This window comes from Ictalurus punctatus, chromosome 10, assembly GCF_001660625.3.
Source record: "Ictalurus punctatus breed USDA103 chromosome 10, Coco_2.0, whole genome shotgun sequence".
NCBI lineage: Eukaryota > Metazoa > Chordata > Actinopteri > Siluriformes > Ictaluridae > Ictalurus > Ictalurus punctatus.
The window spans coordinates 22,744,763-22,866,658 of NC_030425.2; the positions used below are offsets into that span (position 1 = coordinate 22,744,763).

At 39.6% G+C, this 121,896-nt stretch overlaps 2 protein-coding genes across 6 annotated transcripts; one reads left to right on the forward strand and one right to left on the reverse strand.

Moving 5' to 3' along the window:
* Positions 1 to 46,972: 46,972 nt before the first annotated feature.
* Positions 46,973 to 50,418, reverse strand: map1lc3c (microtubule-associated protein 1 light chain 3 gamma). Of its 2 annotated transcripts, none has more exons than XM_017477412.3 (4): positions 50,302 to 50,418; positions 50,155 to 50,210; positions 48,702 to 48,808; positions 46,973 to 47,330 (listed from the first exon to the last, which is right to left on the reverse strand). In XM_017477412.3, the coding sequence occupies exons 1-4, from the start codon at positions 50,357 to 50,359 to the stop codon at positions 47,141 to 47,143; spliced, it is 411 nt and encodes a 136-aa protein (XP_017332901.1). In that variant the 5' UTR covers positions 50,360 to 50,418; the 3' UTR covers positions 46,973 to 47,140. The 2 variants fall into 2 exon arrangements, with proteins under 2 accessions (XP_017332901.1, XP_017332900.1); XM_017477411.3 differs by having other exon boundaries at positions 50,155 to 50,213; positions 50,302 to 50,417.
* A 2,801-nt stretch (positions 50,419 to 53,219) lies between these two features.
* strn (striatin, calmodulin binding protein) lies at positions 53,220 to 121,099 on the forward strand. Of its 4 annotated transcripts, none has more exons than XM_017478342.3 (18): positions 53,221 to 53,748; positions 88,969 to 89,072; positions 94,197 to 94,270; positions 94,572 to 94,653; positions 100,377 to 100,553; positions 100,921 to 101,056; positions 101,203 to 101,371; positions 105,080 to 105,187; positions 106,585 to 106,728; positions 107,793 to 107,929; positions 109,396 to 109,571; positions 109,680 to 109,727; positions 111,774 to 111,895; positions 111,987 to 112,154; positions 112,746 to 112,892; positions 113,940 to 114,041; positions 116,356 to 116,442; positions 116,551 to 121,099. In XM_017478342.3, the coding sequence occupies exons 1-18, from the start codon at positions 53,533 to 53,535 to the stop codon at positions 116,718 to 116,720; spliced, it is 2,367 nt and encodes a 788-aa protein (XP_017333831.1). In that variant the 5' UTR covers positions 53,221 to 53,532; the 3' UTR covers positions 116,721 to 121,099. The 4 variants fall into 4 exon arrangements, with proteins under 4 accessions (XP_047013949.1, XP_017333831.1, XP_047013952.1 ...); XM_047157996.2 differs by lacking the exon at positions 53,221 to 53,748 and adding an exon at positions 80,554 to 80,845; XM_047157994.2 differs by lacking the exon at positions 53,221 to 53,748 and adding an exon at positions 80,865 to 82,022.
* The last annotated feature ends 797 nt before the right edge of the window (positions 121,100 to 121,896 follow it).

Consider the following 121,896-nt stretch of genomic DNA (forward strand, 5'->3'; position numbering starts at 1 on the left):
CATTTTTTCATTTATTAAAGAATACACATCATCATTTTTTTTTATCTGTCTGTAAAACAAGTTCCTGTAATCACTTAACAAGAATTACTGTAAGAGCTGCTGTTATGGAAAATGATATATATCAAACCTTCTGGTAGTTTGGTAATTTCTCCAGTTAACATTACTTGATTCAAACCACAAGGTAATTACCAGGTTTAGTAGATGTATTAGAGTGCATTTCTGCCAGACAATGCAGTATGTAATGAAACAGAAACAGGTCTGTGATCTAATATTTTGCCACTAATTCCATCGCCAGATGACTCATACAACTAAGTAACTATTCTTATATTTATTAATCTTTCCGTAGGGTGAACAGAACAGGGGCATATGGGTGACACTGGAAATAGTTTTGACCTTTGATTAAATCTGACCATTGACAGAATTTTTACACCAAGCACAGTTAAAAAATGAACTAAATAAAATCTCTTTTTTTGTGATAATACAACAAGCAATCAACAATAATAGATTAGTGACCGTCTGCCAAAGTTTTTTTTCTCTCTCTCTTTTCGAATGCACTTTGCTGGAAGTATTTTAATTATATCACTATATTTAATTTATTTATTAACTCAGTCATATTTTACAGATACACTTTGTACACTACCTGTGATCCACATAAAATCTGCTATCTTCAAGTGGGACAAATTCAAATGGCCTCCTATTTATTATATATATTATATTTTCTCTACATAGGACATAACAACAAAAAAAGAATGGAAAACATGTCTGCAAATGGGATATTAAGATATTTAAATGTATTTTTAAAAAATTGTCTATGTTTAATAATAATTTCTTCTTGAATAATAAGTGTCAACTAAGTAAAAAGTAGCATGGTGCGGTTCAATGATGTTGAAATAAAAGCAATTTTTGTCAGCAGACTCAGTAAGTCTTTGTACTCTATTGCAGCATCTATTATTATCCAGAGTCAATTGTGGCTCATTAGTTGTGAAAAATATGGTTCGTAAGATCATAATAACCAGTGTAGAAACTAAGCCCATAATCTGACACTTTATTCTGCTGGATTAAGATGTTTATCAGATTAAGGAAGTTTTGCTGAAGTTTAAAGTGAACACAAATATACAGCATAAAAATTGGTGTACGTGTTTGAATGTGGCGGCTGTAATGAGCTGAGAAATTATTTTCCCCAATTTAATGGAGCCAAACCAGCTTTTAATTATGCATGAGCGAAATATTTGCTTGCTGTTCGGGAGCAGGAGGAAGGAAGAGATGGAAAGAACGACATTGGGGAGACATTTTTATAAGCGCTTGTTGTTGGTCCTCAGTTGCATTCGACTAGCCGTGAACCACGGACAGTGGTGACGAACAAACAGGCCTTGTAAAACCCCCAGCTCAGCCTATGTTTGGAGGAAAATGCTTACATTATGACGTGTGGCCTTAACCGCATGCTTTCCAACTTTCTTGTGATATCAGTCAGGTCTGAGCGCTATCTTCATTTCGACACCAACTGAAACTGACAAAAAAAAAAACCTTTGGTGGTTGCAACAGGCCATGTCAAAAGCAGCCACCTCTGTGCTACTGTATGTATTTTTTTTTTTTTGTACACGCAGGCGGTTTCTGAGACGCGGAACTGAAAGTGATACAGCAGAAGTGAAAGTGTGTAAGCCGGGGATTTCGCATTGCCGTTATAAGGGAGTTTTTTTCTAAGGTTAGATAGAATGTCATCATAGATTTGGCCTTTAGAAAAATTTCGGTTTGTGCTCATGTGGCGAGTTATGATGACAGACTTTAAAAGCAGTGTGGCCTATCAAATTTTGAATTATTTTGAGTTTCTTTTACCCTCGTTCTCTTGAACACCAAGCAACTCTATACTGTATGTTTGTGTTTTGCATCCATAGTACTGGGTACTGAGTGAAATAGCTAAGCAGAAACCTCATCTTTTGGCTTCCTGTGGGACAAAGTACACTACAAAGGGTGTAGAAGGCATTATTTCACATGTATAGAGACTAGGGAACCATTTAGGCTTTAACATTCAACCGTTGCTCCAAGTGTTACAGAAAAGAATGATTTTTTTCCCAGCTAACAAACCACCATGAGTCATAAATCACACTATTCTCTTTATGTTTTTGTCGGCAGGAAATGCAGCTGCTTTACGGTTGTGTAGATGTAGACAGTCTTACATCAGCGTGAAGAGGCTGAAAACCCACTCAGATATGGATGAGAGCAGCAGAGGGGAAAATAAAATGTGGACAGCAAGATGATTAATATGCGTCCGCACAGGTGGTGCTTTCTAATTTATGCTGATGAATTCTGAGCCAGACAACATGATCTCTAATCAGTTTCTCATCGAGCAAATGGTCACTCCGTTAACGAAAAACAATCTACATTTCTGGCTCTTGGCATAAATGAAAAAACAAAAATGATGCATGACAAGTATTTTTGTGCATTATCATATTATCCATTTTTTATGGATGCACATTCATTTCGTATTGTCTTTGTCTTCTATTGTATTTGTAGCATTTTGTGTGCCAAAATGAGTAGGTTGTCTAAAGTCGAGGCAGCCGAAGTGTGTTTAAAATAGAGCTGGAAACTGGAGCAGGCCTGACCTGCGAGGAACGAAAAAGAAGCTCTGGCAACCCTATCCTCCACATGTGGCTTTAAAAAGCTTGAACAGAGCTGCCCAGGAGGACCACAGAGCCCCACCACTGCCAGTTAAGATGATAGGGTAACCCAAAGCCCTCTGGAGAGGCTCCATTTCACCCACATAGCGCAATCTCTTCTCCTCTCGCCATCCCTCGCTGCAGTCTCTGTGGCACAGCTGTAGGAGATGCGTGATCAGGAAAGGGCTGAGTGAGTGTTATTGGAAGAGGCCAAAGGCCCAGGGGATGGAATTAAAACAAGTTCTGTGATGTTTTGGCAACCCTGCTCTTAGTGACAGGTACAGTTCAGGGACATGTTTTTCTGGAAACACAAGTAGGACATAATCATAATGATCAGATGTGTCTGAATATCTTGTGTCCCCTTGAGAGGGCTCATTATAAGAATCCCAGAAGGTGCAAAAAGAGGGTTTTGCGTGTATTTGGCAACAACATATCAGCAAGAAGGAGGGATTCCATTGTGGCTGAACAGTTTCCCTGGTTACAAGGGCTAAACCAGGCCTACATTTCTCAAGCTAAACATTTCAGTAAGAATGGATAGAGACAACGAGAGAGGTATTGTTAACACTGCAAACCTTTGCTTAAATACAGATAGGTGACAAAATAAAGGAAAAACCAACAGTGTCTTAATTGAGCTACCATGAGCTGTCAGAAGAGCTTCAATGGCACAGATTCTACAAGTTTCTAGAACTAGGGAGGATGAACACAGTTCTACCCAAATATATTCCCTAAATTGGTGCTCTGATGATGGTAGTGGAGAACAAGTCATTCTGGTGGCGGAGAACACCCCACTCCAGTAACTCCCATAGGTGTTCACTTAGGTTGAGATCTGGTGAGTGTGAAGGCCATAGGATATTCTCATCAGACCATTCAGTGAGCCCTTGTGTCCCATTGATGGAGGTGGGACCATCCTGGAAGAGACCACTCTCATCAGGATAGATGTTTCATCAAAGGATAAAGGTGATCAGTCAGAAGGACTTTGTATTCATCAGTCAACTTGTATAAATCTTGCAAGATTGGACACCATGCTGTTAACCATAACCAAATTGGTAACATTTTTACTATAAGGTCCTGTATGAATCTGTTGATTAGTGCTGCGACTTGCAATAAGATAATTCACATCATGAAAGGTGTGTTTAGAAAAGATGTAAGTTAACCCAAATTATATACAGTAATGTAAATTCAGGCAATGTGGGACTCTTTGGTATTTTTGTTTTCCAATACCTCAAATTATAAAGTTAACCATAACATAGGATATGTTATACATATTGTTACAATGTTATACATATTGTTACATACAATTCTACATACTGTAAATATATATATATATATATATATATATATATATATATATATATATATATATATATATATATATATATATATATATATATATATATATATACATACATACATACATTTTTTGGGGTGGATGACCTCCTCTAGACAGATTCACATTTGTGCCATATTCCTTGTATGGTTTAAATAATGGTTTTTAATATTGCTCTATTCAATCCCTGATCAATACTTTTCCAAAAATTTGTCCTATCAAACACTGGGGCCTTCCAGGTAAAGTTATATTTATATTGAGATCTTGTAGTGGCACACAGTTGAGTCCATTCATCTGGTTATGTGACTTCTGATGGCACCTGGTTGCACCAGAACTAAGAAAGGAATAGTTATTATTATTTCACTCATATGTGAAAAAATATGTGGTGCCATTATCCATACACAGATCTGATATGTGGCAATGCAAGCTCAGCTGGAATAGGTTTGGTGATGATCTTGCAAGAGACTCATCCATTCAAACACATAGTTACGACTGTGGCATATGCTAATAAGTGGAATTGTGTTTAAAGGTAGTTGTAGAACACTATACAAATATTCAGTGTCAGGCGCCACGGTCCATAGTCCGTAATAGGAAAATCAATATAGTTTGCAAAATTATACAAATCATTAAAAAAATATGATTGCATAAGTATTCATCAAAGTTATTGAGACAACTCCTAAATTTATATAGCAACCGTAGCACCTTTTAACCACTAAGCACGTTCAAGAACTGTTTAGGCAAACAAAAAGATACCTTTAATTACATAGTCATTTCCTTGCATTAAAAGCTTAGTATAATACAACAAAATGTAGATAATTATAAAAACATGTACAGGGCAAAATTTTGAAATGAATTCAAAATTGATGTTTCATTCCAAAAATTTTGCAACCAGCTGCTGAACATGAAAGAGGTAGTTACAAAGACAAGGGGTGGATATACTCGTTATTAGAGAATATTTATAGCAAATTCAGAAAGCAAATGCAAATCTTTTGATCTGATAACTTTGTTCCTTTCTCACTATGTGGCCATTTTTGGTACTGGTGAAAATGAAGGAACATCTGTGATGAACTACCATGCTGAACTGATTTTCTTTGTCTGCGTCATGTTGTCCTAAGGCTGTCTAAACTTTTGCACTCAACTCACAATTACTTGTTTTAATATACGTATTACTAATATACATAATAAATCAAACCCGCAGGTGAGACATAACCTATCGGGTCCTGCATATATTTCCTAAATTTAACTTTTAAACATGACCCCAGCCTGACTAAACATGTACAGTATATCTCATATCTTAGCTTTCATTTCCAGTGTCTATTTCTAGGCTTGGGTGTTGCCTGAACATGCTGTGCTATCAACCTGCAATTAGCACTCCCATTTTGGAGAAAGGGAAGCATGTTACAACCATAAGTCAGCCATTTTCTAACAGTGAAGTAAGCACCTAAATGGGCATGACGGAGGGAGATTTAATACGGCCTTCTTCTGGGGGTTCAGGCTTCTTGCCACCATTCAGATTCTGTTCGCTCACTTCCTCCAGACATCTTGGCAAAACTGGTGGCTTTAATTATGACTACTGTGAGATTTAAACCCAAAATCAGTATCTCATTATATTGTAAAGAATGTAATTTCCATACAGTTTGAACAGACGTTACAGCAGGCACAGAGGCATTTCACTGGTCATGCCATTTTCTAAATGGAGCAACACTAACCCAGTAATGATGACTGAATCCTCACAAGGAAACTCAAATCCCTGAAGCATGATCTCACTTCCATTACCCAGAGCTCTCTGCTTCTCTGCACTGGATGGAGTGATCAAATTTGTGGCCATGTTGGTGCAGGGTTGGGTCGGGCTGCCAGCAGACGGCCAGGCTCTGTATGTGACTCACTAAGTGTGTGGAGCAGCTCCGTGTCTGGGCAAAGAAACTTGATCTGCTCCTGACGGCGCAGGAAACCCTGATGCCATTCGGACTAAATGAATGATGTCATCGTTCCATTAACCACAACAGCATCTGCAGCTTTGAAAGAGAGAGGGCTACTGTGATCCACCATTTAAGTCACTAGCTTATGGTATTAATAATTAATTTGTCCTGCTATTAGTGAAGGTTACTTCCATTGTAAAATTTGCATTCATGAAGGTAATGAATGGTCTCGTTCATTTGTTGTATTTTACATCCATAATTTGGTACCATATCCATTCCATGACGTAATACATTACCTTTTAATAAGCTCTGATGATAAGTAGCTTCTGAGTCAGGAGTCAGTGTGTGTTACAGAAAATTCCGGACATTACAGTTATGTCATTCGCACCTGAATGTAAATATAGCACCCAGATATTCTCTACTCTTTTCCCTATTCATGAGTCATGCGGAAGCTGCTTTCACCTTGTTCTGATGTGATGATTCAGCATGGTACTGCACTGCTCAGCCGAGTTTGATCCTCCAGGAAGAACAACAGCTTTATTCGATATTGATTGCCCTTGACTGTGTTTGTTTGCTCTTCTGAGAAAAGTAGAGCATGTTAGAAGAATGGTCGTTTAATGCCTTGTCGTTTTAATATATTTAGTATAGAGTTGAAATATTTAATCTATAGGAGGCATATTGAATATTTTGAATACTGGAAATTTGTTGACATATTATGCTAGCTAGCTGTTTGTATTCAGACATGTACTATGCATGTATTGTGCAGTAGAATTTCTAAACTCTGTTATCTCTGGGGGTTATATTAAGTCCACACTTTTACTTTACTAAGCAAGAAAAAATACTGAGATACAATACTGAGAAAGACAAAAGAAGAAGTGTGGGAGGAGATTGCATTTACGAGGAACTTCGCTACTGCCTTACATTGCAATCAGAAAACAGTTTGAATTCATTGGCTCGATTTATGATCCAAAGGTTATCTAACAGGACTGTTATCCAAAGACAAACCAGGCAGTGGCCTGGGAGTTAGTTTTGTTGATGAAAACTGTTCTTTTTTTTCAGTGTTCATCTACAAACCTTGTTCTGTGACAAAAATGAAATGATTACTAAATAAAATGTAACCTATTGACCCCAAAATCCCTGCTAAAAGAGAAGTCCTAAACAAATAATAAATAAGACGAAAATGTGTCAAAAAACTGTAGAGTGGACAAATGTCAAATCTTTGTTCACTCACATTGCAGTAATTATAAGGAGACTATACAAGGGAATTAATTAGGCTATTTTTGAATCCTCATTTAAAGGGACCACAGGGGGTCCCTTTAAATGAGCTGTCTGACCTTGCTGTCAGAAATTCGTAGCTCTCATTGCCCGCCCCCTCTCCAGAACTGCCCTTACATTTAGCAGTTAGCTTTATCTAAACCACTTACAAGTGAGGTGGTATTGAATCTAAGTATATAGCTGAACACATAAGGGTTAAGGGTCCTACAGTAGCTCTCTGAACTGCACCCTTTGGGTTACTAGTATTCGGTGTTGCCTACTCTTTTCTGAGGAAAGTAGCTAAAGCACGCAAATAAAAATTGCTAGAAGTCACTGGATGATGTCATAGACTAATTTGCATAGTAATATATTCATCATGATCATTGCCACATCAAATCAAAAATTAGGGTACATGATTAATAGAGTTCTATTAGAATAGAAAATAAGGGATTATAATTTATTTCTCATAGAAATAAAGTCATCATTGGTTATGGCACCACAAACTAAACCTTTGTGCATTTACAAAATAGCAAGAAGCAGTGACAGTGAGTAGTCATGAAAAGTGAGTAGTCTTCAAGAAGAGCATCCAAAATGAAGAACGAATAGGTGTGAGGGTGGGACAAACAGTGACGATCAGTGATTGGGCATTAGGAAACAGTTTTAATCAGTTATTGGTCATCGGGAACAATGGTGATCAGTGATTGGTCACAAGCGCATTGATTAGACATTGATGGTGAGTCAAGTGAACCTGGACATCCATATTAAGTTCAGGACAGGCACTAACCTCTCAAAAACGCTCAAAAAGTCACTAGGCTCTTTATTTTAATTAAAGTCGCTAAAGGGCTCTAAAAAGTTGCCAAATCTAGCGACAAAGTCTCTGAGTTTCAAACACTGCTAATGTAATCACTGAGTGTTGGAAACATTCCTTTAAAATTCTGCTTCATGCTGACATGATTGCGTCACATAATTGCTGCAGATTTTTCAGTTGCAAAGTCATGCTGCAAATCTCCCGTTCTACCACATCCAAAAGGTGCGCTACTGGATTCAGATCTGGTGATTTGGGGCAGCCTTTGAAGTACACTGTCTGAACACATTGTCATGTTCATGGAACCAGTTTGAGATGACTTGTGCTTTGTGACAAGGTATATTATCATGCTGGATGTAGACATTATAAGATGGGCAAACTGTGACCATAAATGGATGCACATGGTCAGCAACAATACTCAGACTCATATAGTATGGATTCCCTACACTATTACAGTATTTGCATAGTAATATCATCATCATGGGTTCCCCACACTATTACACCACCTCCAGCATCCTGAACTGTCGACACAAGGCAGGTTGGGTCGTTGGATTCTTGCTGTTGATGCCAAATTCTGATTCTACCATCTGCATGATGCAGCACAACTTGAGATTCATCAGACCATGTGACATTTTACTAATCTTCAGCTGTCCAGTTTCAGTGAGTCTGTGCCCACTGTAGCTTCAGATTCCTGTTCTTGACTAACAGGAGTAGAACCCAATGAGGTCTACTGATGTTGTAACCCATTTGCCTCAATATTTGATGTTGTGCATTCTGAGATGCTTTTCTGCTCATCACAGTTGTAATGAGTGGTTTTTTGAGTTACTATATCCTTCCTGTCAGCTTGAAACAGTCTGACAATTCCCCTTTGACCTCTCTCATCAACAAGGCGTTCATGCCTGCAGAAATGCCCCTCTACCATTCTGTCTAATCTCTAGTGACTTTTGTGTGTGAAAAATTCCAGGAGATCAGCAGTTTCTGAAATACTGACATGAATAAAAATGCCACGGTCAAAGTCAGTGAGATCACATTTTTCCCCCATTCTGATGTTTGATGTGAACATTACCTAAAGCCCTTGACCCGTATCTGCACAATTGTAAGCATTGGAATGCTGCCACATGATTGGCAGATTGGATATTTGCATGAATGAGCAGGTGTACTAATAAAGTTGCCAGATTATAGACTATAGATTATATTATTATAGATTTCCATATAGAAATACTTAACATGATTGCAGAATTGTCATGAAGTGAGCGAGTGCACAGCCCACAGCCAACAGTGTCCAGTGGAGCAAATTGACTTCCACGAACTCAGCCAGATCCCCGAATTCCCAGAAATGTTGTTGTGTACTGCTGCTGCTGCTGCTGCTGTGGTGCTGCTAAATTGTGTTTAGTCTCATGCCATAAAACAATCTGACATAATTACTGTAGCTGTGCAGAAAACCGTGTTGCTAACGCAGTAATGAATCCAAGGGCAATTAACTCAAATGAGTCACTTTCTACGGACTGGAAATAACAGTCATTTCTAGGCGGACAAAGTACAACACAACTGGCTCACTACGTTTTCCTGCATTAGGGAAAAAAAACATACTGGAAAACCGTATAAAACTTCTCCCTGTACTAGATGCCAATCACTTAGACTCAGAGGACAGGTGAGGGCAGAGTATGTGATATATCTCTGAGGAAGAATTAAAGAGCTGAGTGTATGGCAGTTCTGCACATGGTGAGGAGTAGCTCTCTGCCGCACCTCCTTGTCCTCTGGCTGCCTGGCTGTTTATCAGCTGCAATGAGCCCATATATCTCAATGACACAGCACTCTGCAGGACAGGCTGAAAGCAGGCCAAAATGTCCTGATTTAAATAAGGGCACAGCGAAACCATTCTTATAAGTCCTTTTTCTCTTTATTTGCTACTTTGATGCATTTATGGTTGGTACGTTTGGCCGCTGTTTCTGGAAATAGCTTGCACAAATCAAATGACCTCATACATCTGATACTGCATGCGGCAAAGTATTTCACTCAAAACACTATGAACTATCATGTAATGTAAGTCATATAACATTATAAGCTAATATATGCTTGATAAAGGAATAGTTATATGTGTTTGATGTTCAACATTTGGTTCTAATGGAAGTCGTTCAAAACTTTCCAGAAATACTGTATATTAATACATTTTTATATAGCTGGTTCAAATAATAATAATCTCAATTTTTTATTAATTCCATTCATTCATCTTCAGTAACTGATTTATCCTGGTGTGGTATCATTTTGGGTACACTGCGCGTCAGACCCTGCATAGGTTTGCATGTCTGTTGCAGGGACTATGCACACATTTAAACTAAAGGCAATTTAGAGTCAATAGTCTACCTACTGGCATGTTTTTGGGAGATGTAACAGTAACCCCAATTCAGCACTGAATCTGGCACCTCTGCACTGGGACATGGCAATGGCACCCACTGTGCCACCATGCCACACATTCCCATTCCAGCTTTCTGTTGTAATCCCTTCTTCAAACCTTGGGGGATGGAGCCTAAATTAGAGAAATGCTACCAATCTACTCAAAGGAAAACGTATTTCCAATTAATCAAGATGGCTGCCCCATAAGGTTGCAGTTTTCAGCTACATGGTAAAGTTTAGTTCAGGTTTTTAAATTACAGTGAGTCATAGTGCATCTGATACGACATTGGCAAGACCTGAATGGTTTTAGTAATATATATTTGAGAGAATATTTTGTGTCATAGACTTCCATTGCTTGATATTTACAATTAGCCTTATAGTGCCAGTGTAAATTTGAAGAAGTAACTTTGCCAGATATTGCTATACATCTGGGGCAAAGCAAAAAATAGTCTAATTATTTTGTACTTTAGTTACAGTGACGGCAGCTATAGTGCGCCAGAACGCCCACCACACACCAGCTATTAGTGTAGAGGAGAGAGTGATGTAGCCAATTTGGAGATGGGGATTATTGTGGGGCCATGATACAGAAGGGCCAATGGGGGAATTTAGGGAATTTCGATTTTTCATGCCCATTGAGAGGTTTAACCTGACCTTGGTTTAACGTCTCATCCCAAAGACGGTGCTGTTTTTACTGTATAGCGTCCCCGTCACTATACTGGGGCATTAGGACCCACACAGACCACAGGGTGAGCGCCCCCTGCTGACCTCACTAATACAACTTCCAGCAGCAACCTTAGTTTTCCCCAGGAGCTCTCCCATCCAGGTACTGGCCACACTGCTTAGCTAAGGCACATTCCTTATACTGAGGAATAAGACTTGAAACTCTGACATGCTGTGGGATAAAACTTTGTTTATTCAAAAGATAAGGAATAAAAAATAATGGAGTGTGTTGTTATATCTAAGTATAGTGAATACCAAAGTTATTCTTTGAACAGCATGCCCTGAAGTGTTTTATTCTTCTTATTCCACAGCAATTTGCCTGTAATTACAATTTTTAATTACTTACAGAACAGTAAGTAAGAATTTCACTTTCAATCCACTTATAGTTCCATTTAATATTGTGGCACATCCATGAAATAAGCTACTTAATGCAGCTTGTTGCCAAGAAACTGTAAAATGCAAAGTTCTCCATCCTGAACACTTTTCTGTGGTGAGAAACGTACAGGTACCGCTTTATTTCTGACTGCTACAAAGCACTGACACTGGAGACTCATTCTAAAAATGTCAAATAATTCTCCCTTCAGAAAACCTCACCATATCAGTGATTATACTTTTTTGTTTAACAGAGCTGCTGTTATAGAAAAATTAACAAATCCTTTGAGAATTCTTTGTTATACACAGTCATTAAAACAGTGTAGCAGTGCAAGGAAAATGAAGATATATATGTGAATGTGAAATTAGATCTGAGTGTCTCCAGCTGCAACCTACTGCTGTTCTCTGCAGAGGGTTCTGTTGTTTTAACTGGGTCGACCTGCGATCTTTGCTGGGGCCTCTGGAATTTCGTCACAAGGAAAACACAAACAACAGCTGTAGCTTGTTTCCCCAACTCAAGAAAAGGTCACGTTTACAGTGGCATGCATCCAAAGGTTGTGTGCTTGGACTGATTTCAAAGAACCTTATCAACCTGAGCCTTTCTCAACATCCTAAATATAGTCTTATTATCAGGTTTGCCCACTGTATGGCTGCTGTGCTGTGAAGTGACTCATGATCACAAACATTTATCTTGCCATAGTTCATAGTCTATTACAGTATGCATCTTTTTATGACATGTTCCTGTTTGTGTCAGCGGGCTCATCAAAAGGCAATGAGAACTGAGAGAAAATAATGTAAGCTCTGTGGAAATGCACAGTGGGGCATGTAGCTGAGCTTGGTGCTCTGTGCAGTGCTCGGTTTCACCTTGCTGCATTGTTATAAATCTGATTCCTGCAGGGCTGATTGAAAGGTTAATGGCCAGAGTGGGTCAGATGAGCTGTTCTGTTCTGACAGTGACTAACGCGGCTGCTCCGTTTCCAGGAAACTCAAGTCTCCTTCACTGTATTGATCTCGTCGTGCCACTCTTGTTTTTAGAAGATTTTCCATTTGTTAATGGAAGACCGGTGCATGTTACTATATTACTGCAAACACATCTCATTGCAGTCTTGTTCTTTTCATAGTGACCACACTATGATCTTTATTTACAGGAAAAAGAGGTGTACATTAGTGGATAAAGGGATAAAAAATAATTTACACAATTAAAAAAACAACTTTTTTTTACTTAATCTAAGTGTAATCCTTCAGCCAGGATATTGTTTATTTAATATTGCACTACAGCTAAGTGTGAGCATAAAGGGATGCACAAGGTCAGTAATAATACTCAAATACGCTATGGCATTCAAGCGATGCTTGATTGGTATTAAGAGGCCCAAAGTGTGCCAAGAAAACATTCCACACACCATTACCCCACCACCACCAGCTTGATCTGCTGACATATGGCAAGTTGGGTCCATGAATTCATGCTGTTAATGGCAAATTAAGATCTACTATCTGCATGTCACAGCAGAAATCAAGATTCATCAGACCAGCCAACATTTTTCTAAGGTTCAACCAGGCAGGGTCACTGTAGCCCAATGTGGTCTCTTGCTGTTGTAGTCCATTTGTCTCAAGGTGCATTCTGAGATGCTTTTCCACTCACCACAGGTGTAAAGAGCGGTTATTTGACTTACTGTAGCCTTCTTATCAGCTTGACCCAGTCTGACCATCCTACTCGGACCTCTTTAATCACAAGACATTTTCACTTGCAGAACATGTTAGTTTTTTTTACCCGCACCAATCCATGCAAACTCTAGAGAGTGTGTGTGAAAATCTCAGGAGATCAGCAGTTTCTGAAATACTCAAACCAGCCCACTACAGCCATGAGGTCAATGTAGCTAATAAGTAATGGAAGTAAAAAGAGAAAAGGTGTAGTGTGGGAAGTACTGGCTAGCCACGTTGCTACTTATTTACACACATAGCAATCAAAACCGGTCTGTTACAAAAAGACAACTCAAGCAGTGAACTAGGATTTATGCATAAAATGCTGCAGCATGCATTTCACAGGATGTACCTGACAATACCAAGATTCACATGAATACTTTATACATTGCCTTAAGTAACTTGCCTCATGAAAATATTACCAAGACTTTTACTGCACCATTGTTTTCATGTCTTTTTATATTTCCTATTTTATGCTTTACTATGGGGGTTTTTCCCCCCGCGAAAATTGCACAATATCCTGCACAAATACCTCACATACATCTATATGGTCTACATTGTTACTGTAAATGTGACCATGGAACCTCTTTATACTTTGTACGGAATGAAACCAAAATGTAAAAAAATTTTTTTTAAATATTCCAGTTGTCCAAGATGTCTGCTCCAATAAAGTTGGAATGATCAGCTATTCTATGAAGTTTTGTTCATGTTTATGGATTACATGTATTAGCACTGTGTCCAAAACCATCACTGTGTGACATCATTCAGGAACTAGGTGTAGGTTGAGGCAAATATTTACTGAAAAGAACTTTGGGTGAGATAGACTTTCATTATTGCTAGCTATATTAGCCTAATAGTTACAATTTCTAAATAATGAAGCAAACACTGAACAGGAGACTTTTTCCTATTACCAAGATTCCCAATTTCGTCAAATCTTTTCGCTTCCAGTCATTCTTACAAACATACATCTATCCATGAATCTGAGTTAGATCCCACTGGCCTTATTAAATTTCCTCTTTCACCCATTTCCCCATGTATCTGCATGCTTTACATGTCAGTAATGACACAGACAGGCATTACGAGTGGGCTGTTGCCATGGCAGACAGTAACTCCGGGGCTCGAGCATTTCCACTCCTGCTGGCTGAATTGACGCCCAGCATAATAGACTGCATTAGAGACTTCATTAGAAGTGATACCGCTGGGGCTGGAACCATAGATGGGAGAGACGCTCTAGACCCTCACTGCTCATTAGGCTTTGTCCTATTCATAACTCAAGACCTCATGCAGACAGGTAGCGTTTTCTTCCATTATGGTGTCCTCATCTACAATTCTTAAGGCTGCTATTCAGCGAACATCTTAAAGCAGGAGAGCTGATTTGGGATCAGGTTGCTCGGTTGTTTGTACTAATCAGAGTCACACGAACAGATCCTTTATTGGTGTGCCACTCCAGGTGAATAATGGCCTTTTACAGTTTGACACTGCTACATTGTTCAGAGAAAGAGTTGTTTCAATCAGTTTGATCGGTCAATTGTTGAAGCTCTCTATCATAGTCAAGCCTTGTTCCTGCGTTTCCATGTACAACTTGTATAAATTATGTACAGATTAAAGCATCACTTCAACCAAGGCATGATATTTGGTGTCTGAAGTTTGTACTACATCTGTGCAAACATCATGGTTAAATCATTACACACTCACCTCAAACCACATCAAGTTGTAATTATATACTCAAATATATTGGAAAAGACTTTGGACACCCCACAACATGCTAATCTATACAAAACAACAAATTTACATCAAATGGCTGAAACAGTTGTAGCAGCCATAATCAATTTCTTCCTCAGCACTCATGTAGGAGGACTGAACACAAAACTTTATGTTAGATGTAGTATAGTTACCATATTATATATATCAATCCCTCCAGGATTTTGTGATTTTGCGACCACAGAAATGAATGAAACTCTGCAATAATCTGAGGAGCTTGCAGTTTTTCAAAATTACCGCAGATTTGGGTCAAGACGTGTCATGTGATGTCATCAGAATGTGCGTTCAGTCTTTGATTTACGTGCATCGAACATGAGTAGAGCTGAAAGGTCTCATTTACTAACAAACATCACTGCGAAAGGCCGTGCAAAACAATCTCATGCAAATGCAATTTCTCCAATTCAAGTAGTGATTGAAAAAAGCACAAAAAACTCACACATTTTGAAAAAAAAACACAGCAAAATCAAGCAGTTTTGGCAACAACAATCACAAAAACCTCTGTGACTCATATATTACTTATATACTGTATATAGACCGTATATAGTAAGAAAACAGTATCTGGAAGGTTGTACTTCCCATTACTTATAACTTACGTTACCACATAAATCCCATGCAAATAAAGTAACAAAAATGATTTCACAGCACTGCTAAATTCTCATTTCAATTGGTCAGGATGTCTTGAATAATGTTCTATAACAGCAGCTCTGATGGTAGGTTAGTTGTTTCTACAGTACCAGCTCATTCACAGGGACTTGTATGCCATACTCTAGACAGAATCTAAGCTTAATAATAAACAGATAAAAACAGACTGATATTAAGAAACAAAAATCATTGATGTGCTGAATATTTCTGTATGGAGATGTTTATTTAACATTCATGGAAGGAATCGCCAGTATAAAACAATCAGTGAGTTTACTTACTTGTCTCATTGACGTTCCACAACATTAAATGTAAGTCCAAAGTCTCCATCCAATGGGGAGAATGTTTGCCAGCACCACGTTGGTTGTTGGTTGTGTCTTCGTCAGGGGATGTTCGTGAACACCCACTTCTCATTTGGTCCACAACACTTCCAGTCTTTTTGTATTCATTAATAAGTTTGGCAACAGTGTCGTGTGTGATGTGCTTGCCATGTTTCCTGTTGAAGTCCATCGCAACCTTGTGACAGCTTCCAGATCCAGCCATGAGAATGATTTGAATATGTTATATACAACATAACATAAACTAAGTATGAAAAATTTTGCTAAAAACAGTTAGTTTCCAATATGTAAGGAGACTTTTAGGACACCCTGTATAAACAGATAAATGTATATATATATATAAAAAAAAAGTATGTATGAGTCTTTAACAAACTGAAAATTATAATTGCTGGCAAATTGCTGTGGTATAAGTGTAATAAAACAATTCAGGACACTGTACAATTGGAAATACACTCAGCAAAAAAAAAAAAAAAAAAAAGAAACGTCCTCTCACATTCAATTGCTTTTATTTCCAGCAAATTTCTTAACATGTGTAGATATTTGTATTAACATAAAAACATTCAACAAACTGAACAAGTTTCGCAGACATTCGATGAACAGAAATGGAATAATGATTCCCTGAACAAAGGGGGGTCAATATTAAAATGGATTCCCTGAACAAAGGGGGGTCAATATTAAAATGTAACAGCCAGTATGTGGTGGCCTCCAGCTGCTTTAAGTACTACAGTGCATCTCATCCTCACGGACTGCACCAGATTTGTCAGTTCTTGCTGTGAGATGTTACTCCACCAAGGCATCTGCAAGTTCTCGATCACGTCTACATGTAATTTTCCACTTCAAGGACGATCAGCTGTCCTTCCTTTCTCCCTGTAGCAATGTCTTAGGCGTCTTACGTTACAGACATTGCAGTTTATTGCTCTGGACATATCTGCAGTCTTCATGCCTCCCTGCAGCAGGCCTATGGCATGTTCACGCAGGGGAGCAGGAACCCTAGACATCTTTCTTCTGGTGTTTTTCAGAGTCAGTACAAAGGTCTCTTTAGTGTCCAAAGTTAATTGCCTACCGCCTGTAAACTGTTAGTGTCTTAAGGACTGTTCCACATGTGCATGTGTAATAATTATTTATGGTTCACTGAACAAGCATGAAAAACATTGCATAAACCCTTTCCAATAAAGATCTGTAAAGCGTATTTGGATTTTACAAAATTATCTTTAAAATACAGTCTCCTGAAAAAGGGACATTTCTTTTTTGCTGAGTTTATATAGTTGATTTTTTCGTATAACTGAATGCCGGTCATAATTTATTTCTTATGTAACAAATGTGTCTTGGTTGTCTACATTAGGGTTGAAGGAAAAAATTGTGTACATTTCTTTGTGTTTATTTTTTTGGCTGGATTATCACTTTAATTAGATTCAGTGATATAATGCAGGTTGTCCAATCCAGTATTGACTGTAAGGACACACATCATCCACTGTGTTTATTACTAATACAGCTCAATTGTCCACGGAACAAACGGCACAAATGCTAAAAATGTCTTGTGTTTACATATCAGCGTGTTTGTGGTTGTAAAGAAAAGACAGTCCATGTCTATGTGTGACAGGTTGTGTGCGTGTGTGCGTACGTGTTTTCCATGTCCTTTCGAACAAAGAGCCCTAGATTCTCCCCGTAATGCCCTGCGCCAGGCGATGCCCTTGAGGAAAGCCGCTCGGGCCAGACTGTCTTCTGATTGGGCGTGAGCCTATGGCTGTAACCATGGCGACCGCCCACAGAGCACCTGGAGGAGTGACGCAGGCGTCGTCATGGCTGCTGAAGGACGATGGGAGGATGATAACGGAGAGGAGCACAAGATCTGGGAGAGGATGTTCCGTGAGGGAGGGGTGTGCCAGCTGTGGCCTCCACACAGACACGTACACTAAAGCACAACACACAAATATTCCTTGAAGGAATTGAATAAGCTAGCCATGGGAATATTATCCAGACTCCCACCACTCCCTCCTTTTGCCCTTCGTTTGACTGACTTTCAAATCTTCCCTACAGCCAAAGTGAGACACGTGGGAGCAGTTCTAGTGTCAGACCACTCATAAGAACAGAAGTAGGGCACAGCTTGACATGTTTGTGTTCTGTGCAGTCCATATGCATCAACTGTGCGTGATCTAACATCTGACATCCCCCGAGTCATAATTTCAGGTTTCATTTTGTAAGGCAGATATGATCGGCATGATGTGACATGGGCAGCAGGACGTTAACTAGAATTTTTTTTCAAGTAAACAAAATCTTTCAATCCTTGTCCTTGGTCTTGATAAATATAGATTGGCAATATTTTTATTTGGACTTATGTTCACTATTTATTATTTAAAATAGTATGTTTTGGTTTTACACCAAAAATTGCTTATATGATTATATGGTTTTGTTTCCAGTACAGTATAGCTTAGAATGTAAAAACAAACAAACAAACAACAACAACAAAAACAATGTACACTGGAGCCTAGCTTGTAGAATTTAAAGAATACAAAGATATAATGAATATAAAGAATATGGTTAAAGTATCTCACAAAAGTGAGTACACTCCTCACATTTTTGTAAATATTTGATTATATCTTTTCATGTGACAACACTGAAGAAATGACACTTTGTAAAGTAGTGAGTGTACAGCTTGTGTAACAGTGTAAATTTGCTGTCCCCTCAAAATAACTCAACACACAGCCATTAATGTCTAAACCGCTGGCAACAAAAGTGAGTATCTTCCAGCAGCAAGATAAATCATAGGTTTATATTAAAGCCTTTGTTCTAATATCTAATATAATTTCTAAAGTGACAATTTATACAGCGGATTGTATAATGGACACGTTTCACATAAATGGATTAAAAATGTGCTATGATGCTATGTGCTATGTGATATGATGAAGTTTTCTGTAACAAGATGTCTATTTAATATTTTGCAAGCAGTCTCAAGTGTCAGCACTTTGCAACAATCAGAGATAAAGCTGTAACGTTAGGTTTTCAGACACAGCAAAGTCTACACGGCGGAGGTTTATAAATAATATGACTTTTTTTATCTTATTAACTTCAAGAGAGATGATAAAGAGAGGCTTATAAGAGAGCGACTGTTTATAGCGCGTTATAACAGGAACGAACTAGTTTTGTGGACAATTCGCAACATTAAACATAACTATAAACAGATAAAAAGTACAATGTGCCATCCTTAATGATGCATTATGAACAATATTTTGTAAAATATATCTTAGGGAATGGAATATGAAATGTATATAGGAGCTTTGAGTATGGAAAATGAATTGTATTGAATATATTATAGCTTAGATTGTGAAATAAGAAATGTATCTAGCTTAGAATAGAGAAAATTAAATATAATACGGTTTCTTACCTACCTAATAAACTATAAATAAAATATAAACTGATAGGACTTTAATAAATACTTTTTTTTATAATAAATTATTTAATATTTATGAATCAATTTTTATATAAAAACTAAAATAATTAATAAGAATTAACTTGTAAAAAATGCAATCATTGGCAATATGCTGTTGTAGAAAAGGAATGAAATGTGGGGCAGGATCACACAACCTTGTCACTGATTATTTTCCTATCACTGTGTGTGCAACAGTTTGCTTAACCCATGATTAATGAGTAGTAAAAGGAAAATGTACCTCTATATTACATTTAATTGGCAGATTATAGGTAGTGGTAAGTATATAGATTATACCCCATGTAATATAATGTACTCTGTAGGATATGAAGTGTATTTGGTATAATATAGTTTAGACAGTGGAATATGAGGTGTATCTTGTGTCAAATGTATCTACTATTTGGTGTGTGTCACTTTTTTACTGTTTGCCTTCCACGGAGTAATAAACGTGATCATTTTTCAGACAGCCCTCGCGAGTGAATATGTGCTTTGTCACCATGGTGTCTCAAGGCTGCCTGATAAATGGAGCGCGATAGAGAGAGAGAGAGAGAGAGAGAGAGAGAGAGAGAGAGAGAGACTCTCTCTATCGCCATGGCAACCGTCTCTGGGTAAAAAGCAGCAGCGAGAGATCATTAGCTGACACCGGCGAGTGATTAAAGCCTCAGTTGTGCTTCAGTGCGCTCATCCTTATCAAACTAATCCATGTTCTCACTGGGGTTCGTGAAATGCCGTATACATGGTGATATTAGAGATCTGGGTACAGTTTAACCCCCCTGCTCCATTTTATATCAGCTATTGTTGCTTGATCTTCAGGGATTTGAAAGAGATACAGAGAAAATATAGAGAGAAGAGAAGACAATGGGGTGAAAGAAAGAATGATATGTATATTTGTTTCCTGTCTCTTTGTTGTTAGGAACCCATGCTGTGTTTAAGCGAGAAAAATGTGAACAACAGCCTGCTGTTCCTTAACCTCCTCCTGCCCTGTTCCTCCAGCCATACACACTCACCAATATGTACGGTGCAAGTGTGTGCGTGAGTGTGTATGTGAGCCTTTCTGTTTGTTGGACTGAGAAGAAAAACATGGGGTATTACAGTATTTTTCAGGCGCCGCTTCACACCTGGGCTGAAATAGTGCCAATCCATTGTGTGGCCACAAACGTACACAAAACAAGACGAAACACAATCTCTCCTGTGTGACCTGAAAACCAGAGCTATTCAGAGAGCCACTTCCTGTTAGAGTGTAAAGTTAACCCCATGTGCTTGAGGACATATTTAAATTTTATATAAAGTAACTGATTTTAGGTGCTCACACACACATAAACATATTTGTTGTATTATATTTCTGAGGACCTTCCATGGACATAATTATCAACACAGTTGATTAACACTATCTTACACCTGAATCTAACCTTAACCTTAACCTCAGTTAAAAAAAAAGGACATTTTGGCTCCTTTAGTTTTTAAAATAAAAATGGTCAGATATTCTTATCATTACAGGGACATTTGGTAAGTCCTTACAAGCAAAACTGCTTTTTGGTCCTCACCAAAATATAAAAATATATCCACAACCACACTCACACTCCAGTCCCAACCTCTGTACTCATTGGATGACTTATAACCTCCCACTAATAAAACATTTACCATGGAAAAAAGCCTCACTTGTGTGTATGCACACACACAAAGGATAGCCCAATTACATTGAGCCTATTATGTCACACACAAACAGTCTTGTCATATGTCCCCTAGGTGTGTGACGTGTGTGTGTGGCGCAAAAGCAGCCTGGGAGGCAGGAAAAGTTCAGGTGCATGTGTCAGGTTTCATGAATCAATTATTAAGTGTGGGAAAGAGAGGGTCACCTGTCACGGGGTGTGGGGCCACATTCATACACACCAATTCACTGTGCAGCGAAGACGATACTCATTTCATTCAGTCTGTGTGAATGTGTGTGTGGGTGTGTGTTGATATGAATACGCTCAGGCCAACTGCAGTGAGGATAACATTTTCAATTCTGTGTGTGTGTGTGTTGCGCGCATGTTGTGTGTGTGCTTTCTGTTCTCCTGTGTATACAAGCAGCTGAAAAACAACACTAGAACGGTGAGTGTGTGAATCCTTACCACTCGATTTCTCACATGCCTTGAGACCGCAGACTGTATTGTGTGTGTAAGCGCTCCCCGCGTAACCAAAACACTTCAATAGTACAACTCTGGAGTTGCAGCAATCACACTTAACACCAGCTTCTAAACAATATCTGTTTCCTCCTTCAGCCGTTCAACCACAACAGGCTACACACTCACTGAGCTATAGCCTCAGCTTAGGTTTCTACATACTGTACACTGTATATGTGTTTATACCACAGCACTGTTGAATGCTTAATTCTGCTTGGTAAGAAGGTGATTTATTTTCCAATGACAATAGTTATGACTACAGGGTTTATATTAATAGACTAGTTCTAATGCATTATCATTTCTATAGTAAAAGTTTAGATAGTGACCTGTCTGGTTTGTATACACTCGAAATAGCTTATAATGATAATAAAGTGGATATAATGACATTTTCTGTTTAAGGACAAGTTCATTTAGGATATTTAGTAGTGTCAGAATTTTCTAACAGAAGTCATGCTGTTCTTTCAAACATTTCCCAACACGGGAAAGAAGGACATTCCTCTACTTTGCAGTTTCCCTGAAACATCACAAGCTGCATTTTTGTCTGATTCACTTCTAGACAAAAAAACTGTTAAAACTTAAGCGATGACAGGAATTAACTAGTTTCATGGACGTTCCATAACATTACATACAACTATAACCGGATAAAATAAATAAATACAAATATAATAAAATAATCAAGGACAAATTACTGTTGTATAAGAGGAATAAAATGTTTTGATATATGTTATGGGAAAATAAGCAACTTTGGCGTTTACCATAACTCCGCCATACCTTGTTGTGTTTTATTCCTTACAGAGTGTATATAATCCACACACAATTGTACAATTGTACTATTCTGCTTTCTCCTTTCTACTATTCTTGCTTTACATTGCATGCTGTAGGTCACTAAAGAGTAACTAATCATCCAGACTATAGGAATCTCCCTAAACACCTCCTTAACACACACACCCACACACACACACACAATGCAAACACACTTTTAGACAAACAGACCTATCCCACCCAAACACACACACACACACACACACACACACACACACACACATACACACAACCCAAACCATTCCCCCTAAAGCTTTACTTAGGAGAATGACACAGTGATTTGGGAGGACGAGGGGTTTCAGTCAAAGCCCTGAAGCTGAGGAGTGCTACTCAACACCCGCTTAGGCCTTACACAAACATGCCAGCAGGCAAAGAGGTAATGATTGTTATAATGAGACGCCTGGTAGAAAGCAGCAGGCATGTGGTTCTGTGTCTTGTGCAGACTGGGGTCATTGGGGTCATCAGCTCCGAGGGGTCATTAGTTAACACAGACACACAGTGTTTTGGAAAGCAGGACATGAACGTGAGCCAGGGAATCCAGTGCAAACCAAATGCACAGCAAGTTCAAAAAAAAAAAAAAGCGATGGTTAAGCAAGAGACGTCAGTGTGTCCTGAAATATAATACACAAAGCAGCCTGTTTTTAATACTTATGGACAATCACAAACATATCTGTTAAAGTTTGCATTTTAGTTACATTTCCTTAATTATTGAGTGGATAAAAATAAATATAAAATATGCACACCTTTGGAGGTGTATGAAATGAGTGTCATTTTTCTTCCTGCACCTCCTTCAATAGGCCACATTTGTGCACACCTCTGTACCGTAATTATAGTTTAAAGGGTTTTTTTGTTTCTTTGAAAAAGTGTTGTGTTACTTTTAGTTTTCATTCGAAATCTTTTTTAGTGTGGCTTTTAGTTTCTATCATCTTCAAATATGCAGAGATATCTTCATTTGTCATTTCAGCTAGAGATTGAAAATTAGTTGTTCTTTTTTTGTTTTTTTTTTAATGTAATCCTCGAACAGAAAAGAATAAATACACACTGTGCTTTCTGTGGCACGATTGCAATGGCCAATTACTCTTTGCAAGCCATGGGCCATTTTCCACACTGAGCTAGAACTCTAGTCACAGTAATGTTGCGTGTAAAAAATGAAGGAAATTAATTCATATCTGTTTTTTAAAATTTATTTCAGTAAGTTTTGGTGGTAATAGATCTCGTTTAGTTAGACTTTTTGTTTTAATTTTTGTATAGTATTTTATTTTAGCTCATGGAGATTTAGTTTTTGTCCACTATAATAGCCTTCACATTGTGTAATTACACAATTTTTTGTAAATTAAATGTTGTAATTTGTAAATTACAAAATACTGTATAATGACAATAATTTACTTACAATAATTTACGTTAAACCACAGTGCTGTTGAATTCTCAATTCTGATGCATCAGAAGGTATTATTCATTGTCTATAACAGCAGCTCTGACAATAGTTCACAGATTTATTTTGATACACATACACAGGGCCTTCTCCATACAAATAGATTTTAAAATGTGTACAATTATTGATCCGGTGACGTTTTCTCTGAGGAGATGTTTACTTCTAATTTTTTGGGAAGGAGTCTCCATTGTCAGCGTCTTCTAACAGTCAGAGGTAAAACTGTTCCTTTAAGTCTTCAGGACGGAGGACGTTGTGCTTTGTAGTTTCTCAACTGCTTATAGCTGACAATAACCTCAGTGCAAAACTCACTGAAAAATGACTGTTAGCTGTACCACTATTAGTATGAAACCCATTCATTTGGATTGAGACAATGTCCATATTGTTATTCTGTATCTGTGTCCCAAATTACGTACTACTACATACTTGCACATGCGCTTAATCTTTGCACTTACACTATGCATTATATGCTCTACAGTCTAGTGTATGAAATTTAGAAGGGTAGTATCATCTCAAATGGAACACTAACGGCTTTTTAGTAACCAGAAGTATAAGCTGTTTCCCAGGCGATGGTAAATGATGTCAAATGCACATAATGCGGCGCCGCTAGTTTGAGCAGATATCAAGATAACATAAACAGCATCCAGTAACGTAAACAGTAAAATGAACAAATTCATTTACTGAAGTTTTCACACTGCCTTTTTATATTCGGAGCAAATTCGAGCCACTGTCAGCGCCCGGTAGCTTTGCTCCTCTTCCACTATGTAAGCAAAGCTGCGAATGCTGAGTGCATGAAGTATCCAACATTCCACACTTTGTTTTTTCAGTTGAATAAGTGCATCATCCGAGTACTTGAAGGGCACTTCTTGTTGGAATTTTCAGTGAACACACTACTTACACTTTTTATATTACAAAATAGCACTGAATAGTGCATAAGTATGCAATTTGGGGCACACCTTATGTTTCTGTGGTTTTATGTATTGGGATGTAACACAATCTGTATCCCATGTCTGTTTAGTGCTCCAAATATCCGGATCTGTATTCAGGAAGTGAATGCTTTTTTTTTTCCTATATTTTTTTTTAGTGTTTTTTATTATTATTATTATTTATATGTAATTAAATATGTATCTTTCCACTACACCCTTGGGAATTGGAAAACACTGGAGAAAACACAAGTTAGAAATGCCAGCAGTGTTAGCATAGTGTGTGAACTCTGGCTCTGGCAGTTCGATACCTGAGTTCATACAGTATTTGGTCTGAACTAGTCATGTGTGCTGGAATGTTTGCTTTTTAAATCTCACTTGTGCAGTTATTCTTTTTGTTTGTACCTCTCTATCATATTTCAAATGAATTTAGTAGCATAAACTAGTAGCATAATTTAAAGTAAGGATGAATTAATGAATGCCTTAAATGCAATACCTAGTGTATCCAACAACACACACACACAGACACACATACATAGACACACACACACATTCCACCATCTACAGTATAAAGAACACGTCTCTTCTACGTGTTGGCTCATTGTCAGCTCGGGCTAATCCAGGCTGTGGAATTCCCCTCTGTCAGCAGACCTCACACTAACACACCCACATACATCCACACTCACACACATGAGCATACACACACACACACACATACACAAACACACCCACACACACACAGCACTGCATAATTTCACCTCCCCCAATCCCCAGTCTTTCCTGTTCCACCCTCACCTGAGGCATCAAGCAGCACTTTCCCATGCAGTGCTTAAACAACACTTCCGACTCTTCAGTTGGACAGAGGAATCTGGTTTTACTGTATTCGCAAGGATTCGCATGGGTTTGTGTAAAAATAAAAGGCACTTAACAAGACAAGCTAGAAACAAACAAGCATCTAATCTTTGTTTTTTGTTTTGCCTTCATTTTAAAGGGTTAATCAGTGATTATTAAGGGAGAAGATTGTTTTGTATAAGAAAATATTTCACATGGTTCTGTCCTCACTTTCAGATTCATTCAATAAAATATACTATGCTCAGAGAGAGGGAAAAAAACAAAACACGGTTTCTGTTCCCAAACTCTGTAAATGGAAATAATAAAAGACGTGGACCACCAACATTCAACCAATCAGGACACAAGGAGCTGTCTCTACTTGCTTGTCAGTCATTTTGGCTGTTAAGTCCCAGCTCTTGCTCTAGCATTCAGACGTTCTAGTCTATGCATGTGTTTAGGGGGGTGTGGCTTTGTTTCAAACCCTGAAGGAATTTCAAAACAGCTAGGTAACTGCTGCCAAAATCATTGACTGTACCTTTAAATGAGAAAAGGTCCAAATAGAAGTCTTACAGTATTCATTTATATTATTTTTGTAGCTTTTGGTAACATACAATATATTGAAATACAGGGACAGTTTTGCCCTCCATACTTGGTCCAAATGAAGTCCTGTCAACAGTATTATGGGATTGCCTATTATGAGAAATGCTAAAACACATACAAAAAATGGGTCATAAAGGGAATGATTTGATGGGCACTGATGGGATTGAAAACTGTCCCAGTGCTCCTTAGTGGAGGGGTAAAAAAATTCCTAATGGAATGTTTTCTCTAAAGACAACTGGTGTCCTCATTCTGGACAGACTTTATTTCAGGAGCACAAATGCTTCCCAAAGATGCAAGCAGCCCCCAAGGGGAATGAGAGCATTTGAAAGCTGTCACAATAATAAAGTTGTTAAAGATTGTAATTAATTATACAATGAATTAAATGGTACAGAAATATATATTGTACACAGAAGTGACTTCTCTGTATTTTATCGTTCGCCCTAACAAACACACCCTCTGAGCTCCTGTTTTCTTCTGAACATCTGTGGCTCTCAGATTGAGCCTCATTTCCTAAAGTTTTTTTGCAGATGCTAACCGGTAATTTTCCAAGAGTCTTGAGGTGCGAGCTCCCTTGCAGAGCCTCCTATCGACTCAAAGACGCTCTCTGTCCTCTCCTGCAGTGTCACCACAGCAACACCATCTTTCCCGGTCATCCCGGACACTCTCGGCTTCCGTCCAATCAGAGTGTGGTGTTAACTACACGCCCCCTTGGGCCTGCTGTAAGAGGCTGCAAAGAGAAAAGCCAGAGAGGACTCTGGACTCTTTGGCCAAACAAGCAGAGCTGTGAGAAATACATTCCCAATGTTTCTATTTGAAAGACAGACAAATAGCATCTGTTTTCCTGTGTATCACATGAGTTTGGGACCAAGATGTATTTCAAGTACTTTTCAAGAACTGGCTGCTTTTTTACAAGGGCACATAGGAGTGCGCCCAGGAGTTGAACTGTTTAAATGGCGCAGTTGTTCTTTGATATGTTTTTGCGAGGATCTTTTCCATATGCTTTGTGGCCAGTTAAGAAGCGGAGCCGGATGCACAACGTGGTTGAGTAATCTGGACAGACATCCTGGTCTCCAGCACATGGCACAGATTTAGGCTTTTTCATTCGCATTCTTGTCTCCGCGTGGTTGCTTGTTGTTGTTTTTCCTATGCTGAGTAAAAGTAAGATGTTAAGATGTTGCAGAGATTTCTGGTTAACAGAAAACTCTGAGTATGGCCTCCGCCCTGGTAATTACTGGATGTTGGTTTGGCAAGAGACTGCTGGACTGGAGGTCATGTGGAATGCTTTACCAGCACTTATCATTATGATAATGCAGTGGAATGCAAAACACACACACACGCACACAAACACTATCCACTACAGACCAGAATCTAAAAAAACCTAATGCTGACTCATAAGGCTAGAATGCCGTATCAGACTGAGAGAGAGAGAGAGAGAGAGAGAGAGAGAGAGAGAGAGAGAGAGAGAGAGCGAGCGAGAGCACTTCCATATTTCACATTTGTAGACGTTTCTACAACTTTACTGCAACATTTTAGTTATAGGAACACAAGCTAATTGTTTTGTTTTGTTTTTAATATAGGAAATTGGGAATGTTGTATGAGCAATGTTCTATTCACATTTTTAAGCAAACCATAATTAAAGATATATTTAGAAATATTATCTGAAATCCTAAGAACTGACTCTTGGGGTATCTGAAGTTCTTCAGTTTAAAATGTAGAGGCTAATTTTGCTTACACATTGCTAACAAGCACAGCTAATTGCTACTGATTTACTTAGAGCTACTTGCCTCTAACCACACAAAGTAATGTGGTTAGAGGCAAGTTAAGTAAAAAACAAACAAACAAAAAAACAACATATGCATATGTGTTTTCTGATGTATGACACACTGTTATGACTAAAAATAGACAAAAGTATGTCACAAAGCTAAAAATAGTGGCAGCCATTTTGAAGGCAAAATTACTTTCTTCCTCAGCACATATTTTAATGTTACTCCACACTAAGCATAAGACTCACATCATTTCATTAGTTTATTTACATTTATCAGATACTTCATGAATCTTAGATACAAGATACTGTATGCTCTGAGGCAAGTTTGAGATGATAAGCATGTCATGCTAAACTGCTAACTGTAATATTTTCCTAATTTCCTAACTAAGCTATTAGCTTCATGGCTGCAGTGTAAAGCTAAAGAAGCAACCTTCACACATTGAACATGTCTTGGCTGATGGGCTACATTTGGGGAAGGGAGGAAAATTTAGGTTTTTTTATATTCATGTAAGATTTGCTATATTTAAAAACAGAGACGCAGGGAAGATTTTTGACAAATGAATTTCAATTCACAACGTAGCACAGAAATGAAGCTGGGAACATTCACATGGTTTGATTGATCTGTCTCAGAATTTGAATTTGTTTGCCCATAACCTGCTCTATGAGGGTACCATCAGAAAAAAGGTTCCATCTAGCACTCTTAAGGGCTCTTTGGTTTATGGTCGCTCTGCTGGAATCAAACAACATTAGAGACCATAAACAACCCTATTAGAGAACATCCTAAGTAGAGACCTTAATAACCCATAACCATCCAAAGAATACTTCAGGACTGTTTTTAAAGCATGTACTGCGATCTGCCAGGAAGCTGGCATGATTCAAATCAGTTGTGGGTGGGGATTGGGATTGCGATTGGCCGTGGGTTAGCTGGGCAGAATGAGAGTATGATGGGAGTGAGGTGTCTGGTAGGAGGTCAGAAGTGTCTGTACTGAACATTCCAGTTCTGCAGCCCCACTGACTTCCAGTACAAGCCAGAAACCAGGAGACACCCTCCGTTGTATTTACATAGACATAGGGCATGGATGAGAAGTCTAGTCAGGTGAAATATGCAGGGAAACAGTAAGGTGAACAAATCCAGGCTAGTCCTCCACTCCAGCCAACCCTGTCCATCCCAGATCATCTATCCATCATAGAGAGGAGAGGCTCTGGGGCAGACGCTAGCTGTTGACTGGGCTATGTTTGCGTGTCACATTCATTAGCCTGGAGCTCACACACCCTGCTGAGTAATCTGGGTAAACTGCAAAGAGGCCAAATAGGTCCAGTGACGTCTTTTGTCTGTGTGTGTTAGGTTCATTAACATCAGTCAAAGCGCCAGAGGCACCTTCTTCTCTCCACGTGATAAATCACTCTATTTATAAACCTGGTAAAATAGGGAGGCACATCAGCACTAATGGCCCAGCTCTGTTCACAAGCATGCACATACAGTCTCTAATGGAAATGTCCACTCCATTCCAGATCACTTCTCATTTGGGTGAGACAGGAGTCCCTACAAAACAGTCCTTTTGACAAGTCCTACCTGGAAACCCCAAGAGCTTTGAAACAAGTTTAGAGCTTTCTGGGTGGTCTGTATTTCAGCAAGGTGAGAGGCTAAAAAATAAAAAAAAAACACACACAATTGGAAAAACAAGCAGGAGATTTAGCTGCGGCTGAGTAGGCTGTGTTATTTTGAGAGCATAGAGACAGATTTGTCTCTGTTCTGTCTGACTCTATCTGCAAATAGCAACAAAAAATCAGGCATGAGTAAAGAGATGTAAATATATAAAACAGAGAAAGAATAGAAACATTCCAGTTGCACATTTTGTAATTCCAGTTGCACATTTTGTAAGAGGCAATGGTTCCATGGAACCGAGAGGAAGAAATAAAAAATGAAAGATGGCGAGTCTGTTTATCTCTGCCACTCATCCTCTGGGTGGTGATATGGGTACCGTGGCATTCCTTCTCGGATAAGATTCTGCTTAGTAACCCGTTGTCATGGTGGTGGTCCTGCTCTGTGATAGGACTAGAGCTGTGGCCTCAGGGGCGCCAGCATGTTTTCAGCAAGCGAAAAACAGAGCAGGGAGGACATGTTGCGTAACGGATGATGTTTCAGAGAGAAGGAACAAAAAGAAAAAAAGGAAGTGAGCAAGAAGGAAAAGAATGAAGGGAAGTGGGAGGAGGAGGGGTTGAGAACGCAGACGGGGGTGACTGGGGGGGGGCTGGGTGGATCCCACAGGTGCTAACTACAGGTTTCTATGGCAGCCGTTATAAAGAGCCCTGTGTGGGCAGTAGGGGTCGATCGCTCTCCAAAACCAGATGTGCCCCAGTCACGAGGCCCTAACACTGCGGAAAAGCTCTCATCATCCCCCCCTTCCTCAAGAGCCCCTGACCACCACCATCTCCCCGAACTAGCATCAGCGGCGTCTCAGACTAAGTCAACACTCCTTTAACAGCCCTCATATGGACCGCACATGTGTGGATTGCGTTATATTTGACTCCTGTTTGAGCACATGCCTTGTTTCCCGGAGACATATTTTGATGGCTCGACTCTGCAATCTTCTCTCTGCATGTAAACTACATTGCCTCCCTTTGAACCCATCCATCAAGTGATCAGAGTCTAGCTGCGGGGCATGTCTCCACTCCAGAAGCAACAGCCCAGTGCTATTTATTTTTTTTTATTTCTTTTAAAATTGTTTACACTGCGCTGAAGTTTTGAGTTGCTTTGCTATGCTCTTGCACATCAAAGGGAATATGTTTGCCACAGAGAGCAGCGTTAAATGTTGGCTCAGTTAGATGCAGCTGCAGAGCCCTGTTATTTCCTAGAGCCAACATGCTGCTGCCCAGGCCAAAAATCATTCACCAGTGATGTTTCTGCTTGGGGTTGAGATTTTGGGCTTGGCTTAAACTTTTGTAAGGCCTCCAGATCTTCATCATTCGGAACATAACAAAAAGGGACAGTTCCTGTAACCAGAGAAATGTGAGTATCCGCTCCACTCACTCAAGCTTGCAGACCAAATGAGAAACAAATGTTACTTCTCAGACGTTCTTGGCCTGGATCCCGGGCCCCTTGTCCTCCAAAGTCTGGACTTCTTCCCCCTTTCCCTTTTTCCCAGAGTGCTCTGCGTTGACACAAAGGGAGTTTGGGTCCGTCTTCCGTTCACAACATATCAGATAGCCCATTGTGTCTTATCGGTTTGGGCTCATCTCACTCTGCATGGACTCCGGCCAGGTTGCTAGAACAGCTTGCATACAGGGAACATGTTATCTGGGAAAATTTTACATTGGCAAAACAAAAAAAAAGCATGGAAGTCTGAACATAAACTACTGAAATTACAATAGTCTTTAGGACCTCTTGAGGCCTTAACATAAGTTGAACAGAGTTGTAGACAAAACATACTTTTGAAAGAATCTAGGCCACATTCAGAAAACAATGCGCCAAAAACCCTGACCCCAAAAATGCAAACCACGTGTCCCACAAATCTCTTCAAAATCAGACCTGTGGTTCGAGAGGGGGTTAACGAGTGATTGACAGAGAGATCGATTGGGCTTAAGATCAGTGGGTTTAGGCAGGTCTGAGTCTTCTGCAAGAGCTAAAGCAGATTATCTAGGTTCCAGGTACCGCCTGCCATATCCACACCCCATCTGAAGAAGGGTTAAAGGTCACAAGGTCATGAGGTTAGCAGGAACTTAAATGACTCCTGATTGATGTGTGTTACTTTAGTTAACAAGGGTGGCTGAGGTAACAAGGTTTAAGGTTCAGGAATTTGTGCGTGTTTTTCTTTAAGAGAAATCTGAGTACTTGCAGGCATGTGTTATGAAATGGGTCTGATCTAAGAGCACGTGTGATTGGCTGGTTAGGCCACGGTTGTGTTTGTTTGTGCGGTGATGGAAACTCTGTGGCATCCTGGATGCGATCCAGAAAGCAATGACCTTGTTTCCGTGGAAACTCCACAGATGAAAGGAAGGTGGTTCTTTTTTTTTTTTGCCCTGGAAGCCCTGCTGAGCTTTATTGATTCGCTAGGTTTAAGGCGTTTCCATTAGCTGAGATCACCTAAAAGAACATGACCTTCTTGAGTCGGCCATGTCATTCAATATTTAGATGATGAATTAAGTGTGCAGAGACCCTTCTACTCTTCTCACGATTGAGTGCTTCCATATCCACAGCCCTAAAATAAGATCTAAATATAACTGTTTTGTGCAAGGTATTGAAAACTGCTCTCTATTCGATCAGCTTCTCCAGAGAACGGCAGATAGGAAATGAGAGTTTAGAGCTTGTTGATGTATATACAGACAGATGGGGAAGAATAGACCCTAGCGTGACTCTTTTATTCAGGTTTAATCCCTCTCTCTGTCTCTCTCCCCCCTCCCTATGTTTCTGAGAGCCCTGGGAGAAATCTTGCGTGCAGGAGGTAGATTATGGCCAGGTCCATGTTGTGGTCTGTTTGGCAGCCTGACCTCTAATGCACTGAGGATTAGCTCCAGTTACCATTAATGGAAAATAGAGCAGACTCCTGGCTTTCTATCTCTGTTTGTGTGTGTATGTGTGTGTGTTTGGAGAAATGGAGAGAGCAAGAGAGTTTTCCTTCCCAAAGCCCCCCCCAAATTTCCAGTACCATTCCTCATCTAATTCACTCTAGGCTTGTGTGTGTGTGTCCACTAAGCATATAAAACCAAAGCTGCCGTAATCTCTGCTTTGTATGGTGATGTGAAAGCCTTTCAAAAACAACTCTACTCCTGCTCAACAACATAGAGACCTAAAATGAGAAATGCATACCAGAACCTGTGCCTGTGTGTGTCTGTATGTCTTGGCCAAGCATATTTCATAGTGAAAGCTTAGGGGATTTTGAGAGGCCGTGTCTTCAGGAAATTGTAAGCTTATGGTTCACTCTCCGGAGCTATGCCTATATTTTGGTTGGATATTGAGGCCGGGTTCATACATAATCCGACCTTAGGCCTGTTCTTGGCTTTTCCCACCTCGGATTCCACACACTCACTGTTTTCCCTTATTACTACTTTCCTCTGAATGCTGGTTATACAAATCTCCATACAAGGGTTCAGTGATAATATTCCATAATATTCCACTATTTGTACTGATTTTAACAGTGTAGAATAATATTAGTACGCTGAACGTGTCAATATTTATATTTCAGCACAGGCCCTTGCATATTCTCCACCTCCAGTAGCTGCCCTTTAATAATGTTCCAGTAAATATTTAGCAAGTTCTGTCTCAGAGCTCTAACTTTAACAGCAGTAATAGTGGCCGTTCATCCGACTGCAATTGGTTTAAACAATCATTAACTCGAAATAAAATCTGCCATGATTCATGCACAGCTGTCATACTGCGCCATGTGACTTCTGCATGCCTGTCTCAGCTCTCTGCCTGTTCCAAGACCTCTGAAACTCAATCTCCACAGTGTAGGAGAGGAAGTATGCAGTGTGTGTGTGTGTGTGTGTGTGTGTGTGTGTGTGTGTGAGAGAGAGAGAGAGAGAGACAGAGAGAGGAGGGGGTTGCCATTGAGAGCTTTGGGCTGAACTGGAAGACAAGGGCAGTCTTTGTAAAGGTGAAACATGTGAAGCTAAAGACAGAGATCTAGCCAGAAGCTTCCCCCTTTTTTCTCTGAGTGAATTAGAATGAAACCCAGAACTTAACCATGGCCATTCTTAGAAAAACAGCCAAATTAGAGCAGCATGAAAGTCTAATGCCTAGCAGAATCTCAGAGGATCCACTATCCCTGCTGTTAGCAAGGCCATTACGTGCGTACAGAACAGTTCAGAGCAGACATGGCTGACATTAAGGTCAGATTTCCCTCTTTCTAAACTTGGCTTGTCCTAAAAAGCATGTCTCCCAGTGGAGCTACTGACCTGGTTTGCAACATCTCTCGATGTTTCGTGTAAGGAAAAACGCAATGTGATTGGTAAAAAGAAAAAAAAACAAAAAACAGTCATAGACGTGTTTGGACACACTATGCTAACCTCAGCAGCGAGGAGCTGATGTGCTGTTATCTTTGAGGTTACAAGGGAAATAGGACGAGGGAACAGGAAGTGCATGGGGATACATTTATGAGCCCCTCAAATGGACAAACACGACACTGTGCTAATGGAGATTTCCCTTCTTCCCTTTGAAATACTGAGTCAGTGTCTGTTTGAGCAAAGTATGGTTTAAATTGCTTCATCAGATCCATGCGTAACAGTGTTTGTGTGTATGTGTGTTTTTGTGTGCAAAACTCCTGTAAACTGTATCTGAGTGTGTTATATTTGTTTGTGGCTATCCACTGGTGACTGCGTTTATACTTGTATATATATGACTCATTTTCTGAGTTTGTTCATTTTGCTGTGTTTGTTTGTGGCTGTACACATGTGCGTGTGTTTGCGTGTGTTTATCTTTGCGGCTGTGCATGCATACAGGAGTGTATGCGAGCATTATGGCAAGTTTATTCCCCTCTGTTTGTGTGGGTGGGTGAGATTTTCGTCAGCATAATCCCTTTGCATGGCCCGGGCTGAACCTGAGCTGTTGAACCCAGACTGCGGTGAAAAACTCAGTTGGCATCTACAGCACACGTCTGATTACACAGTTATAGGTTTTTTTCTTTTCTTTCTACTCTGTTGCATCATTGATGTGGCTCGGAGAGTGAAGCACCAGGACAGATTCAGTTTCTCGATGTCTCTTCCTGAACTCGGCTGATTCAATTAAAAGCTCTAAATAATTGAGCTAATGGCGAAACTGAAGCACTGCCTCGTGGGAAGTGCGTGACATCATAATTTGGGGGGGGGGGGGGGGGGGTAGGACATGGTTGTCCCAGAGACACAGCTGCTTGTTTATATCCAGGTCAGCTCATCGTATCTGATTACCTGTCAACCCTTCCTCCCTTTGCCTCCTCCCTTTCTCCACTCATCTCTTGCCCTGCTGAAACATAGTGCCACAAAAGTGGGCAAAAAAACAGCAGGTACAATGTACTCTGCTATGCTGACTACGTTAGAAGTGTTTTCTGGCACCAAGGTTATAATAAACAAGGCTGTAATCATCATGGATTAAGCCCCCAGGTGTTATTTACAACTTACATCACAACAAACAAGCAATATCCTAATGCTATGTTCAAATATGGTCATGTTCATCGGTCTTCTGTTATACACAAGTCAAAGTTCTGAGGTCTTAATGTTGGCATTCATCACTAACATGGATCTGTTTGTACTCACTGCTAAGACATGACAGTATACTAACAAATCTGATGTAAATGTTCCTGATTTTATCTTTTCGGTATTAAAGACTTGTACTAAAGCTACATGCTAGCTAGACAGAATTATCAGCCTCAGTCATTATTTAGCTTAGCTCACTGTGTTCTCACAACTACTTGACTGTAATCTCTGTGTAGATGTAGCCATAGGAAGTTTTATTTTAGTAATTTACCAACACATCTGAACTAAATGATAACATTCCCATCTTGTTTTATGCTTTTACTACGCTGCTACCTAGTCTGTATAAAAGAGCTACAATGCTAGCTCATAACTTGCTAAATCAGTAGCTTTAGTCATTACCTAGCTGTCCATATTTCCCAGTGTTCTCATGACAGTATATTCATGCAGTGTCTTTTCTTGGAGCTTTACAAGGACATTTGAGGTAAATTTTTACTGTTTCTTATATTGCGTCCGTTATCACGATTACAAGGCTACATGCTAGCTAAACAAAATAGTTAGCTTCAGTCATTATTTAGCTTATGCTTGTTGTTCATAACAAATGAATTTCAGTGTAATTGTTGTCATACTTTTCTACTAATTTACCAACATGTCTGAGGTAAATGTTGATATTCCAGAAAGTTTTGTCTTGTTTTACGCATTCACCATGCTGTTAACTTGTCTGTTACTAGTTTACTAGCTAAATCAAGAGGCGCATGGTCAGCGTATGATTTCTTAACATATTTCTTAGCTCTTTCTTAGTGTGATTGTAGTCATTTCCTACAAATTTACCAACATATCTGAGGTAAATGTTGGCATTTCCTACACTTTCTATGCTGTTGCCTTGTTTGTATAAAAGACTTAAAAGGCTAGCTACTAAATTATCAGCCTCAGACATTATTTTAATGATCCTGTGCTTAATATATTGTCCACATTTCCCAGTGTTCTCATGACTTCAGCCTCTTGAACTGCAAACATGTCTGTTCCCATATCGAAAGCATGAATTCCTGAGTTCCATATGAAAGTCCTATACATAACAGAAATCTTGAATGTCTTGGACATATGACATAATGCCTCAACATAGCACACAACTTGTTAGCCTTTAGCTTTAATGCTTGACACTTTGCTTTGTAGACAAAGGGCAAAATTAAAGCCATCCTTGACCTCTGACCTGTGAGGAAACCCTACACTAACATAATGACCTCATTACGAATAGGGGTAGTTCTGACTCCTTGATTCCCACCTTTGAAGTCCATCCTTTTATTTATTTATTTTCCTCCTCCTTGTTTGGAACAAAAAGCATCAATTTAGTCTTACATCCTCTCATCCTGCTGACTATTCAATCTGGTACATCAATATAGAGCATTTTTATTATCTACAAACACAGAATGTCGGGTATAGCGAGGTGTGCATGACGTTAGTGCTAATGTTAATTATACACATGTGTTCGGACAAGAAGTGGGATACAGACCTACATTATTGTGTCACACTGTGCTCCATTCATTAGCTAACCCAGGGAATTCAATGGGCACCATTAACTAGGTTTGAAGCGTTGAACAAGGTGAGGATTATGTATCTGTGTGTGTATGTGTGTTTGTGTGCAAGGCATTGACCGGTAGCTTCTAAGCCAACATGACAGACCATTAAAAGTTTGTTACGTAGCCAAACCATTAGTCATATTTCCCCATCTACAGTCTTCTCCTTTTCCCACAATCCAAGTAATTCAGGATAAACATGGCACCCCAGACCCATAAGCTCACCAATAAGTTGTGTATATTCGTAAAGCTCTAGCTTCAGAGTCCTTAGATGTGCACTTTTACAGGAGAGATGATATAAGTCACATTCATTACCCACAGGTATTAGCATGTTAGGCTTGTAAGTGCCAATGGCGCCCAGCAAGACACACTGCTTTCATTTTCTCAGAGGATTTGATGACGTGGGGAGATATTTGTCACCACTGAGGCCCACATCACATGGGAAGCTTTGCATTTACTGTAGCCACTAACATGTGACCAGAACTATTGAGACAAAGGACCTCCTCTGAGGTCAGCATACGCAACATGGCAGCTTTCACATGCAATGCCTCTCGGTGAAATTTAATATCAGGGGAAAACCTAACGTTAAACCCACACGCATGCACAGACAGATAGAAAGAAAGAACCTTATCCTCGTACTTTTTTTTTTTTTTTTTTTTTTTGCTTGGAACAACATTGCCCCCTTGAGGTGAACACTAAGCCAGTTTGTTTTCCTCATTCTTCCTGTTTAGCATGCTTTTGACCACAAAACATTTTTTTTTTCACTTCCTAAGGCCTATGACAAAACAGTGTGACTAAACTGTCTCTATGTGAGTGAGTATGTGCCTGTGACACTGTGTGAGCAGATGACACATTGTTCAGCTATGGCACACACTCCAGATTATTCTCCTCTATCCTGTTTTTCCAAGCTTTTGCGGTGTCCCAATTCCAAAAGCTATAAAAGTTCAGGCAGACTTTCAGTGGCTTTCTATTCTCATTTCGAGTTTTATTGAATTTCCTTTCACACTTACTAATGCTTTAGGCATGGGCGGTTATGTTTAGACACCATCCATAATTACACGGAAACCGACTCTGTCAGGAAGGTGCAATTACCAGTGTCATCTGTGCATACAGTGATTATGGCACAAAGGTGAGTATAAATAGCACAGGGCCTTACTAGCTCACTCTGAGGGCTTAAAACCAGCAACTGATAAGACCCTCCTCCAGAGAGTGTCTCATTTAACCCCGGCACCCATTAAATAATCATGTGTTTCTTCTATAGTCCTTGAGGGATGATTATGAAATATTCATCTTGGTGCTACCGAGGTAATTTGTCAAAAAAAAAAAAAAAAAAAAAAAAAACCCAAAGAGAGACAAAGGGAGCACTAATCTCAGTGTGATGTTGACTCCAGTCTGAAATAAGCAATTATTTCCCTGTGTCTATGGTTTCATCCATTTTTAATATAGTAAAAAAAAAAAAAAAAAAGGTCAAAGAGGTTGAATATGTAAAACAATATGTGATGTGTAGAAACATGTGTTTTGTGGTTACATCTGCTTTCTATTTGGCTGCACAGTGCTGATAAGAAGTAGGGTTGGGCAATATAAAGATTTTACATAGATAAATCCTCACAGGTATTGTCAGTGCTTTTATAACACCAACCGCAGTTCTTTACAGATAATATAATAAAGCCTGTTTTTTTTTTTTTATCAGTTGATTGTTCATTAAATTTTTTGTAGACGTTAAAGTAATTCTGCACTAAAAAATGTGGTCATAAAATTTTCTTGGAGATTGTTAGCTTACTTAGTGAATATCAGTATTTAACAAAACATTTTTTTAAATGGCTGTGATTGTTTCATGCAATTCGGGACTCAGATACTGAAAGCCCAGTCATGTTGATGTTGGAATGTTTATTAGCAGTTAAGTAATGGTAGATGGAAACAGCTTATGAATTACCAATACGAATGCATCGCTTTAAACAGGTTGTTTCAAGAACATAACACACATAAGCAAGGCAATGAGAAAAATCTCAAACAATTTTCTAGTCAGTTTAATCAGCTAGGAAGCTGAAGAAATAACAAGCTCCCTATATTTGGTGTGGTGGTGGTGGTGGTGGTCTCTGTGTGTGTGTGTGTGTGTGTGTGTGTGTGTGTGTGTGTGTGTGTGTGTGTGTGTGTGTGTGTGTGTGTGTGTGTGTGTGTGTGTGTACAAACCAAGATCATACACAAAACAGTCTACTGTCTTGACCAGCTCAACCAGAGAATTTGACAACTGGTCAGACCAAGGTACATTTTTCAGCAGCTATATTCTATATATATTATTTAGTCACTTAAAATTACATGTATTTTATTTAGTTGTTTATTGTTTGTTGATTGGTTGGTTAATTGCTTGGTTGGTAGGTTGGTAGGTTGGTTTGGTTCATTGAGTGGTGTGTTGTTTGGTTGGTTGATTAACTCATCAATGGATTAGTTGGGTGATTAGATGGTTGATTGGTTGATTGATTAATTGGTTGATTTATTAATTGTTTGTTTGGTTGGTTTGATGAGTTGGTTGATTGGCTGGTTGGTTGGTTGATTAATTGTTTGCTTGGTTTGTTTGATGAATTGGTTGATTGGCTAGTTGGTTGGTTGGTTGGTTGGATGGTTGGTTGGTTGGTTGGTTGGTTGGTTGGTTGATGAATTGTTTGCTTGGTTGGTTTGATGAATTGGTTGATTGATTAATTGGTTGATTTATTAATTGTTTGTTTGGTTGGTTTGATGAGTTGGTTGATTGGATGGTTGGTTGGTTGATTAATTGTTTGCTTGGTTTGTTTGATGAATTGGTTGATTGGCTAGTTGGTTGGTTGGTTGGTTGGATGGTTGGTTGGTTGGTTGGTTGATGAATTGTTTACTTGGTTGGTTTGATGAATTGGTTGGTTGGTTGGTTGGTTGGCTGGTTGGTTGGTTTGATTAATTGATTGGTTGATTGGCTGGTTGGTTGGTGGATTGTTATTGTCTTCTCCTAAATAGGTAGTTAATTACTTTATAAAATTAGCTTTGCATCATAAAAGGACATACAAGCAAAAAGGTATCTATCCCTATCTCATGATAATTTTATTTTACCATATGTGAAGGACCTCATGAACTTTACTTATAACTCACAAGGCCTGTTTTAACTTTCCTGTGTCAGCTACCTTGGCTCAGAAGTGTGCATCACCTGCTAAGATCAGTGAAGAGCATGAACAACAATAAGAGTAATTTTATGTGTGGAGAACAAGTCAGCACAATCCTCAGTCATAACAAATGTTTATGCACAAATTATTTTGTCTTATTATTTCTTTGAAATTTGAACTTAAAATATCAGCTGGAACACAATAGGCGGTAATGTTAGTAAGTGCACTCGTGAGGCTTTGGCACACCACACTTCCTGTTCACACTGCAGGAAGCAAGGCCTGGGCATAGGTGTCAGGTCTGATGGATGGATGGAAATTGTGAATGGAGGGCAGAACCCAGAAGATATTCTTAGACAAAAATACTTAATTATTACAGAGGAAGGAATTCTGCTCCCTGTGGTATTTGTACACATCCTCAGCCTCAACACGTACTCAACCAGAATTCTGCTACAATATAAAATCCAGCGTAGTAGAAAAAAATCAATAGTTCATAATCAGCCAATGCGTCATGGCATTCACTAAAAGAAACGGTATTATATTTAGCAGAAACAGAATCACTATACTTTGTGTCAGTGGTGTAGGTTTCAGTTCTATTTTGGAAAGGACACATAGCTCATGGCAACCAAACTATAATATAATTAAGGTTTTGTAATAAATTTTAACAATAAAGTTATTTTTATACAAATTATCCTTACTTAATACATACAAAATATTATTGCTATATTTTGGACAAATGAGTTTCACTGTCACTCCCCGTCTTACCAAGACTATTCACAATTATAGTGCTGTGGTATTTGCTGTAATCAGCTTAATTCACTTAATTAGCATTATCTTTAATATAAAACTATCCACCAAAAAGCAATGGAAACTTACACATCATTGCAACCTCATCAGTGTTATAAAGCCTTGCAATCATCAATACAGTATCATTATAAAAGACTTAATATTTTATTTGTTGTTTACATTTGATAATTTCCACTAGCTAGCATGCTGGATGTTAACAGGCAAAGCTGAAGAGACTAAAGAGACAGTGTGATTGACTGACCACTCATTATTTCATTTGTAAATGAAGGATACCTAGCGATAGCCGTCCTCCATCTCAACGCTAATGCTCCACATAAACACATTTTTACATTAAAATGTGTGTGATTGTTTATATGGTGAAGATTTCTGTGATGAAATGTTTATTTAGCATTTTTGGTAACAGGTAACAGTAAAGCTGTTCCTTCACATTTTCTGAAATGTCTTCAGGACAGAGGGTTGACAACATGACAAGCTGGATTTTGTTTTTGTCTTATTAACTTTAAGAGAGAGAAAAGGGAGATTGTTTATATCTGTTATACTGTAAGAAATAACAGGTACTTGGTTTGTAGACGTTCCACAACATTCAACCTAACAAATGAATAAAAAAATATGATTTATTGCTCTTTAATTAAAAATCACATTGTACTTGCCAAAATTGCTGTGGTAAGGCAGTCCCTCCAGGATTTCGCAATTTGTGATCGCAGACATTAGCGCTAAATCAAGGGAACTTCACGATGTTCGGAGGAGCTCGCAATTTTTCAAAATTTCTGCAGATTTTCTACAGATTTTAGCCGACACGTCATGTGACATCATCACAACGTGCATTCGGTCAAAGCCCTCTTCGATTCACGTGTGTCGAACATGAGTACAGCTAAAATGTCTCATTTACCAACCCATTTATCACTGCGAAAGATCATGCAAAACAATTTTGTACAATTACAATTTTGCCAATTGAAGTAGTTTTCTGCACAAAAAAACAGCAAATTCAACAATCACGCAAAAAAAAACAAACTCTGTACTGACTGGTAAAAAATTCCTGGACATGCTGTTATGAAAATAATCACACCATCCTGTTGTTGATTGTTTTCCTATAACAGCATGCCCTGTTTTATTTTATTCTCTCCTTAATATATTTGTATTTGGCTTGTTTTGTATTATATCTCAAAATAGATTTTGATACATTCTTGACTTAAATCCATTGTTAGCGTGTGGCGAGACAGATGTTTTCCTCATTCTTGAGTTGGAGAAAACCAAATATACTGCAATTCCAAAAACACACTGAGTCATTTCCAGACATCAAGGCAAAATTGTGACTAGCTATTACTGAATCACAGCATGGCCTTTGAGTCACCGACCCTCTTTTCTGTGGAAGCCCACTGAATGGAGTGACATAGTCCCGACAGGAATGCAATTAAGCTGATGTACGGCAGGCAGCTTGATTATATTCAGGATGTGTTCCAGTGGCTTGAGAGGGCGTTTTTATGCCCCTGCCAAAGAAGGCACACCAGAAGAAAGAGCTTTAATGAGAGAGAATGTTTTTGCCAGTCCCAGCTGAAGCACAGAGGTTTAATGAATGACCGTGCACATGGCTCTGGACTGGTCTGCTGCTGCAGGTCTATAACTATAACTAAACTACACACACAAATTACAGCTACTTATTAATTCCACCTTCAGCTCATGTTTTTCTGCAGTTCTCCTGACTGCTGAGAGGCCTGAATGAGTCATCTTGGTAATGCATATCCTGTTGGATTCTCTACAGAGTATTCTCATGAGCTTCCTGAGAATAGTCAGTTATTTTTAGCTGGACAGTTTGAGTTTGTTGTAGCGCTGCATATGAATCCATGAAATAACTGTCAGTGCACTCTGTGCCCCTGGTTTGAAGGGTTGGCATTACTGTGCTGGCAGCCTGTTAATTATGGCACCGTGTGTGCATGGCTGGCACCCGGGACAATTAAGTGTTTGTCTGCAGACTGGCACATGGAGGGCAGCAGGTTTCGCATCACCTGTCAGAATGGTATTAGCAGCCCACACACTCGCATGGCATGGATAAGCAGAGCCAGAGGACGTGGAGGGCGAATACAGCAACGCCACTGATTAGTATGACATGTTTAGAGACTATTATTAGCACTTGACATATGCCATTGGCATAATATTCAAGACTTGTGTGTAAATGTATTCTGTGTATTCATACATATTTTTGGGTCAAATAAATGTGATCTGTCATTGTTCTGGCACTGCACCGAGAGTAATGAAAGTGTTAAGGTACTTTTTCCAAGATGGCTGACACTGGCTGTGTGTGTTGAAATGTCCTTTGGGAATTTTGCAGTAAGACCTACCTATAGTCTGGATAAAAAGTAAATATACACAATTTTCCACTGTGAAAATGTAGTGGAAAAGTTTTGAGGCTAATGAGCTAAGAACTAAAGAGAGTTAATGGCTTTTTACAACAGTTTCAGTAAACTGCAGAATAAATATAGCAATTAAACAGTATTACCATCCAAATCATTTGTAATGTACAAATCTGATTTTTTTTTTCAACACCTTTGACCTGAGTTTGGTGCTTATGTGGTGTGATACTAAACCAACAGCTTTGTTTATTTATAGCATCTCTTACTTGTTGCAATAATGGTGATGGCAGGTCATGATATTAGATAGGAAGCTAAAAGGGTTAGGGTTGTTATGGTTCAGCAATGTATTATATCACAAGATCTCAATAATGACTTAATAATAATAATCCATCCATCCATCCATCCATGTTCCATTTCCAATACTGATTATCCTACACAGGGTCACGGGGAGCCTGGAGCCTATCCCAGGGGACACCCCAGACGGGGTGCCTACCCATCGCAGGGCACAATTGTACACATGCTCACACACCCATTCACACTCAACGGACAGTTTGGAAATGCCAATCAGCCTACAACGCATGCCTTTGTCATCCCAGTAAACGTATCTTTCATTCATTCAATCAATCAAACAAACCAAACTAAATCCTCCCTATGTTTCTGTTGTCTGTCCCTTTGTGTAATTTGTACATTGATTAAACAGTGTGTGATTATCCTGTCTATTTCTAGTTTCTCTGCTAAAGGCATTTTGAAACAAAGTATGACAGGTAAGTAATTCATCTTCTTCACTTTCATTACACCTTCTCAATTACTGCTGTTGACTTATTGACATGTCACTAAAGCAGACTAAGAAATATCAGTCCAAATGGAGATTAAATCTGTTTCACTCTGTGGAATCACCTGACATGTCTGTTACCAACTGGCTGTAAGAATCTACAGTCTGGGTTAGAAAGAAATCAGCCCTTGCCTCGCTTCTTCATATTGTTCTTACTACCAGTAGTGATTCATTTGCTTGTGGTTCTACAAAAGTACAAAATTATCCGCCTTTTGTTATAGTATATAAATTTATGATGATACATGAATCCCAAACATTAAACCTAATACTGAGGTCTTTTAATCTTTGAAAGACAGGAGGGCTTAGCTCTGCAAGCCTTTTTTTTTATGCCAGCTGCCTCTGGATCTAGTGCAAAGCTAAAGAAGCAAACTTCAGACATCAAACCGGTCTTGGCTCCACTACATTTGGACTAAGTGGAAAATTGTGTTCAATTTATTTTTCAGCTGATCTGTCACTTTAAATCTTGTCTGTTGTTGCAGTTTGCAGCAGTGCATTAAACTGTGATCTCCTGAGCATTACACAAACAGACCTATGCATCTCACTATTCAATCGCTGGGACTTTCCACTCCCCCATGGCACCAGTCTAAGCACAGTCACTGGAAGACCAGGCTCATTTTGGCGCTGACATGGCCTTGAATATGTTGCTGTTTCAGCAGGAGTGCTGTTGTAATACTGTGGATAACAGGAAATAAGCACAAGGCAACAGAGAAGGCCATGTCAGTCTGGCTGTTAGCTTAATCTGGACACAACAAAATGGCATCACAGGGAGAGATTTTAATAAGTGATTTTATTTTAATATATACACAACACCACAAACATGTTATTTATGCTTGCAGTTACAAATACGACTGGAGAATGTCCCTGAGGATACATTACAGTTGCGTGTATAAAACATAAATGCCTTTGACTAGTATTGAAGCCAAATCATCATGCCATAAGAACTTGGAATTCAATTCTGACTGTTTCTCTCGTCACAGGGTGTTTTGCAGCTCAACAGCTCCATCTGCAGGATGTTGTATTCACTCACAAGGCTAGTTCCTCCATTTTGTCATGAATAAATTACATTGTAAATGTACAAATAGCACTTTAAAGCTGCAGTTAAGAAGTGAAACTGTTTGCCTCACATTTGCAGCTCCATTTCTTTGCTTACTGCGGCTATAAATAGACCACCTTCATTTTTCCAATACAAATACTGCACACAACTCAAATAACATTAAATAGAGATCAATATAAAGCTAAACATTTTGCTGCCACCCCTTAGTGCTTTATTACAAAATTTAATACTACATACATGTGAAAAAATAAGTACACCCCATGGAAACTGTTGGCTTTTTTTGACATATTTAGACAAACATTTAATCATCTTTGAAACAGTGACTATTAATAAAGTTAATAATAACAAACCCACAAGGAAAATCAGCTATTTCAATCATTTATTCAACAAAAATATCAATAGATATTCTGATATTCTTCTGTGGAAAAAGTACACCCTTGGCCTCAGAAGCTAGTATCGCCCCCTTTAGCATAAATAACTTCCTGTAGGCCCTTGTCAAAGTCGCTCAAATCCTTACGCTTGCCCATTATCCCTGCTTCCAACAAATCAACTTTTAGAACTGACTGTTCTCTTGCTGCCTAATATATCACACACCTTGACAAGTGCCACTGTAATGAGATAATGTTATTCATATCACCTGTCAGTGGTTTTAATGTTATTGTAGATCGGTTTGATTCTAGATGCTGCAGCAGACGACAATAGTAAGCACAATCTCCGCAAGGTTTCCCTGAGAGACTGGCTTCTCAAGAGAACCCATCATCTTCTGGGATTATAAATCATTTTGCAGTTTGGTTGCTTTTTTCTTTGCATCACTCTTTTGCAGGAAAATGTAGAAAAGAAAATCTTGCTGAGTGTGGTACTGGCTATGATGAAACATGAGTTGTTAAACAAGCAACCTTAGCACAGGTAATTTCTAAATTACCAAACATGCTGACATCTACATAGATGAAGCCGAGGAAGAAAAGGAAAAAGTAATACGGCAGTGGTTTTGCCGTATTCATATTTATTTGCTTATGCACCACTTCAAGCATTCAAGCAATTTATCATTCAATAGAGAAAAGTGTATGGTCTCCAAAATAGCACACCACTGCTTATCAGACTGTATAAACTTAAGTGGTTTATTCTGATTATATTATACATTATATAAATTTTCTAACAAACTCAGCGTGTAGATAATCGGCTGTCAGAAGGAAAAAATAAAATAAAAAAATTTACTTTTTCAACCAGTATATTTAAAACATGTTAGAATTTTCCATTAAAGTCACCTTAAACTCACTCCAAGTTGATTTGAGGGCACAGACTGATCAAAGTGTGAATGCAGTTTTGACATGTCCTTTTAAGAAAGAAGTTTCAGGAAACGGAAATCCTTAAAAGAAAATCCAAGGTTAACATAGGACATGTAACAGGCAAGTGTTATTGCATAATAAAACTTAAGAGCATGCATTGAAATATCACTGCAGGGGCAACATTAGTTTAAAAGTGAACATGTAGGGCTAGACGCATTTCCACTAAGGTTTATGCACTTCTTAACGTGAGTGAAGTGTAGGCACATCTCTGCCTTTTCTGTTTTGTAATATTTTATTTCTGGAGGCACTACAACATGCAATTTACTAATCAATTCAATAAAATGTTATCAGCCAAGAGTGAAAGAAACTAATTTTAAGATTGTTTTGCAGAAAAGTCCTGTTTTAATAATAGTCCTTGTAACTTCTTATTCCAATCCCCCCCCCCATGTAACTATGTTAAACCCTTTTAGGCAGAGACTTAATTGTTAGTCTACATTGTTTTTTCAACCTACCTGCATCTAAATTCAATTACATAAAATTACTTTATGGAAGTTTAAATGGCCGAAATAGGGAATTTATTCAAACAGCAATTATGTTTATAATGTAAATAGAGTAATAAATTTCAGTTTTTGTCTCCTTTAATACAGGATTTTAACAGTATTTAACTGCTTTGGTAGTTTTTAAAAATGAAATACTTGTAAGGCTTGTAACTCGTGACTTGTAAACCCCAGGTCTGACTGTTGCCCTGAACCTGAGTGGATAATACTTGCCTGACAGACTCAAGCTAGTTTACAAGCTACCCATCAGAAGTAATATCTTATTTACTATGGTAGAAGGATATGGAGACATTTCAGATGTTCCTGTACCACAAAAAGGGAGGGGGAGGAGTTTAAAAAAATACAAGCCCAGGTTTGACACAAAGCTACACTTTAGCAACTGACACAAGAATGAGATACAATTTATTACCTTGTTCATTAAAACATAACATTCCCATGACGCGTGCATACACGCAAAACGCAGAGTTTTTAAAACTATACAATCAAGATTATGTACAAACATTTAGTGCTTCACCTACAGTTTTTAAACATCCCCATGCAACATTCCTGATTATCATCGTGAGAGCTGGTGCACACGTTCCCAGTGTCCAAACATTTCTTGAGAGGCATAGGTCATATAGAGAAAGCCATCCTCATCCTTGTGGTCCTTGTACACCTGTGCCATAGTGAGGGACATGCTGGCAATGCCTGCATTGTTGATGAGCAGGTAGAAAGCCTGGCTTGGCATGAGAGTCATCCGGTTTCTGAAAAGGAGACAATTAAATGGCAGATCCTCAAGGTGAGATTCCTTCAATTTTTCAACACACCATTACCTCAAAGAAGCAAATTCAAAAACAGAAATTGGAGTTAAAATTTTATTTATTTAATAAATGGAGAAAATCCAAAAATGGCTTCTTTGCTCCCATTTACACCTAAACAATATTTTGCAGCACAAGGTATAACAGGGCACAGATTGATAAAACAATGTTACATTTTTAAAATTCTTATTGCTTCTTTTGCCCTCAATGTTTATTGCTTATTAGATGAACTGTACAATTTCACTGACCTGATACCACATTCCCCCCCCAAGGGCTCTTTAGACAATTTAATTGAGTTGATAAAGTAACAAAACTGCACTGAATGGAGACAGGAATTTTAATAGGACACTGCTACAGCAACTAAATGATGGGAATGCCTGTTAAGAGAATTTTGCTTCTGTGTTCTCGAATAACTTATGATTCCATCAGTGTGCTTGTGCTGGTTAGTTACTTAATGATATAGGGAACCATCTTCTGAAGCTTTTATTACCTAGTAAGCACATGTAGAATCTTGTATATGCCCTTTCTATACAATTATGAACACTATTTTACATCATAACTGATAGCATTGTTCTATTGTTTATTCCCCAGTATAAAGAGGGCTACGCCTACTCTGATCACGAGTTCACTTCTGTGTTGCTGAGGTGTGCTCCCTCTGCACAACTTCTTTTGATCTAGAACATTGTCAGCTGGTTTTTAAGGGAAGTGGGGGTGGGGGGGGGGGGGGGGGGGGAGTGACTAACAAAAAACCTCCAAAACTGCCATTTAGCTGGCTCAGCAAGTTAATCTTTTCGAAATTTTAGATTCAGACAAACCGGATATAAAACATCAAATAAAGCTAAAATCTGTAGTGCAAGTATCTGAGAGTTACAACAACGATAAGCTACTTACATTGACAGACAAATTTGTCTGCCTTCCTCCACCTTTAACTCATTTTATTTTTATAGGGAGCAAACCTTTCCAATGCATAGAAAGGATTTTACAGCCAAATTTTGGTACTAGTTCTCAACCTAAATCACTTTCTTTTTTACATAATATATATAAAATTTATTTTTAAATGAGAACACTTTCCATATTAGTAAAAGGGGACAGGCCTTAATTTAGCTCATTCCCACAGAAACACAAACCTACCCTGTCCGTTATACAACCCAAATTCCTCAGGTCCTTAAATCATAAGCACCAGCACGACACCAAAGCTGCTATGGGTGACTGGAGCTTTATATCTTACCAATAGATCCAAATTTACAAGTATTTAAGACTCCCAAGGTTGGACAAATATTATAAAAGGCAGCTTACTAAAGAAATAAAGAAACACACCTGATGATGGTGACAAATTGTGTCATGGTGAGTTCTTGGGGAACAAGAAACTTGGTTTTGTCCAATAGTGGAAGGTATTTCTCACGCTGATATCGTTCTATAATCACCTGCGAGAAAACAGTACTTCAACTTCATGCAAAAATACAGCACACATGCACAAAACTAACCTGTAAACATTTTCACATTAGTGGCCCACAAGCACTTCACACTGAAATCCTGAAGTGAGAGACAGTGAAATCAGAATTTTGATTCACATGTAAAGATACAGATACTGCGAAAAGTCCAACAATAACTTGTAAATTAATTACATGTCCAACCTAGTATGCCCTGACAGAAGTATACGGTTTGAAGTCTAGGAATAATGAAGGCAGTGGAAGAGAAGAGAGGGAAGTTTATATATAAAGTCTTTAGGCCTCTAGCAGTAAACCAATGGGTAAGGGCACTTGTAGATTATTTTCCCCTCAAACACATCATTCAATAAATCACCTGCAAGAAAACAGCATTTAGACCACATGCAAAAGTAGAGCACTCATGAAAGTCCATTTCAGATACAACAAAAAGTGAGATTAACAGAAAAACAGGTAAGACACTAAGCAGATTTGTTTAATTACAAGTAATTGAGCTATAAAATATCTTAAGATATTAACATTAGTCCTGAACCAACATACCAATATTACCTTTAAATATCTAAAGTTAGTGGGCAGTTTAAAAGAGAAATCAAATGAAACATGTCACAATGCTAAAGTTTTTGTATTAGCAGCCTACAAACAATTCACACTAAACTCCTAATATGAAATATACAGCAAAATCTGAACTTTAACATATCTTTAAAAAAAAAGTTTCAGGACCCACATCAGTAGAGTTTGATATTCCTTAAAATGACATCAACTCTGTTCAGGATTACTTATATAGACTCATAATAGACACAACTGAGGATATCCAGAAAAAAAAAGGGTGTATGGCTTCCTCCTGGAGTTACAATGTTGTAGACCTACACTTTCAGACATAAGAAATAAATAAAAGTAGCAAACTGTACTTTTCTTTGTCCAGGTATGGTACCATCAAGGGGTTCTCACCTTACTTTAAAGGTGCATATGGTCTACCTGTACACCAGTGGTCCGAAAGTGGTGGAGGTGAACATGACCCCAGCAACAAGCAAATATACAGTTTGTCAGCTCAATCTCAGACTACACACTGGCACGATCATGATTTGTACAGATGATGTATTCTTTAGTATGAATGCTTATCCTGAAAGTGTGAATATAAAGTTTACCATTAGATTGGACCTGAAGGATCCTTTACACTAAAAGCTCATTTAAGATACATGGCATGCAGGAAATAGCACAACACACCTTTCATTGGTTGTACCAAAACGTGCAGTTTGGTAGGAATGGTGAAGGAAGCAGGGGAAAATCTGTCAAATAATTTAGGCCCAGATTCATGATGTACTTACCGGCACTTTGGTTGGAAACTTAGTCCTGATTCCTGCCACCTCATGCTTTCGCGTTGCTGCTTATCCACACAAAAAAATAACAAGATGCGAGTCAGAAAAATAATACAGACCGGTGAGATTATTAAACACGTTATAAAAGCAGATTACCAAAGCTCTTCCTCTGTTTGAAAGGCTTGGGGTGCTGGGCTTTCTCAAACGGAGCCATGGTGGATGTTTTCCGACTTTCCCCCGGTCTCTGATCCGCTCCCTCTGATTGCCCATGAAGTGCACCTAACTCCAATTAAATAGCGCACATCAGGTGACGTAGCTGGGCCTGATCCTTCCCCGTTCCCCGTCTGCCTGCTGGATTATGAGCTTGGGTGATTTGCAGAAACTGAGAAAGACCGAAATAAGGGGAGAAAACTAGTTGAAGAGATGCAGTTAAGCGAGGTGAAGCTTCAGTGTAATAAATAAAGGCATTAAACTGTACTTTTCCTGATTGCTTGGGTGGTAACGTCAAGGAGGTTATGTACCCATTATGGTAGTGTTTACGACAATTTTTTTTGTGCTTTGCGTGTGTTACGACAGTGTTGTTCGGATTATGATAATGGCGATAGAAAGTTCCGAGTAAAGGAATCATGTAATTCAATAATTTTACACACTGAAATTTACTCTTTCTGATTTATTTGACTGTATTTTACTTTATTTTAAATGTATAATTAATGTAACCCCTATACTTGTGACCTACACTGGCACACCTTGCATTTTGTCCCTTTTGTTTTCTTCAATATTGATGCTTTGGCAATATTATATGTAAACAATCAATGCCAATAAAGTTCTTTCAGATTGACAAAATTAAACCACTGGCCAAGCCATGCTCTTATTCTTTCTATTTTTAAGGCACATCTTTTTGTACATTTCAAAAAGTATCATCATACTTTTTTTTTTTTAAATGATTTCAGGTGCATAATTGGATTTTAAGGACCACTTAATGCTTTATTCTAAAAGCTAATTAAAGCTGCACTATATGCACCTCCACAGGTCAAGTACATAGGATACTAAAGATACAGAAGATGTACCACCCCGGCGTCATGGAATAATTATTTTATTTTTCTTTTATCTCTGAAAGTGTTGTCTGTAAGTATGTTATTCATCCTCAAAGACTTTTCTTAAATTAAATGTAAAAAAAAAAAAAAAAAATTACTATAGCCTATTGAATTATTTATAATGTGTTTAGTGATTCTGGTGCTAATTTGTTGGTTACTGCTATAGTTTTGTTATTCCTGTGGAGAAGTTTGGCTGTGTGCCATGCTGACATCATTGCTAACACAGTTACTATGGTGTTTATTACATTTACAAACACAAGTGATAACTATCAGAGCAAAAGAGCAAGAGCTTCTTTTCATGATTTTTCACACCATTTTCCAGAAATTATTCATTCATCTTCTGGTCAAGGTCACAGTAGATCCACAGCCCATCCTGGGAACACTGGGAGCAAGGTGGGAATACAGCCTTAATGCATTGCCAGTCCATTGCAGGACACCATGTACACACACATTCATGTATGCAGATACGTTCACACACTTATTCATGCTTAGGTGCAATTTAGAGTAGCCACCAATGTGCATGCTTTTTGGAGGTGGGAAAAAACCAGATAACCCAAAGGAAGAACATACAGACACAGGCAGAACATATGAATTTCCACACAGATGGTAAGTTCAGAATTGAACCAGGGACACTGGAGCTAAGAGGGGGCAACTCTAAGTTGGAGAACTCCAATTTAGAAGTGTTTTATAAGATGTTGAGTATGATTGTGTTGACAGCAGTATAAATAAATAAAGCTTTGGACCATTAGTTGTTTGAGCAGAGTGTATAGATGAGGAGGTGAGAGACACAATGATTAAAGGACTAAATCACTATCCGCGAGTAGTTGAATGGCATTGTGGGTAATGTAGGAAACTGGCAACCAAAGTGAAAATAGACCAACGTGTCAATGAAAGACATTTAAACGAAAAACAACAACTGACAATTTAATTACAAAATACATGAATACATAAATCTTGGAAGCCACTGAAGATCACGTTAATTATAATGATTACTATGCAAATAATTCAGTGTGGATTTTTTTCCTTTAATGCTACAAACAGCATTATGAAGAGTCTTACATTTCAGTGCAGTCATGTATGTGGTAATAATGATGTTTAGTAGTCTCTGATTCTCCAAGTCCAAAAGAGTTGTCATATTCATTCAACTTCCAATCATTCGTGACTACATTATGGAAAATGATGCTGTCGTCTAATTGCATAAATCTACTGCCAGTACATAGATTGACATGTAAAATAATTTAACTGTACCCAATAAAATAAATGTCATGCACTGTCTACTCAGAGACCACTTTATTAGGTATACCCACCGTGCAGCTATTTAAATCAAATGTGGGATTAAGTCTAGGGTATCCGGGTTTGAGCCTGAGTTTACTGAGATTACTCTCTCCTTGTCAATGTGAGTTTCTTCTATGTTCTTTGGTTTCCTCTTCCTGACCAAAGCGGTTACTGAAGACAAATGAAGGAAAGAACACCTATGCAGGTACACAGGTGTACTGTGTTGGTATACAACAGCCTGTAGCATCTGTTGCAATGCACAATTTGCCAGCCCACTCTGCTGTGTCCTTTAAATGGACCTTTCACACAGTTTTATTTGAATAGTTTTGATATACCATAGTTGTCATTTAATGTCTTTTTTTTACTTCTTGATATTTCTTTATACACATTTTTTTTTTACATAATGATCCATTATAACAAACATTTCGTTTTCCTTTCTGCCTTTAACAAAAATAATAATACACACAAAAAACAACTGACTTAAACAACAAAAACATAGGCTTCAATTTGAAAGTCCCCATCCGCATGTCCCAGCATGCACAGCGCCCGCTTTGCCGTACAAACAAGTGCATTCACCTTCGATTGGATGTTTACGACCGAAGTGATTTATGACAGCCAATCAGAGCCGAGTATATTGACACAGCGCGCGAGCCCTACGCTTCTGTTTGTGGGCGTGAGCTCGCTGTCGACGTCACAGAACAACGGCTAAATCCCCAAAACAAGTCTCTGTTGGACTGATTGTGCACTACGTAGGGCGTAGAATTAAAGTATTTCATTCTCTAGGAAGTGCGCGTTTATAGGGAGCAGGAGCGCTTTTTGTAATTCAGCCAACGGACTACTGGTTTTGAGTAGAGTTGCCCAGTAGAGAGAGCTGTCTCTGTCTGCAGCCTGTTTTTCCTCTCTGCTGTCTCTTACTCAAAGCGGATATTGTAAAGTAGACTGAGAGACACAGAGAGAAAACATCAGACGGAGTTGTCGTGCCAATCTGGGCGAACGGATCTCCCTTCCCGGCCTGGCCATGGACGAACAGGCGGGCCCCGGTGTGTTTTTTAACAATAACAATAACTCGGCTTTGGGTGGCGGAGCAAAAGGAGTCCAGCAGCCGGGCGACGGAGGCGGAGAGGCGGTGAGAGCGCAGTATAATATCCCGGGGATCCTGCACTTTCTGCAGCACGAATGGGCCCGTTTCGAGGTGGAGAGAGCGCAGTGGGATGTGGAACGGGCCGAATTACAGGTAATTCACCTGGATATTTTGGGAAGTGTTTCTGTTGTTGTTATTGTTTTTGCGCAGTGTTTCCGTGCTTGTTTTTGTCTCTGCGCTCACCAGCAGCACCTTTCTATCCAGCTGGCGTTAGCTCGGGGAATGACGTCAAAACGCAGCACACCTTGACACAGCACTGAACTTTACATTTGCCAGCGTGTTATTTGACTCCCAAAACTGCTCATAAATTAAGTTTATATAGAAATGCACGCATGAAATAGAGCCTAACCTGCAGGTTAGGCCTTGCTGAAGAGCTCATGATGAGAGGTGAGATGGATCTTTCATACTGCATGCACAAAATGTGTTGATCTTCACACACTGCAGTGCAGGGCCACGATTATGGATCTGTGTTTCTGCAAAAAATAAATAAAATAATAATAATGCTTACAACTTTGTTGTTGTTGTTGCAATGCTACAGGTGTATTTGTATCAGTGCATGCCAGAGTGCCAGAGGATCTCCAGGATAGGGATGCATCAATACTGACACTGGTATCGGACATTGGTCTGATACTGTGCTCATTTACTCATAAAAATGTTCCTAAGGTCCAACAGCACACGATAATACGTGATGTACATTGTTGCGCCGTTGATCTGGACCTTTACACGATTAAAGATGGCAATCAAAGCAGACTGCAAACTGTGCTCTGTGAATATCTACAGCATTTTCCTACAATCCAAGTAACCCCCCAAATGCTATATTTAAGAGAGAGTCCAAAAATGGCTGACCTGCACAGAGTAATATCAGCGAGCACAATCATGAAAGGTGCCATGAATTGCTCTCTCTCTCTCTCACACACAAACACATACACAGACACAGGTATTAGCGTGCAGAGAAACTGTGAGCGAGCACTTCAGTTCTGCGAGCACTGAGATACACACACATTTCCTTTGCCATAGTTCCCCAGGGTGTATACTTTACACTTCATGGCACCTTGCACTTATTCATTCTCTGGTGTCTGTCCTGGCAATCTTTATTAAAGATACTGTTTAAACTCTGACAGGTTAAACATCAAACTCAGATCAAGGAGTTCAAATGTTCCATGATGGTATCCATATCATCAAGTACTAAAAAATCGTACTTGTACTCTGACTTGGGGGCGTTGGGTATACCTATTATGTAACTATCAAAACACAATGCGAACCATGCAATATACAGTTCAGATAGTTAAACGGATGACCATCATCTGTAATAAAGATATATGATGTTGGTAAATTATTAGCTTGGCTTAGTGATGCATTGGATTTGAATCACTGCTGAAGTATTTCCTGCTAGTTTCAAATGTTTATTCATGGGTGGTTGATGTTTTGTTCCTTTTAGTGTGAATATATCAGCCTTAAGGTTATCTATAAGCTAGTGTGCTCCAAAGTAATGACAACATTCACATTTAGAAGGTATATGCGTTCAAAATGTACACTCTCTCTCTACCACCAATACGGATCAACAATTATGATGACATCATTCTGCACTTCAGCGTCTCATCAGATTTTCTGTCCAATCAAATGCTCTCTATAATCTGAAGTGACCTGCCCCCAACATAATAAAAATCCACAGTAGTAACTGTCAAGTACGGTTTAACCAAGACTGTGAGGTAAGAGGAACACTATTGGGTATTTAAAAAGGGCGAGGAACCACTTGACATGTCCCGCCCTGACTTCCTGTTTCAATGGAAATTATGTCAACACGCTGAATAACGCTGCACGTTTCAAGGCACTTCACTGAGACTTTAACAAGCATAGCTGGTTGTATATGTGTTTTGCGGCTGCAAACGTCAAACAAGCACGTCCCTTGGTTTGTCTAATCACATTTTATTGGTTTCTGGGAACTGTACTATGCTGAGAATCACTATTAACCAATCAGGATCATGGATTTTACTTGTTTTTCTTCTGGAAGCTATTAGCTGCACTCTGAGTATAGGGATATGGAGGTGATGACATACTGTCACTTTACTGGAGACGGAGAGAAAAAGCACGCATCTGGTTTTATAAGATCATGTTATCTGAATAATTTTCCATGGAACTTTTGTAAGGTATTCTATTTCATACACCTATTAACATTATTCACATGACACGACGCTTCTGAAAACCACCACCGCTTCATTTTACCGCTTTCTGACGTTATAGCTTATTTCCTCATCGGCCTTTGAAATGAATTCCTGGCTACGCCGCTGATGCATCCCATTTTTCATTCTCGGTATGATAATAACATCAGACGTCTGACTATCAGTCCAGGCGATACTCTGTTCTGATCCGATAATGATATCGTCTTAATTTAAGCGTGTGAGACGTTACAGGTGTGACGTGTGCGGCGTGCTTCAACATCCTTGTGTGCCGTGTTACGCGTGTCCGCTCTGCACTGACACCGAGCCAGTGTTTTGGGTACCACGACTCTATCGGTTTAGTGCATCCATAGTTTGGTGGTAATTGAATTTCGTAGCTTGTCATAGATGTTGAATTGCTGTCTTGTGGGGAGCATTTAAGCTGACTTTAAACGTCTCTGGGAAACGTGTTTTATGCCTGTAGTCATCAACAATCTTCTGCGGCTCCACAGCTGCATCATTTCTATACGATTTATATATGATGTTTGGACGTAAAGACCAGATATTTATTCAACTCTGAATTAATGATGTGTAGCGCCACTTGTTTTTTTTGAACATTTTCTTTGCTCCTAAATAGCCTAAAGTCATTTATTTATTCTAGAATGGTAGGAGCAGCTACGGTTACAAGTGGAAATTGTTTGAAGGCTGTGCAAGCTCTGTTTTTATCCATCTCTCTCTTGGCTAGATTGGGTGACACTTGTAGGGTTTTTTTTTTTTTTTTTTTTTTTTTTCCAAAAACGTGATAAATTCCAGAGAAATGGTGTTGACAGCAAGAAATGGGCTGCTAGGTTCATATCTATTCCTTTCCCCTCTGCTTGCGTTCTGTTTTTTTTTTATGTGTATGTGATCGCTCTCATAGTCCTTGAGCTTCTCGTACCTTTCAACAGGGCTGTGTGTGTGTGCGAGAGATATGGTGTCTTCAGAAGCCAAGAACATTTTAACCCCCATCCGCTTGCACACAGAAGCAGTTTGCTTTGTCACAGGGTGCCTTAGATTTTCTCATTGTGTGAAATAAGCCACTTAATCATTTATAACTCAGAAACGGTTACAGCGTCTGTTCTTCCGAGGGCTGCGTGGTCTCCACGGTATAACGGTCACTATTATATGCCAAATAGTGTTAAAGCCGACTGTGTATTAGCTAGGGGTTGACTAAAGAAACGGATTCTTGGTCAACATGTGACGTCATGTACGTTTATAATAGCGCTGAAGCACAGCATTAAAATCCACCGACGCATCCGTGAGATCAGCGAGAGCGGAGCCTCGCTTTATGTGTTATCATGTGTGAGGTTTTTTTTTGCATGTAGACATTCGCAGGGAGTTCTAGGATTGATTCTGCAGCAGAGGATGGAACGCAGAAGAAGCTGGGATTTACATGCTGGTCTCTGTGGTGACTCATCCTCCTGCACTGCACTGTCTCTTTCGCTCCCTCTCTCCCCCTCACTGTCTTTCTTTAAAGTACGTGTGTGTGGAAAACCAGTTACATGATAGGTTGGGATAATGTGTAAGGAATAAAAGACAGTAGGGCGTGTAATTATAGGAAAGTCATTAACGACGACATGTTGTGGCCCAGGCATTACAGAGACAAGTCGGCTCTCTTTATGAGCAGGTCTTTCCTCCTCCAGTAAGCGTCAGAGATGGAGAGAGATGGAGGACGAGTGATGCAGGATAGAAAGCTGAGGTGAATTCAGAAATAGCACAGTGACGTTGTCTAAACCCACACTCATCCCCTGAGACTTAAAACCTCTGTCAGGACTTGCTGAAATAGTCATTATTACTTGGTGAATGAAAGTAGCCATGTTGCAGGATTAAAATTTTTACGTTGCAATATTTAGGTTTGTTAGCAAAGTGGCGGGAAGAAAAAGTACTGACACGCTTTCAAAACATCTACCAAGAGGTTCTGAGTGACGCAGCGGAAAAGCGTTCGTGCTGTCTATGATGTCAGGAGATCGCAAGCTTACAGCCATCCATGGCCGGAAGCCCAGAGAGCAAAATCGGGAGTGATGTCGTACTCCCTCGTACTCTCTCTCTCCACTGTCGATCACAGAAACACTAGCCGATCATGTATGCGGAAGAGGGCAGATAGCGCTTATCTCAGAGTGTGTTAAGCCTCTTGTATAAATTTATTTATTTATTTATTTATTTATTTTTAACCCATATGCTAGGGTATGCGTACAGGCGTACATGTAGTCTTTCAAAGTGTACGCTATTTGACATGTGCGCGTCGTACACAGGCGATCAACGCATGCGTGTTGGGATTATTTGCACTACCCCTCCTGGCCTACAGGAGTCAGTACAGAGCAGTAAAACAGGTCTTCTGGTGTGAAGGACAACAAAGAAGAATCCCAACAACACGAAGAACAATGCTCGGGCGATCTCTAGCCACGATTAGCACCCAAATACAAATCCTTATACTCTTTAGGCTGGAATTATACAAGCGCTAACCTGCACTCGTTTCCGTCTCTTCCATTTTTTTCTTCGACTGCCTTGAGAATCAACGGCCCTGGGTCACTGTTGCCACCTTGTGGAACAACTACATAATGCAGAAGAATTAAATGCGCATGTGCGACCTGAGCGTACAAGGTATGTGTGGTTAGAAAAATCTGGGATGCGCATACTCTGCTGATGACGAAATTTGCATCACGCCTACTGTACGCTGTTCCTAGCGTACATGTAAAACATGAAGTATACTTTACGCTGAAGCGGCTGAGAGAAGGGTCTCCTGTAATTATACAGTACATGAGCAGCCTCATGGGTGCACAATGGCTTAGTGGTTAGCACGTTCGCCTCACACCTCCAGTTGGGTTCGATTCCCAGCGTGGCCATGTGTGCGGAGTTTGCACGTTCTCCCCGTGCTGCGGGGGTTTCCACCAGGTACTCCGGTTTCCTCCCCCAGTCATCACATGCATGGTAGGCTGATCGCCATATCCAAAGTGTCCGTAGTGTATGAATGAAGGTGTCCGTAGTGTATGTGTGAAGGTGTGCCCTGCGATGGATTGGCACCCTGTCCAGGCGTGGTGGTGTACCCCGCCTTGTGCCCAATGCTCCCTGGGATAGGCTCCAGGTTTCCCCGTGATCGTGAAGAAGGATAAGCGGTATAGGAGATGGATGGATGGATGAGCAGCCTCTAGAGGTGAAATAAGAGCGATCACTGGCACATTTTGTTGTGTAATTTGAAGTGTTTTTTTAAGTTTCATTTTTCTTCATTTTGGATGTCTCCATTTTTATTTGTAATTTTGAGTGTTACTTTTTGGTTCAGTTTGGATGTATATCTTTTATTTACTTTGATATTTATTAATACTTTAATATATATTAATATTTCTATATTTATTTCATCTAAAAAAACTACAGTACATTTTCATGGTACATTCAGTCCTGTTTATCTTTGCAATAAAGTTGGGCAATATTTTATGTTATGTTTTCATTCAGTATTATCGGTTGATTAATCGGTTATTGGCAGGTACCGCCCAACTTAGGTAAAATCCACTATCGGTCGACCTCTACCACGTAGTGTTTTACTCCTTACATATGTTACAATGTTGATCATGCAACTGATAAAAATCTTGCTGTGTCCCCAGGCATGACCGAGTAGCGAGCTTGTAGTCGAGGCAGCCGTAAGTAAAATGATTAATGGCAATAATGTGAGGAAAAAGAGGAGTCTTAGAATGCACAAGACAATGAAATTGTCTTGAATGAAATTGGCGGTAACTATAAAAGTGACCATACACAGCAAACAGTATTGTTAAGCGAGTTGTATATATGCAGGCAGGTCATATGAGGCCAAATCACGTGGCAGTGATGTAAAGGCCCTCCCTCTGTCAGAGCAGCGCAATTTGTGCAGCCATGTTGCTCCAGGCATGAATAACTCTCTGCTCTTCTAATGAGCAGTCCAGCCCCAGTACAAGTTTGTTTTTCACATGCTTATGGGTGTGTATACCTGCTCCAACAGGTTTCTCTCTCTCTCTCTCTCTCTCTCTCTCTCTCTCTCTCTCTCCCGCTCTCTCTCCCGCTCTCTCTCTCGCTCTCTCTCTCGCTCTCTCTCTCGTGTGTTTACTTTCATTCCTCATCTGCGCAGACTTGTACTCATTACCTCCCGATGATTGTATAGTAGTACATTTTTCCAGACTAATTGTTGTTGGCAGTTGTTTAGCCCTATAGTAGGTGTTGTGAGAGCATACCGGTATCTATGGCAGGAATGTTCAACTAAAAATTTTAAACTCCAGGGGAACTTGGGGTACAAGGCAGGGGTGTAGACGGGGTGCCAACCCATCACAGGGCACAATCACAGGGCACAATCACACACATGTCGATGTCAGTCAGCCTACAATGTATGTCTTTGGACTGAGGGAGGAAAACCCTTAAGCACAGGAAGAACATGCAAACTCCACAGACATAGGATGGTGGCAGGATTCGAACCCCCAGTCCCAGAGGTGCGACTCAAACATGCTAACAACTAAAGCCTCTTGTATACTTGTTTTTTTTTTTTACGCGTATGCATGACCTTTCAAAGTATACTCCATTTGACATACACAGGCGGTCTACGCATGTGCATTACGACAAGTTGCACTACCTCTCCTGGCCTAGAGTCAGTACAGAGCAGTAAAGGACTAAAGGACGACAACGACGAAGAATCACAACAACACGAAGAACAATGCTCAGGCGGTCTCTCGCCATGATTAGCACCCAAATACAAATTCTTATACACTTTAAGGCTAGAATTATACAAACGTGGGTACTTTCTAAACTGCACTTGTTTCTGTCTCTTCCGCTTATTCCGTTTTTTTCTTCAACTACCTTGACAATTAACAGCTGTGGGTCTCTGTTGCCATCTTGTGGAACAATTAACTAGTGAAAAAGGATTAAATGCACATGTCCGACCTATATGCCATATGCTTCACTTTTTCCGTGTGTACTCTGCTGATGACGAAATGTGTACCGTACGCTGTTCCTAGCTTACCCGTAAAACGTCAAGCATACTTTCTAAATAAGCCACCATGACCCGATAATAAGAATCACGTGGGGCAAACAACACAGGGTGGAGGTGGGAACTGAGCCCCCAACCCCAGAGGTGTGAGGCAAACGAGCCGTTTATGCCACTGCCATCACAACACACATCAAGCTTGCATCAAGCTCAGCACACAGGCGTTGATTTAACCCGCATTTTAGACCGTGATCAAGCCAGCTGCAGTATAAACTGGAGTGCACGTATATACGGCGGTTCACAGGGACTGTTTTCGGCTGGCAATACTACGGATTTGCTATGAATTCTGGATAGTGTGAAAATGTAAAATGACTTTTTTTTTTTTACATAAAGGTGTATGTACTGGCAAATATTTCTCAGGTCTGAGAAAAGGTTTCTCGGAAAGCAATAGTGCTTCAAGGAGAGGAGCCATGTTGTGTGATGATCTCAGTAACAAGATGTGTGTGTGTGTGTGTGTGTGTGTGTGTGTACTAAGCTTTCATTGATTCTCAGAATTCTCTTACAGTCACCTGTTCTTGCTGCCTTGAAAAAGGTGTCTAAATAAATGTCATTTACTATACACTTCTTTCATAGGTCTGCCAACTTTTACACGTTTCTTTCATAGGAACTTCACATTTTAACATGCTGCTGTATGCTGCTATTAGTTATCATTCAAAAATATGCAGTCTTCTTTCCCCTCCCTCCCCAATAAAATGCTAATCAACATACGACTCTACAAAGATCGACAGTCGCACCGGTGTTTTGAACTCTGATAACCACCAGGAAAGCAGTAGCAACAGCTGCCAAGAAAGTAGTAGCTCAACACCCATCCCTGCCCCTCCCCCTCCCCCTCCCCATATATACGTGCGCTACAGTTTCTACCTTATTTAGGTGATTTGTGGAAAGACACTATCGAGTTGAGTAGAAGAGCCTAGACACTATAACATTGATGCAGCTGGTTTCTTATTCGGTCATTGCTGGTTCTATTCAGTCACTCCAGGATATTGCGATCAAAGAAATTAATCAAAATCAAGAAAACGCTGCAGTATTTAGAGGAGCTTTCAATCTTTCAAAATTACCACAGATGTGGGCGTCATCACAACATGAGTTGTGACATCATCACAACTCGCATTCAGCCAAAGCCCAAACATGAGTACAGCTAAAAGGTCTCATTTACCAACAAACATCCCTGTGAAAGACAGTGCAAAACAATTTTCTTGCAATTGCAATTTCACCAATTTAAATATTTTTGGCCACAACAATCAGGAAAACCCTGTATGGACTGATTTATGTAGTTTGCCTTTTATCATTTTTAGTTGAACATTCCTGCCATAGATATGGGTTTGTTCTCCAAGTCACAACACCTACTATAGGGCTACAACACATTGCTTCGAATTATTGTCTGCTATAAATGTATATTTTATCCATATGAAAATTGATCACGTATTAAACGTTCATTGTGTCAGCTGGATCGGAGACGCACACAAACCCTCGGGATCTGTTGTTAATTTTCCGCAGACAGAGTCGAGGCAATTCGGGGTTGTTTGGCTGTTTGTGGTTTTGCTTTTGTTTCAGACAAGCTCAGTCCCAGCTCCACTTTGGGCCAAAGGACAGGAGCTCACATGACTGTTGTAAACACATCGAAAGAAAACATCCGTGGTTGTATGGATAACGGTAGTTCAGGGACAAAACGTACTTCTGTGCTGTGCTTCTTTAGTTCAAACTGACGGTGAACTAGACTGAAATATGGCCCGCTCCTCTGAGGAGACTGAGCTCATGCTGAAGAATCATTTAAGGCTTCTTTTTTTTCTGTCCCCGCCCCCCCCCCCCCAAATTCCTGTCTATAAAATCCATATTTGGAAATTCCTGTATATTTGAAATAACGTTTTGAGCGCTTGGCAGACCCACGTCAGCAGTCGCCTCTTGATGTCTCTTACGTGGGCAATCTTCAAAGGTGTGATTAATTTCACACATGCATGTTGATCTGAATTGCAAAATGAACCTTCAGGCTGAAGCATATCCTCCAGATTCTAATTTCTTGCTGCATATTAAAAAAGATGACACATCGGGGGGCCTCCTACGTACTAAATCATCAGACCTCAGTGCATCCGTGTCCATGGAGCCTGTAGCCGAAGCCAAACAACCGATTTAGGGGGTTTTGGCACTACTTTTTACAAGCTATTAACTAAAGATCCTATGTAGATATGATGTAAGCCATAATCAGGCATCTTGTACAGTAGGAATGTCTTAATTATCAAACAGGGAGGTGTTTACGAATCAGCCTACTGGGTCTGATTTTGTTTTAGTAGCAGGTGGTTTTTTTGTTTTTGTTTTCGTGACATGAGTTAGGTCAAAGGCTTCCAAAACTGACCTCGCGGTCGTAAGTGACCTAAGGTCGCTTCACCACATCGGAGTCCAGTTGTCCTGGATTTCTAGATTGTATATGTAGATGAGCTAAACAATAATGAGTTTTTCTATCTAACCAATATTAGCCTTAAACTCTAGATCAGTATCGGAACAGGCTGAATATATTGTGGATGTTAGGGGTGTAACGGTATACTCTGCTCACAGTTCAATTCGATTCTCAGAATATTTGGAACAAAATTTGATTGAAAATTATGATTTATGATTTAATTTCTAAATTATGAAAAAAAAAATGCAAAAAGATTTCTGATTTATAAAATTAAATAAATCAGAAATTAGTATGAACAGAGGTTTTAATATTGTAAATAAAATGTACTGCTACTCACCATATCTTTAAAAATAAAAAAAAAAATAAAAGAAAATAAATTTGATAAATTCTTGTATAATGTGTCTGACCCCGGGGAAAATGAATGATATAGAGCTCCGCCAGCTCTCCACGAAATAACGAGATCACATGACCCGCGTACACTCGGTATATTTTTCTTACGTTCATGGTACCTTGTAAGTGGCCATTTGCGAGTTGTAATATCATTTCCCACCTCGGCACGTTCAGCGTAGAAAAAGTGGATTAAACAAATGGCCGCATCTATAAAAGCGTATATATTTTTTTGTTGAGCACATAAAGCTCATAAAGAGCTAACATTTAACCTTTTCTCCTGAGTGCCTATTGGTACTGTTCTACAGTAGAGAACTTCAAATATTCATGCAACATTTTGGACTGAAATTGTAGTACAGCAGACAATAGCGCATAGCGTTAGCAGCAAGCTCACAAGCTAATGTTATTGATCACTCTAACGTTGATGATAATCTTCTCAAAACAGGTATTAGTATGGCCAGTGTTCTAGATTTAACCACGTACCGTGTCTGTATATTAATGGATCTAAAGCTAATACTGTTATAAACTAAGGATGGGCTTGAGTACTCAAGTACTCGTAAAAGACGTCAACGATCGATCATTAAAATGATGATTGTGCATTTTTCCGCTTTTGCTTTTACACGTTTCTATCAGCCATTAGAACAGCAGTGTGCGCATGCTACTCTAATTACAGTAACCGGGGTAAAAGCAGAGAGACACGCTTTCTCTGCAATAATTTATTGATTTTGGCCAGAGGGTCTTCATATTATGACAATACCACTTTTTTCCTGAGAAACCAATGAGTGCCGCCATGATGGAACTATTCCGTTGTACTGGTTTGCCTTGCCTTGCTATTCTATGCCAAATACTGGCTAGAGGAAACGAGCATGGCTCGTAGCATTGAAGTTAAAGTACCCCCCAGAGAAGGTTTATGTGTGCTCTTATCATGTTGTGGGCAGAAAGCCCTCTGAACTTCATCCCAATCCGGAGTTGTATCTTGGATATGAAAACAAAGTTGCCCTGTTTCTTGTACAAAACCTGGCCTATTTCATTGCTGTGCAGGTAATTATATGCTTCTATGCTTTTGTAATTCCGAAGTCCTTCGCCATCAACGCCTTCAGAGAAACCGAAGTAGTTAATTATATCAGTGTAGCTAACCTCGGGCCATAGCTTCATGTCATCTACCCAGTCATTAAACTTTGACTGGTGAGGCACTGTCAAAAGATGGTCATCGCAACACTCTAAAGCCATTTTCACAAGATTAACATCACATTATTAATACTAGGAACATGCGCTAATTTTATTGTAAACACCGGAGGCTGGAAATGTAAAACAGGCTTCCGGTATGAGCTGACAGAGACTTCTGCGTCCAGGAGAAAGGTGGATATGATACTTGCATTTTTATTATGCTGGGGGTTTTTTTGGTGCTTTTTTTTTTGTAACAAACAACATTATAAAAGCCTGCAATATTGAACAAGTGAGACACTGAAACACCAAAATGCATTGCAGAAGCAATAGACATCCGTGTTACATACAGTATATGAACATGTACAGCAACGTAGTTTTTCCGAGTACTCGAATAATTACCTTGAGTACTCGAGGAGATAAAACGACCAAAAGGCCCATCCCTATATAAACTAATTACACTGTGCACAGTGTGAGCGGCCATGTTGATTTGACGTCAGTCCGTAAAACAGCCAGGAAACTCGTAGTTGAGAAGCCTAGCCCAAGTTGATCAGATGAAATTTCAAGTTAAGGGGCGTTTTTGTGGCTTACAGATGTACTGTAGGCAGGCAAGTTCCCCGAGCGCAGGGTTTAACTCTCTGGGTTGTGCAGACTGGGACCTCAAACAGTGTAACTCCATTACATGCGTAATTAATAGAATGCTGATTTCCCGATCTGAATCACACATTTCCACATCGTCACATTTTTCCATGCATCATTACACTCCTAATGGACGTATTTACCTTATATGGTTGAAGTGGCACAAATCCGAAATTAGATTTTTTTTTTTGTGTGTTTATTTGCATACAGTGAGGGGGAAAAAAGTATTTGATCCCCTGCCGATTTTGTACGTTTGCCCACTGACAAAGAAATGATCAGTCTATAATTTTAATGGTAGATTTATTTGAACAGTGAGAGACAGAATAACAACAAGAAAATCCAGAAAAACGCATGTCAAAAATGTTATAAATTCATTTGCATTTTAATGAGGGAAATAAGTATTTGACCCCCTCTCAATCAGAAAGATTTCTGGCTCCCAGGTGTCTTTTATACAGGTAACGAGCTGAGATTAGGAGCACACTCTTAAAGGGAGTGCTCCTAATCTCAGCTTGTTACATGTATAAAAGACACCTGTCCACAGAAGCAATCAGTCAATCAGATTCCAAACTCTCCACCATGGCCAAGACCAAAGAGCTCTCCAAGGATGTCAGGGACAAGACTGTAGACCTACACAAGTCTGAAATGGACTACAAGACCATTGCCAAGCAGCTTGGTGAGAAGGTGACAACAGTTGGTGCAATTATTCGCAAATGGAAGAAACACAAAAGAACTGTCAATCTCCCTTGGCCTGGGGCTCCATGCAAGATCTCACCTCATGGAGTTGCAGTGATCATGAGAACAGTGAGGAATCAGCCCAGAACTACACGGGAGGATCTTGTCAATGATCTCAAGGCAGCTGGGACCATAGTCACCAAGAAAACAATTGGTAACACACTACGCTGTGAAGGACTGAAATCCTGCAGCGCCCGCAAGGTCCCCCTGCTCAAGAAAGCACATATACATGCCCGTCTGAAGTTTGCCAATGAACATCTGAATGATTCAGAGGACAACTGGGTGAAAGTGTTGTGGTCAGATGAGACCAAAATGGAGCGCTCTGCCATCAGCTCAACTCGCCGTGTTTGGAGGAGGAGGAGGAATGCTGCCTATGACCCCAAGAACACCATCCCCACCGTCAAACATGGAGGTGGAAACATTATGCTTTGGGGGTGTTTTTCTGCTAAGGGGACAGGACAACTTCACCGCATCAAAGGGACGATGGACGGGGCCATGTACCCTCAAATCTTGGGTGAGAACCTCCTACCCTCAGACAGGGCATTGAAAATGGGTCGTGGATGGGTATTCCAGCATGACGATGACCCAAAACACACGGCCAAGGCAACAAAGTAGTGGCTCAAGATGAAGCACATGAAGGTCCTGGAGTGACCTAGGCAGTCTCCAGACCTAAATCCCATAGAAAATCTGTGGAGTGAGCTGAAAGTTCGAGTTGCCAAACGTCAGCCTCGAAACCTTAATGACTTGGAGAAGATCTGCAAAGAGGAGTGGGACAAAATCCCTCCTGAGATTTGTGCAAACCTGGTGGCCAACTACAAGAAACGTCTGACCTCTGTGATTGCCAACAAGGGTTTTGCCACCAAGTACTAAGTCATGTTTTGCAAAGGGGTCAAATACTTATTTCCCTCATTAAAATGCAAATGAATTTATAAAATTTTTGACATGCGTTTTTCTGGATTTTGTTGTTGTTATTCTGTCTCTCACTGTTCAAATAAACCTACCATTAAAATTATAGAATGATCATTTCTTTGTCAGTGGGCAAACGTACAAAATCAGCAGGGGATCAAATACTTTTTTCCCTCACTGTATCAGTTCTGAGCAGTCCCAGACTGGATAAATAAAATACGTGACCAACAGTCGGGTTGTAGTTTATTATCCTTTTTACCATCAAACTCCCCTTTTCCAGTTTGAGTTACACTTCCCATCCTGTAGTTGATTATATTTCAATAAGAGCATATCCCAAAGTGTTTTTATACCAAAGCAAAGCATTCAGTTCACTGTTTTGTTAATTAAAGAGTGATCTGTCATACTTTTTTTTTATTACTTTATAGTTACATTCTGCAAAAAGAGTTAGCTAATACTTACATTATAACAAGTTGTTACCTTCACATGACTGAGAAACCACAAATTCAAAGTTCACAAAGTTCACAGTCCTGAAGACTTTCCTTGCTTCAGAATAGCTTTACCTCAAAGTGCGGATGTGGAGTATCCATCCTTAAATGTTAAACATTTCCTTACAGAAAGCTTACCCATAGCAACAGGTTTGTTTTTCCATTCTTAAATAACAACACTTTAAAAAAAAAATCCATCCATTTTTAGACATATGTGAGGGTCTCTCATACATGTTCATTTGAGTTACCATAGAAACGATAATGTATTAACACAAGCGCATTTATATAAACCAGTGATTTGCCTTGCAACTGGAACTGTTAGACCTGCTGTTCCAGAAAATTAATCATCACCTCAGCTTGGAGAATTTTCCAGCGTTGTGGTGTAATGTTTAATATCAGCACGTACCTATTCTGAGTGAATCTGTCTGTAAACTCCACACTGAAGTGTCGTAAAGTGGAGATAATGGTGGCTTGAGGGTGTAATTCAGACCTCGTTCCCAACTGAATGAGCTGAAAACTATACTCAATGGACTCTCTAGCTGTAAACAGGGCTCCTGTGGAAGCATTTAGTTAGTAATCTGCTCCTCAGCTCTTCTGAGGAAGCACACAGGTTATTTTAGGAGACTAATCTACTATATACCTCTTTCAAATATGTGTTTGCCCTGACCGGGACTTGGCCCGGTTGTGTTTTCTCGTGCATGTTAATTGCAGGAGGTGGGTCTGTACTTGGATGGTTTTGCAGCACACTGTTGGTCTAGTGTTCCATCTGAGAGAAACTGGCATCTCTGTAAGAAGCTCTAACTATTTTATAATGACTGCTGGTTGTTCTCCAAAACCCTGCTTGGTGAAAACTTCAAATTATGAAATGCTGTTTCTCCGGATCACAATAACACACTTTTATGATGGTTTATACTAGAGGTCGACCGATAGTGGATTTTACCGATAACCGATTAATCAACCGATAGTTTTTAAAAATTTATTCTGAATGAAAACATAACACTCAAAGTACAAAAAAAAACAGTACTGACTGTACCATGAAAATGTACTGTACTTTTTAAAAATGAACTAAATATAATTATTCATAAATATTAAAGTAATTAAAATATATACATCCAAACTGAACCAAAAGGTAACAGTCCAAATAATAAATAAACAATAGAGACATCCAAAATGAATAAAAATAAAACACTTCAAATAACACAACAAAATTTGTCAGTGAATTTGTTTTTATTTCAGTTTAAGAGGCCGCTCTCTGTACTGTATAAAGACAGCGGATCCTTCTCTCAACCGCTACCGCAACGGATGCAACCGGGAAAAACCACCGGTGTGGATTTTTGACGATAAATGATAGTTCCAGCGATCTGTTATTGTTGCCAATTAATCGGTAAACAACTATCAATTGGTTGACCTCTAGTTTATACCACAGATAAGTTGGATTATCAAATTTGATTGGTTAGAAAGTTTAATTAATTTTCATAACTGCCTAACAGTCAAAACTGACTGTAGTTTTAGGATGTAATTCAAATCATTGTTGAATATTTCTAGCACAGTCTGCAATGGCCTGCTAGCTTTCTGACTGTCAGGAAGATATTTTGGGACAGTCGGAGTCATGGTTGGTACAGAACATTGAGAAAGACCAGAATCTGTGCTACCCTAAGGCTGTATGTGCAGTGGTATTGACACATCAGTTTCCTGTGGAGCTTTGCTTAATCGCCATAGAAACTGTACTTTGGAAAATCTGTAACCTTGGCAGATTTCTGCCAGTGTTTTGCTTCTATCGTTATACCACCCATTTCCACACTAGAATTTTAGATCTTCCTTCCAATTGAGGTTGTTGTATTCTCTGGTTTTAGTAGCAGGTATAGTATAGGATTAGATTTGTGCCGTATATTGAAAGTAACTCTAGTATTGGGTGTAACTTTTCAAGAAACAAACAAAAATATACACAGTATTCTTTAACAGTCATGGTTATGAACACGCTGCCAGAGTTTTTATTTACGCCCCAATTTTATGTTCGTCATTCTGGTACAAATCTCACGTGTGGGTGGGGCTTAACAGCGCTTGACTCTCATTGGCTAGTGAGATTTGCATCGACAGCTCCCTGCCATGGAAGAAAAGACTTCAGTGTCACAAATTATAGTTCTAGTGTTTGTACTTTGTTGTAGAAGTGACTAGGGCTGCACGATAATGGCCAAAATGATGATCACGATTATTTTGATCAATATTGAGATCACGATTATTAATTGATTTTAGGGATAACATATTTTTATTGCACTTTCACATGTAAATAAACAGACCGCTGTTTTCACCTCCATGTTGTGCTACATTCCTGCTAATGTACAAATCTTTGCATCAAATTAGACTGGTCCTTAAAGTGCATCGTCTCGTAGAAGCAAATTATAAATAAAATTGTATCCAAAATATAGGATAAGTAAAAATAAAAATGCAGTCAACCAAATGAAAATATGCATCAAATATAACAATATGCAACCAAATGAAAACAATTCAGGGGTATGCAGAAAAGGTAATAACAGTGTTTACAGGAGGAGAGACACAGACAAATCACCCAATAGAGAGGTGCAGGGATTACGTCATTTTGTACCGGAACCCAGAAGTTATCATCATACCGGTTCCCTCGACAAAAACCCAATAGGATTTTCCCATAGACTTTTGGATTATCGCAAAAAAAATAAGCTCTGTGATCAACAAAAGTTTACAATGCTAACATGTTTTGTGCATCAAGATAATTACATAAATTCACACAACTTTTATGAAGTTTAAAGCCTAAATACAATCGCCAGTTATAAACAGCTAACCATCCATCCATCTTCTACCGCTTACTCCTTCTTCAGGGTCGCGGGGGAACCTGGAGCCAATCCCAGGGAGCATCGGGGTATAAACAGCTAACCGTATGCTATAAACGAACTACACCATGGTCGCTCGACTTCAACGTCACCATCACCGAGCTTCCGACAAACTTTTCCAAAATCGTTGTCGTCATCACCAACGTCGTCGTCCTCCTCCTCTGCTGACACTCAAGCTGTTGATCCAAATCTCACTAGCCAATGAGAGTAAAGTGCTGTTAAGCCAGTCCACACGTGAGATTTGTGCCAGAATGGCGAACGTAAACATGTGAAGCGTAAACAAAAACATTGAAAGCGTAAATGAAAACCCTGGCAGCGTGTTCATAAACCACGATTAATGAAAACGAAGCTTAGAAAACTGTTCACAGAGAAGTCTATGGCAGAGTCTATTGTAGTAGCATACTGATCCATTGGATCTGGATAATAGTCAGTGACAGTTGAGGTCATGATGAAATGGACAGAAGTACCCGGAGAAGATTTTTAAAGATGGTGGACCAGGAGCCTTTGTTGAAGCAAATCAAAGGCAACTACATGGACAAGGAGAAAAGCATTTCAGCTGCATTTTCCTAGCAGGTTGAACCAATCATGTGTGACCTTTACATTTGTTTTGCTATTGCCATATCCAAGTAACGTTGTGTTTTCATGCAAGTATGGGTTTAGCAAGTTACTTACTGGTCCAGTGTTAGGAAGTGTTCCTGCTGATCTGAAGATCGTTATTTTCCATTCTTCTAAAGGAGTGCCCTTTGGTCCCTAGTTTGCTTTCAGTAACAGCTGCAAGGGAAAAGGTGGTTGCTTTTCAGGCTGTTAAACAACATTAATTGAAATGCTTTAGGCCAAAATGGTGGATGGGATTCTGTTTTCTGAGCTGCTTTGAATTAGTTACAGAAATCTCATTTGACAAATTATCGTCGTGTTCCCGTTTTTGGTTTGAATACCATGCTGTTGTGTTGCTGTGCTGCGTTCCCAGCACAGAATTCTGAAACCGCTCATTACAAGGATAAAAGTTATTTTGCTTGAAAAACTGCTTTGTTCACATTCACTCTTTTCATTTACCATGTGCTTTCATCAGATATGAAAAGATTACTTTACACTTTGTAATTGACACTGACGGTAACAGTGACAACACCCCTGTCACCCTCATTAACTTCAACTTCACCAAGCTATTTTCCCTTTGGCGGAATCCACATTGCTAGACCATTTCAGCTATGCTAAAGATGATTGGATAATTCCTTTAAGGGCTAAGGAATCCTGTGCGTTCAAGTCCTCCTGGGAAGTTCGTATTAACGAGTTGGGAAGTCGTAATTACGACGTCAGGTGCATTCAAGTCACTTTGGTCAGACCAAGATGGTGGTGTACGCTCTCTTAATTAACTACAAAAAATGCAGCAAGATTTTTAAACTCTACTTGTAGAAAAGGAAGAACAAAGAATGCACCTCAGGTGTGTTTTGCTTTTTTATGTTTTTAATCAATTTATGAAGCAACTGTGAACTTACATATTCTATAGTAATTGTACAGTGCTATCATATTTTGTGCAGGACGTTAACTTGTTTTATTGTAAATAAAAATGCCTGAGAATAACTTCCTGTGAATACCAAACACATCATAACTGAAATCAGCTTCTGAGATGAGTGAACATTCAATTTCAACAAATTTACCGTCAACTACAGACGTTGCATCCATCGACTCCACCATGTTTTCTTACTGACACGCCCCCAACTCGGGAACTCTGACTCATAGAAAATCCTGAGTTTCCCCACTCGTAATTACCACTTTGTGGTAAAACCTAACATTAGGCTATTTATTTTATTGTTTAAACCTGTAACCAATGTCGCTAGCATGTTAACATTAGGCTAAGTATTAAACTGTGTAAACCTGTAGTCACGGTTGCTAGCAGGCTAACATTAAGCTAATTATGCTATTACAGTTGGAGGTCGTTTGAGTGATCGGTTTGCCGATTAATCAGCACCGATTACAGGTTGTTATTGGCACTGACTAATTTTGTAGCGTTACTTAAGTGGTTTTTATTCATTTTGTAGGCCTCTATTTTTATTTGTTATTTGGACTGTTACTTTTTGGTTTAGTTTGGATGTATATCTTTATTTACTTTAATATGTATTAAGAGTTAATATATATTAATATTTATATATTTATTTCATTTTAAAAAGTACGGTACATTTTCATGGTACAGTCAGTATTGTTTATTTTTGTAATAAAGTTCAACTTTATTTTATTTTTATTTGAGTGATAAATTTTCATTCAGTATCAGTTTTAAAAACTATCAGTTGATTAATCGGTTATCGGCAGGTACTGCCCAACCTAGGTATCGGTAAAATCCACTCGACCTCTAGTATAAACCATCATAAAAGTGTGTTATTGTAATCTGGAGAAACAGCATTTCATAGTCTGAAGGTTTCACCAAGCAGGTTTAAACCCTCTAATTAAAGCCATTAAATTGGGTGTATGAGAAACACAAGAAATATATGTAAATAAAAATCTAAAATAAAATCTGAATCATTAAAGCTCTCGTTTTAAATTGTAATCTTGCCACTTTGTGTTTTGTACCACTCCACAACAAAGGGAAAAAAAGTTAATTCAATAACTTCTTTGTAAATGGTGGTCATCATTTTCAGTTCATTTATTTTTCCAGTTTTTAAAACATTTTTTAGTTCACTTTACCTTTTCTTAAAGCCTACAATCCCTTAAAACTCCAAGAACCTGAAGATTGCATAAAATCAGGCGTTCTGTTCAAAATAGCTACCAGCCTGTGAGGTATTCAAGTCCGACTCATTTCTGCTCTCGACCTTACTCACACTCGCACACAACCACCTCATGTCTGCAGTCGATCAACTCTCCCCCTATGCCATGTTGCTTTTGGAACAAGACCCTTTTCCCTTTCCACACAGGCAAGCGCTGTGTATCCACACCTGACCTCCTCATGTCTCTCCAAAAACGTACACAGAAACCTCACACACCGCGCCGACCGTTTAGAGACGTCAGATGGCATGTGGATGTGACGCATGCACGTAAATAAGCACCTGCTGTAACAAACAACTGCATTTTAGTATTTCATTACAAACAGTTTCAGTTGAAGGGACTCATTAGGATGAGAAGTTACCCAAACATATGGGGCAGATTCTGTGCTGTGCATTTCTCCAAACGCAATCTCAATAGCAGAAGTGTGTTTAGGGTTCTGTCATAAACCCAATGTACAACGTTTTTCGTTTGCCTCCCCTGCACTTTAACTTATTTACATTTTACTCATCACAGCAATTTTTATTAGTCTGGACGTTTCAGGCTGGTGGATCTGCTGTAATTTACACTGCAGTAAAGAACCTTGTCACTAAAAACATGCCTACAATGAACATTACCACATTTACAGAAGTTATGATTATGTACTATCACATCGATGTTGAATTCTCAAATCTGATTGGTCAGAATGTGTTTGAATAGTTTCAACTGCAAAGCAAGTAACAGATTTATATTAATGTGCTTGCTCTAATGTGTTATCGTTTTCTGTTGTAACAGCTACCACGGGGACTTGTAATGGCGGACACTCTATAATCTAATCCTAATAATAAATTGATTTTTTTTTTTTTTTAAGTGCTCTTATTTTACAAAGAAAAATGAATAATTGTTGATATGGTAACATTTTCTGTGAGTAAATGTTTAGTTAACATTTGTGGAAGGAATCTCTAGTGTCGCTGCTTTGTCAAAGTTAGAGATAAAGCTGTTGCTTTCTATTTATTTTTCCGTTGTTTTATGAATATGGGATGCGCTATCGCTAAAAAAAGTCTTATTGGTCCTTCGTTGGTTGGGGGGGGGGTAACATTCCTGTCTGTTTGTTGTCATCTAGAGGAACTGGTTTGGTTCTTGTGTTGGTTCTGTTTTAGACTGTATAATCAGTAATGAGCTTGAAGAACCTCAGACATTGCTCCTGAAAGCCAGACTTCAAGATGTAAAAGCACACTTATTGAAATGTGTTCTAAGAGCAGAAATTATCATGATTGGTTTGTTCAGGTAACCAAAATAGAAAGGAGATTGATGAAATCTCTGCATATAGATACAAATTTCAGATGTACTATTTTTCTTGCTGACAACAACGTCAGGACTTTTTCCCTGATTTTCTCTCCAATTTGTTCGCTTGCTAATTCCCTACCTAATTTCCGTTTCTCCCTTATCATGCCACGGCTACCAACCAGGGAGGGTGTAGGCTAACGTGTGCTTTCATTCGAGACATATGAAGCCAGACAACCATATCTTTACAAACTGCTGCTCATGCTGCATCACAGGGCAGCGTAACACACTCGGCTCTCCGCCCTCTTCTGCATACATGAGCTCACTGATTCCTCACTTGGCTGTGATTGACAGGGATGAGAGTTTATGTCATCCCTCCCACGCAGAGAGCATGGCCAATTTTCTTCCTCTGGCTTCTGGCCATGGACGGCTGTGGCGATGTCTGGATTCAATCTCATCCAATCTCCCGGCTATAGCGAGAACACTTTGTCTTTCCCCTTCAAGAGTCCCAAAATCAACCTATTCACCTTTCCTTACAGAACACATACATGTGCAGGCCTGTGTCAGTAAACAAACTAAATGTGTTTGAACTAAAAGTTCTGCTGTCAGTACATTCATTTATTCATCTTCAGTAAACACTTTATCCTGGCCAGGTTTGCACTGGATCCGGAGCCTTTCCTGGGAACACTGTATGTGAGGCAGGAATACAGCCTAGATGGGGCTTCATGACATTCATACACTGATTTACATTTATGGGCAATTTAGAGTCTCCAGTGTACCTTCTGAAATGTTTTTGGAAGGTGGGAGGGAAAACAAGAGCACGGAGGAAGCCCGGGAGCACGGAGGAAGCCCGGGAGCACGGAGGAAGCCCGGGAGCACGGAGGAAGCCCGGGAGCACGGAGGAAGCCCGGGAGCACGGAGGAAGCCCGGGAGCACGGAGGAAGCCCGGGAGCACGGAGGAAGCCCGGGAGCACGGAGGAAGCCCGGGAGCACGGAGGAAGCCCGGGAGCACGGAGGAAGCCCGGGAGCACGGAGGAAGCCCGGGAGCACGGAGGAAGCCCGGGAGCACGGAGGAAGCCCGGAGGAAGCCCGGGAGCACGGAGGAAGCCCGGAGGAAGCCCGGGAGCACGGAGGAAGCCCGGAGGAAGCCCGGGAGCACGGAGGAAGCCCGGAGGAAGCCCGGGAGCACGGAGGAAGCCCGGAGGAAGCCCGGGAGCACGGAGGAAGCCCGGAGGAAGCCCGGGAGCACGGAGGAAGCCCGGAGGAAGCCCGGGAGCACGGAGGAAGCCCGGAGGAAGCCCGGGAGCACGGAGGAAGCCCGGAGGAAGCCCGGGAGCACGGAGGAAGCCCGGAGGAAGCCCGGGAGCACGGAGGAAGCCCGGAGGAAGCCCGGGAGCACGGAGGAAGCCCGGAGGAAGCCCGGGAGCACGGAGGAAGCCCGGAGGAAGCCCGGGAGCACGGAGGAAGCCCGGAGGAAGCCCGGGAGCACGGAGGAAGCCCGGAGGAAGCCCGGGAGCACGGAGGAAGCCCGGAGGAAGCCCGGGAGCACGGAGGAAGCCCAAGAGCACGGAGGAAATCTACACAGACAGTAACCTTAGCTCAGGATAGGTCAGAATTAACAAAATGAAAGTTTGATCTTCAGATATCAAATGCCACTGACTTGAACCTGATAGTTCTGTCTGAGCAGCAGTGCTATAATCAGTGAGGGAATTTCTTCCTTGTGGTTTTGCCTTGTTTCTCATAGTGTCTCTGCTCCTGTCCCAGAGATGATGGCGTGCCTGTGTCTGCTTTAAACCTTTCCCCTCTAAGGCAAGCCTGTCAGAGATATTCTCATGGGAAGCGCGTGGGTTTGCACCACGTCACTGTGCTATATCTGCTTCTGAATTCACCCGTGTTTTCTCTTTTTCCTCTTTCTCATGTATCTCCATCTTTTTTTTTTTCACTGTCTGGAGTTCTCTGCCTATTCAAAGTGAAGGTATTCTCTAATCTGCATGCTGGTCCTCCTCCTCCTCCTACAGCTATTAGTGCGAGTCTGTGATCAAATAGCTATTTAAAGGCATCTATTGTGAACATTTGTGTTATTGCAGTAGATTCTTCTGCTGCATTTCCTGTGGGATTTTTTTTATCAGCTTTTATATGTATTAGATAGCAAATGAGCTGTTTTTCTCTGAGGAACATTGAGAGGGACTTAAAGAGGAATTTAAAGATTCTCCCAGATTCTTCACCACTGAAATGTGCACAGTGTTGAGAGAGGCTGTCAGAGAGAGACAGAGAGAAAGGCAGATAGACAGACAGACAGGCAGAAAGGGAGAGAAAGACAGAGTGACCGACAGGATGAGAGAGAGAGAGTGTGGCAGAAAGGGAGGGAAGAGAGAGAGAGAGAGACGGGCAGAATGACACAGTGAGAGAAGGACAGGATGTCAGACGGGTAGAAACAAACAAGAAGATGGAGTCAGAGAAAGACAGAAAATGAGACAGGTAAATGGAGAGAGATAGTTCGGCAGAGAGAAAGAGAAACAGGCAGAAGCACATATGGAGGCAGACAGTGAGAAACAGACAGAACGATAGAGAGATAGAGGCAGAGAGAGAGAGACAGAACACTGAGCAGCAGTATTATTGAGGTCATCTAAACTCATCTTGGATCACCAGTGGAGATGCAAATGATTTAACGGGTAATTTCCTCAGAGGAAACTTTGGGGAATTTGATCAGGGGAAATTTATGTGTCCACGGCATGATTTGCACTGTGTGTGTGTGTGTGTGTGTGTGTGTGTGTGTGTGTGTGTGTGTGTGTGTGTGTGCACGTCTGAGGAATCAATGCTGGTGTCTTTCTATTGGTTCTGTGCCACACACGTAAGGCGGTGTGTTAACACTCACTGGTGTACTGCTTTCTCCCCACTGACCAGACATTCATCTTCCCAGCAGAATAACTCGCGTCGTATAAAACGTAAGCTGTACATGGAAGCATTTTTGTGTTGCCCCAATGTTATTTTACAACAGAAACATTAAAGAAAATGTCATTTTTAGAGCCTTCCGCTGCCTGCAGAGCAAATCATCATGCAGTGAAAACATTGAGAATCCTTCCCATTTCTCTCCAAATGAACCCATCGATCTTCTGATGCTGCTCATGCCTCATGAGTTGTCTCTGTAAAAGAGAAGAGGCAAAGCCGAGCCGCTCTGTTCTGGCAGGAGCCAGAGCTGATTTTTAGAAGAATATAGAAAAGACACAACTAGCCACGTGGTGGTTTGCTTGCTTTTAAAAAAAAAAGTTATTTAATAAAGAAAAATAGTTTTAAATATTACTCTAAACAGATAAAAGAAAAAAGAAAAGAAAGTATGACATTGTGGCGTATTTAACCCTTTCTCGCAGTGCACTGGTGTATTCGACTTACCGGACAGTTCTAATCCGTATAAACAAATGAATTATTTTCAAGTCTGTTTATAAGATGAGTCCAGATATTGTTGGGTTTCTGTGTGTAGAGTATCGTGACTCTGTGGCCCTGTTTACACGAGAACGATCCTTGTCCGCACTGGTGTTTCCGCCATGTTTCAGAAACGATCTCCATCCACACTGCATGACCGAAAACGCAGGTCACATGACCATTCATGCACACTGGGCATGCACATACAAGTGTAAACAGGAAGTTGGTTGCTAGTCCAAACTGGCGTTCCATGTAGAGCTTACGCCGCTTGAAAAGGGAATTTTTTGCGATTGCTCTAATCATAGCTCGTGTCTTGTGCATGTAGGCAGTTGCAGTTTTATAAAATACAGAATTTAACTGCACAGTGGCTGCTAAGAATGACGACAAAGCCAGCAAAGCTTGCGGTTCAGTCTCCGTATTGTTGTATATACGACCAAGGTAGTGTAATGGTCATATGGTAGGGGCTTGACGAATCAGGGAAGGATACGCAATGGTCCAGAAGGCCCCAATCAAGGGGCGAATGTGGGCGAAGCCACACCTTCGTTTACACTGAAATGTGAGCATGGAGTTTTCAAACTAACACGGTGTCTTCAGCGTTTCCAAAAACGCTGGAGTAGTGTAGACGACGGGCGTAACTGTAGCGAAAGCTATGCGTTTTAAAACGAAAACACACTCGTGTAAACAGGGCTTGTATGTAGCTGCTGGTGAGCAGGGCTATTAGAAACCAGGAGGGATGTGAGCCCCCTGCTGGGCAAACAATTCACACTTCTCCACATTAACATTGGTACAGAGATTAAACAGACAATACAACTAAAGCTTTTTTTGATAGTGAAACACTGTATACGACAGCCACAATAAAATTCTAACGTTTAAACTTAGTAGACTAGGTCAAAATAAGAAATCCTTATGAAAAACTGCAAATTTAAATGAGTTTCCCGGTCGTGTAGGAAGACCTTCCACAAACACGTCTACGAAAGACCAGCAAAAAGTCAGTGCATTTTCTGACACATCCTTGTGAAAGCAGCTATAGACATGTTTTCTGACTTTGAGCTTGTGGTGTATAATGCATGTAATAGATTTTTTCCCCCTTGAAATAGACTTTATGATGGTGTGTATTATAGTGCAGTGCAACTTATAACCCACAGCAATAACCCCAAAAATAAACGACTGGTCTGGATGCTGTAATATTTTCTTTTTTTTTTATTTGTTTTGTAAAAGTATATGTGCATATATACATTTATATTTCTGTGCTGCAGTAGGAATTGTCTTATTTCAAGTGGTAATAGTTTTTTGTGCTTCTTTGCATACAGCATCTTTTTATAGAGCGGCACAGAGGCATTAATGTGAGAGCTCGAGTGGATATTCATCATTTGGGTTACCCAGTTTCCTCTGCATCTAGGCCACACTGCCTCCATCCTGGAGGTTCCCTTTTAAATGCCTCCTGTGTGTGTGTGCGCATGCTTGGGCATGCTTGTCAGCTTGAGATGGCTGTCTACAACGCATCATGAGCCGACTTTTCATATCAGGTTTGCTTGGGTTTGGACATCCTTTCTCATGTCAATTGCTTAAGCTGGGGAGCTTAAGCAATTGACGCTTGTATTGCTCGTGTTATCGCGGTCCATCGTGCATCTTGTATCTTTTTGTACACTTTTTATGGCCACAAGCTTCAGAACCTTGTAGGTTGTAATCTCTGCATTTCAGTGTGTATGCAATTCCATGGGGGGGGGGACTTTTGAACACTGTGTCCCTGTTCACACCTGGTGCTTAACATCCATCTCGAGTGATCCCATCACAAGCAGAATTTAAATGGTCTGCACTTATATAGCGCTTTTTTAACCTTAGTGGTTCCAAAACGCTTTAGACTGTTTCACACTATTCACACTCACACTCACACACCAGTGGTAGCAGAGCTGCCGTGCAAGGCATCGGGAGCAACTTGGTGTTCATTGTCTTGCTCAAGGACAGTTCGACATATGGAGTCATCATGTGGCCCGGGAATCAAACCGCCAACCCTACGGTTAGTGGACGACCCACACTACCACCTGAGCCACAGCCGCTCATTCGGAGCCACACACGGAGCCATTTACACCTGGCATTTTTAATGCATCTCCACTGACTAGGAATGAGTGCTATCTTATCGTTTGTGATATACCGGTAGAAATTCTCCCCACAATAAGAATTAGTCTTCCTGCGATAATAACGATAAAGTCTAGTTAATGACGTATGTGTGCGCGATGGTATGCGACCCATTCGCAGCTCACGTGCAGAGCGAAAACAAGTCTGGCGGAAGACGGACGTGAAGCTGACGAGGAGTTTATCGCTAAACGAGGAGCTACTGTACCTCTGCAATCTGGAACTGGTTTGCTTACAGAAAATCGGTTTTGCTTTTAGATCAATGTTTGTGTTTCTGAGACTCTCAAGATCACAGCAATCACTTGTAGCCAAAAACAGTGGTTAATGGTACTAGACTTATATCGTCACTGATACCATTATCGCAATAAATACCAGAAAATATTGTGATATAGTTTTAAGTCCATATCACCCAACCCTACCACTGACTACTTGTCATTTTTGCTGGAGGAAGGGTGTCACTGGCATTTATTATGTCAGTCATTTGTTTTTAGGCAGAAATGTCCCTCGAATCTTATCTCCTGTATCTGTATGGGCTGTTTCAGATGTTTCGATCATGTTGGTCTGCTTACGAAGCCTATAAATGCATGAGAAATGAGATGACGAAAGAAGCAACGAAAAGCAGCTGCTTTCGTCTCTGCTGTTATAGCATCACCGTTATCCATTAGCCAAGTGGTGGAGAACGCTACCAATGATTTACGTAATGATTACATAGCCATCGTTTAGGCATGTCCTTTTTTGCTGTCCAGGACCCATCGAGACGCTTTCACACAGGACACATGTTAATGCAAGGATAGTCACTGGACTAACAGTTTATGCCATCCTGTTTTTAAAAGTTTGAGTTTTGATTGATACAGATAGTGGTGAGTAAATCAGATAACCTCGCATGTGTGCTGAAAGGGTTCTGAATGTGTGCAGTTGGTCGTCTGCCATGTCGGTCACCTTCTGGGAAGTAGGTGGTTCTTGGCTGTGTTTATTGATGAAGCGTAACAGAAGTCTGGCTTGTGAGACTAGGCCTCATCTAACATACTTATAATAACAATAATAATGATAATAAGTAAAAATTATCTTTAATAAGTAAGAAGACCATTATAATGATTTTTGCTGAATATTTCAAATACAAATAATGACCACAGTGATTCAGCCATTTTGTGAATACTGCACAGCCCTTTATCATTTCAAATGATTAAACAGCTGCATTGTACATATACAGCAGGGGAAATAAGTACTGCATGCGTCAACATTTTTTTCAGTAAATTTATTTCCAATGACGCTGTTCACATGAAATTTTCACCAGACTTTGGTATTAGAAGAACGGGCCAAAATCACACCTGAATACTGCGGCTAATTAATTTCTTCATACACGAAGTGTCTTGAAGCCATTGTAAACAAAGGCTTCTCCACTAAGTATTGAATAAATTTCACTTAGCGTGTACAATACTGTTTTTCCTGTGTCATTCCACTTTATTACACATAACTTCATTTATGGACTTTAATGTTTGCATTTCTTTATATATGTGGATTTCTGGAGTTAATCCTGATGTGAAAATTTAATGTGAATATGCTTCATTGGAAATATATTTACTGAAAAAAAAAATATTGATGCGTTCAATACTCATTTCCCCCCACTGTAAGCCTGTATTCTTTACATTTATTAGTCTATGAAGGGTGCACGGTGGCTTAGTCGTTAGCACGTTTGCCTCACACCTCCAGGGTCGGAGGTTCGATTTACACCGTGTGCAGAGTTTGCATGTTCTCCCCGTGCTGTGGGGGTTTCCTCCGGGTACTCCGGTTTCCTCCCCCAAAATGTCCAAAGACATGCATGGTAGGTTGATTGGCATGTCCAAAGTGTCCATAGTGTATGAATGTGTGTGAATGTGTATGTGATTGTGCCCTCCGATGGATTGGCACCCTGTCCAGGGTGTACCGCGTCTTGTGCCCTATGCTCCCTGGGATAGGCTCCAGGTTTCCCCGTGACCCTGAAAAGGATAAGCGGTATAGAAGATGGATGGATGGATGGATAGTCTGTGAATGAAGATAGTAAGTCCCATTAATACTATCATTAAAATTAAAGGTATGAATAAAATTAGATTATGAATAAATAAATGCATAGGTGATTATATTTGAATATTAATTGAGAGTTCATAATTTAATAATTAATTAAGCGACATTAGCTAAATTTGGCTAAGCTCATCAATAATGCAGCTGATTATATTTAATTAAATAAGAAAAAAATGTGATCATGATTAAATTATATTAATTGTGCAGCCCTAATGGGATGAGTATTATTCGCGTTCAGTGCTGTGAGTGTATCATACGAGCAAAGTAGAGGAAGATCATCGTGTTTGAATCTCATTCATCAAGTGTAACACATTATAACTAAACTGGAAGGAAGCTAGAGGGAGAGAGACATTTTTTATGGATACATTATACGCACAGCATCCTCTTTAAGAGAAATACCTGTACAGCTGCATACAGGAAACCTCAGAATGGGGTAAAATGTGATCTCGATTACTTTGACCATGACTTGGTTGTTTGCCTAAACTGCACCTGGTCTTTCTAAAAGTCTTCAGCTGTGCAGTTTGGCTGAGCTCACCTGTGACCACAGTAGCCTGAGATTCTTGTTCTTAGCAGACATTGTAATCGTCTGCTTTATGAGATGCTTATCTGCTCAACACTGTTGCAAAGAGTGGTTGAGTTAATGTAGTCTTTCTGTAAGCTTCCTGTCTGGCCAATCTTCTCTGACCTCTCTCACCAACACCACATGTTCCACATGTAGAGTCGCTGCTGCTCATTGGAGGTTTTTTGTTTTTCGCACCATTCTGTGTAAACTCTAGAGACTGCTGTGCTTCAAATACTCAACCCAGCCTACCTGGCACCAAGATGTCATAGCATGATCAAAATGAATAAGACCGTCCACATCACCTCGGGCACCTCGAAGCTCTTGATCTGTATCTGCATGGGTTTATACATTGGCTGATTGCAAAATTACATGAATAAGCAGGTATACAGATGTTCCTTTTTAAGTTGCCAGTGAGAGTATATGCATATACTTATCCAGTAGTATAATTTGTTATGGTAAAGCAGTTATTCATTAATACCTCAGCCATTTGAATTGGCTTTTATCTCAGTGACTATGTTTACATGGACAGCAGTAATGCAATTATTGACCTTACTCTGATTAAGATAATAATGTGATTAAGGTGTTTACATGAGTCGCTTTTAGAATACTCCTGTCATGTTCCCAGTTTTACATGTTATAGAACATAATTAGATTATCAGCCCGCATCATTACGTCACTGCGCAATGCCGTCCGACGTTCCCTCCAGAATTTCACGTATCAGCATACAGTTCGTCTTCGTTATGCTACCGTATATAGTTTTGGGTGTTTTTATTACATTTTTTTTACGAACGCTTCAAGTGCAGTTAATTATTTGTCGTGCTATACGTGCTAATAGACAACTGCTTGAAGCCGTTGGTGTGTCCCAAACCACGTACTTACCGTCTATATAGTAGCCGAGATACATGTATTTTTCCCCACTACAGGCCTATAGTAGGCAAATATGCGGTTTGGGACACAGCCGAACTCTCTTGTTTGCCGTAAAATGTTGAGAACTGTCGTGCGTGATCGTGTCCTGTCGCAAAATGCGGTGAAAACTCTCACACGACGTTAATAATGTTATTAAGGTGTTCACATGTCTGTAATACACTTCGATAATGCGACTAAAACAGGAGTACTCCACCTGGCTTAATTCACTTAAAGCTTAATTCGAGTATGACCTTAATTAGATTAAGGTAATTAAAAATTGCTGTTTACATGGTAGTTTCTTAATCAAAGTATGGTCTTAATTGGGTTGAAAAGTGGATTATTGTTCTTCATGTAAATGCAGCTATTGTCTACTGAGCAACTCTTCCACTCTTATAGTGAAAGGAGTAGCTGATGAACAGTGCACATATAGGGCAGTGAAAATGATGTAATGTAAAATATATGGATTTAAATGAAGGCTGTCTGAGAAACCCAGTGGTGCGCCATGAATGAATAAATGGATTGTTTGAGTTTCTTATAGTTTTACACTTCATTTATTGTGGCATGTATTCAGCAGAGCTGTTTCAACTTCTACAGTGTAAGAGAATCATATTGCAGTTGCTTGCAAATAACAGTCCATTTATTAATCTTCCGGTCTTCTTTTCTGTCATTGTCAAATAAGCTTTACAGATCTTTATTGGAAAGGGTTTAAATGTTTTTCATGCTTGTTCAGTGAACCATAAACACTTATTGCACATGCACCTGTGGAACAGTTTACAGGCGGTAGGCAATTAAGGTCACAGTTACAATAACTTTGGACACTAAAGAGACCTTTCTACTGACTCTGAGAAATACCAGAAGATGTCTAGGGTTCCTGCTCACCTGCGTGAACTTGCCGTAGGCCTGCTGCAGGGAGGCATGAGGACTGCAGATGTGGGCAGAGCAATAAACTGCAATGTCTGTAATGTAAGATGCCTAAGACAGTGCTACAGGGAGACAGGAAGGACAGCTGATCATCCTTGCAGTGGAAAATTACATGTAACCATGTGTCGTCATTTCCTGTTCCTAGTCACCCACGTGTACTTAATAAAATATATATGGGAATATACTTCAAATATATTTTTCTCATATGAATTCATAGGGGTAATAATAATAATAATAATAATAATAATAATAATAATAATTGTTGCACACCTATATTTAAAGACCTATATTTTTTTATAAACCTGTGTTCTGTTTGCAATTGTTTGATATCCATGAGAGCAGAATATTTTTGTGAATATCAAAAGGTTAAACAATAAAGACAATTTTTCACCGCCTTCTTTTTTTTAAATTCGGATAAACTCACTTACATGGCAAATATCAACTTAATACTAACCAAAAAATAAAATACTGACTCTTTATATGTAAATAGTTCCGGTTCTTAAAAAAAATATATATTTTTTCCATTTTTTTCACAAGGTTGAATTTCTCTCTCCCCCCAAGGAATATATGGGAAAAAATTAAATATACACAGTTGTTTCATTTAGCTGTGGTCATAGATAACACATAATCAGTCAGTCGTGAGATAACTGTCTGATCATTAATTAACACTAAACATCCCTATTCCTGCCCAAATATGCCATTTTACTTGGGAACACATACCTTTGCAGGGGAAAATCCATGATTTCCAGTCTAACAACAATCTGACAATAAAAAAATTATCCTATTTAATTTTTGACATCATCTTCATCAGTTATGTCGACTGATCATAGCAGCCATAGACAATTCACTACAGTATATAAATGCTCTGTCCATGCTGTGTATCTAATGGGTGCTTTAGTGATACTGTGTCATGGTGTGACAATATAAATAAAGCTAATTTGAATCAATGAATCAGTAGTACTCTGTGGTAATATGGTGGAAATTAGTTTATCTCCTAAACTTTTCTCCACACACATTAAGACAGATAGAGAAAACAACACTTGTTCTCTCATTGAGTGATGTAACAGCGAGAGAGAGAGACCTCCGGAGGTTCCGATCAGAGTGTTTGTGTGCGTCACAGGTTTTATACACGACTGATTATGTTTCCTGAAGGCAGAGCTTCGCATATTCAGATTGACACTGATAATGGTGTATAATGGTGAGCTTTCAGTGTATCCTACTATTATTTACACTAAATGTATTATAGAAAGTGTCCTGGACTGTTTTCATTTCTGTTCCAGCATGTCAAGAATCAAATATCTCTTATGTAAGTAGTGGGGGCGTGTTTCACACACCGAGGTGCTCTTGTTTTGGTGCTTGTCAAAGCATTCCAGCAGTCATGAGTGAGTGTGTGTGTGTGTGTGTGTGTGTGTGAGTTTTCAGCATATCTGTGTACATGTATATATTCATATGTGTATTACAGCATTATTTGTCCTTTTCACTTGCGTAACACAGACTACAATAGGACAGTAGTTTCAAAGATATTCATAAATACATTGCAGCTTGTAGAACCTGGTTGACTGTATGTGTCGTTCAAAACAGAACCATGCACCGTGTGCCTCTTTTCTAAGACTGGTAGCTTGATGTCCAGGTTATCTTTAGGACCATGTTGTTCAGTCGCATGGGTGTTCACTCATGTCAGGAACAAACTTGCATTCAGATATTAAAGTGCATTGATTTCCAAAAGAGTACACACAGCAAAACACTTACACTGCTGTAGTGAAAAAGAAACAACACACATTTTATCTCAACTTACGTGAAATTTCCATATTTAAATGTGCCATCGTTCCATGACACGAATCATCAACAAACCGAATCGGATGTTTAAAACCAGAGATCAATACGAGCTGCGTGTTGTATCCCAAACTTATGAATACTCAGCAGTGTAACGCATTCATTTGCCAAACAAGGAAGCTAGCCATCTAGTTAGCTAACTCACCCAGCCATAGACGTATAGCACCTGCTCTTAACTTCCCCTTCCTTCTTAGCAGTGAACCATGCTAAGTACGATTTAGACAGCATTTGACTTTTGTTACATCCATTATATTTCCACATTTCTCCTATGAAAGTAATTGTCAGCATCCAAATTGTGGCAAGTTTTCACCTGCTCTCTGCTGTAAACACACTGTATGTCAACAAGATAATGATTTAAGCCCTGGATAAAACTGTTTTTTCACCATTTTTATGTGCATTAGCATTAGCAAAAGCTTTTTTTTTGCCTTATATAACTGAAATTTGCAGATGATTACACATTTATATATAGAAAAAAAACAACACATGGTAGTTTTACTTGTATTTAATGGTGTGGAATGTCAATAAAATAAGTTAGTCCCTATATCACTTACATTACAGCAGCTGTATAACAAATGTGGGAACTTAGTAAGGTCCTTCACTGACCTGTTTCTTTTATTTATTTGTTTTCCTCTTGAAATTAAAAAGGTAAAAAGTACAGCAGGTCACTCCACTGAGAAACTGGAGCGTGCTGCGATACATAAAGGAACTTCAGTTTGTTACAAAGCCCTGACACTGGAGACTCCTTCCATTAATAACAAACAAAATAACAAACATTTTACATAAACAATTTTTTCTGTTATTTAAACTTAAGCTACGTGAGCACTCACTGGTGTCCGTCAGTTAGTTGGTTTTTATATAATGTATTAGAACAAGTTCATTAATACACATTCGATATGAATCAACACCTTCTGACCAATCAGAATGCAGAATTCGACAGTTCGGTGGTATAGTAAACTTTTATTTTCCCCTCTACTGAGGGGAAAGTAGGAAAGTCATGTTTACATGTCTACATATGTTCTGTAGAAATCTTTGATGAAAGATTTGCTCTAAAACTGTAAGTTTTAGAAAAGGAAATAAGAAAAGTGCTAGGGCCCAGAAAACCACACTCAGACAGAATAAAAAGGAAAGAAGGCTTGGAAATTGGCCTTTAGCTCATTCCAACAGCTCATTAAGTTAAACTTGTGTAACGTGTAATTCAGGATAGTAGAGTGCTCATTTATGGGGTAAATCTCTCAAGATCTTTTTCCTATCCCAAAGCTTTTTTCCATCGGCCACCAGCTTAGTACGGAAGGTTCCAGGTGTATGGTTTTGTTGACCACCAATTGGAACTAGTGAACCTTGAGGGATTGCTGACCCCGAAACATGTTACAATAAAGCCATCGTTTTTAAAAGATCGCTTCTGGATTTTTGTTATATGAAAATACAGGAAATGGAATTGTGGAACAATAAGAATATGGAGGAACTAGTACACACTATGGCCAAAGTTTTGTGGACACTTGACCATCACACCCATATGTGCTTGTTGAACATCACATTCCAGATTTATTCTCCCTTTGCTGTTGTAATAACAACCTCCACTCGTCTGGGAAGGCTTTCCTCTAGGGTGCTGTGGCTCAGGTGGTAGATCGGGTTGTCCACTAATCGTAGGGTTGGCGGTTTGATTCCAGCCCACATGACTCCACATGTCGAAGTGTCCTTGGGCAAGACACTGAAGTTGCTTCTGTCGGCAAGTTAGCGCCTTGCATTGCAGCTCTGCTATCGTGTGCGTGTGTGTGTGTGTGACTGGTTGAATGAGACACAGTGGAAAGCGCTTTGGATAAAAGCGCTACACAAGTGCAGACCATTTACCATTTTCCACTAGACTTCGGAGCGTGGCTGTGGGGATTTGCCCATTCAGCCACAAGAGCAGGTCAGGCACTGATGTTGGGTGCGAAGAGCTGGGGCCAGTTGGTGTTCTAGTTTATCCCAAAAGTGTTGTGGTCAGGGCTCTGTGCAGGCCACTCGAGTTCTTCCATTTCAACTTTGGCAAACAATGTCTCCCTAATTTCTCCATCTGGGGATTAATAAAGTATTATCGTATCTAATTGACCTCGCTTTGTGCACAGGGGCGTTGTCATGCTGGAACAAGTTTGGGTTTCTTAGTTCCAGTGAAGGGAACTTGTAATGTTACTGCATACAAAGTCAATTGTACAATTGTTTGCCTCCAACTTTGTGGCTAGAATTTGGAGAACGCTGACATATGGGTGTGATGGTCAGATTTCCACAAACTTTTGGCCATATAGTATAGGAGGTTGGTCTCAGGTTAAGGGAGTGTAGTAGGAGCTAGAAGTCATGCCATGCAAGAGAGAAGGCATAAAAAGACATTTCCAAAAATATCCCAGCATTTGGAGTGAATATGATACAGCAATAACTCAGACCACAGTCCAGATCAGTGTTACTTACAGATGGGGACATAACACGATCACAAACACACTGTCACTTCCTGTGGTTTTTTTTGTTTTGGTTTGGTTTTTTGTCACTTCTGATTTCTCAAATTGATGGAAAAACCATTCATTCACGTTTGGACCAGTTCTTGCGCTTTTTAAGATTTCTTATAGAAATCTGTCCTTTTTATTTGCAAATGTTAAACCGTGTGAGGCTGGATGTAGTTGCCTGCACCTGGTTCAAGTGTTAATGGTGTTATGTGTCTATGTGTGTTTTCAGGCCCAGATTGCCTTCCTACAGGGTGAGCGGAAAGGCCAGGAGAACCTGAAGAAGGATTTGGTGAGGAGGATCAAGATGCTGGAATATGCTCTGAAGCAGGAAAGGTCTGAACCCAGCACATACTCACAACCCCAGTAGCTATGTTTATATGTAGGCTAACTCATTTATTAAAGCCACAGTGCATAATTTTTTGTTTGTTTGTTTGTTTTTGTTAAAAAAAAAAGGTAAAAAGATTATTGCGGCCAAAAATGCTTGATTTTACTGCAGCTTTTTTCAAAATTTGTGATACAACTTGCAGGGCTTTTTGTGCTTTTTTGGAGAAAGCTACTTGAATTGGGCAAAATTGCAATTGCACGAAACTGTTTGCACGGACTTTCACAGTGATGTTTGTTAGTAAATGAGACCTTTTAGCTCTACTTATGTTCGACATGCGTGAATCGAAGAGGGCTTTGGTTGAATGCGCGTAGTGATGACGTCACTTGACGAGTCTTGGCCAAAATAGGCGTTAATTTTTTTTTAAATTGCAAGCTTCTCCAAATATTTTAGAGTTTGCTCGATTTTGCATTAATTTCTGAATACAATAATAATAATAATATGCTCCAGAGCTTCTGTAAGTTACCCTGACAGTCCTGTAACAAAAGGGCTTTTTGTTCATTGCTTAGGGTTTTTAGTTACTGATCAGAAGATTGTGAGTTCAAATCCCAGCAATACCAAGCGGCCACTCTTGGGTCCTGTATCTATCCTGTATCCGTTATAAAATCAGCCAACTAAGTAAATGTAAAACGTAAGGCTGTAATGATACACAAAATGTATATTCGGTATAATACGGTAAAGTGGTACCACTTTTAATATGATATTCATTTTCAAAACAGCAGAATTAACCATTGCCTGTATAGGTGCCTTAAGTTTCCTTTTCACTTGATTAAAACACTCAGCATCACAATAATTGAAGCGTCATCATGAGTGTTGCGTGATCCATTCCAACTCTTAAGTCTGGATTTTACTTCCTTTTAACTATATGTACATGTACGCAAGATGGCTGCCGTACATCTCCTGTGGCCATTTGGTATCCGTGTGATATAATACCACTGTAAATAGTGGGGACAGTATAGCACCATGTGATACTGTGTGTGTGTATATGTAGTCTTCAAACCTGCCAAAAAAAACAGTTTTGCTTATCAGTCTTCTGGATTTTCTAGATTACTAAATACTTTTGAATGTAAGGGCATACGTTTTGATTTGAAACGCAGCTCATTACAACAGTCATGACGATGGCAGAAGATTTTAATAAAACACTGCAGTCTGTGAATAAAATCACTGAACAATGTACAGTTCCACTTGGAAACCAGATGGACAGGGATGTTTTGACTCTGACGTGCCATCTAGTGGTTGTCAATTTTAATTCTCCAGATGTACATAAAGTCTGCAGGGAAGTCTGTGAACACTTGCGTTGCTGGATTAAATCAGTAAGGAAAGACCGCTTGAAGGTTGTGCGCTGAGTTTGGTCTGTGTTTGTGTGTGTTGTTGTTTCATGTTTTATCTAGCCTTAGAGACCAGCACAGGAGGGTGATGTCAGCGCAGATGTATGGATGAGTCCGTAGTATTAGCGCTCGTGTATTGTACGCACGTTCAGCGGATTCAGCATATTCGTCGGTTTCCACCACTCTCTATCCATCAGCGCTGTTACTTCCTGGGAATCCAAAGTGCTCCCTTACAGCAGACTTTAATGATCTGGTGCTGACCATAGCCATTGCTATGCATACGCTAGTATGCTAATGTATTGGGTTGCAAAAAACAGCATACTTTATATTGCTTCTTCTTTCTTCTTTTCTTTTATGAATGTGGTGTATTTTCATTGGCAGTATTGTGCTTTTGTTTTGTGGTAATTGTTTTTTCTTTGACGTTTTATTTGCTGCGGATCAGTTCTCTCGCTCGCTCACCCCCTTTATTTTATCTTCCTTCTCACATTGTTTTCAGGAGAGGATGAGTCATTCTTTCATGCAGGTCAGGCTGAAATTATATATGTTCCCAGTGATTCAAAGTTTAAACTGGGAAAAACACTGACCACAGAAACCGAGCTCATGTAACAGGGCCTGTCATGAAAACGGAAACACACTGCTTCTCCATGCGCTTGTTAAAATGGGTCTGCTTTGTATACAGCATTTCTCAGTTCCACATCTGTGAACTCAACACTTTGTACAGTCTCAAGCCCTGTCCATGTGTTTACAGATATTTTTGTAAATGACATTTTTACCCCGTCCACATAAACAGCGTTTTCAAAGATCTCTCCATCCACACGGGGAAGAAAAACAATAGGAAACTGCTCACAGAAGCCAGCTTAGCGATAATATGTCATAAATTAACTGTTAGGTCAGATGGCTCAAGAATGACATCAAGAGCATGTGTATTGAGTGGAGTAGGTGAAATTCCGAATGGGATTTTTTGCTTTAAAAAAAAAAGTACAAGGTATTCATATCTGTAGGCTGGCAATAAAGTAGAACTACTGTTTAGTGTTACAGTTAATACAAAGTGTTGGTCCGGGTTTGGCAGTACAGCACGTACCGTTCTGGCCTCCGAACAACTGTGAGGTAATGAATGAAAGCAGAATGAAATGGCAAACACATTATCAAATAAGAAATGCAGACTGCAAAGTAACTATCTGATCAACAGCCATGATAAACCGTAATGGTCATATGGAGGGTGATGCTGTGATATCGTCCATCCATCCATCCCTCCATCCATTTTCCATACCGCTTATCGCACTCATGATCGCAGGGAGCCTGGGGCGGGCACAATCCCGCACACATTCACACTCTACGGACCATTTGGAAATGCCAATCAGCCTACAACACATGTCTTTGGACTGGGGGAGGAAACAGGAGTACCTGGAGGAAACCCCCAAAGCATTGGGAGAACATGCAAACTCCATGCATGCAGGGCAGAGGTAGGATTCGAACCTCCAACCCCAGAGGTTCCACTAAGCCACAGTGCCCCCCCTGCTCTTACACAAGCATTTTTAAAAATGTTTTTCCATTCATACGAAAAAATTAAAGCAGTTTTATAATTTCTCCCAATGATGCGGTGAAAATGATAAGATAAAATACAACTATTTTTGCAAAATTGTCCGTATACGTGTGGGCGGGCCTCAGTGTTTCATTGCTCTCTACACACCTGACCCACGTGATAGAGAGCTTCATTAATAATGATAAGTTAACTTTGGTATGTCTTAATTAAGGCATTGTTCATAAACACCCTGAAGTGCTCCACTGCCTGGGCATTGAGTTATAAGCTGTGTTAAAGAAGCTCTGACTGGATCTTCTTGACTCCCTACGCAAACCTCCCAGGTGTTCACATCTGCATGCAGCCACGGCATATGGTGAAAAATAAGACAAGGATTCCTCTCTCTGTAGTGCTGTGTGACAGCTGGAGGAGTCATACTTCATATTCCACCCGTGATAATCTTCACAATATGTTCTCAAACTCCCAACAAACATCTTGCTGAGAACACTGGGGCTTATCCAGACATTTTCCGTACCGCTTATCCTACACTTCTCTGTGGGAGCCTGGAGCCTATCCCAGGGAACTCTGGGCACAAGGTGGGGGACACCCTGGCATAAGGTATCAACCCATTGCAGGCACAATCACACACACACACGTTTACACACTACAGACAAATTGGAAATGTCCAATGCCTACAACGCATGTCTGGGGGATGAAACCAGAGTACTCCCAGAGTACTACTCTACTGAAACAGAGGAATCCCAGAAGCACGGTGAGAACGTGCAAGCTCCACACACAAAGCAGAGGTGGGATTCAAACCCGCCAACCACAGAGCTTTTAGCTTGCCTAATTATTCAAATTACTCCACAATGTAGCCAGTCTCCTCCTGATGGGAGTCTCATCTGTGGCATTTAGGGTCGTTTACAAATTCAGTACGGGAATTTACTTACTTTTTTTTTTTTTTTTTTTTTTTTTTTTTTTTAAAGAATCTTGTTCTGCACCATCACTTTTACTTCGTTTTTAAAGAAGTGACATCAGAGTCAGCTGCCTTTTTTCACCACATCTATGATGTGTCAGCACTTGTGACTAATAACGCTGATATGAATGCTGTGATGATTAGTTACCAGTTGGTCGTCATGGAAATGAGACACTTGTATTTTTGGTAGGGAGGTGACACGTAAAAAAAAAATCTCGTTCAGTAAAATGGTTTCATTACTCATTGTGTGTTTATTCAAAGAGAAGATGCTGTAGAGCATGTCGGATCATAAATACATAATAATAACTTTAATAAATAGTTCTGGAAAGCAGAAACTTTTAATTGAACTTTAAAAAAAAACTTCATCAGATATATTTTAACAAAATGATTACACCACACTGTTGTTGGTTTATTTTCCTAATTTTGTATTTTGACATTTAAAAGCATTACTTGTCATATTTTATACCTTACATATAAGGTTAATACAAACGTTCATGAATTTTCCATTTCTCTATATGTACAAGTCAGTCAATGGCCATTTTTCTTCACAAGTCATGTTAAGCTGCTTCAGCCTACCAAGCGCACTGAGTAAATCTACAGAATGGGGTATTTTATCCTCTATTTAGCTGGAAGGCATTGCCGTGATGTTTAGTTTATTATCTAATCTGCTGAATTTGTTGGTGCTGTGGCGTTTAAGTTTCTGGTCTGGTGATCAGAAGGTTGTGAGTCAGACTCTTGAGCAAGACTGTTACTTCTCGACCCCTCAAGTGTTTGATGTGTAAATCTGAAGACTAGCAGAATTGGAATATGATTCATTTTGTTACCTTGTTTGTAAATGTATGTAAAGTTGTAAGGATTGCACAGAACATTAGTGGTGTTGTGTTCAGACTTAATGGTTTGCGAGCGAGTTGTTCAGTGAGCTTTTCTGGTGTTCTTTTGCTCCGCAGGAGTCCGAGGGTTAGTCATCCCATTAACCACCAGCTGAAATCCACAGTTCCAATTTAATGATGCATATAAGCTTAGGTGCCATTATTTTCAGACATTGTTCGTATATGGCTTTGTAAAATTACTTATCTAATGAGTGCAGCTTGCTTTCCAGCTGAGTTAGACCGAGGCACCATGCGCGTCACATTATGTGTGCAATTTATAGATTCAATCAGCTCCGGATTCAAGGTAACACAAAGGTAACTGTGGCAACAGAAGCAAGAAAAGCCTTTTTTCTCTCTCTCTCTCTCTCTCTCTTTTTCCGCAGGGCAAAATACCACAAGCTGAAGTATGGGACTGAACTCCTGCAGGGAGACATGAAAGCACCAAGCTATGATTCAGGTAGACTTGAACAACTGCTCTCCTACAATACACTACATGGATACTTTTATCCCCCAGGGTCAACACCTGAGACAAATCCTGCCAATAATGACAACAACAAAGGAGTATTTTTTTCTCCTTCTTTTTTTCAGTTTCATAACTGGAATTGTGTTTGGGTTAAGAAAGGAATGCTGACAGAAAAGATTGCCTTTGCGATACAAAGTTCAGCGTATTTATTGATCATGAGCTGATGTTTGCGTTTTACTTATGAACTCTGTTTTTTGCGCCCCCCCCCCCCCCCCCCCCCCCCACACACACACAGATGATGGCAATGAGAACGAGGCTCTTCCAGAACCACCTAACAGCCAGCTGAGCTGGAAACAAGGAAGACAGCTTCTGAGGCAGTGAGTGACGCATACATACATAAAACCCCCACACAAAAACAAGGAAGACTGTCACTGAGACAGTAGTCTACACTCACTCACATACAGACCCAGGCACATAGTGTAAGTCCACTCCCACGTAGAAGCATGCAGAGCATCGCACATACTCCTACACACACTCTGAAACGCGCTCGGGTGTAGGCAGGGCTTCAGCAAACGACCTTGATCTGGGTAGGCAGTTAAAGCAATTCGCTCGTTATATAACGACGAGTGTCGATTGTTCCCGTTCTTCAATACTGTCATCTAACAAGTGCTACAAAAATAAGCTCTAGTGTAAAGGCTCCTAGATTATTTGATGAATATCAGGCAGAATGGAAAAGCTTTGTCAGTGTATAAAAAGCATAGGTGCAAGTGGTGTGTGTGTCTTTCTTATCCAGAAACTGAAGGGAACAAGAGTCGAGTCCACACCTTCTTTTCTAGGACTGACACGCAAAGAGGCCACGTCTATGTTAGTGGGGTCAATAGGCACAGAGGATGTGCTTGGATCTTTATGGACTGACAGACAAATAGGATAACGCCTCCTATACTGAGACTAACAGGCACAGGGGTCACGCCTTCGTCACTGATACTGGCAGGCACAGAGGCCATTTCCCTCTCACAGAGAGAGAAAGACAGACTGACAGAAACAGAGGCCACACATGTTGTTTTTTTTTTTAATGGGACTGGCAGGCACACAGGGCAAACCTCCATCTCTTGGACTGACAGACTCCGAGGCCTCACCTTCACTGAATCTGGCAGGCATACCGGCTACATCTCTATTAATTTGGGTGATGGGCACAGAAGCCATGTCTCAGAGAGAGAGAGAGATAGAGAGAGAGATAAATATTCTTTAAGACTATTGATATATTACACTGTGTGTGTGTGTGTGTGTGTGTGTGTGTGTGTGTGTGTGGGAAGGAAAATAAATTTATCTCCCACACTGACACTTGGTCCCAGCTGGCTGTCTCAATCTTAATAGTGCATCTGGATGCCTGCTGAGTAAATGATTAATATCTTTAAAGTTAGAAGAAAACACACACACACACGCGTGCACTTGGAGAAAGTAAAGATTGCACAGCAGATAAAACAGCAACATCACTTCAGTGCATAAATCAACATTAATATCTTTTTCGAGAATTGAAGCAGAGGCTGTTTCATCAGAGCTTCGTTGTGGACAGAAAAGAGCGATGGCGTGAAGAAGAGGTTCGCTCAGTTTAATCAGGCTGTTTTACAGGGACGTTACACAGAAGCAGCATGGGAATGCCCTTCACCACTGTCCGTCACGCACCGCTGCCGAACATTAATCCAGGCGTTACAGCCTGCTGGTTTCATTAGCGCATACACACACGTTGATTTCCTGTTCTGGGTCACAGTGCAGAGAAGCTGCTAGTATCAGGGTTAATCTAATGCGAACGAGTGCTTCACAGGAACGGATCAGTGTGTTGCACTGAGTGAGAAAGCACACGGAGAGCTAACAGCAGCCCTCCCTGTTCCCTTATCTCTGTATTCATTGTGTGTGTCTGTGTGACACAAGATACACAGTGACAAGATTGACACAACAGAGTGCGACTACATGTCAACCCCCTCCAATACACACATCAATGATGAGCTCACAACAGAGCTAGTATGGTAACTTTGAAGATCCCCCCACCCCAACACCCCCTCCCCCCCCACCCCAATCAGGCCTCCTCTAGCATCATCTTATTAAAAATGGGCATTTGTTTGCACACACTACATTAAAAGATATTTTCAGTGACCTCAATGACTGACTTCTGGGCATTCTACGTTATCGGGAGCTAGCAAGTGAGACTGAACACTTTAAACCTTTTGTTCGAGTCCCTGCTGTTTTTTCTCATTTTTCTCTGCACTTGAGGGATCCGCTGGGCACCATTAACTTCATATATTGGGGGGTAAAACAATTGTGCGTTAGTTAAAGAATACCCAGCAATACAAGTCATGACACCATTATTCATCTTGTGTAGATTGTACATGGAAAGCCCTGTGAGAATTGACACAAAAATATAAAATAATCACAAATCGCCAATAAATAATTAATCTCATCAAAAATAAAAAGATTTATAAACGCTGGGAAAAGATAGTGGACTTGGTGGATTGTGTCACTGTTGGATAGGGTCATGAAGGGCAGTTCCATTACCGCTGTACAGCAACAGTGTGTGTGTGTGTGTGTGTGTGTGTGTGTGTGTGTGTGTGTGTGTGTGTTCGAACACAGTTTGAGAGACAGTGAAGGAGGATGAATGGTGGATTGTGTTGGGGCATTCAGCCTTCCTGTGCCCGGAGAGACTGGTACAGCAAGAGACGGAACGCTTCCCTTTCTCCTCCTTTTCTCTTTCACATTTTTTTTCCCTTCTGCATTTTCTCTCTTAAAGCTGGCTCTTAAAGTTTCTGATCTAATTCTTCAGAGATACACATCAGGTGAAGCAGGAAGTTTAGGAGAGGTTTGTGTAGTTGGATATTTTTGGAGTGTTGCTAAAGCCATCACAAGGTATGATGTGAGTTTTCATTGATGGAAATATAATGACTGGTTCTATAATAATCTCATTTTGATTTGCGTAAAACTGTGTGTGGGAATGTTATAGATGGCATTGTTGCACTCGGACTTGTAATGTTCTGGGTCTGGACTTCCTCAGTTTCCTCAAGGAAGCTAATGTCTTAAACTTTTCAAGCAGTTTGGTTTCTTTCTCTCTCTCTTTCTGTCTCTCTCTCTCTCTCGTTTTTAATTAGCACCTCTTTTGTTTTTTCCTCATTTACTGTTTCCATGACTGTATTTTAATAAAAAGTTATCAATCCTGTAATAATACATAACTACCATAATTTCCAGACTGTAAGATACATAAATGTTTTGTGACTTATACAGCAAAGCTACATGTTATCTTTGTTGTTGTTGGTGGCATTTTGATTCTTGATTGGTCAGAAGGTGCTGATTAATTTTCTGTAACAACTCTGACAGTAGTTCTTCAGGGCAGAGTGTTTTCTGGTTTCTTGCTAACAAGCTGACTAACTGTATTTTTTTCTTATGAACTTCAAGAAAGGAAAAATGAGAGGCTGGTGTGGGAGTGACTGATTGTTGTTTCAAAGACATTCTGCAACATTAAATCTTAACTATAAAGGGATAAAAAGTACAACATTCATTAATTTACTTTAATAAATACAAATTTGTTAGCATTGGCAGATTCACTGTGTTAAAAGAATTTAAAAAAAAAAAAAAAAAAAAACTGTTGGAGATGCCAAAGTTAATTTATTTCCTGTAACAGCAGGGCCTGTTGTGTTTCATTACTTACTTACAGTGGGGGAAATAAGTATTGAATGTGTCAATTATTTTCAGTAAATATATTTCCAATGAGGTTATTCACATGAAATTTTCACCAGACATCATGAAATCTGGAAATACAAAGAATTCACAACATCAAAGTCCATAAATAAAGTTATGTGTAATAAAGTGGAATGACAGGAAAAAAGTATTGAACACACTAAGAAAAAGCAGTTCTCCAAGGCAAGGAACCAGCTGAAATCCGTAAGTAATTATACCCCCTATCTGTGCAAATTAATATCAGCTGGGTTAGTAAATTGATGTCTATAAAAAGGCTTTTCGTCACATAAGAAACATCTCATGATGGGTGAAAGCAAAGAGCTCTCCCAAGACCTTCGCAACCTTATTGGTGCAAAGCATATTGATGGAATCAGATACAGACATATTTCAAAACTTCTGAATCCTCCAGTAAGCACCACAGGGGCCATTATCCACAAGTGGAAGCAACATCACTCCGTCATCAACCGGCCACGCACAGGAGCTCTTTGCAAGATTTCTGACCAGGGAGTCAGAAGAGTAGCCCAAGAGCCAAGGACCACTCGGAAAGAGCTCCAGAAACACTTGGAGGCAGCAGGTACCATCGTCAATGAAAAGGCACGTCGAAGCTCGTTTAAAGTTTGCTACAACTCAGTGGGACAAGCCTTTGAACTACTGGGAGAGTGTAGTCTGGCTAGATGAGAGCAAAATTGAACTTTTTGGCTGTTATACTACACACCATGTTTGGGGAAGAAATGGCACTGCACATCACTCTAAAAACACTACACCAACAGTGAAGTTTGGAGGTGGAAGCATCATGGTGTGGGGCTGTTTTTCATCGCATGGTACTGGCAGACTTCATATAATTGAAGGAACGATGAATGGAGCCCTTTACCGGGAGATTCTTGAGAAGAATCTGCTGCCATCCACCAGGATGATGAACCTTCCAGCAGGACAACGATCCAAAGCATACAGCAAAGGAAACTCTCAGTTGGTTTCAGAAAAAAAAATCAAGGTGTTAAAAAGGCCCAGTCAATCACCTGACTCGAATCCAATTGAACAAGAGTTAAAGACAATATGTTTAGAAGAATGGGCCAAAATCACACCTGAATACTGCGGCCGATTAATTTCTTCATACAGGAAGTGTCTTGAAGCCGTCATTACAAACAAAGGCTTCTCCACTAAGTATTAAATACATTTCAGTTAGCGTGTTCAATATTTTTTTTTCCCCGTGTCATTCCAATTTATTACACATAACTTCATCTAATGTTGTGATTTCTTTATATGTGTGGATTTCTTGAGTTAATACCAAAGTCTGGTGAAAATTTCATGTGGATAGCCTCATTGGAAATATATTTACTGAAAAAAATGTTGACGCATTCAGTACTTATTTCCCCCCACTGTATAACATGTCAGTAAATACATCGGACAAAATCACAGCTGTCATGAACAGCAGATAACCATCAAATTATTGGTAAATTGATCCCGACATTCTCAGCTATGTAGATCACACATTGTCTCTACACCTATCACCACCACACTGCTCTGTAACTATTCTATAAATATACCTTAATGTACATTAAAGGGGTTTTTCACTTAATGTCTATCTGCTGCATCTGTAGCTGTTTGTGATTACCATCAGCTAACTTGTAATGGAAGTCCAAGGGGCAGTTGTTGGGGCAGTCATTAAACAATGCGAAACATATTTTGTAGAACTCTTTACTAAATTCAGACAAAGCTATTTGTAACAAACTCTAATGCATTCTATGTTAGTCAGCAAAATCAACTTGGACATTTAAGTTTTAAGTAACTGGAACAACGTTTTCTTGCATCATTCCATCCATCCATCCCTTTTCTGTACCGTTTATCCAACACGGGGTCACTGGAAGGTCAGGGTACAGTATTGTTCCATTGTTGGAAATTTGGATTTGAAAAAAAGAACAGACAAGACTTGGCAAGACTTTCTTTAATGACTTTGCTGTACTGTCAAAGACTTTAGTCATGTATATTAAACCTTTAAAATGCTTTTTAAGGAATTAAACAGCTGCCCTCATATGTCTGAGAGTTTTGAGTAAAGGTTTTTTTTTTGGGGGGGGGGGGGGGGGTTGTTTTTTTGGGGGTTTTTTTTATCGGTACAGATAAAATTTACAAAGCACACAGCAACAGCAGTGGATATATATAAGGTTAAAAACCACTGAAGTATTACTTTAAAGTGCCTCACAACAAAGTGAAATATATATTGATTTTTTTGTGTGTGTCTTACATGATTTATAGTCTTCTTTATGTCTCTTGGCACAGCCAAGACAATCCACTGGTTTGAATGTCAGTTTAACCAAAATGAAGAAAAATTGCGACTGATCATGCATAAAAAGAAACATTTTAACACTATCTCTCTTTTTAGGTACCTCCAGGAGGTGGGCTACACGGACACTATCCTGGATGTGAAGTCTCAGAGGGTGAAGGCGTTACTGGGACTGACGGGAGACGGTGTGGAGCGAGCTGGAGAACGGAGGACAGAGCCCATGGTGAACGGCACGGAGCCTTCGTCTCTGAAGGAAAGCACCACCAACATGATGGGGTGAGTGAGCGAAAGGGAGGAAGTGATTCATACAGAAATCCAGCAGGACCAAGAACAGGAGGATATTGTGCACTGTACAGTGGTGTTAAGATGATACGAGTTGTATTACGATAGATTGATGAAAATCAAAATAATCTTCAATCTTTTCATATAAGAGTTCTGATATAAAGTTGTATATTCCTCTCTAAATCCACTACAAATTTAACAGCTAGATAAATCTTAAATAAACAGTTCTGCGTCTGGACCAGTAACCTTATTTGGAGATGATGATTGCTTAATATGGTGAATTAATCTTTGGTGTTTGAATCTGATTATTCTGATTCTGATATTCTAATTCCTAAAAAGAATTTCATATTTGTCTTCTCAGGAAACCGGAAATGTCTGACTCCGCAACGGTTCTGGAGGCCTTCAAGTTCATTGAGAGCGCGGCCGCAGAGTTCAGCGATGAGGAGGATGACGAAGACAGTGACGGGAGGGAGAAGACCATCATTGACTTGGCAACAGTGTGTTTACGCTGAGTACATTGCAGAGAAAGAAATAACTACCATCTCATTACATAACTCAACAACCTGCGCTCGCTCTCTCTCTCTCTCTCTCTCTCTCTCTCTCTCTCTCTCTCTCTCTCTCTCTCTCTCTCTCTCTCTCTCAGATGATGAGAAAGAAGGTGTCCCCATCTCCTTCCTCTTCCTCCTCCTCGGCTGATCTGAGTGATGACCCGGACACCGAGGAAGCTCTGAAGGGGTTTGACTTCCTGGCCAGCAGTGAGGACATGGAGGGCTCGCCAGAATCTCCCTCCACCGGAGACGTGACTGATTGGGGTAAGACTTTGACAAATGTAGTTTGAGGTGTGAAGCATTGTGGGTAATTATCTACGCTATGAGTCTATATCCATTCATTTTCAGAGTAAAGTGCAGTGTCAAAGCTTGCTGATTTTAAAACATTGGTATTAGCTTTATAATTAATCTAGCCAGACGTCAAAGAGAAATCTGACATTCGTTAGCGCCCTGATTCAAATAACTTCATTTTAAATGAGTGTACTTGGCCTGAGATCGAAAATAATCACTGATGGAGTGGGTGTGACGTGGCCCGACACGAAGTGTAGTTGATTACATTCCAGTAATACCACACCCTAAGTGTTTTATTCTCTTTATTCTACAGCAGGGTCCCAATGATTACAGTTTTTAAAAAAAAATTAATTTCAGAATGACACACACAGTTTTTAATTTGTTTATACTAGAGATAAAGGCTATTTTTCCCCACTATGGGCTATCGACCGATAGTTTAAAAACTTCCGATGATCAGGGCCGATTATATCCTGTTAATCAAAAGAGGGCGGGAAAATACATAGATTTTGTGCTGTGTGTAAAAATGATGTCTCTTGGGTGAAATGAGGAGCAAACTGCAGTTTGTAATGTCTGTAATTGCTGCACTGCTAAAAAATTTTACACCGGAAGTAAATTTTACGACACAGAAGTTTCGTCGTCGAGTCGTTCCCCACCCCCAAACCCCCCGCAACATCCAATTTTGTTACTAAACAAACGAACTGACATATCTGTCAAGATTTTGACATATCTATTAAGATATTGAACTATAAAATTTTCACTCTCAGTAAGGCGAATCAGATATAATATTTTCAGATTAAAGTCCCTATGAAATCAAAATTGAAGTTTTGTGGCTTTTAGTATGAATATAACAAAATTCACATTTTGAAGATGTATGCATTCAAAATGTATAGTCTCTCTCTCTACCACCAATACGGATCATTCTGCACTACAGCTTCTTATCAGATTTCTGTCTAATCAAATGCTCTCTAGAATCTGAAGTGTCCCACCCCTAACAGTTGTTTCCTGGCTATGAGGTAAGCTAAACATTATTTAAAAAGGGGGAGGAGCCACTTTATATGTCTCGCCCTGTTTCCGTGGAAATTCCGTCAACACAACGAATAATGCTACGCATTTCAAGGCATTTCACAGGGACGTTAAGACATTCTTTATATGTTTGACATATATTCAGTGGCATGTAAAGAACATACAGGTGCAGGTCAAAAATTTTGAATATTGTGGAAAAGTTCATTTTTTCCATAATTTAATTCAAAAAGTGGAGCTTTCATAGATTCTAGATTCATTACACATAAAGTGAAATATTTCAAGCCTTTTTTTTTTGTTTTGTTTTAATCTTGATGATTACGGGGAAAAAAACCTAACTTTTCTTTGATATTGTAATTTTTTGAGATGCACCTGTACTTGTAACTTTAAATAAAAATTTTGCCATTAAAGTCAGATAAAACCTTATAATTCCAGGGTAGCTAGCTTTGCTAACTGCAGGATTTCAAGGCAGGGTAAGTTTTTATATAAATATATATATATATATATATATATATATATATATATATATATATATATATATATATATATATATATATATATATATATATATATAATATATAGGTACAAAGCAAAAATAAACTCGTGAGCTTTATAACATATGCTAGTTGGTTTCTACGTGAAAGCAGTAATTTCAATCCTGTGTGTTTAGAGGTTCAGATATTTATTTATTTTTGAAAAACTGTTGTATATGGAGAACAGTCTTCTTGGGTGTTAATCTTTCTTGTTTGGTTTTGTGTGTGTGTGTGTGTGTCTTATAAGAGAAGAGTGTTTGTTCTTCACACATTGTGTATTTGGGCTGTGACGTGGCTCAGATACAGTTAAGTCTCTCACTCTATCCCTTCAGTCTATAAGAGCCCTGAACTGATTTTCCTCACAGTCTGTCACTGCTGCATTGGATCAGTGACAGGAACTGAAGTACCTTAGATAAAGAAAGCTGAGCCTGGAATAGATTGCAGCTAAATAAAAAAATGTATAATAATACCCTTAATATTAATCTGACTGGGATAAATTTCAGGAACTGATGCACAATGACTTAGTGTTGCACTTTGTGAGTTAACAACAACACATTCTGTTATAGAAAAATAAACAAGGGTGTTATGTGAGACTCGAATCGAAGTTATTGTTGCCACCCTAAACTTGATTATTTTCTTATAAGAGCACATCGCGAATTGTTCTGTTCCTCTCACAGTACAGCAGGTTTTTTTTTTTTTTTTTCGCATGTTTGCATTTTAAACAGCGATGATTTGTATCCATTAATAGCTACGTTTAATGTTATGCAATGCAAATTAGTTCCCGAAGACTTTCCAAACCTCAAATTTACATATTTACCTCTGTTATGCTGACACTGGAGACTCCAGTGTCTCCAGACTTCCATAAGTGTTACAGGTCTCCTTCCAGGAAACTTCACCACTATCAAACATTTTTCTTTGTTAAATAACAATCTCTTCTCTGTTTATTATTAGGCTTAGAGTGTGTGGAGTGTTCACTATACAAATTCCTGTTACTAAGAAATAATAACGTACAAGAAAGAGCGCATTATTATAAACCTGTGCTTTGAATTGCAGAGCAGCTGTTTTAGAAAACACCTTCTGATCAATCAAATTTGGGATTCCAGCTGCTCTGTGCTACAACGTTTAGATAGTTGGTTAGTTTTATCCAATCAAAAACTTGCATCCATCTGTGTTCTACTGGACATTTGGAATATTTATACAAGTCTTCACAGTTTTTCCCCCTTGTATCATTGGCTGTATAGCCCAAAAACAATAAGGGTGTTTTCACACCTGGCTCGTTTGGAGCGTTCGCTTCAGAACCTGGTGCGTTTTGTCACTCGGTTCGGTTCGTTTAGACATACATGAGCACGACAATCACGCTCGGATCAGCACCGACACAATCGGTCCGAGACCACCTGAACAAGTCTGATTGCAAACGAACTCTGGAGCGGTTCGCTTGCAAAATGCCCCAACAAACCAACCCATATAGCTGTGCATGATGGGAACTGCGTTACGTAAAAAGTGTGTTTGTTTTGCTAACAGCTCGCAACATGAATCGCAGTTTAGATTGGATTGACGACGAGGTTAAATGCCTCATTGAAAATTGGTGACGAAGATATTTCTGAATAAACTTTCAAAAACGTATAAAAACACTGAGGTTTACAAGATGTTTAGCGAGCGTCTCAATGAGATGTGTTTTAATCTCTCTGTGGAACATATCAATTAGATCAATTATAATAACTACAGCTAAAACGGAAGCTACAGTAAGCTCGCGGCGCTGCTGACTGTCCATCCTGATGGATGACCGCTATGAGCAGAACCCCAGAACATAAACAGGCGCACTCGGACCAATGAGAGGACAGTTTACTCACATGTGACTTGCTTAAACACATTTTGGTATCTAACTTTAAAAAGTATTTAAAAAGAGGAAATAAAGGAATGTTATTGCAGGTAGGGCACCTAATACGACTTGTACCCCAGAAAATATGGATGAAAGGACCATTATTTCTTTTCAGCTACTACATCCAGGATGTTCCTGTGCTTCACCTGATTAAAACTAAACACTCGTTTGAGATGTACATGGTGCAGCTCGGCTCCAGCTTTGGTGTTTGTGCTCTGAGATTGAATGCTGTCTCCATCCTCCATGTAGAAAAGGAGCCAAACGCCATGACCGAGGCCTGGGAGGTGGACCAGAGCCTGATCTCGAAACTCAAGGAGCAGTACAGGAAGGAGCGCAAGGGCAAAAAGGGGGTGAAGAGTAAGTCTGGCCAGACCTCCACTGCTTCCTGTCTGATCAGACGCTGGTCTGGGAACATTTCTTTAGTTTGGACAGCTCCTTTCAGATCACCTTCACTTCCTCCCTCTTTGTATTTCTGACACCTTTCATTTGCTCTCAGTTCCTTTCCCTGTGTGTGTGTCTGTGTGTGTGTCTGTGTGTGTGTCTGTGTGTGTGTCTGTGTGTGTGTCTGTGTGTGTGTCTGTGTGTGTGTCTGTGTGTGTGTCTGTGTGTGTGTCTGTGTGTGTGTGTGTGTCTCTCTGTCTGTATGTGTCTCTCTGTCTCTGTGTGTGTCTGCCTCTGTGTGTGTCTCTCTGTCTCTGTGTGTGTCTCTCTGTCTCTGTGTGTGTCTGCCTCTCTGTGTGTGTCTCTCTGTCTCTGTGTGTGTCTGTGTCTGTCTGTTTGTCTGTCTGTGTGTGTTGGCACACATGTCTGTCTGAGAGATCACATTATAATGGGATTTCTTTGTAGATTCCATTTCCTTTATTCATCAGCCTATGCCATCGTGCTCGCTCTCTCTCTCTCTCTCTCTCTCTCTCTCTCTCTCTCTCTCTCTCTCTCGCTCTCTCGCTTCTCTCTCATTCTCTTTCTATCCTGCTGTCACCTTTGTTCTTTACTCATTTCTAAATCTCTTATTTATATCCACCAGTGAAACAAATTTTTGATCCAGTGTGAGCTTTTCATTACTCCTTTGTTCTCTCCATCCTTTCTTCTTTCCTTCATTCTTTCCTTCAATCAGTTCTCTCATTTTTGCCTTTTTTCCTTTCTCTCTCCCACATTCTTTCTGTCTCCTTTTTCACGGTTTTGTTTTTCGTTGTTGTTTTTTTTTTTTTTTTTATTAACCCTTTTTCATTATTTTTTTCCTTCCGACTTACTTTTTCATTCCCTCTTAAATTTTCTTTCTATTCTGTTGCAATTTTCATGACCTTTTTTTCCCTCCTGTTTCACACTATTTGCTTTTATTTGACACTTTCTTTCCTTTCCATTTCTTTCACCCTTTCTTTCAGGAGCCTCTGCGGTACAGCGTTATCTTGGTTTATTTCTGTTTGGTTCTTATTCTTTAATCTTGTGCTTTTTGCTCCATTTTTCCTTCCATGGCTCTGCAGCTTTTGCACATCAACACTTTTTTTATTTTGTGAGTTCCGCACACTGCCATAACCAATTTACCGCTGTACCTTAAGCAAGAAACCTTGCCCTTGTGCAGTCTTTCTTCTTCTTCAACATTCCTTTTGATGTTTTTCTCCATTTTTCTGTCCCTTGATGTCATCTTCTTATCTTATCTTCCTAATGTGAATCTTGATTAAGTATTATGTTGCTCCCCTGCTAACCTCACTGTATTACCCCCCCCCCCCCCCCCCCTTGCTTTTGTGTCTGCGCAGGGCCGAACAGGTCTAAACTGCAGGACATGCTGGCTAATCTGAGAGAGGCAGAGGATCTTCCCTCCATGCAGCCCCCTGTGGCTCCTCCTGCCAGACCCAGCTTACCCCGACTCAACGAGCATGATCTCAGCCGTGCTGATGAAGGTGTGATCCGTACTCATACACACACGCACACACACACACTTACAGGTGACAAATTAAAGGAAATTCCAACACAATGTGGGATCAGCTTAGCATTTTTCTTTCACCTTTCTTTTTCCTTCCTTCCTTTAATTCATTCTCTCCAATGTTCCTTCTTTTTTCATTTCATTTATCTTCTTTTTTCATTCTCTCTCTCTCTCTCAATGTGTCTTGCCTTTCTCCTTTTTAATGTTTTTCCTGTCAGTTTTACTTCTAATTCCCTCCTTCCTTCCATTCTCTCTCGTTTTTCTTTGCCCTTTTCTTTCTCCTATCTCCATTTTGATTCTCTACTTTCTTTTTTTATTTCATTCTGTTTTTACTTTTCCCTTATTCAATTTTCCCTCATTTGTATTTTCATTCTTTCTTTCTTTCTTTCCATTCCCCATTTCGTTTTTTACTTGCTTTTTTCTCCTCTTTCTTCTTTCTGTTTTTACATCACTTTTTCTTTTTTTATCGTTCTTTCTTTTACTCTCCTTTTGTATTCTCTCTCAATTTTGTCTTGGCTTTCTTCTTTTTTTATTTTTATTTCCCTCCCTCCCTTTCCCTTCCCTTTCCTTCTTTCCCTCGCTCCCTCCCTCTCCCGTAAATGATCCTCCCCCCCCCCTTCCTTTTTTTCAAATCTTACTTATTCTTCTTACTTATTTTTGAGATCTGGTGTGTGTGTAGATCACAGCATATGAATTACATCATCTTTATCCTCTTCAAATCCTTCAGTGAACCCTCATGTCCTGTAGATGGGGGCGGGGTCATACTGGAAAAGACCACTCCCACCAGGATAGAAATATTTTATCATAGGATAAAGATGATTAGGCAGAAAAACTTTGTTTTGATATGAAGTAAAGTTTGCTGTGACAAGTGGGCAAATAATCATGCCAGCAAAATGAATAAATGCCCCCACACAATAACAGAGACACTAGTTGTCTCTTTAATTTGTCACCTGTCTGTACATATGCTCATTTGCATACCGATGATCAACTCTCTCCTCATGCATGAACTTACAAGCCGCTGTTCGTGTGTGTGTGTTGCAGTGGAAGCTCTTACGTTCCCTCCATCCACTGGTAAATCGTTTATAATGGGAGCGGATGAGGCTCTGGAGAATGAGCTGGGACTGGGAGAGTTGGCTGGACTCACTGTAGCTAATGAAGCTGAGAGTCTGGCCTACGATGTAAGTACCACCTTGTATTGATGTATAAATATTACTGCGCATTAATACACAATGCACTACAACTATTAAATAAACAGTCATCAAATTATTCAGAAATGTTTGTAGTGTAACACTCACACAGCTACAGGTTCTTGAGTTCTATGTAGTGTTTAGAACAGACCATGTAACGCTCCACTGCTTCATTTACAAATGTCATTAAGCACTCAAGGCTTTTAATCAGAATGGAACTGCAGTTGTTTGCTCACTCTGTACACACACACGCGCACACACACGCGCGCGCACGCACACACACACACACACACACACACATAAATCATCATCAAATAACTCTGTAAATCATCATCAAATAACTTCTCTTCCATCAGTTTCTTTTTAGATGTAGATTTGTATTTGGGTTAAAATTGGATCTTTATCTCTTTCGTTCTCCCATGTCCTTTCTTTATTTCCTGTTTTCGTGCTCCTTTTTAAAAAAAAAAAATTATTGATTCTAATTTGTTTTTCAATTCATTGGTTTTTCTTTCTTTTTCCTTTCTTCTCACCTTTTTATCATTTTCTCCTTTTTTTCTTGCCTTTCTTTGTTTTCCTTCTCAAACTGATATTTATTTCTTTCTGTCATATCCTTTCTCTTTCCTCTCTTGCCTCACACCTCTGGGGTTGGGGGTTCGATTCCCACCTCCGCTCTGTGTGCATGGAGTTTGCATTTTCTCCCTGTGCTTCGGGGGTTTCCTCTGGGTACTCCGGGTACAAAGACATGAGCTGTAGACTGATTGGCATTTCCAAATTGTCTGTAGTGTGTGAATGTGTGTTTGATTGTGCCCTGTGATGGGTTGGCACCCTGTCCAGGGTGTCCCCTGCCTTGTGCCCTGAGTTTTCTGGGATAGACTCCAGGCTTCTGCAGGCATGAGCTCATAGATGCCCATGATTGGCTAGTGTCACTGTGATTGACAGGGGAGACAGAATATGCCACCCCTCCCTCCCTAAGGGCATGGCACATTTTGCTTTCTTAGGCTCCTTGCCACAGATGGTTATGGCATTGTCAAGATTTGAGCCTGTGATAACGTCCCCTCCAAAACTACTGGAACAGCAAGGCCAGTTAATTTGATTGTGCTATACACCAAAGACATTTTGTTTTGAGATCAAAAGATTAATATTAGACGAGCGTTTCCAGGAATTTCCTGGTATTTATATCTAGCTGTCTTCAAAGATATAGCACATTTTGTATCAGACCACCCAGTTTTTATGCCAACAAAAGTGTAGGAATGGATATATGTTGTAAATATAGTAAATAATACTTAATATTGGTTGCATATCCCTTATTTGCAATAACTGCATCAAGCCTGTGACCCCAAACCCAAATGTCTTCAGTCTACAGCAAAAACAGATGAATTGGCCTTGCCGTTCCAGTAGTTTCGGAGGGCAAACCTCATGTCTTTTTTGCTAAGCTGACGTCATTTGCTTCCTCTCAGATCACCAACAACAAAGACGCTCTGAGGAAGACGTGGAACCCCAAGTTCACCCTGAGGAGCCATTTTGACTCCATCCGCAGTCTGGCATTCCACCCTCAAGAGCCGGTACTAGTCACCGCTTCGGAGGATCACACGCTGAAGATGTGGAACCTGCAGAAAACGGCTCCTGCCAAAAAGTATGAGTCAAAGGACAGCAGCTGACCTTTAGTAATTCTGTTGAGTGAAAATGACATACAGATATATTACCGTTAACATCGTCGTCTGTCTCCCGCCTTTCTGTTCAGATGTGCTGCTCTCGATGTGGAGCCCATTTACACATTCCGAGCTCACAGGTGAGTTTGTGAGAACCTCAGTCTTGAACACAGACACACAGGGTTGAGTCTTTTCAGACATCATGCTCACTGTGCCTTGTTATGTACAGCAGCACACTGTGGACATGTCACGACTACATGCACCACCTCCTTAAAACCTTTTTTACACACCGTGTGTTTATCAGCCTGGCTTTCATCACAAGTGACTGAGTGGCTCTTGGCAGAAAAACAGGAACATTGTGACTAATTATTTAACCAGCTGTTAATATTGCTGGTTTCCTTTTCACTTGGGGAGGACAGTGTGTGCTCTTGGCATCCTAACATGTTTAAAGTTTTATTTTAAATAGCAGTTATTTTTGCTCAGGATTTTGGATTTTTCAGTGTAAATGTGCACTAAATCAACAGTTCGTGCAAGATGAAGACAAGCCATCATTCACTAACATCCGCTAGGAAAACATAGCCACCACGGCAAGAATGTAATACATATGCATATTGATTCTTACAACGTCGATCAAGTGAGAATTGTAAATCTCAATTCTAAGTCAAAAACCTTTTGTTACGATACTATACCAGCTGGAGAATCATGATACCATGCAATATTGTGTTAATTCATCATTCAAATCTACAAAATGAACCCAATTTACAGAAATATCATGAAAACAGACAAAGCAGATTTTCCTCTCAATACGTTATTAATGAGAATGAATAACTGGCTGTTGGAAAAACTCAACAACAATCATACAGTTGGCGAGCGACTAATTCAACGTGCCACATATTTCATCTGTTGTTTCCTCGAGCAAAGAAATCATACAAATGGAAATTGTCCTCAGAGGACTAATAATGAACACATCATTAGGAATAAATAACTGAGTTTGGAAATGAACTCGCTTACAATCAAATTTTTACAGGGTTCGTACAGATGGTTCATAATGAAATTCTAGGTCTTTCAAAGACTTTTCAAGCACTGTTTTTATGTTGTTGTTTGTTTTCAAGGACCATACAAGAGTGATTGTCATGTTGACGAGTATTAAATAGTGACTGAAACGCAGCCCATTAATACTACATATTAACCAGCAGTCACTTCCAAGCCATTTCCAGACTGCTGCTAAAATCCTGATTTTATAACCATGACGTCCTCTGACAAAATCACCACACATATAAGGTAAAGACAATGGCTGTGCTGCGATTTCAATGATATTTACATGTAAGATGATCACTCGGAGAGAAAGGTAGAAGTTAATGAATGTGCTGCTCTGCCCTGCCCCTCACTGAACAGAGTAGCCACAGAGAGAGGTGCACCCGTGCCGGGAAAGCAGGACCTCGCACTCGTTGGGTTGTACTGGCGACCCTCTTCTACGGAAAGTAGCTACCCAAAAAGGGTTACCCAAAAAGTCGCGAGATTTGTCGCTAGGTGCTTTTTTTTTTTTTTGAGGATAGGAGAAGTGGACCTGAGCTGCCTCTGTTAAAGTGAATGAGGGAGTAGTGGGAGGAGGGGGAGGGGCTGCAGCCGGGTGTCATATCTTGAGTGAAGGGATTGTATCGTGCTCTATCGAAAATAAACATTTTAAAGTTATTTAGCGATTTCATATTTATTAACTTTTTATAATTCAAGCACTTTTTAAGCACCACTAGATAGAAAACAGCTAAAAGTGGCTTTTCAAGGTTTTCCAGTACTTAAATTTCAAAAAGCCATATTCAAGTATTTCAGGCACCTTGTACGAACCCTGATTTTATTATTTACACACAGCGGTTAGCGTAATCTTAGCTCGCTTGGTAGCAAACAGGAAATCTTTAAAGATTAAAGTATTAATGAAGAATTTTGGTTAAATGAAGTGTCACTAACCTTTGTGTATTCTGCAAAAGCAGTGAGATGTGTCACTTTAGCGAAAAGAGTATTAACTGCCGCACATTCAACATTACTTACGGTACTACCGTATTGATCATACTACCGTTTAAACAATACAGTGGCATCGGCGGTGTTTTGAAGCTTATGTCGCGATACCACCGTAGTACCGGTATTACGTGCGACCCTAGATTATAAAGGTAACACTGTGTTCTTCTCTGTAGGGGTGCAGTTCTGTGTGTGGTCATGAGCAGTAACGGGGAGCAGTGCTTCAGTGGAGGAGTGGACGGTACCATTCAGAGCTGGAACACTCCTAATCCCAATATTGACCCCTACGACTCATATGGTACATTCCATTCTTGCACCTTTCAAGCTTTAGGTACATCAAACATTTGTTTTCTCTCTAAACAGTCTGTGTCTGTCTCTGGCTGTGACAGAGCCGTCTGTGCTGAGGGGGGCGCTGTGTGGTCACACTGATTCAGTGTGGGGTTTAGTCTACAGCTCGGCCCACCAGCGGCTGCTGTCCTGTTCGGCAGACGGGACTGTACGACTTTGGGATGCTGCAGACACCTCACCCGCCCTTGCCATCTTTAACGAGGACACGGGTAACAGTGCAAACTTTAAATCTCATCCTCATTCACACGTACAGAATTCCTCATTAATAACACTTCAAATATACATATTAATCCTCATCAGATCTCAATGTGTATTATGCCTCTGTAATACCTCATTAAGGCATTCTCATTGTAGCACACAGTCATGCCCCATTAATGATACATCCATAATGCATCCTCATTCTAGAAAACACTCATTATGCCCTATTAATGATGCCTCAATAAAACTTTCCCGTTGTAGAACACATGCCTCATGCTGCATTAATACCTTAATAAAACCTCGTCATTCCAGAACATGTTCATTTTGCTTCTTTAATCATACATTATTAAAATGTTGTCATACTACAGGGTGTCTCCATACACAGGGAAAATTAACACTTTTTAGTAAAATGTGACATTATTTATAAATTAATAATAATCTAATAAACACACGAGTCATCTGTATTATCATCTGTATTACTCATGATGAACTTTATAACACATCTGGTGTTGTGTGTGTGTGTGTGTGTGTGTGTGTGTGTGTGTGTGTGTGTGTGTGTGTGTGTGTGTGTGTGTGTGTGTGTGTGTGTGTGTGTGTGTTAGATCTGGGTATCCCGTCCTCTGTGGATCTGGTGTGTAGTGAGGCAGCTCACATGGTGACAGCCTTTAGTAACGGCAGGACAGGAATCTTCAATATGGAGACGCGGCAGCTGGTGCTGGAGCTGGAGTCTCAGAACGCAGGGGAGCCAGGTACAGCCGCACACACACACACACACACACACACACACACACACACATACAAATCTGCCATGAGCTGAAATGTTTGAGCTCTTTTTTATATATATCTACTTGGTTCTGTCTTGAACTTCTGTGCTTAAAGTGCACTTGGTGTGAAAGTAAGGTGGACCGATTCTTGAGAGTTGGACGGCTTTTCCTTTAATGCGGGAGCTCAGATATGAAGCGCACAGGACAAAAGTGTAGCTATTTGGGTACTTCAGGAGCATTTCATTTCTGTGTTTACATTCACTGGTTTAGTAAATACACAGTACAAAAACGTCTACTGACTGTTAGGTTATTATAAATGCATTGCTTCAGTGTTTACATAAAGTTCGTTAGATTTTCAATCCTATGTTGTGGCAGTTAAAACGTTCATGAAGTTAGAATTTTGACCAGCGTCAGAGCATACACCGCTACAACTGACATATTGAGCTGAAATTCAGTAACGCTTTGGCTGTGAGTTTAATATTTCTGTTCATTAGTTCCCTGTTATGCGTGTCGAACAGTAAACATGTGCGCTCTCCACTGACAGGAGTGAAGTTTAATTACTGTGAAAAGAATTCGATTAGATTTGAACCCACATTTAGACTTTTGTTCCCTTTTCCTAGCAGATAACCAAACAATTGTTCATTAACTCCTATGGATATTGGAATGTTAAAAACAATTTTAAAAGCAAACAAAACAAAGCAGAATCCACATGTCTATTAGAAGAAAAATGCAAATTGCTGTGGAACTTTTCTCATATTGGAGCTTTCGTCATGTGGATCTTAGAAACAGTAGAATAATGAAAGAGTAAGCACCAGTGCATCATGCACAGACCCACTATCTTCTGGTGATAGAGCTGTAATACAGTTTAGATACCATAACTTACTTTTTCTCATTGTTGCTACATATATCAGCATGCGTGCGTTATTGAGTGACTTAAACGTTTTGGAGCAAAGACAGATATTCAGCTATTTTCATTCCCTATGATATGTGGTATCACATTTTGGCTGTGTGTATTTGTGTGTTATTCTTCAGATGCCCTTCGTCAGATAAACAAAGTGCTGAGCCACCCGACACTGCCCATCACCATCACAGCACAGGAAGACCGCCACATCCGCTTCTTCGACAACAACACAGGTAGTTCAGGCACTGTGTGTGTGTAACTCCATCAGCAGTTTAGACCAGGGATATTTAAACTATGGGGTGTGGATGGAATGGAAAATGCCATAAAATAAGTATTTAAATCACTGTTCTAAACCTTGACACATTTTACATACAAGCTCTACAAGCGCAATCTTCTTGTTTTCCCCTTAATAAGAATGGCAGATTGATATAAATCTAGAATGAGTGACAGTTGAGCAGATGTGTTTTAGTTCTTTGCTTGAAAGATTGGCTGTCACACCACCCTCGCTTATTAAGGAGGGGCTCATGAGGAAAACGTTGAAATAAGTCTGATTTAGATGCTCACACTTTCATGGCTTTGCCAAGAAACATATCTGACAGGAGCGTCGTTGTTGTTGATGAATGCTTTGACCAAAAATGACATTTACACAGTTTTCTCTTCATTCCAAATATAAACTCAACAAAAAAAAAAACAGAACGTGCTCTCACATTCAACTGCTTTTATTTCCAGCACATTTTTTAACATGTATAAATATTTGTATTAACCTAAAAAAGATTCAACAAACGGAACAAGTTTCACAGACATTTGACGAACAGAAATGGAATAATGATTCCCTGAACAAAGGGGGGGGTCAATATTAAAAGTAACAGTCAGTATGCGGTGTCCTCCAGCTGCTTTAAGTACTACAGTGCATCTCATCCTCATGCACTGCACCAGATTTGTCAGTTCTTGCTGTGAGATGTTACCCCACTCTTCCACCAAGTTCTCGATCACATCTCGGGGGGACACATGGTTGCTTGTAATTTTCCACTGCAAGGACGATCAGCTGTCCTTCCACCTTAATGCCTCATTCTAGAACATTTCATATGCCTCAATCTTTATTTACATTATCATACTCAACCCAGTCATGTCCTATTCATAACAACGTATTAAAACATCATCGTTACATCACACTACAGGTCGACCGATAGTGGATTTTACCGATACCAATAACTAGGTTGGGCAGTACCTGCCGATAACCGATTAATCAACCGATTTAAAGTAACGATTTAAAATGGTTACTGAATGAAAACATAACACTCAAAGTAAAATATTGCTGAACTTTATTACAAAAATAAAGAATACTGACTGTACCAGGAAAATATATTGTACTTTTTTAAATGTAATAAATATTAATGTATACTAATTATTAATAAATATTAAAATAAACAAAATATATACATCCAAACTAAACCAAAAAGTAACACTCCAAATAAAAACAGAGACATGCAAAATTAAGTAAAAACACTTCAAGTAACACAACAAAATTTGCCAGTGATAGTTTTTATTTCGTCTCTAGAGGCCGCTCTTATACTGTATAATGACGGCGGACCCTTCCCTCAGCCGCTCCTGCAATAGACGCAAGCAGGAAAGACTATCGGTGTGGATTTGTCCCGATAACCGATAGTTCCAGCAATCAGTTATCGGTGCCGATTAGTCAGTAAAACCGATCAATCGGTCGACCTCTATAGCACACCATGCATTGTGTACAATCTCCCTAAAACACCCTCATTCTAGAACACACATTATACCTCATTAATACCTTAATAAAGCATTCTCTTTTTAGATCTTGCCTCACACCTTCCTTCTAAAACATGTCTTATTGGTAATCTCATTAAAATATTTTTTGATCATTTTGCCTCCAAGTGCCGCACCTGAAAAGCATTCCTCCGATCAACTAGAGGTGGCTAGTTCAAATCCTGATGATGCCACAGCCATCCATAGCTGGGAGAAAAACTGGCCGTACTCTCTGGGTGGGAGGGATGGTATACTTACTCTCCCCTGTCAATCACAGTGGCACTAGCCAATCGCGGGCATCTGTAAGTTCGTGTATGCAGAAGAAGATGAATTGTGCTCTCCTCCGAGTGTGTTATACTGCATGAGAAGCAGTTCGAAAAGATGAGGTTGGCTTCAAGTTTCTCAGAGGAAGCATGTGTTAGCCTTCACCTGATACGAGAGAGCTGGCTGGTGGGAGGGAGCTGACCAAGTCCAAATTAGGGACAAAATGCAGGTTCCATTCTAGACATTATGCCTCATTAATGATACCTTATTAAAACATCATGATTGTAGAACATGCACATTATGCCTCATTAATACTCATTATACGCCATTCCCATTCTTGTGTAAAATTCCGTTATACTCCATTTTCATTCTAAAATGCCTGTTATGCTACATTCTCAACCAAATTATTTATTTAACTCTTCCCCTGGGGATTGTTTGAAGGATTGTTATTAACTGAAGTAAATAATGCCTGATGTATAAACCCTGCCTGTTATTGTTCATCGTTAGGAAAACTTATTCACTCCATGGTGGCTCATCTGGACGCTGTGACCAGCTTAGCAGTGGATCCTAATGGCCTCTACCTGATGTCTGGTAGTAAGTGTTCACGGCTCATTGGAGGCTGTTTTTTCTGATGGTTTTTTTCTTTTTATATCTCAGATCAGTTTGGTTGGAATGGAAAAGTCAAATCTCTTTACATCTCAGGTCACGACTGCTCCATCCGTCTGTGGAACATGGAGAGCAAGACATGCATTCAGGAGTTCACGGCTCACAGGAAGAAGTTTGACGAGTCGATCAACGATGTGGCGTTCCACCCCACCAAGTGCTACATCGGCAGTGCCGGAGCCGACGCCCTCGCCAAAGTCTTCGTATGACCTCTGACCTCTGTGGCCTTGAGGAAAGGACGTGGATCCTAACGGCAAAGACAGGAGTTGCCTTTTAGACAGAGGCTTTCCCTCCTTGCTTTGGAATTTGTGATGATGATTCAAGCGAAGGCTTGTCAGGTGGACGTCACTCCAGCCCTCTTTACACACAAACCCCCGTCTGAAACGCATAAAACCTCGTCCAGGCAGGCCTGGGTGGGGGAATAGGACGGAGCCACAACACTGCAGCTTAGTACAAACACTCTCTTTGGGAAGTCCAGAGACTAAGCCTGCTGGAGAGAACCTCTTCATGGAAGTGTGTATATATATGTGTGTGTGTGTGTGTGTGTGTGTGTGTGTGTGTGTGTGTGTGTGTGTGTGTATGTGTGTGTGTGTGTGTGTGTGTATCCGTTCACTCCTCTCCTCTCCAGCATGACAGGGTTGCCCTTAGAGCCGTTCCCACTTTGTCAGCCTCACAGGAAGTCAGGTGCTTCCCACACCGTTCGTTCGTTTTTACTTCTTCCTTTCTTTTTCTGCTTTCTAAAAAGAGAAAGGTCAGAGAACTTAAGGCTCTTGGACTAGATGGTCTGTGTGATGTTCTCTCAGTGTAAACTGTTCGATGACGACGTGCCTTTGTTTCCAAACACAGTCTCGGTAAACAGCGGTAACTATACATAGGTCTCAGTCAAGCTCAGGCTGGAGGGAGTCGTCCCAGTTTATCGGCTCTTGACACGCAGAGGGCCGTGCTGTAACATAATAATCATCATTCCTCGTTTCTTAGTTTTCTGACACTGTGGGTTTTCCATGGATTAGTCTGAGCAAGTGTCTGCAGTAGGGGTAGGGAAATACAGCATATTTTTCATGAGCACTGCAACTTGGTTCACCATGCTGATAGAAAATGTTATTTTGAAATGAATGAATGGCTTTGATATTAATCACTGAGGGAGAGCGTAAAGGAATACACCAGCGTTTTTCATTCTCGTTACTATCCACCAGGTCAGTAGCATACGTGCAGATTACCATGGATAAGACTACTATGGAGAAGATTTTGGCCTGTTGTTGTATAGAGAAAAGAGCAAAACGCTGTTTAGTCAAAATTCACTTAGAATAAAAATCTAAGGGTGGATGTTAAATTTCAGTACTCGAGGTGAATAAATCAAATCTGCCACTATATGATGCAAAAAGACAACCATTACACTCTAGCAATAAACGGCTTTTTTCAAAGCTGTTCTCACTTTCTAAAATCAGAGCAATGCAGTAAAATATTGTTCTTCTTACTTACACTGCATTCTTTCCTCTGAAAAAATATTCCCATCTCTGAAAGGATGAATTATACAGATTTCAAGCTCAATTTATTAATATCTTTGACTAAAAAAAATAAACACCGCACTGTGTAAAACATAAAATTCATACACAAACATGAAGATCATTTACTATAAAGAGCAGAAAACCAAGAAATAATTAAATGAAAGTAATATTTTGCATTTCTGGTGTTTTATGAATGAAATCGGCCTGTAGGTTGTTCTAAGCATCTTGGAGAACCTGCTGTTCTGCAGTTGCTTCTGAGTGTGCAGATCCCAGAACAGTCGTGATGGTTTTATCTGAAAGGTGGTCAAAAAGGGGGTCGTTTTCGTAGCATGTCATTTTATAGAAAATTGATGATTGCAGACAAAATTTTTTGCTCATTTCTGACTCTGTGACGCACATTCAACAAAATCTGTATAAAAACTGTAGTGTGTCTTTTAGGTATCAAGATATTTTGCATAACTGATTTATGAATTTATTGACTGCCCCCAACAACTGCCCTTAGGCTTCCATTATAAGTGAAATTATATTAAATAGGTTTTCTGTTCTTTTCTCAGTACAGGGAAATTTTGGTCTGTGGTAATCACACATACATTACAGGTGCAGTGGATAGCTGCTAGATAAAACAACTAAAGTATTCCTTTAAGGAAAATAAACAAACAACTGAAGTATTCCTTTAAGTATGAATTGTAAGCAAGATGTACTTGTATTCGGCGAATATTACAATGTCGGATCACATTACTTTAAATATCAAATCCACACCCTGAGGTTTCTGGCGTTTCTCACTCTACATGATGTGAAGATTTTGACTCGGTTCAGATTCGCTGCTTGTCTTAAGGCTGGAGGCTCAGAGTTCTGAGGTTCTGTAAAGTTAATCAATCCGTCAATGAGTTGAAACTTATTTTTGTTTTCTGCGACATATTTTTAAACAATCGTTTCTTTTCTTCCATTCGCAGAGTGCTCTCCTTTTGAAGACATTTTTTTAAAAATAGCTATAATATTTCATTATAATATAATATAATAATGTACTGTTATTATGTTATAAATATTTGAATATTATTCCTAATTCAGTTAAAGTTTATCCAGGACTCGACTTGTAAATAGAATGACTAAAGTAAATTATTTATTGAACCATTTACCGCATTTCTCTGTGGCTTTACATCTAAATACGAATGGATTTTATTGTATTGTGTCTAATTTCTAAAGCACCTTTAAATAGCTAGTTAACCCCCTCTCCCCCCCAAAAAAAAAACACAAAACAAAACAAACAAAACTGTATGATCTAATTGTTCTATAGGTTTCTATACGTTTATATTACAGTATTTATTGGAAGCATTAGGTTGTGATATCTAAGCGTGTTTTAGTTTTAACCGTGTCCTCGTTCATAAAGAGGACCTCCAACTGATCTGATCTGATCTAATAGAATTGTACATTTTGTGCAATGGCTACAGTCTAATCTTTTCTGTTCCAGGGTTTTTATTTTGTTTCGGTTGGATGCTTGTGCGGATTGTTTTGTACACAGGGAACGTAAGACATCACTATCGTGTAATGCTAACGTTGTAATGTTCCAACAGAAATAGTGAAGTCCGATTCAGTCTGTCATCATGTGATTAATTAAATAGCCTAGATTTAGATTAGATGTTAAAATGGATGATACTCATGAAAGGTCGCAAATTCGGCCGATCTTCTTTTTGCAGTGTATTTAAATGAACCTCAGACAAGCTGTACCAGAACTGCAGCGATTCAGCTCAGCTTTTTCAGGTTTAAGGGATCGATCTGTTTTTTGTTTTTTTTTGTTTTTTTAAAGGATTTCTTTTTGTTATTTATGTATTATTAGCTTTTTTGTTTGTTTGTTTGTTTAAGCCAAATGGATGACGATGATAATGATGATGATGATGATGATGATGATTATTATTATTATTATTATTATTATTATTATTATTATTATTTAAGCCACCTGCAGTGGGGACATGTGGGTTAATCTGTGTGTTTGGATGATCAGGAGTTTTGAGAATTCATGATATGTCTGAATTCAGAGAACAAAACCCTTTTCTCAAATCAAACTCTTTTGCACACTCCTGCTTTGACGATATGATCTACCTGAAGGGGTGGCTCTGTATGATTTGAAATATATATTTTATATAGAGTTGCGTGGAACAAATACTAGTTATTTTTATTTACTTACTGTACGTTTGGTGACGGAGGCTGAAAATGAATCTTAAGCCAGATGTGATGCAGATTGATAGATTAATATTTTTAAAGATTTTTGGGTTGTTGTTGTTTTTTTGTGTCTGTGATTACTTGAAACATTTTGGAGTGTTTCTTTTAGGGTGCCTGTCTAATTGTTTTTTTTTTTATGTTGATGGGTGAAGTTATGCTCATTTTCACAAATTGTATGCCTTTTAATCGATGACGCGAGCACTACAAAGCAAAAGGAAAGTCTGTCTTATGTGCTTTTGCTGTCTTTAGTTTCAGGTTATTAAATTTTAAATAATGGAGATTAAAGGGTTTTTTTTGTTTGTTTGTTTTTGCTACTTCACCAAATGGAGGAATAGTATTAAGTAGATTGCAGGGGTGTGTGCGTGCGTGCGTGTGTGTATGTGTGTGTACATGTGCGTTCTGTACTGCTAAGTATATCCTTTTGTTCTTTCAGGAGCAGAATGATTTTAGAAATTCACTATGTATAGTTTTTAAGTGTTTGCAAACGATTTATGAACACGAAATGCAGTGTGAATTAAAGTACACAAAAAGCTATGAAGCGTTATGCAGTGATGCATGGTTTTAAAGGAACAGTTCAGCCAAAAGTGAAATGTACGCCGTTTTCCACTTGCACCAAACATACTCAGTGAGCCAGGTCGTGTTTTCAATCTTTTTTTTTTTCTTTTTCTTTTTTTTTTTGTATATAAAAGGCTTCTTTAGTTATACGCCATCACCTCCGTCTGTTGGCCTGTTGTTAACAAATAATGAAATTCTTCATTTTAAACTAACAATTTTAACTTAAATTAGAATTAAATCACAGCACAGCTGTATACGGTCATCTTGCTATTTGATGCAACTCTTTAAAAAAAAAAAAAAAAGAAAAGAAACCTCTTAAGAAAAACATGTTCCTTGGATAAACAAACCCTCCTGAATGGGGAAACCCTCTGTTGTAGTTTTCTACATAGAACTAATGAGTGCTGCAGAAATGGGTTTTTGGTTAAATACCTGATATAAGGTCTGTGGTTACCACAAGCTCATGATATTTTCACGTTTTATTATGTGACATAAAATACATCAGTAATACCCCACTCGTGATTTTGTTGCCCTTCTTTTTTTTTTTTCTTCTTCATTTTTTTTTTAGTCTTGAATTAGGCGGCTGCTAACAAGTGGCTAAATGGGACTACGGTAGTTGTCAGGGACATTAAACATCATCGCTCTGAACAGGAAAGCTCATTACTACAGCCTCGTTATGTTTATACTCCCGCTCTTGCAAACTATTTCAACTCAAACTTTCCAACTTGTAAATTTATCGATCGATTTATAGCATTTTCCAGTTGTAGTGTTTTTTTCAAACTGTGGTGCTATAAATTCTCTCGGAAGCGTAGCGATTGTATTTAGGCCTCAAAATTTGTAAAAGTTGTGTTCATTTGTGAAAATTATCTAGATGAACAAAGCATGTCAGAATCATAAACTTTTTTGGTCACAGAGCTTCAGTAATCCAAAAGCCAATGGAAAAATCCTTTAGGCTTTTTATCGAGGGAACCAGGGTGATACTAACTTCCAGGTTGGCCTACAGAAATACATCATGCCTACAGCACTCTATAAGGGTTCCACCAAATGGAGGGGATATCTAGAGTTATCTAAGCTGTGAAGTGAACAAGTGTGCACAGCGCACTCTAAAATA

Coding starts and splice junctions, on each gene's coding strand:
- map1lc3c (XM_017477411.3), bottom strand. CDS start 50,359: ATGGCTCCGTTTGAGAAAGCCCAGCACCCCAAGCCTTTCAAACAGAGG. Junction 50,214..50,301: donor CAAACAGAGGAAGAGCTTTG/GTAATCTGCTTT, acceptor TGTGTGGATAAG/CAGCAACGCGAAAGCATGAG. Junction 48,809..50,154: donor AGTTTCCAACCAAAGTGCCG/GTAAGTACATCA, acceptor GTTTTCTCGCAG/GTGATTATAGAACGATATCA.
- strn (XM_017478342.3), top strand. CDS start 53,533: ATGGACGAACAGGCGGGCCCCGGTGTGTTTTTTAACAATAACAATAAC. Junction 53,749..88,968: donor TGGAACGGGCCGAATTACAG/GTAATTCACCTG, acceptor GTGTGTTTTCAG/GCCCAGATTGCCTTCCTACA. Junction 100,554..100,920: donor AGCACCACCAACATGATGGG/GTGAGTGAGCGA, acceptor TTGTCTTCTCAG/GAAACCGGAAATGTCTGACT.